This window comes from Mixophyes fleayi, chromosome 5, assembly GCF_038048845.1.
Source record: "Mixophyes fleayi isolate aMixFle1 chromosome 5, aMixFle1.hap1, whole genome shotgun sequence".
NCBI lineage: Eukaryota > Metazoa > Chordata > Amphibia > Anura > Limnodynastidae > Mixophyes > Mixophyes fleayi.
This window is the reverse complement of record NC_134406.1, coordinates 751,658-864,827: the sequence shown is the minus strand read 5'-3', so window position 1 is coordinate 864,827 and position 113,170 is coordinate 751,658. Positions and strand designations below refer to the sequence as shown.

Here is a 113,170-nt window from a genome sequence, read left to right as displayed (position 1 = left end):
CCCTTTTGTACCTCGCTGTCAGAACGTTATCGACTCGGCTTGACTCACTACCCCTTCGGATTCTCCTTGTGTACCTGCATTACCCGCACCGTTGCCGACCCGGCCTGTCTGACATTCCTCTCGTACTTCGCTATCTGACTCGTGGAAGGACCGCAACCTGCGTGTTTCCTGCAGCTAAGCCCATACCTCCTTGCGGGGGTCCCTGGTGAACACCAAGGGCACGTTAGACTCCGCACCTTCCTCCGAGTAGTGCCAACGATAGCAGGTACGCTATACTAGTCGTGACAGTAAACTCTGGCGAGGTCTACCGAAGGAACTGGTGAACCCTCAGCCCGGGACCTTCTTATCCATTTGGCTCAGCGAGTAGAACAGCAAGAAGCAGCCCAAGCACATCTCCTACAATGTGTCCAAGGTATCGCTACACGCTTCGATGCTTTACAAGGCTCTCTGCCTGCTACTCCAGCCATTACCACCTCCTCAGTGGCGTCCTCTAGTGTGGCTACTGTATCCACTGCAACTTCTGGCATGCGTATCCCCACGCCTGAAAAATACGATGGAGATCCCAAGAAATGCAGGGGTTTCTTGAACCAGTGCTCCATCCAGTTCGAGTGCAATGCAGGAGCATTTCCTTCAGAGCGTACGAAGGTGGCGTTCATGATCTCCCTCCTGAGTGGTCAAGCGCTAGCCTGGGCTTCACCTTTGTGAGAGAATGGAGACCCTCTTCTTAATAACTCCGGCTCCTTTATTGAAGCTTTCAGGAGAGTCTTCGATGACCCTGGGAGAGTAGCCTCTGCTGCCACCAGCTTGCTGAACCTGCGTCAAGGCAACTTATCTGTCGGGCAATATGCCATCCAGTTCCGGACCTTAGCGTCAGAGCTGAAATGGAACAACGAGGCGCTGGTCGCAACTTTTTGGCAAGGTCTAATCGACCGTATTAAGGACGAACTAATTTCTCGGGATCTTCCCTCTAATCTGGATACCCTAATTGCGCTATGTATTAAAGTTGACCTACGCTATCAAGAACGCACCCAGGAACGTCCTTTCTCTAAGCGGGTGGTTTCTCGTCTGGCTCCTCAATTTCAAAACCCAGTTTTGGCTATGGATGAACCCATGCAAGTAGGACGTTCCCGTTTATCCCCAGAAGAAAGAGAGAGGCGCTTCAGGCAGCGTCTCTGCCTTTACTGTGGCGATTCTGGACATGTTCTCAAGGTCTGTCCTAAGAGACCGGGAAACCCGTCCTCCTAAACGGTAGCAGGGAGGCCGGTTTAGGAGTATCCACAGTTGCTCCCTACTCAAAAAACACCCCTGAGCTTCTTATGGCAGTCACCCTGAGCACCCCTAGAGGTCCCTTCTCCACCACGGCCTTTGTGGATTCCGGCTCCTCCGGGAACTTCATTTCGGCCACTCTCGTTGCTGGGCTTCAAATTCCAACTCTCCCCTTGCCTCAATCACTATCATTAACGGCAGTGGATGGGAACCGTGTCAGCAGTGGCTCCATCTCCTTCATCACTTCACCTATTCGGTTAATGGTAGGAGCCCTCCATAGCGAGATGATTCAGTTATTAGTGTTGCCAAAATCCATCAATCCCATTATCTTGGGGCTTCCATGGCTATGAAGACACTATCCGCAGATGGATTGGGATCAAGCTCAGGTTACCCGTTGGGGTACAGGATGTCATCATAGATGTCTACCTAGTGTTCTGCCTCCCGGTTCCCAAGTTGTTGCTCAGTCCACGGTTACGGAACCTAGCCTTCCAGCTGCATACGCCGACTTTCAAGATGTATTCAGTAAAACTGAGGCCGAGTTATTACCTCCCCATCGGCCCTGGGATTGCTCCATCACCTTACTTCCCGATCAACCTATACCCAAGGGGCGAACTTATCCCCTTTCTCGCCCAGAGACCTTGGCAATGTCTCAATATATCAAGGAGAATCTGGAACGTGGTTTTATTCGCAAGTCTACCTCTCCTGCTAGGGCTGGATTCTTCTTTGTCAAGAAAAAAGATGGGTCTCTGCGCCCATGCATTGACTATAGACCCCTGAATCGTATTACCATCAAGAATCGGTACCCGTTACCTCTTATCTCCGATCTATTTGACAGGATCAGCGGGGCTCAAGTGTTTACCAAATTAGATCTACGAGGGGCCTACAACCTTATTCGTATAAAGAAGGGTGACGAGTGGAAGACCGCCTTCAATACGAGGGATGGTCATTTCGAATACCTGGTAATGCCCTTCGGTCTTTGCAATGCCCCTGCCATCTTCCAGAGTTTCGTTAATGACATCTTTCAAGACCTGTTGTATACCTCCATAGTCGTTTATCTAGACGACATTCTAGTGTTTTCTAAAGACTTGAGTTCTCATCAAGAACAAGTGAGGGAGGTCTTACGAAGACTGCGCAAATATCATCTCTATTGCAAATTGGAAAAATGTGTTTTTGAAGTTCTCCAAGTGTCCTTCCTTGGGTTTATTGTGTCTGGCTCTGGGTTACAGATGGATCCCACCAAGGTGTCGTCCATCTTGAATTGGCCTCAACCGCAGGGTCTTAAAAGTATCCAAAGATTCATTGGATTCGCCAATTATTATCGACAGTTCATCCAAGACTTCTCTTCCATTATTGCTCCAATTACAGCATTAACTAGGAGATCTGCCAATCCCAAGATATGGTCTCCAGAAGCTGTTTCTGCCTTTACTACTCTGAAGAAAGCCTTTTCCTCAGCCTCTGTTCTCTCTCAGCCGGATCAACAGCGACCTTTCTTTGTGGAAGTAGACGCCTCTTCAATAGGCATTGGAGCCGTGTTATTCCAAAAGACACCTTCAGGTACCCATTCTCCATGCGGGTTCTTCCCAACGAGATTAATTATGGAATCGGAGACAAGGAGCTTCTCGCTATTAAAGCAGCTTTGGAGGAATGGCGACACTTATTAGAGGGAGCCTTATTTCCGGTTACCATCTTTACAGATCACCGAAATTTGACATTCATTCGTGAAGCTCGCTGTTTGAATCCTCGGCAGGCCCGCTGGGCATCATTCTTTGCCCGCATCAATATGATTCTTACCTTCTGTCCAGGTGCTAAAAATGGGCGGGCAGATGCCCTATCTCGTTCGTTTGATGATACAGACCGCCTGAATCCATCGATTCCTCATTGCATTATTGACCCTTCTAACATCGTTGCTATTACCAATACGGTGAAGGATGCTCCACCCACAGGACGATCATTTGTGGAACCACAATTACGTCTCAAGGTATTGCGTTGGGCCCATTCGTCCTGTATCGCAGGTCACGCTGGCATAAAGAAGACCACATTCTTTCTCTGTCGTCGTTTCTGGTGGCCTACCATACGTACTGATATACGGGACTTTATTGCAGCATGTACTATTTGTGCTCAACACAAAACTTCCAGGAAGGTTCCTGCTGGTTTGCTCCAACCCCTGCCTATGCCTGATGCTCCCTGGGAGAGCATAGCCATGGATTTTATTACTGACCTTCCCTGCAGTTCTGGATTTAATACCATCTGGGTTGTCATTGACCGATTTTCTAAAATGGTGCACTTCACTACTCTCTCAGGTCTACCTTCGGCCAGTCACTTAGCCGACACATTTATCAAGGAGATCTTCAGACTTCATGGTTGCCCTAAGGAAATTATCTCGGACAGGGGAGTGCAATTCATCTCTCGATTCTGGAGGGCCTTCTGTAAAAAACAGGGTACGGAGTTAAAATTCTCATCGGGATATCACCCCCAGACTAATGGTCAGACCGAGCGGATCAACCAGGATTTAGAGACTTTTCGTTGTTGCTTTACCGCTGATAATCAAAGCAGATGGTCACAATTCCTTCCCTGGGCAGAATTCTCACACAATCACCATGTCCATGAGTCTACCGGGTTTTCTCCATTCTTTATTGTGACCGGGATGCATCCTATTATCCCAGATCCGTTTCCTAATTCTTCCTCCTCAGTTCCGGCGGTGGACTCACTCTATTGAGAATTCTCTCTCATTTGGGCCACAACCAAAGCAGCTCTGCAAAAAGCATCACAGCACCATAAGACCTTTGCAGATCGCCACCAAAGAGCTACTCCTCTATTGAAGGTAGGGGATCAAGTATGGCTTTCCACTAAAGATTTAAAACTCAAAGTACCATCTATGAAAATGGCTCCACGTTTTATTGGTCCTTACATCATCTCACAAGTTATTAATCCTGTGTGTGTAAAGCTAAAGCTACCTGCTTCTTTACGATGTCATAATACTTTTCATGTTTCCCTACTCCGGCCATTGGTGCTTAACAGGTTCTTTGTACCTCCATCTTGACCTCCTCCAGTTCAAACCTCCTCTGGAACAGAGTTTGAGATAAACCGGATTCTGGATGTCCGTATTCGCTATGGGCGACAACAGTTCCTTGTGCACTGGAAGGGATTTGGTCCGGAAGAAAGATCTTGGGTGGATAAACCGGTCCTCCATGCTCCTCAGTTACTCAAGAGATTCCTTCAAACAAGGGGAGGAGGAGGGCATACTGTCAGGCGCCGCTCGGCGGCCGCCTGCCCGTCTGCATAGCAACCAGACGCGTCACTTCCCCTTCCGCCGGCCGGCCAGCTACTGACTTGGAAGCGTTTCCGTTGCTAGGCAACGGGACGCTGCATGAAGATAGCGCTACGGCGCTAAAGAATGACTAGCGCTACGGCGCTGGAGTATGACAGCACTACTAGTGCTGAGGGCATTGGCTAGCAGCACTATTTAAGCCTCTCTGACCCCACTTCCTGTGCCAGAGTTTCAGGTCCTTTCCTGTCCTCCAGCGTTCCAGTGTTCCTGTGATTATGTCAGAACGTTATCGACTCGGCTTGACTCACTACCCCTTTGGATTCTCCTTGTGTACCTGCATTGCCCGCACCGTTGCCGACCCGGCCTGTCTGACATTCCTCTCGTACTTCGCTATATGACTCGTGGAAGGACCGCGACCTGCGTGTTTTCTGCAGCTAAGCCCATACCTCCTTGCGGGGGTCCCTGGTGAACACCAGGGGCACGTTAGACTCCGCATCTTCCTCCGAGTAGTGCCAACGATAGCAGGTACGCTATACTAGTCGTGACATTGATTAGACCTTTTGATGTGAGTGTTCAACACCCCTTAAGGGAAAGGAAGGGGTAATTAGACTTGCTGTCAGATGTCCACTGTGTCCAAAATAAGATGCAGGAAATCACAGCAAGGTTTTAGGATATCACAGATAAGCGTAAATATTGTTAGCTTTGCATTGCATGTAAATCCATGTTAAACAAATTGCATCCTGATTCTAAAAATAGCATGTGAGGCTGTGTCTAAAACTGTATAAAATGAGAGCCCTTGTAAACTGAAATGTATCATTCTGATGTTCCATCTGACCGGACCACTAATACCTTTAATCAGTGGAACTGCCCTTGTCAGGACACTTGAGTGAAATAAACATCACTCTCTGCTTGAAGACCCTGCTTGACAATTTATTCAATATTGCTGTAATCCTGTGACCTACAGATTAGACCCAAAATCTAACTGACAGTTACCCAGAAGGAACATGGTTCTGGATGCCATAAAGGAGTCCAGTGGTGGCAGCAGACTCCTACTACTGTGGCAGGAGGGGCATATTCGGAATAACAAAAGGAGGCAGTGGCAAAGTAAGCCCAGCCGGTTCCCAGCAACAACAGACAGGGTGGCATAGGTGTCCATCCTGTCACAGGTGCCCATGGTGAATTGTTTCCAGAAGGCCCTTCAATCATTCCAGGAAGCGCTATACCTCTCTGATTTGCCAGAGGCGGAAGAGTTGGTGTCCCCGGTGTCGGTAGTGAGGTAAGGTGGGATGACCTGCAGAAAATAAGTGCGGGACACATGCAAACTGTTTTGATGGGGAATATGGAGATGATAGGGCTGAGAGACTCAGGAGCATACCTTAACTTAGTGTGGCATAACTTGGTCCTGAGGTCCCAAGTGTTAAGGGGCCATAGGGTCTGTATTGAAATGGCTGGGGGACAAATTAAGGACATCCCTGTGGCCAAAGTGTGCCTGGACTAAGAACACAATTTTGAACAGCTGGAGGTGGGGGTACTGGCAGCCACTTTGTCAGGGTACCCGAGGTACCCAGTATTGAATACTTAATTGTCGCAAATTAGCTATCGGAAAAGGGGTGATAGTGCTAGTCCCAGCTTGAAAAAAAAACTTGACTACCTGGGCTACCATGGTGCAGAGGCACAGGGACACAGATTATACAGTGGCCCTAGATAGCACAGGCACCCATCTGAAAACTTTCCACATTAATTGGGTCAAAGCATACATGGAAAGGGAGCTGCGGGCTATGTCAGGTTGCTGTCTGTCCATGGACAGTCTTGCGACAGATCCCTTACTTGATCTGTTAGTTGGCACTAACGTTACCACAGGATATTGGAGTAGACACAGTGGCTGAGATGATCTGCAGATAGATGTGCTGGGAACTTCAGACAACAGGTAGAAATAATCTGCAGAGCGTTACCACAGGATACTGGAGTAGACTTCTCCAATCTGGTTTTTGGCTCCTCCACTCCACCGAAACTGCCCGGACTAAAGTCACATATGGTCTTCTATCTAACAAATCCAAAGGCCACTACTCCCTGCTCATCCTCTTGGACCTATCTGCAGCCTTTCAACACAGTTGACAACCCTCTCCTGCTTTGCTCCATTTTTCTTTCTGACACTGTCCTCTCATGGTTCACCTCCTGTGATGAACCTCCTATGTCACCCTGTCCGTGTTGCTGGTTGGCTGGACTCCCCTTTCTTTATCCAAATTGCGCCCTCTAACTGCAGTTTGAGGGGCCTGCTGCCATGACTAGGCTGCTTCATCAGCACCTATAACCGCTTCCTTCTGGGTAACTCTCGCTGCTATACTAGGGTTGGTGTGGATGGTTCCCCCTGACCTCTCAAAAAGGCAAGAGCTGCAGGGTAGCGGGCAGACCGTTATTAGATGCTGGGTTCCAACCTCAGAACAGCCAGATAATGGATTAGATTGGTCTAATCTGTAGGTCACAGGAAATACAGCAGTTAAGTAAGCAGGTAAGTAACCGTCAAAGCAGGATCGTAAAGCAGTGTCTTATTAGCTCCAGTAGTCCTTACAAGAACAGTTACATACTGGTGGCAAGTTTAACCACAGTGCTAATTGAGTGCCAGGCGGAGCTGAAATTCCTGAAGGATAGTTTTTTGGCTCTTGAATCAGCAAGAAATTCAAGTTGTCTCACAAAAGGCTCGTGACGCACATAGTGGTTTCCAGAAATTTCTAATTAGGCTGTCTCAACATGAGGAAAGTATCGCAGAGTTGGAGAACAGATGACCACAAGTGCCTGTAACATCCCCTGCTGCTCTCCCTCTCCCACCAGCTTAGTTTGGAGGGGACCCTCAAAAGTTTTGTGGATTTATTAATCAATGCCAGTTGCATTTCCAACTGTATGAGTCCCATTTCCAGTCTGATAAGTCAAATGTCCGGTGTATGCTTTTGCTACTTAAGGACACTGCCCTTGCATGAAATTCTCCCTATATCGAGACTTCTAGTCCAATATTAGAGAAATTTGATGATTTTCTCAAAGTAATGAAATAAACCTTTGATGATCCGAACCGGAAAGATACTGCTGAAAAAACATTATTGAAATTACGTCAGGAGACTCTCAGTTGTACTCTCAGTTGTAGAATATACTATAGATTTTCGAAGATGGGTCCTTGACTCTACTTGGAATTCTGAGGCGCAGTTGTCCATCTACCGTAAGGGACTTTCTGAGACCATTAAAGATGAATTAGCCTAAGCAGAGGCACCAACTGAACTTGAACTTTTGATCAAACATTGCATTCGCATTGATGCACGATTTAGAGACGACAAGTAATCAGGGCCTTGGCCTGGACGTACCCCAGTTATCGTGAACCAACAACTTCAAACTATTATTTCAATGCTGAGGTCAGATCCACTAAGGAATGTGAGTCTGAACCCATGCAAGTAGACACACTTCGCAAACTTAGTTTCAATGAGAGAAGGGAACAACAACTTCAAGAGAACTTGTGTCTTTAGTGTGGAAAATCAGGACATTATATGTCTCAAATTGTCCTAAAAGACCTAAGAAGACAGTGGGCACTATAGCAGAGGCAGACTCTTCGGATCAGGAGTCTGTGATTTCCGATATTCCTCAGCATTTAAATGTAATCATTCCATGTCTCCCCTCTTTAGCCTCAACTGAGAAGAAAAGGGGAATAATAATTCACATTTCTCAATTCTTATTCAATTTCAGATCGGATTTCACACTGGATTTCCAGTACAGCAACGGTGGACTCTGCTGTGAATGGCACATATATGGACATTATGTTTGCTAAGAGAAACAGGATTGAGTTCAGAGAGGAAGAGATGCCTGTGCTAATGGAGACCATGGACGGTTCACCTTGGAACTCATGAGACTGAACCCCTGGACCTCGTAATTGAGCCAAATCAATATGAGACTCTGACTTTCTTATTGATCTCTTCTTCCCAGTTCCCTATTATTTTGCGAATTCCTTGGTTGGCTGCAAATAATCCATCCATTAACTGGGAATTAAAGACCCTTTCATTTTCACAAGAAACTCATGCTCCCTAGACTAAGCCCGAACCCTCTGTTGAAGAGGTGAGTGAGTTATATAATTCCCCTCCTCATGTTTTGGACCAGCTACCTCCACAATATAAAGACTTTTCTGATGTCTGTAATAAGAAGCAAGTTGACAAATTACCACCTCACAGGCCCTATGATTGCCCAGTTGACTTGTTACCTGGGTCTGCCATACCCTTTGGGCACATTATCCATTAACCAAACCTGAGTTAAAGGTCCTTAAGGATTATATAGATGAAAGTTTAGAAAGGGCATTATTCGTCCCTCCACGCCCCAAGCAGTTGCACCTATATTTTTGTGTGAAAAAGGATGGTTCATTACGACCATGTATTGATTATACAGCGTTGAATAAAGTGACAATAAACAACAGTTACCCACCCCCACTTATTTCAGAATTACTGGAGAGGCTTCACTCAGCAAAGATTTTCACCAAATTAGATCTACAAGGAGCATATAATTTAATTTGCATACAACCTGGTGACTGTCTAAGTAAATATGGGCATTTTGAACATTTGGTGATACCCTTTGGATTGTGCAATGTCCCTGCTATATTCCAACATTTCATGAATGACGTTTTTAAAGATTTAATTGACCAATTTGTTATTATCTATCTCGACGACATACTTTCTCAAATTCCCAAGAGGAGCATCAACAACAGGTTCGAACTGTACTGGAACGTCTTCGCAGACACCATTTGTACATCAAATTGGAAAGTGTGAATTCCACTAAACACAGGCTCAGTTCTTGGGCTATGTCATCTCACCTCAAGGTTTGGGAATGGACCCTAGTAAAGTCAAGGCTATAGTAGATTGGCCAGCCTCAAGAAATGTCAAAGAGGTACAAAGGTTCATAAGATTTGCCAATTTCTTTAGAGGTTTCATTAAAGACTTCTCCAAGATTGAGACACCAATCACTCAACTAAGAAAGTATCGTCTTTCCTTTGGTTTCCAGCAGCTGAAAGGGCCCTTTGCTTAAAACAAGATTTACTACAGATCCCATATTAATATATCCCAAGCCAGAACTTCCTTTTACCATCGAGGCAGATGCTTCAGATTCAGCAGTAAGGGCAATTTTATCACAGAGAATATGGGTAAAGATGCTTCTACATCCATGTGCTTTTTTCTCTTGTCAAATGACTGCTTCAAAAAAGAATTATGATGTAGGGAATAAAGAACTATTAGCCATTGTTGCTGCATTTAATGAATGAAGACATTTGCTTCAAGGTGCTGCACATCAAATTACAGTGCTTACTGACCACCAGAATATAGAGTTTGTTCGATCTGCAAAGAGACTTTCTCCTCAACTAGCCAGATGAGGTTTATTCCTAAATCGTATTGTCCAGAAGACAATTCATGGAAACCAGAAGAGAATGTCTATGCAACTTGATTGTTGCGTAAATTTTATAAAAGATACACAGAGAAACCCAATAAAGCACCGTTCAGAGGACGTTATTGAAATGGAGGAATACTGTAGGGAATTACACCGATATCCGCACCTCTGACCACTAGAGGTCTCTGTATTTATAAACTTGTCCTTAGATTTGCCCTTATCCAAGATGGCCAGAATGGCATCAAGGAGAAACCATCTTGAATCCTGTTTCCTGTTTGGGCCTATAACAGGCAATTCCTGGATCAGACATGTGCTTGAGTATTGTGCTTGCTCAGCTACTTCTACTTGTTACACTTCCTTGAATCTGTGACTAACTGCTTGTGTACCGACCTGGCAAACGTCTGACTACTCGCTGGATATCTACTTGGCTTTTGGGCTTCAGATAATACCACCAGTATCATTACACGTCTTCCGTCTCCTGTTACCTTTGACTTCACCCCAGCTTCATTTTTCACCTAGACACTAGGTCTATACACTTGGATTCATCTCCATTGCCTTCGCATCTGTGTCTGATCCTGTTATTTGCACCCACACTCATGGGCAGTTTCAGCTTGCTTTAGTTCATTCCCAACCTCCCCTACTTCCCTTTTCTAGTTTCTAAATGTTCTGGCATTCAATTATACCTCTTTGCTTTGTGTTCCTGTTCTTAGCTAAGTAGATATTTTATCTGCACTTTGTTTATTGTATTGTCCTGAATACCGTGTTCTGTTTCGGCCTTATGCTTTCTTTACGGTGCTGCGGACCATTTGTGGCGCTATATAAATAAAGGAAATAATAATAATGGCAACAGATCTTTTAAGTACTGTAAGTTGTGAGGTGGGGCCTCCATGGCTCAGACTTGCTTTTCCAGCACATCCCACAGATGCTTGATCGGACTGAGATCTTGGGAATTTGGAGGCCAAGTCAACATCTTGAACAGTTTGTCATGTTCCTCAAACCTTTCCTTAACAATTTTTACAATGTGGCACGGCTCAATATCCTGCTAAAAGAGGCCACTGCCATCAGGGATTACCGCTGCCATGAAGAGGTGTACTTGTCTGCAACAAAGTTTAGGCAGGTAGTACATGTTAATAACATCCAAATGAATGCCAGGACCCAAGGTTTCCCAGCAGAACATTGCCCAGAGTATCACTCTGCCATCTTGCCTTCTTCCCATAATACATCCTGGTGCCATCTCTTCCCCAGGTAAACAACACATACACACCCGGATGTCAACATGATGTACAAGAAAGCGTGATTCATCAGATCCGGCCACCTTCTTCTATGTGCCCATTGTATGCACTTTCAGTAGTGGACAGGGGTGAGTATGGGCATTTTGAACGGTCTGTGGCTACGCAACCGCATATGCAGAAAGCTGTGATTCTATGGGTATTCTTTTTTTTTTTTAAACTCTTTATTTAAAGAGGAAACAACAGGAAAAGTACAATCAACACTTTTGACATATAAATCTTAATGTTCAAGAGGTCTCCTCTATGTTTTATACTTTTATATCGGTGGGGAGGGGGAAAGAGGAAGGAAGGGTGGGGGTAGAAAGGCACAAGTACTGTTAACAATATAGCTAAGTAAATAAGCAAGCAAACTTGGAACATTGCTAGGAAAAGCTAAGTCAAAAGATTACATTAGCTACCCAAAAGAGAAATAGCATACAAACATTACTCACCAGCAGTGCGCCATATCCAGCCCTGGGGGTCCGGAGGCAGCCCAAGAGCTATATTCCAACTGCAGGAGGGGGAACCATATTGGATAGGCAGCTACAGCTTTCTAGTAAATACCACGGGGCCCACATCCTATCGAAATTATATGATTTATCATGAAGGTAACATGTTATACTCTCCATGCTTGCGACATGTCCTATGTAGGACCGTAACTCCTGCATAGAGGGAGCCCTAGGGTCTTTCCAGTGTTTTGCTATTAGGGATTTAGCCGCTGCCAAGATATGGGAGATAAGCTTATTAGAAGGCGCGCTCTCATCAGGTATAGGGCGAAAAAGAAGGAATAACCAGGGGTCCTTATTTATCTGTTGTTCTGACACAGAGTTTATGAGTGTAAGAGCCATGTTCCAGAAAGGAACTATGCGAGGGCAGGTCCACCATGTATGTAGAATCGTACCTCTCTGGCCACAATCCCACCAGCAGCTCGGAGTGGCCGTAGGAAACATTCGAGACAGCTTATCAGGAGTATAGTACCAACTATAGTACACTTTGTAAGCTGTTTCCTTAATTAATGTAGAGATCGAGCTCTTGGCAATCCCCTCCCTGATCTCCTCCCAACATGAGTTGTCTGGAGGAGGTCCCAGGTCACTTTCCCATTCCCATTCCCGCTCATGTCGGCCTGGAGTATCGAAAGTATAGTCTGTGAGCCAATTATAGATCTGGGAGATCATCCCTTTAGTGAGAGGGGAATGTAGACACATATTCTCAAGGGAGGTCGGGGCCCGGAGAACCTCCTGGGGGGGCATAGACATGGCGAAGTGTCGGACCTGGAAGTACTCAAAAAAGAGCGGATGAAACGGTTCAAAATTATGATGAAGTTCCGACATAGAAGCCCAAGTTTGATTGACCGCCAGGTCCTAAACCACCCGTATTCCCGCCCTTATCCAATGATTAAATTGCTGTGTTGAATTGCCAGGAGGGAAGTGTGGGTTGTCCCAGCGAGGATTCTGTGTATTCTGACACCTTTCTATCATAAAAAAAACAAACACACAGAGAGATCCCCCAGCACACTGCTATAGCCAGCAACATATTTGCCATTTTTACTGTAGATAAAAATGCAAAAGTCTAAAGACTCTAAACAATGAGAGTCCCATATATTTGGGCCATACATATGTGTTTTTAAAATGAGAGCTAACTTACCAAAGAGGTACCCCAGAAGCCTCCAAATAGCAATCCAATGTCAGCACTCCCCCTCAGCTACTGACACCAACATGCCTCTCAGACAAATAAAGAACTGGAAGTTGCTCAAATCAATTTATAGCTGAGGGGGAGTGCTGACATTGGATTGCTATTTGGAGGCTTCTGGGGTACCTCTTTGGTAAGTTATCTCTCATTTTAAAAACACATATGGCCCAAATATATGGGACTGTTTACAGTTAGGACCACCCTATTAGCAGAAGCGCCGTGGAGTGGCGGGTGGCTTTAAAATACATTTGCAAATGTGTGCAACTAAGACTTTTGCATTTTTATCTACAGTAAAAATGACAGATATGTTGCTGGCTATAGCAATGTGCTGGGGGATCTCTTTGTGTGCTTGTTCCTTTTAGGATAACCCCACCCTTTCATGCACCTGCTATAGCCTATAAATTGATTTGAGCAACCTCCATTTCTTTACCTTTCTATCATAGTCAGAATTAACTTTTTCATCAATTTGTGCTAAAGTAGCTCTTCTGTGGGTTTGGACCAGACTGGCTAGCCTTCGCTCCCCACGCGTATCAATGAGCCTTAGGCACCCATAAGCCTGTTCTCCATCCCCTGGGGTAAATAACAAGATTGGGACCCTATATCTAAGATACGTCCCTTTCTCACCACGGAAGCCTCGAAAACCCTTGTTCACTCGCTTATTATCTCTCGCCTTGACTACTGTAACCTTCTTCTCTCTGGCCTACCTGATTCTCGCCTTGATCCTCTTAAGTCTATCCTCAATGCTGCTGCCCGCCTCATTTTTCTCTCCCGCCGCTCTATCTCTGCAGTCTCCCTCCAACAGTCACTACATTGGCTCCCCATACCCTACAGAATTAAATTTAAACTCCCCCTCACCTTTAAAGCTCTTAGTCAATCTTCCTCTCCCTACATCTCCAATCTTATCTCTACCTACACTCCTACCCGCCCCCTCCGCTCTGCCTCTGACCGCCGTCTCACTACTTCACTGATCACCTCCTCTCACTCTCGTCTTCAGGACTTTGCCCAGGCTGCTCCCCTGCTGTGGAACGATCTTCCACGTTCCATCAGGTTAGCATCTACTCTCAAAGGCTTCAAGCGTGCCCTTAAGACTCATTTATTTATTCATGTCTATCAGTCCTCCTAACTTTCTTGTCCTGGCTCTCTCCCCTAGTTAGTACCACCCTTTATGTGTCTCTCCCTTCCCTTTAGGTTGTTAGCTCTCATGAGCAGGGCCCTCTTTCCTTGTGTGCTCCTTCTACTGTTCCTTCACCCTCTGTACCTCTTGGCCTGCTTCGCTAGCCCTGTTTTCCCTGTTTTATTAATCTTCGGCCTTCTTGCTGATTTCTACTATCCCTTTCACTATCTGTCAAATATAATCTGATGTGCTTTACCCTGTCACCTGTGTTTGTATATATTTGTGTATCATGTTGTGTCTTGGTTCTGTTTTCTGTATATGTAATGCACGGTGCTGCGGACCCTTTGTGGCGCCTTATAAGTCAAAGATAATAATAATAATAATAATAATAATAATAATAATAATAATGTCCAGACCAGTCATTCCAGTATATTAAATGAGTCCCTAGGACAAGTATATAGACAATGGAGCGGTTGCGTTTTGTGGCCGTTAGTGTGTTGGAAAAATGAGATGACAATTGTCTGTGTATTTCTACCCTTAGAAAGGAAGTGCTGTTCAGGATGACAGAATATATTCATGATCTATGATTACGCTCTTTATGTTTTCAATCAGATTAATTGGCGAGCACATCTATTGTCCTCCAATGTCACCACATAAGGGACACGTTCACTCTGAAGAGAATAGACAATGATTATAGAAACATCTATTTTCTTAAGAAACCACCCAAAAACAATAATTTAAGGATTGAGGAATTTAAGGACTAAAGCTGGGTACACACTACAGAAATTTCGACCAACTTTTTATGTCGAGCGATTTTACATGCGACCGATGGTCCGATCGCTCGGTCCATGGACTGCATACACACTAGCCTTGTTTAGGACGATAAAGGGAAGAGCAGACGTCCCTTTAGCGACTTTTTACAGCCATGTTGTCGTGAGCAATGACTGTAATTTCGTACTCACTGTTGTGGGTCGGTCGGAAGTTTATACACACTACACAGCAGAAACGAGATTGGAACGAAAATATTAAATGGTACGACCAACCAAATGAGGCAACAATCGTCCATTTGGGCAGACTTTCGACCATCGTTTCACTACACACACTGACCCGACTTTTGAACGAGCGGTTGTATGTCAGCTGTTTGAGCCGATTATTGAACGAAAACAGTGTAGAGTGTACCCAGCTTAATACATTTTTACAGATAGACATTTTGAAATTGTAAATAAAGACTTTAATATTATACAGTGTAAAATAATTTTTCCATTACAGACATTTTTAAGAACATTTTCAGATTCCTCCAGTTTTATACACTATCTCCAATATATCTTATTCCTCTAGAGTCCCCCCAATGCCTCACACAATAACCCACCCACTATTATCCCACTTGCTTTAAATATCATTGTTACCACTTTGGTTTCTTTATTCTGCCCACTTATAGCCCTTGATTTGCAGCTAGCACTCTAATAAAGCTTTGCTCCAACTCACATCGAGGAATTTCTCTCTTTACAGCATGTTATCAGATACTGTGGATAAGCCTGTGTGTCATTAAATATGACAAAGATGGAGGGTTTCCGAAGGTTGTCCGCCAAGCTGTCATATCGCCGTGAAACATCTCCGTTGCTGTTTGGCATGATGGGAGGGGTTCGCATGTCTGGTTTTCCAACAACAAACTCTCCTGTAAGCACCTGAGCCACCAAAACAAACTTCTTTCCTTCAGTCGAGGGGGGTGAGTAATTGTCCAGTGTGGAAATTTCAGCCTCGACAGCAAAATACACACCCTGCCCATATAGGGTTGCTGTGAAGGAGAGAAAATTGAAGAAAAGGTGGAAAATGAAAGTAGCAACTTTATAAGAAGAGAACTAAAATGGTAGCAGCAGAAATGAAAAATGGGGAACTGAAAAATCCCCATGAGTGCAACATGACAGAAAAAGTATGGAGGAGGACAGTGATAGACACTGCAGAGAGAGTGCTGCGGAGGACAGTGCAACACAACCAATAGTGTAGAGAAGTGCAGATTGCAAAATGGCAGAGAGCACAGAGGACAGTGTGTGACACAACAGAACATGCTGAGAATAGAGCTCAATGCAACAGAGATCGTGCACGACACATTGCCACATGACAGAAAGAGAGGAGTAGGACAGAGTGCACGTGACACCACACAGATTTTGAGCAGGAAGACTGTGAGAATGCAAAGGAGCAGGAAGGGTGCGACACTGCAAAGAAGCAGGGAGAATGTGAGACTGCAAACGAGCAGGAAGGGTGCGACATTGCAAAGGAGCAGGGAGAGTGACAAACAGATGAGAGGAGAAGGCGCTCTTACCATTCTTCCCACAAAAACTACGATTAAATCCATGGTGACAAATCTCTCTGGCGCCATCCTTGGTGGTTCCGTGGTAGAGTGTATGCTCAATGGGTTTCTTAGGTTCACATACCAGCATGCTCTGCTTTTTCAGCTGGTACTGGTTATAGAGCAAGGTATTCTGCACCTTTTGGACCTACAAAACCACACAGATAAGTGATCTTACTGTCAATACAAGAAGCATCCAGGAGGATTCCGGTACCAATAATGAAACAGGAATATAATATATAGGTAGAATCTACATTTACCAAGTACAACAAAGGACAGGTTGCATGATTGATATTTTTATCACAATTGCACTAATAACAGAGCCTATAACACTTAAAATGTCTTAGTTGATTTACGCCTCTCTCTATAACCTCCCATCTCAAATCCTGACCTGGTATCTTTACATTCTAAAATTAACGACTTATTTTCCTCTATCGCCCTGCCCTCACTTACCTCTGCACAATTTGACTCCCTTAATGAACCATTCACTGCCGACAAATCACTCAAACCATCAAAGAACTCAAAAATTCTTCAGCCCCCGGCCCTGACGGCTTCACGGCCGTGTATTACAAAACTTTCTCCAACTCTCTTATGCCCATGATCTTCGAGCTCTTCAATTCCATACTCCTCGGCTCTAAATTCGATCAGGCTACAACTCGGGCAGACATTGTGGTTATACCCAAGCCCGGTCGCGATCCTCAACTCTGTGGAAACTATAGACCGATTTCTCTGCTCAACGTAGACCTCAAATTGTTTGCAAAGCTCCTCGCTAATCGCCTGAACTCTGTCATCACCTCTCTCGTTCACCCCGACCAGGTCGGTTTTATCCCGGGCCGTCAGGCATCGGACAACACTCGACGAGCAATTGATCTAACTTACGTTTCCAACTCACGCAATATCCCCACCCTGCTCATAGCCCTAGACGCGGAAAAGGCTTTTGATAGGGTGGCCTGGCCCTATATGCAGCGGACCCTCGAGGTCATGGGCCTGAAGGGCCCCTTCCTTCGGGGCGTTGCCTCCCTATACTTTAACCCGACAGCTTCCGTTCTAGCTTGCTCGCAAAATTCGTATTAATCCTGATATCTCCGGTGTTCGGGTAGGTTCCTCCGAGCATAAAATATCTCTATACGCAGACGATATTCTTTTATCAGTCACAAACCCCCTCATATCGCTCCCAAATCTACTCAAGGACATCACTCTCTTTGGCACTCTTTCCAATTACAAAATCAATGCCTCCAAATCAGAAATCCTGGACCTCAATATCCCCTCAACTCTTCTGTCAATCCTCAAAACCAGCTTCGATTTTAGATGGCAGCCCCACAAACTTAAATACCTTGGGATCTATCTCACTAGACTTTACGATCAGCTGTATGCAGCAAACTTCCCCTCTTTATTTTCAGCCATTAAGGCTGACCTTTTAAAGTGGGACAAACTCATTATCTCCTGGACGGGCAGAATAAACTCCCTTAAAATGAACATCCTCCCTCGGCTTTTATACCTGTTTCAGACCTTACCCCTCAAAATTCCCGCTAACTCTTTTAAGCTCCTTCAACAAATGGCTACCAAATTTGTCTGGTCTGCAAGGAAGCCCAGAATTCGTATGCAGACTCTTCACAAATCTATCCAAGAAGGAGGCCTGGGTGTACCCCACTTTCTCAAATATTATCGTGCTACCCACCTCACCCAGTGTGTACTCCTTCACTCTCCTCCAGGACAATGAGTCTGGGTCGATATTGAATCCGCTCTCACAGACACTACCTCGCCCTCCTTGCTTTTTTGGCTCAAACCCCAACATCGGCCTCTCTCCTCACAGCTCCCCCCTCCACTAGCATTCTCACTTGCTTCTTAGACTCATACAGTCTCCTCATATAATTTAGCCCCCAACTCATGGCGCATGACGCCTCTTTGGAATAATCCCACCTTCCCCCCTGGACTCCGCCCAATTCAATTTTTCAACCGGACACGCTGTGGCATCAACTTTCTCTCCGACCTTAGGCCTCTACAAACTTTTCCTCCTTTCACTGACATTCAGACGCGCTTTCGTATTCCTTCATCCTGCTTCTTTCAATACCTACAACTCCGACATTTCTACAACTCTATCCGACGTACTGTCACTGATATACATCTAACTTCTCCCTTGGTCTCCTTTTGTAAGCTTCGTTCTTCATCTCAGGGCTTGATTTCCATATTCTACCGCCTTATGGTGAAATACAATTGCCCTTCCAAGGATTCTCATGAGCTCAAGTGGGAGGAGGACATGGGGGAGTCGATCTCCCCTGAGGAATGGGTTAAGATTCGTCTGAATCTCTCCAAGACCTCTATTTGCTGTAAGATAAGCGAAAACAGTCGCAAGATCTTTTACCGTTGGTATCTGGTCCCTCACCGTCTCCATATAATATACCCAGGCTCCTCATCGCTTTGCTGGCGTCGATGTGGTCGGGAGGGCACCCTGTCTCACATATGGTGGCACTGTCCAAAACTACTTCCCTTCTGGAAGTCGGTCCATCGGTTGATTTCCGACGTCACTCAGATCTCTCTTCTCCCATCTCTGTCATTTTCCTTACTCCCGCGTTCTATTCCCAAGATATCAAAAACAACTCAGAAACTTATCACACACATACTTAGTGCTGCTAGATGCCAAATTGCTCTATTTTGGAAAAACCCGAGCCCTCCCTCTCTGCCATCGGTTATCGGCCGCATTTGGCAAGTCTACCATATGGAGTATATGACTAGCATCCTCCGCCATACTTCTGTCCAATTTGATAAGGTCTGGAGTCCTTGGACTGAGCATCACGGAGCCTCTACCCCCCTTGCATTTTAAGGCCCTTGAGCCCCAGCTATTAACTTTAAACCTTATCATGGCTTAGTGATTTCCCCTGTGCCTCTTACCTCTATTCTTCCCCCTCTCTTTCCCCTTCCTCCTACTCTTCTTAAATTTTATTTTGCATCTTCATATCAATAACAATATGCTCCTTATTCTACGTGGAAACTTCATCGCGGCTCACTTTCACCTGTATTGCCTGTTTCCCTTTTTTTTTTTGTTTGTACTGTAAAACTCAATAAAATATCTTATCAAAAAAAAAAAAATGTCTTAGTTGGAATGAGCTGTATTAGGGGGATTTCAGGCTGTGACTGGTCATTATTCAATTATCACTTGTCTGACGTGTCTCTCTCATATTTCATCTCTAAGTATATCAGGAGTATAAATATTATTAAACAGACATTTTTGCAACTTTTTTTGAATGTTTTTGTGAAAATGCTTTGAGTTTTTGTGCACATTAGAACATTTTACCACTACTGCAGAAAAAGCTACATGGCACAAGGATCGCACTTTGCACAAATGTCCCTAATGGCACAATACAACACCTAATTCAATTCAAATTAATGCATCAAGGGGTTACACAAACAATATTCAGTCAGAAAACCTATTAGAGATGTACATGACTGGTCACCATCTGTAATATATAGCTAAGCAATGTTCACGGTGGTGAAACGGTTACAGGTGTAAATGGATTGAACACATTACAGGTGTGTAGGGATGAAAGGGTTACAGGTGTAACACCCTGCTCTGGGGTTCTTACTCACACCATCCGATGAATTACCTCAGAATATAACTGTATGATACAGAGGAGATATCAGTCAGGGGTTATATCAGGGCCTGATCAACCAATAGGCTGATGAGGCTACAGCCTGGGGCGTTGGGTGCCTGGGGGGGCATTTAATTAAATTTTTAAACTAGGCATTCCGGAGCTATCTGGTCTAAAGAAGTGCCCCAAAGTCACTATGCAGACAGGCAGCCTGACAGCAAATCCTATGCTGTCAATGCAGTCGCAGATCTCTTAGTCTGGAATCATTAGATTACCACATCTCACGAGACTGGACTCTGTGTTGGATGAGGAAAGGTGCTTATATATGAATCTGCTGTAAGTTCAAATTGCACACGGTCTTCTGTACATCTACATGTTAACAATCTCATGAATGTCTACCTAGTGGAATTATCATCACTATGTGGCAGTTCGCCCCTACAGGTGGGACTGTAATTACCTGGAGGACCTTTGTGATAGGTTTCTGCTGCTGTAGAGTGCTGAGGAATGGCTGGACAACACTGTTATATTCCTCGGAGGACTCAAGCAACGGGATCATTTCTACTTTTTGCTGTACATCGAGGCTCATCAGCTCAGCCTGAGGTTTGGCCCCTTCATGGAGGGCGCTCAGAATTTGGGAGAGCTCTTGCCGACATTTGGTAGGGCATTGTAAAAATCCTTGTATATGTGCCTGTCCGTCAGACACGGTAATTCTAACTCTGTGTTTCCGTTCCAGGGCTGAGAGGATCTCTGTATTGTGCCGTAAATCACGTATTCCTTCCAGAGTCACAGTACACAACTTGGCAGTTATCGTTTTCCGTAGAGCTGCACACGCCACCACGAGACTGGTCTCATCCCCCGCCAGAACTTTAATGTGGGCGCTGTCTGAGGCCCTCTCCATTTCATTGCAGAACATGGGCTGAACTACCTCTTTAGCAGTAAATGTCTTAATGTGACCATAAAGCCCTTTGTCACAGAGAGACATTTCTAGTGCTCTTTGTAAGGATTCCTCTGATTCCTCTAAGACATGTTGTGTAAGAGACAGTTCTAATGCTCTCTGCAGCTCCTCATCATCTTCCTCCATGTGTATTTCTTGGGTGTCCATTGACCTTTGGATGGCTAGAAGTAATTGAGCTTCTTCATCCAGTTCTCTATCTTGATACTCATCACGAGATATTTTACAGGCTTGATCTAGCTCTTCATCCTTTAGCTCACATATGACTTTATCATCGCCCTCTGGAGCCATGTCAGTATATATATCTTCCACAATGTTCTCTGGAGGTATGTTCCAGTCAGTAGTCGTGGCTGGGGATACATCAGACAAGCTCTCATTGTGTCTGTCCCCCTCACTCTCCACACTTCTCAGAAGGGAGGCTATCTTCTTTATGCCCTCTATTAAGGAGAAAATTGAGATAAAAAATTTAAAAGAAGATTAGATGGACATTTCAGAAGAAACGGGCCCAGTGGCCAGACAGAATGCTAAGCTGCAATATGCATGTGTATAGGATGTGTCCACAGTGACAGTGAAAGCTTTAGTGTGTTATACAACCTCTTTTTTGATTGCCTTAAATCAATGTCTGATAATGAACTATAAGTCTTTGCAGAATTTAGCACAATGGAGAATACATCTATTCTCTGCAGCCACTGATATTAGGACTCTATGGTAGACCTGTTACTGAGTGAGAGGCAATGTACCAATGCTGTAATTGATTGGTTTGTATTGCTAGAGCCTGCTTTAGCTGCATCTAGGGATACTACCACTGGTGAGATGTTGGTATAACCTAACCTTCCTTATGGTGTGAGGTGACCACATTAGTTCCCCCCCCCCCCCCAGCAATTAGTATTCCATACTTTGCCCGAGGGATCTAACAAAAGGAATCGACTGACCGATATCAGGGGCTATGGGTTATGACCCAGTTTCTGTGCTAATGGGGTGCTGAAAAGCTGGGGGCCACCAGCCAGGCTGTAGATCTATGCTCACTCATATGAAGAAAGATATAGGCAACCACCAGTCTGGACGGTGATAACAAAACACTCAATTTTGGCAATTACTGGTATAGAAATCACAGTTATTCCTCTAGGATCTGAATGTGAAAGATACCCGATACCAAATATTCATGGAGAGGCATCTGCTGAAAGCTATGAGATAAAAACACATTTGCTAGAACTGCATTTATTACATTAAAAAGGACCTGTCATGTAATCTGAAGAATCTAACATTACTAGCGAAGCCTCTTTTCCACTTAGTGTTAGAGCAAGTTCACCTATGTCCTACTAAGGGTATCTGTGGATAATCTCAGACTTTCTGCACATAAACACATTATAACCACATCAATACAATTCATAGTAAACCTAGCACACTTATGGGCACCAGACCATCTCTCAACAAAATTCACTGCACAAGCTAGTTCACTATAGTACACTGATGCTGGCACCCAAGAGCTGACACTTCTTACTTTGGGTATAATCGCAGTCCCTGTTCTCCTGGGTACTGTCTACTGTGTCAGCTTTCTCTCCTGGCCTTTCATTGCCCAGTATCTTACACTTTCCTTAAATCTCTTTTGCACTTAACTCCCTCTGGACATAGATATCAGACCCAGATCGCTGGTCACCATGTTCTTTCTTGAAGGGTTGAGGTCTTTCTTATCACAACTAACTAGTCACAGCAGATTCAGGATCTGAACACGCCAGTAAATGCACTTACTATTTCTGCAGCTTCTCTTAATAATCTCCTCGTAACTGTCTATTACGTTTCCTGACAGCACCTTGACTATTGTCTCTCTCTTCTCAGTCTTATTCCAGGATGGGTAGTTGAGTTAATTGAAATCTGTCTATTTACAAGGCTCTCGATTAACTATTCCTCACAAGAGTTTCTCGCTTTCCTCTCTCTACACTCCCAAGCTCACTTTAGAATCATCTGGGCTCTATATTAATCCTCCGATCCCGCCACTGACTCTCAATTCAGACAACGCTGTTGCTCAGTGAGGTGTAGGCAGTAAGGCCATGCTCAAGTGTCACTCAATTAGACTTGAACACAGATACGCCTGTGTGAGCGGATGGGCTTACTTTGCCACCAGGTTTGTTGGGGAAGAGGGTGTAGGGATGCTCTTCCCGCACAGTTTATCTGGGTTTCTTTTTTACCGTCAGCAACCGACTGTAACTGACCAGTCCTACAGGTGGGACTGCCACCAGACACTCACCGACTGCGAATCCCAACTGCATAATAATTATAGGAGAATCTTGCTACCATCACTAGGCTCCTTCACGGAACCTAGAACGCACTTAATTCCCACATTGACTATTACAATTCCCACCTTACTTGTGTTCCCCAAAACAAACTCTTACCCTTGCAATCTATTTTGCACGCAGCCGCTAGAGCTTTTCGCGCTCAACTGAGCTAGTGCAGCGCCCACCTCACAATGCTCAGAATGATTAAAGCCTGCTTAAGTAGTGGTGGGACCATTCTAGTAACTTTTGTGCCCAGTAGGGCCTGCATGGGGGTCTGTCAAAGTATACACATCCTCTAAGGAAACTCGTGAGGTCAGCTGTCAGGGAGTCCCCAATCCATTCACGAAGATGAGCCAGTTGCACAGCAAAGTAGTTGGCCCTGAAATCAGGGAGGGCCAAGCCGCCCGATGTTCAGGGACGACACAAGTAGGTCAACCTAACCCATGCTTGCTTCTCCTTCAGACCAGAGAGTGCATATATCTATTGATTTGATAGAAGATCCCCCTTGGAAGATAAACTGGAGAGTGGTGCAGTGGGTACAAGAATTTCAGTGGCAAAACCATTTTGATTAAATTGATCCCACCCGACACCAACAGGGGCAATCTAGTCCAGGTACATATCTTGGCCCGGAGGTAACTGATCACTGGATCAATGTTTAGAGATATATATTCAGTGTGCAAATTTATGATCCACATTCCTAGATACCTACATTTTACTGTCCACTGCAACGGGAGGGACCCAGCAGCACTCTCTGGGACCCCCCCACCAATGGGGCAAATGCTAGATTTGGACCAGTTTATCTTCAGGCCAAATTCCTCCACCAGATGCAACAGAGTGGCTAGGGATGTCTTTGTCTTGTAGAAAAAAAAACATTGTCAGCATAAAGCGCAACCTTGCTTAACCCGTCTCCAGCCATGAGTCCACAGATTCCAGGATGTGCCTGTATCATACATGCCAGGGGCTCTACGGCTACGGCAAACACGGCTGGAGAGAGGGGACACCCCTGCCTCGTGCCCCTGCCCAGCGCGAATGGGGAAGAGGTGTGGCCATTCATATGACAGACAAACTATGGCCACTGGGGCCAAATATAATAGCCTCACCCAGGACAAGAACCTGGGGCCAACACCGAATCTGTTCATGACTGCCCACAAGTGCTCATCATCATCATCAACATTTATTTATATAGCGCCAGCAAATTCCGTAGAGCTTTACAATTGGGAACAAGCATTAATAAGACAATACTGGGTAATACATACAGACAGAGAGGTAAGAGAACCCTGCTCACAAGCTTACAATCTATGGGACAATGGGAGTTTGATACACAAAACTGCACACGGTCTTCATTGCTTAGATCGTGATTTCATTAATTTCACCATACCACCAAACTGTTTAATTTAATCTATTTATTTTATTTACTCCACCTTTATTTTATTGTTCCCCACTGTACATTGTCTACATTGCTTAGATCGTGATTTCATTCTCCTCCACTTTACATTGTTTTATTGCTTTGCCACTGCTCTCCATTTACATTGTCTACATTGGTTACACTGCTTTGTCCCTGCTTCTAATTTGCTCTGTTCCACCTCGGATCCCTTCCACCGCCCCCTCCCGGCTGTGCTCCTCCCTCTCACCTCCCCCGCTTCCTCCGGCCGTTCTCTTACTCCCCTACCTCTCATCATGCCGCCTCGCTCCTTTCCTATACCCATCCTCTCCCTGCCCCCACCAAGGGCCCATATCTCTCAGTCCCATCTCTCACCCCCCCCCCTCGCTCCGTCAACCCTGACAATCTCATCCATATCTCCCCTTCTCCATCTCTCCCTTTTTCGTGTGCCCTCTGGAACTCCAGGTCTCTCCGTAACAAACTGTCCTCCATTCATGACCTCTTCATCTTTAACTCTCTTAATCTTCTTGCCTTAACCGAAACCTGGCTCACTTCTTCTGATCCTGCCTCCCCTGCCGCTCTCTCCTATGGCGGCCTCTCTTTCACCCACTCCACCAGGCCAGACGAGCGGCCAGGTGGGGGAGTGGGCTTCCTCCTATCCCCTAACTGCACCTTTCGGGTCATACCCACTTTACCTTCCCTCTCCTTCTCCTCCTTTAAAGTCCACTCCATTCGGCTCTTCTCCCCCATCCACCTCCGCATCTCCGTCATCTACCGTCCCCCTGGCCCTACCTCTCTGTTTCTTGACAACTTCGCTGCCTGGCTCCCCCACTATCTTTCCTCTGACCTGCCCTCCATTATACTGGGTGACTTTAACATCCCTATTGACAACCGTTCTGACCCCACCACCATCAAACTTCTCACTCTTTCCTCCTCCCTTGGCCTCACTCAGTGGACCTCCTCCCCCACCCACTGTCTTGGTCACTCCCTCGACCTCGTCTTCTCTCACCTCTGTGATCACTCTGACTTCTCCAACTCTCCCTTCCCACTCTCTGACCACCATCTCCTCTCCTTCACTCTATCCTCTGCCCCTGCTCCCACCCCGCCTATAGCCACCCTCACCAGGCGCAACCTTGACGCCATCGACCCCATCTCCTTCTCCTCCTCTCTGGATACTCTCCTATCACCCCTTCTCTCTCTGGCCTGCCCTGATCAGGCGTCCTCTCTCTAAAACCTATCTCTCGCTACTGCCATGGACACAGTTGCCCCGGCCTCTTCTATCCGCCGTCGTCGCCTTATTCCCCAACTCTGGCACTCCAAACTCACCCGCTCCCTCCAAAAGTGCTCTCGCACAGCTGAACGCCTCTGGAGGAAATCTCGCTCCCTGGCTGACTTCCTTCACTTCAAATTCATCCTCTCCTCTTTCTGCTCTGCCCTGTCCCTCGCTAAACAATCCTTCTTTAAGTCCCCTATCTCTACTTAGTCCTCTAATCCCCGCCGCCTCTTTGCCACATTCAACTCACTCCTCTCCCCCCCCCTCCCACTGTTCCACCCTCCCTCTCTGCTTCTGACATTGCCTCCTTTTTCTTTTCCAAAATTGAAGCCATCAGACGGAACATCTCCTCCTCCCACTGCTCTCCCGCCCCCCTCACCACATCACCTCCCGCCATTAACCAGCTGTGGTCATCCTTCATCCCCACTTCAGGTGAACAAGTTCGCTCCCTTATTCTTTCCTCTCCACCCTCTACCTGTCCTCTTGATCCCATCCCCTCCCACCTCCTTCGCTCTCTCTCTCCTACTGCCTGCTCTTACCTCTTCAACCTATCACTCTCCTCAGGCGTTGTCCCATCCTCATTCAAACACGCTCTTATCTCCCCTATCCTCAAGAAACCCAATCTTGACCCCACCTCTCTTGCTAACTACCGCCCTATCTCTCTTCTCCCTTATGCCTCCAAATTACTTGAGCGGATTGTCTGCAGCCGCTTCACCAGACACCTCTGACAACTCCCTCCTTGACCCTCTCCAATCCGGCTACCGCCCCCTCCACTCCACAGAAACAGCCCTGGCTAAAGTTACTAATGATCTCCTATCAGCCAAATCCAAGGATCACTACTCCATACTCATCCTCCTCGACCTCCCCGCGGCCTTCAACTCCACTATCTCCTCTGTCACCCAACTCCGCTGACTAGGAGTCACTCTTGACTCCTCTCTCTCTTTTGCCCCCCACATTCAATCCCTTGCCCAAGCCTGTCGCTTCCAACTCCGTAACACTGCCCGCATCCGTCCTTTCCTCTCTCAAGATGCCACCAAAACTGTCATCCATGCTCTCATCATCTCCCGCCTCAACTACTGAAACCTCCTCCTTACTGGCCTCCCCTGCTCCCACCTCGCCCCCCTCTGCTCTATACTTAATGCGGCTGCGAGACTCATATTCCTCTCACGCCGCTCCTCCTCTGCCTCCCCTCTCTGTCTTGCCTTACACTGGCTCCCCTTCCCCTACAGAATACTTTTCAAACTCCTCACCACCACTTACAAGGCTCTCTCCCAGTCTACTGCCCCTTATATCTCTAACCTCCTCTCCATTCACACTCCCGCCCGCTCCCTGCGCTCAGCCAATGATCATCGCCTCTCCTCCACTCTGATTACCTCTTCCCACTCTAGAATACAAGACTTCGCCCGAGCTACCCCCCTTCACTGGAACGATCTCCTTCGCTCCATCCTTCTCTCACCCAATCTGTGCTCCTTCAAGCGGGCACTTAAAACTCACCTGTTCCTTAAGGCCTACCAACCATCCACTTAACCTCTCACCTCTTCTGTTTCTCCCGGGCTCCTTTTTACTCTCCCCTTTGCTTCACTGGCTCCCTCTTGTGCCTGATTTTGTCTCCCTCCCTTAGGATGTAAGCTCGTATGAGCAGGGCCCCTCTCCCCTCCTGTCTCCACACCTGTTCTTCCGCTCTGTCTTTACAGTATTTGCCTGCCTGGAGTTTCTGAAGTTCTGGTACTTTGTGTTTATTGTTCTGTATTGTTTTACCCTGTATAGTCTACTGTTTATACCATGTACGGCGCTGCGGATACCTTGTGGCGCCTAACAAATAAACAATAATAATAATAATAATACACAAGGGCATGTGCTACATCATATTGCACAATAGACCAGCTAGAATGCGAAGGTAAAAGTATTGAGTGGGTTGTGTGTGTGGCAATGTTGGTCAGAGGGTTGTTGTCTTGTGTTAGCTGTGTAGAGGGTAACCTATTAAGATGGTGGTTGAGGTATACCATAAGCTTGTCTGAAGAGGTGGGTTTTCAGAGAACGCTTGAAGGTTTGAAGACTAGAGGAAAGTCTTACTGTGCGAGGGAGGTAATTCCACAAAGTGGGTGCAGCCCGAAAAAAGTCCTGTAACCGAGAATGGCAGGATGTGATGAGAGTGGAAGAGAGATGGAGATCTTGTGCAGAACGGAGGTGTTGAGTTGGGAGATATTTGAGACAAGTAAGGAAATGTATGTCGGTGCAATTTTGTTGACGGCCTTGTATGTTAGTAGAAGAATTTTATATTGGATTCGATGAAATACAGACAAGTGGCTCAGCAGAGGAAGAACGGTTTACAAGGAAAATCAATCTGTCCGCTGCATGCAAAACAGATTGTAGGAGTTCAAGTCTGACTTTGGGAAGACCAGTAAGGAGGGAATTGCAATAGTCCATGCGGGAGATGATGAGTGCATGAATTAAGGTTTTTGCGGTGTCTTGTGTGAGATATGTGCGTATTTTGTAAATGTTCTTTAGATGTATGTAACATGATTTAGATATACAGTTGATGTGGGGAATAAATGATAGTTGTGAGTCAAGGATTACACCTAGGCGACGAGCTTGCGGGGTGGGATTTATGGTCATGTTATCAACAGAAATAGAAATGTCAGGCAGGAAGCTTCTGTTTTTGGGTGGGAATATTATTAATTCAGTTTTTGAAAGATCGAGTTTGAGTTGGCGAGAGGACATCCAAGATGAAATGGCAGAAAGACAGTCAGTAACGTGAGACAACACAGATGGTGAAAGATCAGGAGAGGCTAGATAGATTTGTGTATCATCCGCATAGCGATGATACTGAAATCCAAACAAGCTTATTAGTTTTCCAAGAGAAGTGGTGTAGATAGAGAATAGCAGAGGACCTAGGACTGAGCCTTGTGGTCTCCAACTGATAAAGGAAGTGGAGCAGAGATGGATCCAGAGAAATTAACACTGAAAGAGCGATTAGATAGGTAGGATGAGAACCAGGATAGAACAGTGCCTTCAAGACCTAGGGATTGTAGCGTTTGTATGAGGAGAGAGTGGTCAACAGTGTCAAATGCAGCAGAGAGATCCAGGAGAATTAAAAGAGAGTAATGGTTTTTACTTTTTGCTGTGATCAAATCATTGACAACCTTAGTCAGCGCAGTCTCTGTGGAGTGTTGAGAGCAAAAGCCTGACTGAAGAGGATCCAATAAGTTGTTTGCTGCAAGAAAGTGTGTGAGGCGAGTGTAGGCAATTCTCTCGAGTAGCTTGGAGGGGCATGGGAGCTGAGAGATGGGGTGGTAATTTGTCAGAGAGTACTCCCATTCTACAGGGTCAAATGCTTTAGCTGCATCAAGGGATACTACCACTGGCCCATTCCTGTGACCGCCAGGCATTTGTAGGTGGGTATAAAGGTGGCGAAGGTTGATGGCTGTAGACTTTCCCAGCATAAACTTCGTCTGGTCTGGAGGGATCAGCTGGTCAATAACTGTGTTAAATCTCATAGGGAGTATTTTTCTTAACATTTTTACGTCCGTTGTCAGAAGGGAGATGGGCCTATAGAATTCAGGCAGCAAGGGGTCTTACCCGGCTTGGGGATGACCACTATTACTGCCTCAGACAAGGATGATGGCAAAGCGGCTACCTCATAAAATGTGTTATACTGTTCCAATAATGTAGGGACAAAGAAGGTACCAATTTTTTGGACAGCTCCATGGGCAGTCCATCCACCGACCGGGGCCTTGTTACACGGAGAGGATGCTATGGCCGCCTCAATTTCCTCTACAGTAATGGGGACGTCAAGGGAATCCACAGCCTCCAGCGAGAGCCTGGGTAGACGCACCTGAGACAAAAAATCATCCAAATGAGGTATGGAATAGTCCACCCTGGAGGTGTACAAATCCTCATAGTAGGCTCAGAAAACTATGGCAATTTTCTCAGTCTCAAATTGAGTAGTCTCTCTCCAGTTAGAAATGACAGTTATAATTTGGGTTTGCAATTCCATTCTAGCCAAATACGCCATGAGACTTCCACTCTTTTCCCCTTGTGCATACATAGTGTGTTTAGAGAAGAGGAGCCTACGTGCGGATTTGTCCAGTAAATAGTCCACCCAATTCTTCTGCGCATGTAACCATGTCAGCCAATCCGTGGGGAGCATTGTTAACAAATATACCTGCTCCAGATCCCGGCAGGCCTGATCTAGTATTGATTCCTCTGCCCTGGAGGACCTCTTTTGTCTCTCAACCCGATTTACCAGCATGCCACGGAGGAACACTTTAAAGGCATCCCAGAGGACCATCCGCACATTCTGGAAGGCCCACAAACGGATATTATTCCTGCGGAGCCGGCCCTCCATATCGGACATTTTTTGTTTGCACAGGTTGACTTGAGTGGCTAAATCCGAAATTTCTCCCCTCATAGGAGCTGTTACATCTTCTAGTGAGGAAATATGGTACTCTGCCTCTCCAACTTGCACAGGCACTGCCAAGGATGCACTCACGTGTATTCAATCAGCCACCATTCCGCACCTTGTTCAGTGCCATACAGTGTAGCTCAATGAAAGTAATTAAATTGCCGGTACTCAGACCCTATCACCAGTGCCCAAGGTTATAGCAGATGATAGAGGCTCCCAGAGCTTGTGAGACAGCCGCACCATTTAGATCTCCACTTGGAGGTGTGCTCTCCCCTCAGGGCTTCAGCCCGCACATGCATGCAGTTGCGGAGGTGTCTGCCATCAGTGTCGGGAGAATCGGAACCACAAGAGGGGGGGGGGCTCACACTCCCAGCCACAACACCCTGAGCTCTAAAATGGCAGCTTCCCGCCCTACCTCCTGAGGGAGTTCAATGGCGGCACCTGGATTATCCAAATCCAGCGCTCCTCGTCACCCGAGCGAGGGGGGGGGGAGGGAATCCACTGCCTAGACGGTTTGTCTAGTGAGAGAGAGCACGCAGCTCTTGGTCTCAATAGGAGCTCGGTACAGCAGCACCCCCCGCAGCCTCAGCTCTCTGACGACCGGAATAGCAAGTACCAGGTTCCAACCACCCAGGGAGACCCCCAGAGTCCAGCCAGTGACTGGATATCAAATTCTGCACAGGTAGATGCAAAGGGAAGGATGTTTTACAAAGGATTTTGTGGGAGAGTAAATGCCGATTGTAGCGCTGAAAGGGTTAACTGCAAAAATGTGTAAACTGTGTTGTAAACTAAATGCATATTTATAAAAGAAAATGTACTTCCCTTCCCTGGAGCAGCTCTGGAGACTTCAACCCCAGCAGTCACTGAGGGGTTTTCAGAACTGCCTCCTGGATTCAAATTAATCCAGTAGATGCAACGTCCCCTGGGGGACCCAGCAGGCTAAGCCGCATACTGGGGCTCAGATAGCTCCAAGCTGTCCCGGGATCTGTCTGCCTTGCCACTGGTAATATGTTCGGTCAGGGTGGAGATGCACAATCCCTGGATGTGGTTGTAGGTGGGAGAATTAAAGACAAATCTCCCTCTGTAGACTCTCTGCCACCAGGAGAGGAGAGGAGGCTGAGCCCCCCTACCCCTGGAAGCTGCGGACAGAGGAAGGTACACCTTCCCCCTGCCACTACCAACTATGTAAAAAGGTGTTAACCCCTCCAGACTGATTCATGTCCAGGCTGCATGACTCAGCCTGGATTGGTTAAAGGGGCAGGAGACTGGATTACCTCCTGCCAGGTTATGTGTCCAAAACTGTATAAAAAGAGCCCTGTTTTACCCTGAAATTTATTATTCTATCTGTACTTCAGGATGATCACGACTACCTCCAACTAGTGAGTTTGAGTAACAAAACATCACTGCTTGAAGATTCTTCCTGAGGCCTATTACCTGCTGTATCCTGTGACCAATAGATAAAAGTTTACACTCGAATCCGTTCCCTGGCTTTCCTGTGTTGAACCCAGCATCTGTGTCTACGCTCTGCCCGCTACCCAGCAGTCCTGATCCATAGTAAGTGGTCAGGAGATACCAGCCAGTCCACAGCAAAGATGCGCTGCAGCAGCTATACTAACTACTTAGAAGTAAGCAGTTGTAGGTGCTGTTGAAGGAGCCTAGTGGCGGCAGTCGAATTCTCAACTATTGTGCAGTTGGCATTCGCAGTAGACAAGTGTCTGGTGGAAAGGTGACACCATTAGGAGTGGCAGTAACAGTCTGTGACGGTGAGAGAAAACCAGATAAACCGTGTGGACGAATATCCCTTTGTCCTTCTTCCCCCAACAGACCATGTTGGGTTTACTAGGTTCAGGCAAAGGGAGATTACTGTGGTCAGGTTAACTCACAGCCAGGGATGGCATACTGCTAGGGGCAGGAGCATTACTGCGCACCCCAAGATTAGAGACGACAGCCTCTGTGTTGCTAGGGGACATAGTCTTTCCAGAGAGCTAGCTGGTTGCTGAAGATTTAGCAGCTTGAGTCTTTACCTCTTGGCTGGATGTTACTGTGGTTGCTGGTAATGGCAGGTGTCTAGCAGCTGTGGTCTTTTTCTCTGGGCTGGGTTATGCAGACGTAGAACCTGAAGACTGTAGCCTAGCAGCTTGGCTCCAGGTACTGGAGAGAAGGTCACAATTCCACCCTCAACATCGTTGCCCAGCATCTCATCAGTGCGAAGGCCCTCCATAACCGCAACATCTTGCAACTTCTGGCCATCACCCCAGTCTAGATAGACCCATGCTACAGGCACTTCCTTTGCAGTCCATCTGCCACCGTAACTTTTGGCAGTGCAACCCTGCAATACTGTGGCAGGATTAATAAGATGGGGGCACATTACAACGATGGAGGCCCGTGAGTTCTCCCTGCAGAGGTCCCACTTGGACTGGCTGCAGGTTCCTCCACATGTTTTTGGGGGGTCTTTTGGTCAAACAAGTGACTCTCTCTGCTGAGTCACTTTCCTTACCGAAACGCTCCTCTGGATTGGCTTGTGTGGAAACAGTCTCTTTGGGCTCTTGTTCGCCAGTTAAACAAGTCAACTGGGCCCCACGACTCAGATTAGGGGCATGAGACTGGTGTGCTTGGTCTGTGGGACAGCCCATCCTCAGGTGGGCGATTTTACTGCAGCCGTAACACTTTCTCTCCAGCAGGGACCCCAGTGGCCTCTGATAACTTCAAGGGACAGGTCAGAGCAGGGGCTGGCTAGAAGCACCCGGCTTTGTAGTTACTTGCTTTAGAGTGTAATGAACAGAAGAAGAGGGGTGTTCCCCTGTTCGTACAGTCCTTTGGGGCTGGCTGCTAGACTGGCGCTACTGCCAGAGTGGCCACATACTTATCTGCTAACTTGGGCACGGCTTCCATGGACTACTGTCCAACATACATTCCTTCACCTCCGGAGTGCACCGGCGGTGAAGCTGTTCTCTAGAAATTAAGTCCACTAATTCTTCCCAGGATTTGGTGCCAGATCCATTTATCTGTATCATTGCCAACTGCCGCAGCTGGTTGGCAAATTCCTCATGGCTGATGTGAGGGCTTTTAGCCAAGTCCCGAAACTTTTGTCGATAGGTTTCTGAGGTAATAATATAGTGCTTAAGGAGGGACTTTTTACCATGTCATAGTCTGCGCAGTCCGCTGACGCCACTCCATGATAGGCCCCCATTGCAAAACCTTCTAGCAACAGGAACAAACACTCACTCTTTTTGGGCATATCATGAAGTCTACAGGACATTTAGAACACCACCTATCTGAAATTTTAAGTTCTTCATCACTATCTTCTGTAGGGGACCCTACCACTGTTAGAAGAATCTGGCAGAGACGCAGAAATGTGTCATCAGTCCATGCGGCTGCTATGTGCCTCAGTCACTGATGTGGTTTCTAATTGTTACCTCGGTGATTAGGTAGTTTCTTCCTTGAGTGCAGCAAGGCTAGGAATCAGCTGTGTAATATGTTCTATCACTGCATCTTAGACACTGCTGTTAATCATTCAATTAGGCTGCTGCTATTGGATACCTCTTCTTTAAAAGGCTTCTTGTGATGGTTGTAGTTTATCTCTGCTAGTGTTTGTGTATCTCTATCGTTCTCTGATTGGATCATTTGGATTTTGACGTCAGCTTGGATTTTGCTCATACTCTGCCTGCCCCAACCTTTGGATTGCATGTTTTGACTTTGCTTTAACTCTGCTTCTACGACCTTTGGATTGTACTTTTAAGCTTACAAGAACTCAGCCTGCCCTGACTTTGAATTGATATTCTTTCTGGACTTTTCTTTGACACTTGTGCATGTTCTCCTTCGGCCTTCCTGTGTCAAGTCCTCCCCACATGATACTTGTCAAGTTAAGCCTGCACTACCTAGAGCTGAAAACCTGGGGGCACCCAAGTATTGGTGAGCAACTCACGCACTATAAGGACCGGGGGTGCTATAGGTGAAGACCTCTGCAAGCTAGTTCTGTAGATCTTAGAGTTAGCATACCAGTATCGGAACAACCACATTTTCCTTTCGGCCCCTACCACTTTCTAACACTTCCAATGTCCTCTCTCTGGAATTTGTGAGTTCTACCACATCCACCTTATTTCAGCCCCCACCAGAATCCATTTTTCCCAAGATCCAACTCTCCACCCCACTTCTTCTCTCCCCCATATCACTTCCTCCCCCACACCAACGTCCTAATCCTGCTCCTACCTCCATCCCTTCCTCCTGAGATTCGTCACCATTATTATGGCATCTGTAATGTCCGAAAGTGCTAGTTTCACAGCCTTTGATTTTTCAGCATGGGTGAAGCTGATTTTTTATCTTTTGCAGGAGACTAGGAAGGTCTGCACACTGATCTTCACAAAGTTAGGCATCAGTCGAGTTGTATGGTGGGTTGGCTGTACTTTTTACCAGTTTGGTGAACGTCCAGCAGGTTAGATGTGTGATACCCAGAAACTGCAGGACACTAGGACCTAGTGGAACAGGAGTGTCTCACAGCATGATATAGGAGAGACTCTTGGGCCCAAAAAAAGTCCAGTCTGTAAGACTGCTGGACAGTTCCAGGGTTTTATGACAGAGATTGTTGCGAAAACAACACAACAGGAAACAGGTCTGTGTAATCCAACTGACTGTGTATTCTCAATCACTACACAGTATATCCTACATTCTAAGAGCTGCGAGCCAGATTTACAAAGACATTTGCTTTACAAGTGGTGTACCTCACCCATCCTTTCAGTACATATCTGCAGCATATGACCACAGTTACAACTGAAATACAGATTTAATCACCAATGCCCACTCTCATAGTAACCTGATATCTGTAGTATCCTATAATAGCCTGAATATGCGAGCAAAGGAACAGCATCATTCCTGACTTTTCTCCTGCAAGATCAGATTAAAGCACAGTGACAACAGCCCTGGTAACACACTGTGTTATACTTGAGATAGTAACTGCTATTTTTGATCGCTGTTCTGAATTGTGTGCCTCCATTATAATAAAAGTGCCTCCTGTCCAGTTCTATCGGTTACACGAACATAAATTCTGGCCAGTGAAAACATTTATGCTAATTAGCTGCTGAGGATGGACTTCTTTAAAGGGGATTCATTAACTGTCATATTAAGAACTGCCAATTAAAGACTGAAAACAGCTCACCAGTCCCGTGGCTGATTGAAAGATATGCGTGTGTCTAATAGTGGAGGATCCCAACCTCCTAAAGATAAAAACAAACAACAAACTATAGCGCACAGCAAATCTAAGATATGAAATAAATAATGATCCTTGAGTAGATATGTCAATCCTTAATGTCCAAGTATTTAGTCTATATAGATTTTTATAGACAATAATTGCTTGGACATTAAGGATTAATATATCTACTCCAGGATCATTATTTATTTCATATCTTAGATTTGCTGTGCGCTATAGTTTGCTGTTTTGTTATTAACTGTGATATTATTGAAAAATAAAAAAATGTATAAACTCCTCACATATAGGGCCCTGGTGACACTTAATCTGAAAAACATTGCAGCAGTGTTTGTGGCTTTGACTGACGCTGTTATTGAGGTGTAGAGTGCAAGCTCCACGGCCTATATGCCGTGTCAGATCAGTGAAATTTGTGTCAAAAACATTCTATCCGCAGTGCGATATTAGGAGTCCTAGGAACTGCACACACATACAACTGTAATGAAACAATTGAATCGGTAGAAATTATTACAAAACACTCCAACCAGGTAACCAGCACTTCACAGTATAATAATCTAGCGCTTCTTATTTTGTGAAAAAAAGCAGCAAAAGAAATAGCACCAAGGCTGATGCTGTCAGTGGAATACATATACACACACACATATATGTACGCAGACACTTTGTATTTAGATATTGATGCTTTTGTCTCTTCCAATGATTATAAAGGGGGTGTGGTCACCCTTTGGTGACCCCTCCCACTTGACTATCCCCTAACAGGCGTTGTCTTATCCTCCCATTCCTGCGCACAAATGTGAGCGGAGCAGGTTCCCTCTGTGTATGGCTGCCATATTTCTGTGGTTATATATTAACTAATACCTATATACATAATCACTCCATGTAGACAATGTTATAAGTTGACATGTAACATACCTATCTCTGCTGCGAGCATCGGGTCTTCTGGCTCCGACACCTCCTCAGTCATTGTGGTCTGGACAGAAGAGCTTTCTGTTTGGAGACCATGATGGACGAAGTTCCAGGGATCCACAAACTGTAAGAAGAAGATCACACAACAAAGTGACAGACAGAAAAAGAACCGCAGGACATCCCGACAGCCAGGAAGTCATATCTAGGATTAAATAGCATTTTAGCACCATAATACCTCCTGAATGGCAACAATATTATTATTACCATTTATTTGTTAGGCGCCACAAGGTATCCGCAGCGCCGATACATGAAAGTTTTGTAAAAAGGTTGGGATAACAGCATGGTAAACTGTTTAACTGTACTTGACTTATAGGAGGGATTTAATTCAAAGCGATGTGCCCCGGAGTACCTCACTTTGTGACGATGTTAAACCACTCATTTTAGCTCACACCCCATAGAGCGGAGATTTGTTACCATAAGAGTCGGCAATGTGCGCAGCTGGACATTACTGTGATCACTTTGAATTGAATCTCCATAGAGTTTCCAAAAAGACTTTCAATAAGGAGGAGATCTTCTTACTTAGCTCCAAACAATTAAACACCCGCCTCCATTCACAACAAGGGTGTCACCTGCAGAGGCAGTGACCCGGTTCAGGGTGAGTTCCTCATGAGTGGAGGCGGACACCAGGGGTGGGGGTTCTTACATTACAGTCCAGCGCCTTCCAGCTGAGCTGAGACGTGTCGATGATGCAGTGATGCTGATGTTCAGTCTCAGACAGCGCCCGCTGCCCATCCTCTTCCAAGAGAAAAAGTGACACACCCGGGTACTCTAATGTGACAGTGCGAGAGGACAGAGAGGACTCGATGTGCTGGAGAAGTTCCACAGCTGTTTTACAGGAAACTGCATCACCCGTTACCTATATATAGGATGAAGGAGAGACTGTGAGAGATATCCAGTTTATATGAGAAAACGGGGTGTACGAGACAATGGGAGGTGTAGGAGACAGAGGAGGGGTATAAGGGACATCAGAGGTATAAGAGATACGAAGGTGTAAGAGACAATGGGAGGTGTAGGAGACAGAGGAGGGGTATAAGGGACATCAGAGGTATAAGAGATACGGAGGTGTAAGAGACAATGGGAGCTGTAGGAGACAGAGGAGGGGTATAAGGGATATCACAGGTATAAGAGATACGGAGGTGTAAGAGACCCCTTCCTACCATGTTACTATTACCACTTTCATTAAACCAACATTTCTGTTTTCTTCCTGGAGTATTGCGTAGTTTAGTGAGAGGACATCGGGACTGTCTGTATTACAAGTGTCTTGAGAGTGAGGAGACACTGAGACGGTCTGTATTAGGTGTCCTGAGAGTGAGGGGACATCGGGGGACTGTCTGTATTACATGTGTCCTGAGAGTGAGGATACATCGGGGAACTGTCTGTATTACATGTTGTGACAGACTCGGGCCTTATATTGGGAATATCATGCCAACCCGGTCTGTCCTCACTGGGCCAACTGAACAACCGTGGCTCACTCTGTTATTAAATGCTGCCCGGTGGCCAGGTCTGTTATAGCTGTGGTGTCCGGAGAGAGAGGGGGGACGCAGCTCACAGGAAGTGTGAAACAGCTGTGGACCCTGTGACATAAAAAAAAAAAAAAGAGTGGAAGGGGTTAAAAACAGGAGGGACAGGACTCTAGCTAAAATCAGGTGGTGGTCTCTTACTGTTTGCTAACTATTGTTCCAACAACTCTTCAACACAGTCTGAATGGCACCATCACCGCAGGTGGGAGACCACTGATGTCATGCTCTACTACACCCCTGTTACCACCCAATCTCTTCACACCACCAATCAGAAGAGGACGATGAGCAAGGGATTGACCCAGGGAGGTGGCCAGGATCGGGTGTCTTGTGAGAAGGGACAAAAATTAGATGTCTTGGGTGGGGGTTGTTGGAGAATCTTGAGAGAGCTAGGACTTGGACTGATTGAGAGTAACCATATTCTCTCAGCGCCAGAAAGGAATGCTTGAAGCAGGAGCTTCTTGAGACAGAACAGACAGTGTACCTCTAGGACTGATTCTGTCACCACTCCATCGGATGACACTAGCAGATTATAGGGAATTGGTGGGGAGATTACTACCCAGGGTCCCACCAAGCTGGTGGAAAGATAGCCGAGTGGCTGGGATAGGCAAGATACACAGACCCCCCCTTTACGGATCAGAACCCCTGGCCCACTTGGATTGTCAGCTGTGGATTTTATTACCAGGAGTTTGGGCCTGCTAGGACTCTCTGCTGGGAGGTAATCTGCTGGGGACTTGGTTGGGGAGTTTTTACTTGCACTGGCACGGTCTGTATTAGGTGTCCTGAGAGTGAGGGGACATCGGGGGACTGTCTGTATTACATGTGTCCTGAGAGTGAGGATACATCGGGGAACTGTCTGTATTACATGTTGTGACAGACTCGGGCCTTATATTGGGAATATCATGCCAACCCGGTCTGTCCTCACTGGGCCAACTGAACAACCGTGGCTCACTCTGTTATTAAATGCTGCCCGGTGGCCAGGTCTGTTATAGCTGTGGTGTCCGGAGAGAGAGGGGGGACGCAGCTCACAGGAAGTGTGAAACAGCTGTGGACCCTGTGACATAAAAAAAAAAAAAAGAGTGGAAGGGGTTAAAAACAGGAGGGACAGGACTCTAGCTAAAATCAGGTGGTGGTCTCTTACTGTTTGCTAACTATTGTTCCAACAACTCTTCAACACAGTCTGAATGGCACCATCACCGCAGGTGGGAGACCACTGATGTCATGCTCTACTACACCCCTGTTACCACCCAATCTCTTCACACCACCAATCAGAAGAGGACGATGAGCAAGGGATTGACCCAGGGAGGTGGCCAGGATCGGGTGTCTTGTGAGAAGGGACAAAAATTAGATGTCTTGGGTGGGGGTTGTTGGAGAATCTTGAGAGAGCTAGGACTTGGACTGATTGAGAGTAACCATATTCTCTCAGCGCCAGAAAGGAATGCTTGAAGCAGGAGCTTCTTGAGACAGAACAGACAGTGTACCTCTAGGACTGATTCTGTCACCACTCCATCGGATGACACTAGCAGATTATAGGGAATTGGTGGGGAGATTACTACCCAGGGTCCCACCAAGCTGGTGGAAAGATAGCCGAGTGGCTGGGATAGGCAAGATACACAGACCCCCCCTTTACGGATCAGAACCCCTGGCCCACTTGGATTGTCAGCTGTGGATTTTATTACCAGGAGTTTGGGCCTGCTAGGACTCTCTGCTGGGAGGTAATCTGCTGGGGACTTGGTTGGGGAGTTTTTACTTGCACTGGCAATTTTCTGACACTTATTATATTTGGTGGGGGAACAAGTTTCTCCTTGGGAAGGACTGTTGTATTTTACTAAGTGTGTGCACTTTGTTTAACTAATTAAGGGATTATTATCTCTTTCCTGTCTCCTGTGTGACCTGTGAACCTAAGGGACAGGGTATCTAGTGAGCTTTGGTTCCAATCCCGTTGTCCTCACACGTGTCCTGAGAGCGAAGGAACACCGGGACTGTCTGCATTACATGTGTCCTGAGAGTGAGGGGACATCGGGACTGTCTGTATTACACGTGTCCTGAGAGTGATGGGACATCGGGACTGTCTGTATCACACGTGTCCTGAGAGTGAGGGGACACCGGGACTGTCTGTATTACACGTGTCCTGAGAGTGAGGGGACACCGGGACTGTCTGTATTACACGTGTCCTGAGAGTGAGGGGACATCGGGACTGTCTGTATCACACGTGTCCTGAGAGTGAGGGGACACCGGGACTGTCTGTATTACACGTGTCCTGAAAGTGAGGGGACACCGGGACTGTCTGTATTACACGTGTCCTGAGAGCAACGGGACATATGTAAGGTGTAAATTGCCTCCCATTATAAGTTTAGGATGAGACCCAATTCTTTCTGCAGAGTGGAAATGACCGTGCACCCCTCAGCACTTCAGGGAAACCTTATGAAAATGTGCCCCCTCCACCCCTTTATCTCAATTCAATTATGTCACTCTGAGCTTTCATATTTCACAAGACATTTCCTTGCTCTCCCAACTCATCCAATCAGCAAGGGCACATTTTTCATGGGCTTCAGCAGAACTCTAGTCACACCTGCGCCAATGAAAGACTACCGACACCAAAGAGCTTGCACCTGTGCCCTATTGCACTCGTAAATTAGGCCCAGATTACTTAAAACAGTAGTGATGACGGATACTCACACTAAAGCCAAACTTGTCTTCCATATCCAATGGTACAATGGTCACCTGGTCCATTCCTGCCAGAAGGTCGTGATGATATTCCTGAATGAAACGAAGCTCCGCTGTTTCCATCAGAACTTCAACTTCTTTCACTGATGCCATTGAAGAGTCCACCTCAGTGATGACCTCTACGTTCCCTGAGGACAACGCTGGGGGAGTAGGATCTGGCAAGTATGCCATGTACACTTTTTCATGTACCGGTGAAGATTCCACTACTTGCAGTGTGTCCGGCTCTTTATACTGACCAGTTACCACTGAGCATGACGACAGAGTTTGCAGTCCCCTCTGATTCTCCTGTCCCTCCCAGTGCTCATACTTCTCAGCCACACTCTGAAGTCCCTCTTGGAAGTCGTTCTGTTTCCCTTCCTGCATATCACACTCATTTCCAGACTGGACCCTTATCTTCTCCTCCAGTTTTATGCTACTCTGCTCTTTATTGTTGGATACTGGATGACCAGGTAATTGTGCAACACTTTTCTCGACATTCTCAATGCCGTCAGCCTCTCTGTGCTCTTCTTCCAGAGGTCCACTGTCTTCTGTAATAGGAGATCCCAGCAGGTCAGGGTAGAATGGAGAGACGACTAACTCACATTTCTCCAGAGAATGCGGCCTCTTGAGGACTTGTGCAGCCACTGAAACACAGAGAAAACCAAATCTTAAAAAATACAGAGAATAGTAGGACCCTGAATCATGAATATCTCTAAGAAATCATCCAATGAAGCATTATGTTCCAGAATATAATCCAGTTTTCACTTCTAGACCTGAACACACATATGTGAACTTACTGAAGAGAAACAATTCACTTTGGTTTTTATGGAGCATAAAGTTCTACTGTCAATCAGTAAGTGCTTTCATCACGTTAAAAATATATATATATTGAAAGAGACCAAAATATTCTGCATAATAAGGTAGTGGATGAATCACCAACCTCATCTAACTGTTTATGGTGATAGAGGTAAGTGGTAAAGTCTGTATAATCTCACCACCCACATTTCTATGTATTATTACAGCAGAAATGTTTTTGGTTTTGGATCTGTATTTTTTAGAAAAATAGCTAAAATTACATGATTTTTCTTTTTTTTTTTGTTCCTACTTTATTATTAACTTCAATAACAATAATTCCAGTCAATTTTGACCACCTCACAAGTCACAATATTATTTTAATTCACTTTCGGACAAAGACTACAGCGACCTGACTGGAGCAATGATACAAACGCACGGAAGATCATAGCACATCTAGGAAACATTGCCACACAGCAGTGGCAGAAAAGAAAAGTGGTGCAAGATGGAATTGTCCTTGGGCTCTCCCACCCACCGTTATGTAAGATATTGTAAAGGACATGTTAAGTTTCACAAAGCAAGCACGCCAGCGACAAGGAGAGCCACTTTTGTGGCTGAACTTCTTGGTTTGTTTGGGCCCCCACAAAACAAGCTACCAATAGCTTAGTTGCCTTAAACCCAACAGTGCTGTTCATGAACTCTACATTATTAAACCATGTCTGCTCGTGCTGCATCTTTAATCTCCTTCTCCTCTCTGGATACCTCCCTCTCTTCCCTGAAGAACTGCAAACTTATGTAGACACAGGAATGGATATTACAACTGGAGAGGCATTAGATCTGCTTCAGACAGACTGTAACACGGAACATGTGGGCAGCATGGAATCGGTCACGTTGGAATACGCTGCATTGAACAGAGATTTAAACCAATATATAAACGCAATTGAGGAGACCGTACTTAAGTTAAAACTTGACCCACCAGATGAGATCCCAGATTTAAGAGAGCTTGTACACGAGAGATACACTGCGCTACAGAAGAATAATACAGAGAAGGTCCTGAGGCAGGACGATAAATATGTCAAGTTTAAAAAACAGCTAAGAGACCTCAGAAAACAAATGGGTGTGTCACGTTCCCCTGCATACAAAGCTTTGGAAGATGAAGATGAGGAGATCGCTGTCACCCAGAACACTCCTATAACACAATTGGAGATGGTGAACCCAGTGAAATACAAAGTATGTGGTCACGCGTATGAGAGAGAAGCAATTGAAAGCAATATTCAGAAGGGTAAATCCGCCAGTTGTCCAAAAATTATCTGAATCACTCATAAGTATATCAGATCTTGTTCCAGACAATGCAAAAAGAGCCGTTGAAATTCACAACAAAAAGCAAGGTCATCACTGAGCTTAGAATCGACCCCAATCCCCAAAAAAATAAAATATAGCTAGGTATCTTTGAAGTAAAGTGCAGATTACAAACACTTTGTGTAGCACTGATGAAGCAGCAGCAAAGTGGAAGCTTTGAGTAATAAATATAGACTTCTATTTAGACATTCATGCTTACATTACTTCTGCAAGCAACATTGTTCTTTGTTACTAAAACATCTAGGTAACATTGGCATACAGCGGTAGCTGAAAGGAAAAGTGGTGCAAGATGGGATTGTCCTTGGGCCCACCCATTGTCCTTGGGCCCACCCACCCAACCTTATGTTGGATCTCAAAAAGCACATGCACACTTTAACAAACCAAGTAATTCAGCGACAAGGAGTGCTACTTTTATTGCTGAAGTGCTTGGTTTGTTTGGGCCTCCACAAAACAAGCTAGCAATAGCCTTAATGCACCTAAGCTAACAGTGCCGTTAATGAACTCTACTGTGGCAAGATGTTGTTATCATCCTCAGCCTCATCCTCACCAGATTGTACATCATCCTCACACATTATTAATTCAACCAAGCTGGAATCCACCATTACAAAAGTCTCTGTGCTTTGATGTAATTGTAAGGAAAGTTTTTCCTCGTGGAAATGGTAGTTCATTTTGATGAACATCATCTTTTCCACATTTTGAGGAAAAAGTCCCCTACGCCGATCGCCGACAAGGTTCCCGACTGTGCTGAAAACGCTTTCCGAGTAAACACTGGAGGGTGGTCAGTTTAGGTAGTGCAAAGCAAGTTGGTACATGGATCTCCAAATTCCATTTTTTTTCCCTCCCAGTATGTAAAGGGACTATCTGATGTGTTTATTTCTATGCTGTCGTTAAAATAATCCTCCACCATCCTTTGGATGTTGATAGTAGGATCAGGTGGAGTTACGGCAGAGGTGTCATGTTTTTTGGTCAGTTCTTTTAGACCAGACCAGATGTCAAAATGTAGTGTTGAGTCATCTGCATCATCCCTGGGTCTCTTGGGAAAGCTAAGTTTTTACCGAGCAGCAGTTGACGGAGAAACTGAAAGAGACGCTGTCCTGTCATGTAACACTTGAGCTGTCATCTTGCTCACAAGGACCTCCTTACATCTCTTGAGATCTGGGTCGGTTGGAAACAAAGAGAAGACATAGCTCTTAAACCTAGGATCAAGCACAGTCGCCAAAATGTAGTGATCCGATTTCAAGATTGTGATAACTCTTGGATCCTGGCGAAGCAAATAAGGTACTTGATCTACAAGTCCAACATACTAAGTGTAATGCTTTGTTTCACCTCCTCCTTCAGTTTCTCAAGCTGCTTTTCCAAATGTCTAATTAAGGGAATCACTTGGCTCAAGCTCGCAGTGTCTGAACTCACTTCACAGGTGACTCCGTGCTATGCAAGGTGCTGAAAGCATTCAAAGTAAAGTATTCTCCACTGCGCTTGTGTAAACTACATCCCCCCCCTCCTTTCCCAATGTCATGGCTTGTGAAGTAAGCGTGGATGGCTTTCCGCTGATTCTCCATCCGCAGAAGCATATACTGGGTGGAATTCCACCTTGTCACCACCTCATGCTTCAGTTGGTGGCAGGGTAAATTAAATTGCTCTTGTAGCTGCTGCAATCTCCTACACGCTGCTGCTGAATGCCAGAAATGTCCAGATTATTTTACGGGCCACAGACAGCATCTCCTGCACATCCCTGTCATTTTTTTAAAAAGCTCTGCACCACCAATTTTATTTTGTGAGCAAAACAGGGAATGTAATGGAATTCACCCAGCTGTAATGCTCTCACAATATTGGGTCGCTAGCAGAAATTACATATCCTGAGGAGATTCCAAGTGGGATAAGCCATTTTGCAATAACATCCCCTAGTTTTTGTAACAGATTGTTGCCTCTTAGTGAAGCCGGTGATGCATGTAGTAGCCTGCCTCTGAAAAATGTGACGTACTTGGGTACATGCTGCTGCTGTTCCTGCTGGTGAAGGCGAATCACCAATCCAGTGGGCCGTCACAGTTATATAATCTTTAGTTTGCCCAGTTCTGCTTGTCCACATATCTGTGGTTAAGTGTACAGTGGGTAGAATGGCATTTTGCAGCCCAATAATAACATTTTTACGAACCTTCTGGTAGAAGTGAGTAATAGCTTTTCTAGTAAAATAGTGTTGTGATGGGACACAAGACCTCAATTAACTGTCTAAAACCAGCTGCATTAATAGTGGATATTGGACGCAGATCTAATACTAGCATAGTCCCCATTGTGTCTGTGTTCCGATTTACGACTGGGTGACAGCTTTCATATTTGCTTCTTCTTTCAAAGGATTGTTTAACAGTCAATTGTTGTAAACTACTAGTTGTCTTCTTCTTGGTCTGTTTCTGGGATGAAGAGACAGCAGCAGCAGTGGGACTAACGCTCAAGAATTTTTCTGAGGAATCCTGGATAGGGGAGGAGACATCTAGCCTTACCAACTTGGATGTAGGACTAACTCCGATCGCTACTGAGGATATTGATCCAGAAGGTGTTGTGGGTGTAGATTGCAGGTGCCGACATCTAGCTGAGAGAAGGGACCTAGCTGATGCTCTACTGTTTGTTGTAATTATTTTAGCATAAGTTTTAGATTTTCCCAACAGCTTGCCATGAACTCACTTCAAATGGCGTAACATGGATGAGGTTCCAAGATGGTTAAGGTCCCTAACTCTACTGACTGTGGCTTTACAAACGCTTCAAATGGCTAGACAACTGTTGTCGGGATTTGGGTAAAAATAATAATATAACATAAGAGGTGGATTTTTGGTCTTATGCCCAGGCATGACAATGGCCATCTTCTTATCACGTGCAAGAACTGCTTCCACTGGTGCAGAACTTACACAAACAACATCATCCTCATCAACATAATCATTAGCGCCGTTATCAGCTACACAAATATCCACCTTGTCCTGTTGCAATTCCAAAGTGGTATCCTCAATTTGCATATCACCGGCTACACTTGGGCTGCTCATCCACACATCTGCAGACATGCTGAAAGGAGGCTTCCTTATGAGTACAGTATCAGAAAAGTCAGGCTTACACATAACACTCGTCGATAGACTCTCCTCAGGGATTTGTGTCATTTCTGAATCTGAACATACATTTTCTTCTATAGCCTTACTGTTTTCTTCCAGCTCGGCTTTTACATGTAAATGTATTTGGGCACCACTTTTTGAGTCAAAATGACAAGGTCTTGCATCATAATGACTGACCTTACAAGAAGATGCCTCACCGACAGTTGCAGAACTAGCTCTCATACAGAAAGGCGAAGGCCTCATTCTTTCTTTGGCACTGCGTGTGTAGAATGGCATGTTGGCAATTTAATTTCTTTCTGCAGTTAACTTTGCCTGGATTACAGGTCTTTTTTTCTTGACCAAGGTAAAAGGTTATTTCTATTTCAGCAATGACAATTAGCAATGGAGCAATGCCACGTAGACTGTAGACTGGCAACAACACTGGGACCTCTCCTGTTTCTGTGTCAGCTATAACTCAGTAGAATGTCACTGGAGATTTTTAAGAAAACTGCCACCCTTCCTCTTTCTGTTTTAGATATGACGCTGTCCAACTGGACTAGAGACTGCCAAGAACTGTGCTACCCCTTCTATGTCTCTCTGTGAAATGACGCTGGATCGCCATGGAGGGAGGTACTTATAGAATCCAAAACTCCAGAGAACAGACGACGCAACAATGACGTTTTGCATCATTTTCACTACCGAGGGCGCGTGAAAGTACCGAGCCAAGCCGGCTCTGTGAAGTTTGGATGGGTTCTGGTCTCGGAGTCCAAGCATCTCTAATTTCAATATGTCTAAAAGTTTTTACTGATTGCGAGATTGAAGCCTATTATCAGAAATGAAGTTTTATAAGGGATCCAAAACATTAATGTCTGTGTTCAGGATCCAGAGATTGGGTTACACCTTCATTTATCTTGATTCCTGATCATGTCTCAGTGTTTTGTACAGCTAGCCAATAATGCAGACCCTAGATATAAATCTGGAACCTGACAATATTTTACCTTCCCAGTCACAGAAAGATACAACCGCGGTGGAGTTATTCTTCAGCATTGTTAGCGAGTTAACTCTGCCCCCTCCACTCCGTCTGCTCTCAAAGTACATCTCTAGGAGCTCCGCTGAGATACCGCTCCCCACATTCTCCACCAGAACCTCAGCACAGGCTCTGACACGCTGGAGAGACAGAGACGCCTCATGTAATTTTCGAGATTTAACATATTGTGCCAAATGCTCAAATTCTGAAAGGGAAAAAGAAAATGACAAGTCGGTAAGGGTCACCACAATGTATGACTATGTCACTAACAGATCACTAGTTCCACTCACCTTTATCGCTCAGTGGATCCTGGAACGTGATGAGTACATTGCGCCGGTCTACAGAGCGCACAGTGGTGAAATCTTCTCGGTCGCTTACATTCTCCACATACAATTCCAGTAAAGAGTCTTCTGTCTCTGGGTGTAGACAACACAAAGCTACCTTGCCAGGATCCCATGGGGGTGGTCGTCTGACATGTACTTTAACATTGTTCACAGAATGCTCCTCCTTAGACAATACGTTCACTGCATCTGGAGAGCAGGCAGTGAATGTTACATGTAGCACCCCTAGACGGATACTGATACACACTCCCATCTTGACCGTAATATAATTGTGGCACATAGTATACTGACATAGGACACTACACCTCCAACATGACCTGACCCCTGGACATGATCATAATACAATTATATTACACTATATACAGACATAGGACACTACACCCCCAACATGACCTGGCCACTGGACATGACCATAATACAATTATATTACACTATATACAGACATAGGACACTACACTCCCAACATGACCTGATCACTGGACATGATCATAATACAATTCTATTACACACTATACAGACATAAGACACTATTACATTTTATCTGAATATATATATATATATATATATATATATATATATATATATATATATATATATATACATATACATATACATATATTCGGATAAAGGAGTGGCGAAGATGTGCCAATTGGAAGTCCACCAAAAATATCTAGATATATTTATTAAAAGAAAGACAATGAAAACACAAGCAATACCAAATGTATATGAATCTGTTGGTATTAGTAAGTGTGACAGGACTAGGCCATCCTGTCGTGTTGCTGGGGACCAGCTGGGCTTGTTTAAATAAAAATAATCTCTCAGGCGCTCACACTATATAACATAAGGACCTATTGTCACTACCTGTCTTAGGGGTACCAATCCCTAAATAAAAACAATACCTGAAATAATAAGAAAGGTGCGCCAGATTCCAGAACGAAGACTGTAACGATCCTCATACAAGTCCAATAGACACTGTCTGGCATAGTAGCCAGAGTAGACCACCCCAAAGAATAGTATATCAGAGTGTTATATCTATTATAGTCCACTGGTAGGTGGCTGCTGGGGAGAAGGAATCCCCTCTTCTGTTTTCCAATACAGCCTCAGTTGCAGCGATTCCAAAACGAAGGCTGTAATGATCCTCATACAAGTCTAATACGTCCTGTTGTCTAAAACGGTAGCTATTAAGGGAAAGGAAATCCCCTCCTCCGATTAGCAATACAGCCATGATTGTAATGGCTCCATAGCAGTGAGTAGGAATCCTCATACAAATACAGTGAATGCAGTTACACTATTTGAAAAAATACAAAAAGAGGTGGGCACCATAGGAATCCTAATTAGTCCTGGTTCATCTTAGTTATATAAATATCAGTAGCAAATGCTGGAAACAAAGTAGCTGATGCGTTTCACCAGTCAGCAGCTGACTTTCTCTAAGATGCTCTACTTATACCAATGTTCATTCTCAATTAACACTCGGACCTGTGGTGTCAATCAATGCACCGTTATAGTATCAACAAAGGTAACCGTTTTTATTCATATTAATACTGACAGGAACTTTAAGTCTTCCTAAAACATAGCACCTTAAAAACTGGAGCAGCTGGGCTTTATTACAGCACTATCCTCCTGCTCTCCCACGTTGGGATAGATATGTGACAGGCCAGATGTTGAAAGCAACCAGAGCAGCCATCGCTCAGGCATGGAAACAATCTCTCCCCCCAACCCTGGCCAAAGTGATCTCTAAAATTAACTTTAACTTTGAAATGGAAAGCCTAGGTGTCCCATATTCTACGTAAACATCATCCCCGCTGGGTTAAATGGAGAGCCTGGCATGTCTATGTTACCGAGGGGGAAGGAGCCCCGTCGCATTCCTTACTCTCGCCCACTAATGATACTGGTGAATGCGCTTCTGTATGTATCAGTTGGGTTTACCGTATAAGGCAAATTGTCAGGTTGATACTGCACTGATTTTGTATGCTTTCAGGGTTATTGTGTTCCATTCACATAAAGTACCCCTCCCTTTTTTCAGTTTCTGTACCCCTTTGAAAAATGTATAAAAACAAATAAAAATTGTATTTGTTAAAAAAACAAAAAAAAAACAAACAAAACTGGAGCAGCTGGGCTTGCCTTGCCACCGCCCCCTTTTCTTTATCCCAATTGCGCCTCTCTAAACGCAGTAGGAGGGGCTCTGCTGCCCCCACTAGGCTCCTTCACTGGCGCCTAGAACCATTTCCTTCTGGGTAACTCTCGCTGCTAGTGTACCCACTTGATGGTGTACCTGGGCTGGTACCCCTGACCTCTTCCTTCAGTTCAGGGTTGTTTTGGATGGTCCCCCCTGGCCTATCACACTGGCCAAAGCTGCAGTTAGCGGGCAGACTGTTGGTACTGGATGCTGGGTCCCAACCTCAGAACAGCTGGATAACGGATTAGATTGGTCTAATCTGTAGGTCACAGGAATTACAGCAGGTAAATAGGTGTCAAAGCAGGATCTGGAAGCAGTGATGTTTTATTAGCTCAAGTAGTCCTAATAAGGACAGTTACACACTAGTTTGAGGTACTAGTGATCTTCAGTAGTTACAGATGGAATAATATCATAAAATGGTCAATAAGGGCTCTTTTTATACAGATTCTGACGCACATGTTGGCAGGTGGCAGCCCAGCCCCTGATTCTAGATGGTACTACAGCATCTGAGATATTACATGCGATGCTTACCATCACAATGTAATATGTTCCCTAAACATGATCTTAAATGCAATTTAAACTTAACACAATTTACATCAAACTGTGATTTCCTAAATCACTTACTTGTTGCATTATTCAGACAGGTTCTAAGATACAGGATGAAATGCTAAACAGGTAAAAAAGGTACCGGCCCCCTCCTGTGCCTTCAGGCTAAAGGATGTGTTGGACACTCACACATCAAAAGGCCTAATTAGCATGAGATCCTTTCTTCAGACATTTGCAGAAACACATTTCCGCCAGCAAAAGCCTACTGCCTCAGAAATCAATACATATCTGATACCACAAATCAGTACATTTGCAAGGAGATAGAGAGGCACCTGTGCCACTAATTGAAATAAATTTGGAATTAATTAAACTAATTTAAATAATTTATTTCTACATGATCTAGCCACAACTTGCTGGTTGCACTATTCATGTAGTATCTTTTTAAGAAGACAGTATAAAAAGGTGATGACCCCCTCCTGTTCATTCAGGCTCAAAGAGGTCTTGGTCAATGACAAAGCCTGATAAGCATGAGATTAACATGGGATTGCCTGTTTTCAGAAGTTGCAAAACAAATTGTCTGCAACATATGGATACTGCATCAGAAATCAAAAGTTCAACAATGAGTGTCATGGCTATAACCCAACAAGTAATTCTCCAATCTATTGGTCAGTATAATCCAGAAATTAATTATATCCTCACAGAAACAATAACATAAGCCGGCAAATATATAAAAACTCTCTTAAATATCTTTAACGCCACTGGAGTTAGACATATTCCTTTCATGCTGTAACATCTTTAAATGAAGATGTGTAGACAGTGCAATGAGCTGACTTTGCCACCCAGTCTGTGGGGGGAAGAAGGATGAAGGGATGTTCTTTCTGCACAGTTTCATTTATACCATTACTGACACACTCTACTATACTGTAATATAATATAAATCCACACAGGATACAGCGGGCAATAGGAGTCAGGCAGAATCTTCAAGCAGTGATGTTTATTGCTCAAGGGTCCTTCCAAGGACCATTACACACTAATTCGAGGTACTAGTGATCTCCAGAAGTTCAGATGGTATAATATGGTTAAAATACAAAATACAGCCCTTTATATACGGTTTCTAACACACATGTTGGTAGGGGGTAATCCAGCCCCTGATCCTGGCTGGCACCACAATGTCTGAGATAATACATTCAATGTTTAGCATCAGGGTGTAATATGTTCTCTAAACTTGGATTTAACACAATTTAAAGTTAATAAAATTCACATCAACCTGTCATTTCCTATTTTAGATGCTGTTATATTATTCAGTTTCCTATCTCTCTAAGACACAGGCTGAAAGATAACAACCCTATCCTGTACATTCAAGTCAAAAAGATGTGTTGGTCACTCAGATGAAAAGGTCTAGTTAGCATTGGACTTCCTTTAAAAAAGTTACAAACATAAATTTCCTCCACCATGGCATACTGTCTCAGAAACTGAAACATTTCCAATACAAAAATCAGTACATTTGCAATGATATATAGTGGCACTCTAATAGAGATAAATTTACACAATAAGTTATTTCTAAGTGATCCAGCCACATGGTACATGGTACAGCCACATGGTACATGGTACAGCCACATGGTACAGCCACATGGTACATGAATCCAATAGACACCGCCACTCTCTCTGTCACCGCTACAATGATGCAAACAATATAATGGAGCCAAATAAGAATCCATTCATAAGTGAAATCTGCTTATGACTACAAAAGGCAATTCTTGTAAAGCGGAGTATGACCATTTTCTCCGCATATAATGAGTGCTTTAATCAGAAGACAGCCTACCATACATATCGCATTTCCCTATGTATAAGATGCACCTTTTTCCCCCCAATTTTTGGGTCTAAAAAAAAGGTGCGTCTTATACACTGCAAGCGCTACTTACCTCAATGAAGAAGTCGGCACCCGATGTGAGGATGAGAGAGATGTGTCCCCGCTAATCAGCTCCAGCGTGTCCCCGCTAATCAGCTTCAATCAGCTCCAGCGTGTCCCCGTTATTCAGCTCCAGCGTGTCCCCGCTAATCAGCTCCAGTCAGCTCCAGCGTGTCCCCGCTAATCAGCTCCAGCGTGTCCCCGCTAATCAGCTCCAGTCAGCTCCAGCGTGTCCCCGCTAATCAGCTCCAGTCAGCTCCAGCGTGTCCCCGCTAATCAGCTCCAGTCAGCTCCAGCGTGTCCCCGCTAATCAGCTCCAGTCAGCTCCAGCGTGTCCCCGCTATTCAGCTCCAGTCAGCTCCAGCGTGTCCCTACTAATCAGCTCCAGTCAGCTCCAGCGTGTCCCCGCTATTCAGCTCCAATCGGCTCCAGCGTGTCCCCGCTAATCAGCTCCAGCGTGTCCCTGCTACTTGGCAGATAGACCTTCAGGCGCCTCCCACAGTCTCTGAGCTGTCAGTCACTTCTCCCTGCACAGTTCCGATGACTGCCGATTCCAGCGTGTTTGACAGTAAGCTGCACAACGTTGATGACATTTTGGGCCCCAAAATTAAGGTGCGTCTTATACATGGGTGCGTCTTATATTTGGGGAAATACGGTACATTACATACATACATACTTCCATCAAATATCACATTCTCCACCTTCTTTCACTTACGGATGGATTAGTATATGTATATTTAGTTAGACATACCTTTATTGTTGCTTATTGATACCAACAGATTCATATATATTTTGTATTTCTCGTGTTTTATTGTATTTTCTTTAACAAATATATCTAAATATTTTTAGGAAACCGAGTAAGATATTTTATTACATTTGTGGACTCTTTGTTTGGCTTCTTTATCCGATTGTCTTTAATAAACAGGTATAGTTACCTCCTCTAGGAATTGTATGATGTGTAGGTCAGGTGTTTGGTACCTGTCCGACGTTTATATTAGGTCATGGATACACCTATACAGCAGAGATTACATACGTTCATTTCCACAAACTAAACTTACCACCGGCACATTCAAAAGTAATTATAGCTGTGGATCCATTCCGTGTGAATGACAGCACCGATCCACCTCCGGAACGGCGCTTATTCTCAAAGTACAGGACCATATAATCTGTGTCCACGTTCTCAGTGAGACCCCTCACCTCCACTTCCATGCTGGTAAAATATAATATAATACACCATTACCGACACCATTTACTATACTGTAATATAATATAATCCACACAGAGACCTCTCACCTCCACTTCCATGCTGGTAAAATATAATATAATACACCATTACCGACACCCTTTACTATACTGTAATATAATATAATCCACACAGAGACCTCTCACCTCCACTTCCATGCTGGTAAAATATAATATAATACACCATTACCGACACCCTTTACTATACTGTAATATAATATAATCCACACAGAGACCTCTCACCTCCACTTCCATGCTGGTAAAATATAATATAATACACCATTACCGACACCCTTTACTATACTGTAATATAATATAATCCACACAGAGACCTCTCACCTCCACTTCCATGCTGGTAAAATATAATATAATACACCATTACCGACACCCTTTACTATACTGTAATATAATATAATCCACACAGAGACCTCTCACCTCCACCTCCATGCTGGTAAAATATAATATAATACACCATTACCGACACCCTTTACTATACTGTAATATAATATAATCCACACAGAGACCTCTCACCTCCACGCTGGTAAAATATAATATAATACACCATTACCGACACCCTTTACTATACTGTAATATAATATAATCCACACAGAGACCTCTCACCTCCACCTCCATGCTGGTAAAATATAATATAATACACCATTACTGACACCCTCTACTATACTGTAATATTATATAATCCACACAGAGACCTCTCACCTCCACCTCCATGCTGGTAAAATATAAACATTAGAATATAATACACCATTACTAACACCCTCTACTATACTGTAATATAATATAAAACACCATTACCCACATTCACACCCCTCCCCTGTACCACACTATAATATAATATGATATAATATATATGGTAACTGTACACAACTTACATTCTACTCACAGAGTGACCCGGGCAGAGGGGGCGCTGGTCAGATGCCTGGGGGTGAGGAGGGGGCGCTGGTCAGATGCCTGGGGGTGAGGAGGGGGCGCTGGTCAGATGCCTGGGGGTGAGGAGGGGGCGCTGGTCAGATGCCTGGGGGTGAGGAGGGGGCGCTGGTCAGATGCCTGGGGGTGAGGAGGGGGCGCTGGTCAGATGCCTGGGGGTGAGGAGGGGGCGCTGGTCAGATGCTGGGGGGTGAGGAGGGGGCGCTGGTCAGATGCCTGGGGGGTGAGGAGGGGGCGCTGGGTGTTAGAGGAAGAACCTGGCTGACAAGAAAAGACGGAAATAGAGAAAGAAATGAAAGTAAAACGTAACGAGAAGGAGGAGATGGGGGAGGGGGCTGGAGAGGAAACTGCAGTTACACAAATATACTGTCATCTACACACTGATACATATATACTGTCATCTACACACTGATACATATATACTGTCATCTACACAGACACATATATACTATCATCTACACATAGACACACACACAGGACAGACACATATGTACTGTCACTGTCATCTACACACAGACACATATATACTGTCATCTACACACTGATACATATATACTGTCATCTACACTGATACATATATACTGTCATCTACACACTGATACATATATACTGTCATCTACACACTGATACATATATACTGTCATCTACACACTGATACATATATACTGTCATCTACACACTGATACATATATACTGTCATCTACACACTGATACATATATACTGTCATCTACACACTGATACATATATACTGTCATCTACACAGACACATATATACTATCATCTACACATAGACACACACACAGGACAGACACATATGTACTGTCACTGTCATCTACACACAGACACATATATACTGTCATCTACACACAGACACATAAATACTGTCATCTACACACAGACACATATATATACTGTCATCTACACACAGACACATAAATACTGTCATCTACACACAGACACATATATACTGTCATCTACACACAGACACATATATATATACTGTCATCTACACATAGACACACAGGACAGACACATATATACTGTCATCTATACACAGACACATATATACTGTCATCTACACATAAACACACACACACACACACACAGGACAGACACATATATACTGTCATCTACATACAGGACTCTCAGACACACATGACACATATACAGGACACACACACACACAGGACAGACACATATATACTGTCATCTACACATAAACACACACACAGGACAGACACATATATACTGTCATCTACACACAGACACATAAATACTGTCATCTACACACAGACACATAAATACTGTCATCTACACACAGACACATATATACTGTCATCTACACACAGACACATATATACTGTCATCTACACATAGACACACAGGACAGACACATATATACTGTCATCTATACACAGACACATATATACTGTCATCTACACATAAACACACACACACACACACAGGACAGACACATATATACTGTCATCTACATACAGGACTCTCAGACACACATGACACATATACAGGACACACACACACAGGACAGACACATATATACTGTCATCTACATACAGGACTCTCAGACACACATGACACATATACAGGACACACACACACACAGGACAGACACATGACACATATATAATGATATCTCTGGGATCATATTGAGCAGTATTTATTATACTTTTCATATCCTGAGATCATTACATATAAACATTCAGATTATTTAGCTCAGCTGAGACAGTCCCAGAATTAAAGATTTGTTAACTATTGTCTTATGTTCTTACTGTATCTAACGTTCAGACATCACACAGTGCTCTGATTTCCTAATGTAAAGTGATAATAAATACAGAATATATTCCCCTGGCACTTCACCACAATATAATGAATAGTGAAAAAGATGATGTAATGCAGATTTTATAAACACATAAACTCATCAATGTAAATCTGACCAGAGTAAAATAACAAATATAAACAGATAAAAATATATATGTACTATTTCTGATAAACAAAATAAAAATGATTATTCTAAAGTAATGACACTTTCATATTGACCGCTAGTATAAAATAGGAATGAGGTAGTCCTGCAATACAGCAGAGCTACATGTCATACGTATATAACGGTCCCATAAAGTATGTCAAAGTCGTATAATTGGATGAAATAACGTATATTGATTAATAGTGTTTTACCGTGTGATTGCGATCAGTACGCCACGTGTTACGTGTCATGGCGCAATTGCACGATAAGTCACACACGCATACACTCGCACTTACATATTCACTTATATATATATATTTCATATTTATAATGGTTCGACTCCACAGTCGTTTATGAGCAGATGTTATTTGGTTTATAGTTATATATTATAAGGTGATATGTAAGGATGAGCGCACTCGGATTCCTGGAATCCGAGCCCCCCCCGAACATTGCGGATCCGAGTCAGATCCGAGCACTGTCCGGGTATTCCCGCCGATTCCGAAACTTAAAACGAGGCTGTCGGATCTCGCGATACTCTGAACCTTTAAATTCCCCGCTTGCCGCCGCCATCTTCACTCGGGCATTGATCAGGGAAGAGGGAGGGTGTGTTAGGTGGTCCTCTGTCCTGCTATTTCTCGTGCTGTGCTGTGCTCTGTCCTTGCTGAGTCCAGTGGTGCATCAGTCCAGTGCTCTGTCCTTGCTGAGTCCAGTGGTGCATCAGTCCAGTGCTCTGTCCTTGCTGAGTCCAGTGGTGCATCAGTCCAGTGCTCTGTCCTTGCTGAGTCCAGTGGTGCATCAGTCCAGTGCTCCGTCCTTGCTGAGTCCAGTGGTGCATCAGTCCAGTGCTCCGTCCTTGCTGAGTCCAGTGGTGCATCAGTCCAGTGCTCCGTCCTTGCTGAGTCCAGTGGTGCATCAGTCCAGTGCTCCGTCCTTGCTGAGTCCAGTGGTGCATCAGTCCAGTGCTGTGTCCAGTGGTGCATCAGTCCAGTGCTCTGTCCTTGCTGAGTCCAGTGGTGCATCAGTCCAGTGCTCTGTCCTTGCTGAGTCCAGTGGTGCATCAGTCCAGTGCTCTGTCCTTGCTGAGTCCAGCGGTGCATTTTGTCCTGTGCTTTGTTTTGCTAAGTGCATCTTTATTTTAAAAGTATTAAAAAATCTTACAAAAAAATTATAATTCGACAAAAATCCTTTTAAAAAAATATTCTAAAAAGTCTAAAAAAAATTATTGCAGTCCATTAACATTAATACTGCAATCTATTAAAAATTGTTCACTGTTCTTGCAGTATTTAAAAAATAGTACTGTAATACAACGTGTGCTGCATATAATGGAGTACCAAAATTTGGGGGATGAAGTAGGGAAAGACCAAGACCGACTTCCTCCTAATGCTGAAGCTGCTGCCACTAGTCATGACATAGACGATGAAATGCCATCAACGTCGTCTGCCAAGGCCGATGCCCAATCTCCTTGTAGAGTGCATGGAAAATCCAAAAAGCAAAAGTTCACTACAATTAGTAAAAAAAGAAAATTGAAAACATCTGAGGAGAAACGTAAACTTGCCAATATGCCCTTTACGACACGGAGTGGCAAGGAACGGCTTAGGCCCTGGCTCGTGTTCAGCTTCACCCAAGGATCTAAGCCCTCCTCCTCCCCCCCCTCCAAAAAATTTAAAAGAGTTATGCTGTCAGCAACAACACAGCAAACAACTCTGCCTTCTAAACAGATGACATCACAAATCCCCAAGGCAAGTCCAAGGGTGTTGGTGGTTGCGAAGCCTGACCTTCCCATCACTGTACGGGAAGAGGTGACTCCATCCAGCATTTGCAGCACACCCTCTGCATATGCTGGAAGGATCACCCACAGTGTCGCTCCAGATTTGGATAATCAAGGTGCCAAGGAGGCTATTGATGTAGCTGGCGTTGTGGTGGAACTTGATGAGGAGAATGCTGATGTGGTTATTTTAAATGAGGCACCAGGGGGGAAAAAAGTGGATGTCCATGGGATGAAAAAGCCCATCGTCATGCCTGGTCAGAAGACCAAGAAATGCACCTCTTCGGTCTGGAGTTATTTTTACCCCAATCCAGATAACAAATGTCTGGCCATATGTAGCTTATGTAAAGCTCAAATAAGCAGTGGTAAGGATCTTGGCCACCTAGGGACATCCTCCCTTATACGTCACCTGAATAACCTTCATAGTTCAGTGGTTAGTTCAGGAACTGGGGCTAGGACCGTCATCAGTCCAGGGACACCTAAATCCCTTGGTCCTGTTCGATACACACCACCAACACCCTCCTCGTCAACTTCCTCCACAATCTCCATCAGATTTAGTCCTGCAGGCCATGTCACCAGCCAGACAGTCCTCTTCAATACGGGATTCATCTGAGGAATCCTGCAGCGGTACGCCTACTACTGCCGCTGCTGCTGTTGGTAGTCGGTCATCTTCCCAGAGGGGAAGTCGCAAGAACGCTACGTCTTTCACCAAACAGTTGACCGTCCAACAATCGTTTGCCATGAGCACCAAGTACGACACTAGTCATCCTACGGCAAAGCGGATAACTGCGTCAATAACAGCAATGTTGGTGTTAGATGTGCGTCCGGTGTCCGCCATCAGTGGAGTGGGATTTAGACAGTTGATGGAGGTATTGTGTCCCCGGTACCAAATCCCGTCGAGATTCCACTTCACTAGGCAGGCGATACCAAAGATGTACAGAGAAGTAAGAACAAGTGTCCTCAGTGCTCTGAAAAAATGCGGTTATACCCACTGTCCACTTAACCACGGACATGTGGACAAGTGGTTCAGGGCAAACTAAGGACTACATGACTGTGACAGCCCACTGGGTAGATGCATCGCCTTCCGCAGCAACAGCAGCAGCTGCATCAGTAGCAGCATCTCCACAACGGCTGCTCGTGCCAAGGCAGGCAACATGTATCACAGGTTTTAGTAAGAGGCACAATGCTGACAACCTCTTATAAAAACTGAGGGAAATAATTTCGGAGTGGCTTACCCCACTTAGACTCTCCAGGGGATTTGTGATGTCAGACAACGCCAGTAACATTGTGCGGGCATTACATATGGGCAATTTCCAGCACGTCCCATGTTTTGCCCACACCGTTAATTTGGTGGTGCAGCATTACCTCAAGAGTGACAGGGGTGTGCAGGAGATGCTTGCGGTGGCGCGCAAAATTGCTGGACACTTTCGGCATTCTGCCAGTGCCTACCGCAGACTCGAGCAACATAAAAAAAGTCTGAACCTGCCCTGCCATCACCTCAAACAAGAGGTTGTGACACGCTGGAACTCCACCCTCTATATGCTGCAGAGGATGGAGGAGCAGCAAAAGGCCATTCAAGCCTACACAGCCACCTACGACATAGGAAAAGGAGTAGGGATGCGCCTGAGTCAAGCGCATTGGAGACTGATTTCCGTGTTGTGCAAGGTTCTGCAGCCGTTTGAACTTGCCACACGAGAAGTCAGTTCCGACACTGCCAGCTTGAGTCAGGTGATTCCCCTGATCAGGCTGTTGCAGAAGCAGCTGGAGAAAGTGAGGGAGGAGCTGGTAAACCATTGCGATTCCACCAAGCATGTAGCTCTTGTGGATGAAGCCCTTCGTACGCTTTGCCAGGATCCGAGGGTGGTCACTCTTTTAAAGTCAGAGGAATACATTCTGGCCACCGTGCTCGATCCTCGGTTTAAAGCATATGTTGTGTCTCTGTTTCCGGCGGATACAAGTCTACAGAGGTGCAAAGACCTGCTGGTCAGGAAATTGTCCTCTGAAGAGGACCGTGACATGCCAACAGCTCCACCTTCATATTCTTCCCCACCTGTGGCTGCGAGGAAAAAACTCAGTTTTCCTAAAAGACCCGCTAGCGGGGATGCAGACAACATCTGGTCCGGACTGAAGGACCTGCCAACCATTGCAGACATGTCTACTGTCGCTGCATTGGATGCTGTCACAATAGAAAAAATGGTGGAGGATTATTTTTCTGACACCATCCAAATAGACATGTCAGACAGTCCATATTGTTACTGGCAGGAAAAAAAGGCAGTTTGGAAGCCCCTGTACAAAGTGGCTCTATTTTACCTGAGTTGTCCCCCCTCCAGTGTGTACTCGGAAAGAGTTTTTAGTGCAGCGGGGAACCTGGTCAGTGAGCGGCGAAGGAGGTTGCTTCCGCAGAACGTTGAAAAAATGATGTTCATTAAAATGAATTATCAATTCCTCAATCAAGTACAGCACTGCCCTCCAGATAGTACAGAGGGACCTGTGGTTGTGGAGTCCAGCGGGGACTAATTGATAATGTGTGAGGAGGAGGAAGTACACACTGAAGGGGGAGAGGAATCAGGGGATGAGGATGAGGACGACATCTTGCCTCAGTAGAGCCTGTTTAGTTTGTACAGGGAGAGATGAATAGCTTATTTGGTGTGGGGGCCCAAACAAACCAATCATTTCAGCCACAGTTGTTTGGTAGGCCCTGTCGCTGAAATTATTGGTTTGTTAAAGTGTGCATGTCCTATTTCAACAACATCAGGGTGGGTGGGAGGGCCCAAGGACAATTCCATCTTGCAACTCTTTTTTTGGCATTATGTGACGGTTCAACAGTCGTTTGCCATGAGCACAAAGTAAAACAAAATTAAAACAAATTAAACTAATTAAACCAAAAGTATAATATAACTTATAAACACTACACTTGAAAGCTTGAGCCTTTAAATGAAAAAGTCACTCTTCATTGCACGAAGATTTGCAACAGGGACACTAATTTGTTCCCAAAGTCAACAAATAACACTTCGACCCTGTCTGTCTTTAACATACTTGATGGGATCTCAATGAGGAATGGTCTGTACCATGGTTGGAGGAGGTATTGTGGCCCCGGTACCAAATTGGGTACCGGGGCCACTCCACTACGCAGTCCAGATAGAGGCGTATCAGATATTAAAAAACGTTGACTGTTGCTGCCAAATCCAAAATTAATCAAAATGACCTGTCATCGTCTAAAACAAGAGGTATTGACACGCTCGAACTACACCCTGTATATGCTGCAGAGGATGTAGGAGCAGGCAGCTGTGCAGTGGAATTGAGACCATTTGAAGGCGGAGGTATTGTGGCTCCGGTACCAAATTGGGTACCGGGCCCACTCCACTACGCAGTCCAGAAAGCTACCTCGGTGCAACGTTTTGGACTAAAAACAATATTGTGAGGTGTTCAGAATAGACTGGAAATTAGTGGAAATGATTGTTATTGAGGTTAATAATAGCGTAGGAGTGAAAAACAAACAAAAAACTAGATTTTAGCACTTTTTATGCTTTTTTTAAAAATAAATCAGAACCCAAAACCCTAAATCAGAACCAAAACCTTTCGTCAGGTGTTTTGGCAAAACAAATCAGAACCCAAAACCCAAAACACTAAAAGTGCCCGGTGCACACCCTTAGTAATATGTACACTTTAGTGATATCTAAAGCTCAGGTCAAGGGAAGCATGTCATGTTTGGTATCATTCTAACCCCTATTTATCCGCAGTTGTCCGGTTCATTCACCGAAAGGATCGCACATTGCATGCGCTAGTTATCGATGATAGGGAATAAATGATTAGAATTATATTGTCTGTGTAATGCTAATAGACCAGTTTAAACTAGTTCTTGGCGGGAACATTAGTATTCATCATCTTTAGAGCTGACCCCCACCCTTGGATAGCTGACCCCCACACTTGGAGGGGGTTGTTTGAACTGACCTATGGACTGCATTACACTGGACCTTCCTGAAGCCTGAACCTATGGAAACTTGCCAAGTCACCTGTATTGTATTTACTGTAACACCAAACGTATACATACTGCTCCCTGGAATCAGCTAGGCAGTCACTCTGACCACAGTCTTCAGAACTGAAGGACTGTCTAGCTGGATCCAGCAGAGCGCAGCATATGTATCATGTATTGGCTGTACTGTACTTATTTATGGAACTGCTAAACTTTTGCTTTTGCTAAATAAATTGCTTGTGCTTTGGAACCACACAAATCGCATAGACAATGCTTATTGGAAAACTATGAAATTACTTTAATAAGTAATAAGTATAGACTTCAAATAGTGATCTAAATTGGGAAAAAACTCACAGTTTATGTGGACTGTTGTTTTCTTTCATCCGGCTGTTCAGGCTGTGCTCATTCTCTAATTCGAGCCCATCCAAGCTCTAAAATATACCGATGTTGTACGTCTAAAGGGATGCGCATGCACAATCGTTAAGGTTGATTTCTGTACTTTGATCAAATATCAATCATATAAAAAACTCCCAAGACCGAAGCCCAGCTTTAATCCATTTGGTGCTAAGGATCCCAGATCATAAATCCATTTAGCTTCTTCTCTTGAAATTTTAGTGGCATAATTGCCCCCCCTCCAATTGTGTTTCACTTTCTTAATCCCCAGAAATTTGAGAGTTGTGTAATCGCTATTGTGATATTGCATATAATGTGCAGATACACTATGATTTTCTACTTTGTTTTTAATGTTTCTGCAGTGTTCAGCAAGTCTGACCTTTATTGGCATATTCAATTGTCGGCGGGATCGCCGAAAATCCCGCCGCGGAAAGACTAATACATGGAATACGGTAATTTGTAGCTGGTTTTCAGCTCAGGGAGCTGCGAGCTGAAATCCATTGAGTAAATTACTGCATTACATGTTTTTCCGCGCATGATTACCGTAATATCTGTAATCGTGCGCGGACCGCAGGATTTTTGGCAATCGCGCCGACAATTGAATACCCCCCTTAGACTAAAAAGTATTTTTTGAGAGTTCATTTATGAATAAAATTATGCAGGTCTATATATGTGTTAAATTTGTTTGCCCCTGTATTCGGAGCAAATTTCAGGCCTTTGTTGAGAACTCGCGTCAAACTCCCCATGAGGGAGGTTTGATACTCTGGCGTCTATATATAGACGACGTGATAGTCATATGGGAAGGAGATATGGAATCTCTCCTGCCCTTTTTCAGATATATCAATGACAATGATTTGAATCTAAAATTCTCCACCTCTATTAGTAAAGAGAGGATTGAATTCTTGGATTTGGAAATTAGTATCCGAGATGGCAGCAAAGACTTATATGAAAGAAGTGGAGTGCAGCAACCATATTCTAGGAACCAGTTACCATCCCCAGTGGCTTAAGAGCATACCAGGAAGACAATTTAAAAGACTACGTAGGAACTGTACCCATATTCAGGATTTTGAGGAGCAGGCAGCAGATCTTAGTGCCAAGTTTGAGGAAAAAACCTATAACTCCCTTATTGTCAAAGAAGCTATAAGAACAGCGAGAGAAACAGATAGGAATATCCTCCTCAAAACAAAGGAAAAAACTACAGAATACACAAGAACAGGCAAATGTGAGATTTATCACTCAATATAGTATGCATGCTAAAGAAATCAGCAACATTATTTCAAAGTATTGTCCAATACTTTTTCAAAGATGAAAAATTGGGAGGCTTAATTCCTACTAAAACCAAAATCACCTTTAAGAGGTCACATAACCTCCAAAATAATTTAGTAAGGAGTGCCATACCCATCCAAACAATGAATACCCCCAATACTTGGATGAACAATAATACGAGAGGTTTCTATTTTTATAATAAATGTTCCACTTGTAAAAATACAAAAGTTCATACTACCAAACCCATTGTTGAATTTATATCTCACCAGAATGGTAAGAGGTTTAATATCAAAGAAAAGATTATATGTGACACTGTGGGGTTATATATCTCCTACATTGTCCATGTAATAAACAATATATAGTGAGAACTACCAGAAGTCTAAAGGTCAGACTTGCTGAACACTGCAGAAACATTAAAAACAAAGTAGAAAATCATAGTGTATCTGCACATTATATGCAATATCACAATAGCGATTAAACGACTTTCAAATTTCTGGGTATTAAGAAAGTGAAACACAATTGGAGGGGGGAAATTATACCACTAAAATTTCAAGAGAAGAAGCTAAATGGATCTATGATCTGGGATCCTTAGCACCAAATGGATTAAAGCTGGACTTCGATCTAGGGAGTTTTTTATATGATTGGTATTTGATCAAAGTACAGAAATCCCCCTCCCCCCTTTTTTCGTATTAAATCTGGACAATGGAATGGAATAGCAGTATATAGTATATTACACACCATCTTTCCCGAAACAAAATATGCACATGGTGCTCATTGTAGGTGGGCGATGTGTTGAAAATCAGAACATGTTCAGTTTATTTCAGTTTGTTTTATTTTACTGATTCAACTTCTATCCTTTTCATTAACAAGATTGTGATAACACTCCGTAGAGCATAATAGGATGTTTACAGAGTGGTTACTTAGCAACAGTGACATGTGTTATAATAGCACCACTTGGAACTTCATTCAGATCTGCTCCTCCCCAAGTTTATTTTCAACCAATCGAAGACTGAGAGAAGGGATATTTAAATACATCATGTTCATTGAAAACTGACATTCATTTATCCCTGAGGAAGCCTTTAACTATCAAGGTGAAACGCGTTGAGTTACTTTTATTCATCTATAACCATCTTATAGGAACTCCATCAGAATCCTCTATCCAGCTCCATTGAACCCGAGGCTGCTGTACGGAACATTCGCCCATCGTACGGGATGTAACAAGCCGCAAATGAGGAAGGAAACTACTGGAAACCTAGATAAAAGCTGTACATGTGCTAGCTGGATATCGTGATAGCGGTACCTTCCGCTTCTACACCTCTTCACCGAGAACGTATTATCCTTTCTTATCGGGCGGGACTTTACTGCCTATAGATGGAAGCTTCTCTGCCCGAATTACAACCTCAACGATTGCGCATGCATATCCCTGTAGACGTACAACATCGGAATATTTTAGAGTTTGGATTGACTCAAATTAGAGAATGCGGACGGCCTGAATAGCCGGATGAAAGAAAACAACAGTCCACATAAAATGTGAGTTTTCTCCCTATTTAGATCACTATTTGGAGTCTATACTTATTACTTTACAAGACAGTTATCTACATATGACATGTAGCTGTGCTGGACTGTATTGCAGGACTACCTCATTACTATTTTATATTAGCGGTCAATATGAAAGTGTCATTACTTTAGAATCATCATTTTTATACATTGCCGTTTCTTTGATATTTATCAGAAATAGTACATATATATTTTTATCTGTTTATATTTGTTATTTTACTCTGGTCAGAGTAACATTGATGATTTATTGGTTTATAAAATCTGCATTACATCATCTTTTTTCACTATTCATTATATTGTGTTGAAGCGCCAGGGGAATATATTCTGTATTCTTTAAATTGAGTGGTAGGGAAACCATTCAGATCCCTTTAGGCAGCATCCCTAATATATAGCTTTCTACTTCCTTTACAAAAGACAGCTCTTGGTTATTTTTCTACATTCTAAAGTGATAATAAAACCTAATTTTCTGAAACAACAGAATGGTGTATAATATGAGCAGATTGTGTTATAAGGATTAGTAACTGGGCAACCTAGGGTCCCTGCTCGCATACTCCAACGCTCCCATTGGCAGGCGGTCTAGGCATCCCCAACCTCCGGAATAATTATTATGCAGCCCGCCTAGCCCAATGTGTACAATGGCACTAACCACCCGGGACTAGAGTCTGGGTCAACATAGAATCAGACCTATTAGAGGGGCCGCCTACTGCACAATGCTCGGCCACTGCTCACATTCATCTGGTGGTGGGCCTCTTCCTTTCTACCTGGTCCCACTAACAAAATGACCTCTCTCTCCCCACTCCCACCCCCCAATTATGATCACTCTCGTCCAACCCTGCCTTATACCTCTCCCGCCCAATGCTCACCGAGTGGACAGGTGGAGGGATACTACTCCTCAACCGTGTTACCAGGTTTGCATCTTTACCGCAGTTTTCTGACCTTGCAAATCATAGAGGATTTTCAAAGGGACAGTTCCATCAATATCTGCAGTTCAGGCATTTCCATCAAACAGTTAAAGCCCAGTTGTCGGCTAGATCACCCACTTTGTTTGAAAACCTGTGTCTCTTCGGACCCTCCTGGAAAGGCCTCATACCTACATTGTACAATGCACTGCTCCCTCTCACTGCAGAAGTTAAAGACCATTTCCAGACACTGTGGAAGGTGGATCTGGGGGAACCATTGAACCACGAGCACTGGTCTGATGTCTATGAGTGTACAGCACCCTATTCCATCAATGTCCCTATCAAGGAAAATACAAATAAATTACTACACAGGTGGTACTATGTCCCCTCCAGGCTCCATACCAGAATTCAGCAGGTCAGCGCTGCCTGTTGGAGGAACTGTGATCACATTGGGACATATATATATATATATATATATATATATTAGTGGGACTGTCCCAAACTTTGCCTTGTCTGGACCGCTGTCCTTTCCTTTGCATCAACAATCCTTGGTGTTCCTCTTCCCTCTGATCCCAAGCACATTCTCCTATCCTTACCCGTCTCAGACCTACTCTTCCATGCCCCTAAGTTGTTTAGGCAAATTATCAGTGTCTGACAAATTGCTGCCTCGTGGAAGAATCCCTCAACACCGATGCTTCAAATGGTCTGCAGCTGTGTATGGCTCACATATCAGATGGAGCATATCTCCAGCATTCTGAGGGCTCCTCCATATCATTCCACAAAACATCTACTCTGGTTCTGAGCTGGATCATAACCTGTGGCTGGCTTTCCAATCAAGACTACCTATACACTCCTACTGTGTCTCTCTTCACATGACCCTTCCTTTTCACTTCTCTTCTATCTATTTTTTGTTCAGACTCCATACTAAACCGCTGTCTCCCCCCCCCCCACAATCTTTCACTACTTCTTTCTCTCCTCCCCCAACACACCTCCTCCCCCGTATTGTTTGAAATAAGATATACAGTACATCACTATGATTCGCATCCAGCGCACAGCGACCTTCACAATGTGAGGGCGCCACTGGGGCATAATCACCTATGGCGTCATATGTTGCTCTCCGAAATGCAATATGCCAGTGTCTATATATTATTGTTGCTGGACTTCTATTAAATTTCTTTCTTCATTTGTAAATCATGTTACCAATAAATAGCCTTTTATACGAAAAAAAGATTAGTAACTGGAATATACAACAAATTGTACTGATAATTAGTTATTGAATCACTAATCAGCCAATCTATCAAAGGGGCGAATATCCGTATTGCCAGTAAAAACTTGTATTAGATATGATTGAGTGAATGACTGAACAATAAGTTGAATTTTGGACTGTTACATGTTTGTCTGTCCTCATGATTTCTAGTCATATATGTCAGACTGATTTAAGTGGGTAGAAATAGAATGTAATGAAGGATCTATGTTATCAGTTGCCCTGAAATACTGATTGCAATAGTCCTGGCATATTGAATAGGAGTAAGAGCAAGAAAGCACAGCTCCTAGTTAATTTCTATGACAGTTAAATTAGTTATGACTGGTCAGAATTGCATTTGTGGTGTAATCTTAGTACAGAATTCACGGTCAGAAAGGTATTTATACCACATTGGTGGCCCTGAAATAGCAGTAGGAATATCATATAAAATAGGTACAGATATTTATATGTTCATTTGCTGTCATTTTATGCCACTAAATACAGATTTGGTCAGAAAGTGGTAAGAAATATTGCAAGAGACAAACTACCTGGCAGATTGTACATTGCAAACCCAGTTCCATGATTTGCAGTATGCACAGTTTAATTGGAAAAACACTCAGGGGCATATTCAATTCTCATCGGAAACGCCAAAAATATCGCGCTCCGTTACTACGGTAGTTTTCTCGCTGGATTTCAGCTCGCAGCTCCCTGAGCCACGAGCTGAAATCCAGCTATTACGGTAATAGTTTTAACGCAGAGGAAAACGGCGAGAATTGAATATGCCCCATCAGACTCTATAAAGTATTTAATTTAAATTTGATGCATATCAAATAGAGTCTGTTATTTTTATATCACTTTGCTGTTATTTTGTGCCACTGACAAAGGATATATGGAGGAGGTGGATTGATATATTGACAGAAGTGAAATTGTCATCTCACAGTATAATTTGACAGGACTCCTTAGACAATGGATTTAGATATAGTCAAAGGTTATTGACTATAAGGATACAGATATCTATCCCTCGGATAAGAACCGCTCAGAGTGCCATGTATAGATTGCATGCCCTATATGGCGGGTAGGGAACAAACAAGTGATTTAAAAGGGAGAAATGGATCCAGACAAATTAAGAGCATATTTGCCAACTCTCCCAGAATGTCCGGGAGACTCCCGAAATTCTGGTAGGTCTCCCGTGCTCCCGTGAGAGCAGGCAAATATCCCACATATGGCAACATGCTTCTCAAAACTACGCGATTTGCGGTGAATCGCATCATTTTGGCCCCGCCCCCTGCTAAAAACCGGCATTTTTACGCGGAGGGCGGAGCCAAAATGCCACAAATTACCGCGCCCCGCCCGCCTGGGATCTCCCGTAGATAGCTTGCCAAAGGTTGGCAAGAGATATGAGAAGGAATCACCTGAAATATATATGAGATGTAGACCTAGAAAAAAACAGATCAGTAGCATGAATCTGCAGAAAGATTGGTATATGAATTAGAATTGGATGCAATGGATAAACACATGTACAGCATGGACCTTGCAACAGTTGCAATCAGATTCTTATTGACATTTTTAGTAGAAAAAGAGTGCAAAGTATCCACAGACAAATTAGTTCATCCAGCAATCCTAATGCAATTCCTAAAACATTTTATATCTATTGTAACAAAAGGAGGCATTTTTCTGACAAGAGGCAGAGAAAGTATACAAACAGAATAAAACATTGGCACAGTTATGCACCTAGGTGGAGATTAAACCAGGTAAAAACATATGTGTAGTTTAAAGTTTGTTAACTTACATGATTTCCTCTCAGCAAACAGACAGGGTGTGTCTGGGCAAACAAAGCCACTGATGGGTGTTTTCTTTTAAAGAGAAGGTGGGTGTGTCACCTGTCCATCAAGCTAAGGCTGGGGGAGGAGTAACATGTATAAAAGCTTGTTTGTGCCATTTGTTCAGGGAGATCAATGCTGGGGAAGCTGGCTGGTCTTGAGAGAGCTGAGCTATGTCTAGCTAGCATTTAGGGTCTCCAAGAAATGCTGTGAAATCTGTACGGTGTCAAAACATTTACCATCCTGACAATAAAACTACATAAAAAGAAAGAAGTTGTTTGCGTGTGCTTCTGCAGTAGCGGGCTTTTGCCACACTATATAAAGTATATTATACAGGAAAGATTCTGTGTAAAAACTGTGACTTAGTGGGAAATATTGCAGACAGTTTCAATATGTGTGAAAATGGCACGGAGCGACATGTGGAGGAGAGGATGGAATGTGCCCCCCCTTTCCTGTGTAAGAAAGTGTCTGTGATGAAAGGGGGGTTGTGGTTTTGTTTATCTGACAACACATGTATAATTGATAAAAAGGTTTTTCGAGTATGCTTCAATAATTCAAGAGTAATTAAAATGTCTGTAGAGTGGTAACAGCACATTGAAGCTGATTAGTATTTATTTATTTTTTATTTTATTTATTAGGAATAAATCCTACCTGGTCTGGGTCTATCAGGTCGGCCAAGACTCCATTCATTCTGTTAGCTAGGATTTTGGCGAAGAGTTTCACGTCAGTGTTGAGGAGGGTAATAGGGCGATAATTTGCGCAAGCGGTGTGGTCTTTTCCCAATTTAGGTAAAACTATGATAGTAGACGAGGTTGAGTCGGGGTGAAAAGTGTCCCCCCGTAGTATCGCATTAAATAGAGTAGATAGTTTGGGAAGTAATTTGAGGGTAAATGTTTTGTAATAGGCCATAATGAAGCCGTCTGGGCCTGGTGCTTTAGAAGGTTTCTGCGAGCTGAGGGCACATTTAACCTCTTCTTCGGTTATTGCCGCGGACAACTCCTTCGCTTTGGACGTACTTAAAGTTGGAAGGTGACATGAACGTAAGTAATTGACTAAGTCAGGATTACTTAAGTTGGCCTCCCCCTGAGTTGGAAGGCTGTACAAGGCTTCGTAAAAGGAACGAAAAGTTTTATTGATAACCCGTGGGTCGTGTGACAGGATGCCCTTTGAATCACGGATGCTGCTAATTGTTTGAGGGGCCCCTTTGGCTTTAAGACTATTTGCCAACAATGAATCTGCTTTGTTACCTTTTTCGTAGAACCTCTGTCCTACCCAACGGAAGCTTTTTTCTGTCTTTTCGGCTATAAGATGGCTAAGCTCCCCTCGCCCTTTAGTAAATTGGGTTAGCAACTGGGCGGAATGTGTTTGTTTATGTTGTGTTTCGAGAGCGAGGATCTGCGAAGAAAGTTATTCAATCTGAGCCAACCGTTGTTTTTTACGGGTTGCTGCAAATTTGATAATCTCCCCCCGGATAACTGATTTGTGTGCCTGCCATGTGGTGGAAAAGCTTACATCCTCAGTGGTATTAATCTCAAAATATTCATCCAACTTATCATTCAAAAGGTTCTGAAACTGAGGGAGCCTAAGAAGGGCTCCGTTCAGTTTCCATGTTGCCCCCACTCCTCCGGTGGACGCAAAATCAAAATTAGCCTTGGTTGGCCAGTGTTCAGACCAGGGGTTGGAAAGAATATCTGCTGAGATCAATGATGACATAAGATGTGGGCAGCAAAGAATCATATCAATTCTCGGGTATGAATTGTGGGGGTGAGCGTAAAATGTATAATCTCTTGCAGAGGGGAATGTGGCCCGCCAAGAATCAAACAGACCCGCCTCTACAATATGTTTGTTTAAGGATTTAGAACCAGGTGTATGTGCCCGCGAAAGTGGCCTGGTTGAGCAATCTAGAGTTTGGGAAAGAATTGTGTTAAAGTCACCTCCCAGCAAAATCCTACCCGAGCGGTGGGAGTGCAGTTCCCGAAAAATAGTGTGAAAAAAATTAGAGTGACCCGTGTTAGGGGCATAAATTGTCATTAAAGTTATCGGGATAGGCCCAATCTTACCCAATATAATGAGGTAGCGACCCTCTGCGTCCGCAATGGTCTTGGACACCACAAGGGGAACTGAATTATGTATCGTAATCGCAACCCCATGGCGTTTGGAGGTGTAGTTTGCGTAATAGACCGTGGGGTACTTCTTAGAGGACAGCGAGGAGTGGTGATCCTTCTTAAAATGAGTTTCCTGCAAGTATACAATATCAGCATGACATATAGGAATGCAAATATGACCTCTTTTGAGGGGTATTCAATCCCTTGACGTTCATAGATAAAACGGTAAGAGGCATTTTTGTAGCAAAAAATTAGGTACAGAGTAATCTGAATAAGGTGGTAGCTTAGGTTGAGTAAACCTAGGGAGTGGATCAGAATGGGGAGGAAGGGAAGAAGGATAGGGGAATTTAAAGGGCGGGGCGGGGGGGGAATAGGGGAAAGCAGTCAGAGGTTCCCTGGTGTGGGAAGTCTGCTACTTGTTAGGAGCCCCAAGGAGGGAAGGCTCGAGTTCGGAACTAGTAACCGCTCTCAAGGCGGATGAAAAAGTGCCATCTATTAATTCGTACTGACTATGGCGGTTCCTTTGTGTTGTGGGAGAGTGGCACTGGCCTTAGGTGGCCGCCACCGTCCAGAGCATTTAAATATAAGATAAAAAGAAAGAATAACATTGTGACTGTTAGGGTCAAGTATAAATACAAAAAACACTGCAAACTCAACAACGGGTAACTTATTCAAATAAGAGAAGAAAGACTATGCTCGCCCTCTGGAATGAAAGATGCCCAGCGGACACTGCCGAACCTACAGCTATATTAGGGAGTTTCTCCGGGTAGAGTAGAGAGGGAATGACACCTCCCCCCTCCAAGCCCCCAGACTCCCTTACTGCCAACAGGAAATTCCAAACCAGGGTGCGTGGGCAAAAGACATCCTAGACAAGTACAAAAGCATTAGAATGTATTGATTCCCTTATAGGGAACTTACTGACTATACATTATAATTTAACACTGGAGCAAAAGAAATAAGGAAAATATGTGCCTCTTGAGGCACTACCTGAGAACAGTTATTCTAGGAAAGAAAGACATGTTAACACACAATTTTTATCAAAAGTCAGGCAGGCTGTGAGTTTGAGGTCTCATTCTCAGGAGCTGGACCTGCAGGAGCTCGGATCTGAAGTTGGCGTAGGAAATGGTGGCCTTCTTCCAAAGACACTGATCGGCCCTCCGACAGCACCACCAAGCGAAAGGGGAATCCCCATCGGTATTTGTAACCTTGGTCCCTTAGAGCGACTGTGATTTCTTTAAGATCCCTCCTCTTAGCGACCGTAGTTGGAGCCAAGTCCTGAAAAATTTGTAACTTGGAGCCTTCAAAGAAGATGAAGTTTGAGTTCCTGGCACTCATTGTGATCTTTTCCTTAATTTTAAAAGAAAGAAACTTCAGGATGACATCTCTGGGAGGGGATGAGTCTTTAGGTTTGGGCCGAAGGGCTCTGTGAGCCCTCTCTATCTGAATCTGGGACTCAGAGAGGGAGGGAACCAGGTGGATAAAGAGGCGGATCAAATAGGGTTCCAATGAATGAGCATCAATGTCCTCAGGGATATGCCGAATACGGAGATTGTTTCTTCTCTCCCGGGTTTTCGAAGTCCTCGTTCTTGTCTCGTAGGAATTCAAGCTCCCTGCTGAGGTATTCCAAGTCTTGGTTGGTTTCACTTTGGAAGGTCTTACATTGTGTCTGGGACTGTTCTAAGGTACTAGTTCGCTGGCTCAGGTCAGAAATATCTTTTTTCAGTTCCCCCACTGTCTTCTGAAATTCAGCTGTGAGGGATTGTTTAAGATCTACCAGGAGGGAGCGAATGTCTGAAATGTCTTTCCTTGTTGCCGGAGCATCTTCCACTTCCATGTCCTCTTCCCGAGATGACCCATTTCTCGGGGACGAGGGGCCGGCCGTTGTTGGGTTGGTTTGTCTTGTCTAGAAAAGTGCTGGGTAATTTCAGCATTTTGCCCTCTTTTTATTTTGGAGGCGGATTTACTCATGATTAAAGAGAGGATGGAAATAAAGAGTTGCTTGTGTATAGGAAGTGCTTGCCCTTTTAGTAATGCTCTGGACGATTGCAACCCCAGGTTTTACATCCTCAGAAAAGTGAAAGTCACAGGAAGAAACCTGTTATTTTTACATTAAAGATAAAAGCTTATGTGAGCAGGGCTCGTAGGCTAGCAGAGCACGGAAATATCGGACTTTAGCTACTGTGAAGCACCAGTATATTTCTGCCGGTAAAGTCTTACAGAGGCTGCTATCTGCAGAGTGGTACAAGGGCAGCTGTCAATGCCTAAACTCTTCACCCCCTGTTCTTGCCGGTCAGAACGTACAGGGCCCGACACTAACCTGAGACTCCCGTCCAGCGACCATTCCAGCAGTGTGGATCCGTGTCTGATGACAGTGCAACAAGTCCAGACAGTAGGGGTCTGCCTCCCTCTGGGTGCCGCTCAGGTTGATAAGATCCTCGGGGGCTATATTGGGTGCCCCAGATGAGTACAGGGCTCCCCCCGATCCCCTCCTCCCTCCAGGGATGTGCACTTCGTCCCACTGGGGGTCTCTAGCCTATGTTGCAGAGATCGCAGGAACCACCGGGTGATCACCCCCAGGGCTGCTAGTGCTGGTCTTGTGGCCTCCCTCGGCACCAGCCCTTCACCACACACCTTCAGCCACCGAGTGCCCGAGAGCGGGGAGAGACCAGGGGGAAATGAGGGCCCCAAGTATGTCCGTCAAGGGTCCGGCGGGAAGAGACTGCTCCAGCGCGGTGATGACTTCCGGCGGGGTCCGCTAATCGATGCCGCGGATTTACAGCCCTTTCTAGGCCTCCGGAGATCCGGCCGAGCTGGGCGCCTGCGAGGCTCTCCAAGCAGAGTTAGGTTGCAGCGGAAGGTACCCACCACTTATGTGCTATCTTTGAGGCCAAATGAGACCTTGGGTGCAATCAGGGAGACTTATAAAAACTCAAGTTCCACGGAGCCCTTCACTAGCGTGTCCTACCGAGATGGCTGCCAGGCCACGCACCTCATTAGTATTTAGTTTAATGCTTGGACTTGTAGTTCCACGGCTGTAAGATATCAGTTAATTTGTCTTCCTCTTTAAGTGAGGGAGTGTCTTTGTTTTTGGTTTTTCTTTTTTTGCGGTGAATTACCAGAAGGATAACCTTTGTTATATGCCTTTTTCATTTTATATATGTATAGGCAGAAATATGTAATTGTTTATCTTCTAAACTTGTATTGAGTATAATTTTAGTACATTTATAGATATCAATTTGAAGAGATCATGTGGCGAAAATGTATGTGAAGCTTTGTGAGTAATAAAGTTTTTTACATCGAGTGAGGTGTCTAACGAGTGACAGTGTTGTTTTTAAAATGGTTGAATACTTGGAAAGTATTCCAGGGCTGTTGGTGAACGAATGATTGAAATCCAGGAAGAAACATCGGAACCTTTCAAAGGGGCTGTACTAGGTGATGGTGAAATAGGAGTGGCTACAAACACACACTGATTGTCAGCTCTGATATTAAAGTCATCAGTAGAAAAGAGATAGAAGAAAAAAAATTGACTTAGTGACAGTTACTGTAATCCCTAATTGTAGTGATCATAGAGGAATTACAACTATGAGAATTAACCTATAACATAACTGGGGGGGGACTAAGGCCTAGTCATAACTGCATTGTAAATATGGTATATCAAAGGGATCCATTGATAAATTGAGCTACTAAAGTGTAAAATGTGAAGTCAGAGGGTCTGTTGTGTGTTTATTCGGTGACTCTGCACCTCCTGGTGTTAGAAGATAGCAGTCTCACCTCTGTCAGCTTCAAAGTCCTCATGGGATGAGCTATATCCTGGCCTAGGATGGAGTTTTGACACCTGAATAGACTTTTAGGAATCATTGGTGTCTGGCACAAGGAGACCATGTGATGACTCGCTATATGTTTTATATACAAAATAATTCAGTTTTCAAATATGCCACTTAAAATGAAAAAAAAAGTAGTGATCAACCACATATTTCTCAATAGCATGATGAAGGGCAGCTCATATGTCAAATTAAGAATTCTGCCACACAGAGAAGTTGAGGAAATAAGTATACACTCAACTGATAGCCTGTACTTAGGCATCTATTACCATTTACCATCTATTGATACCTGTTTGGTATCAGAAGATGGGTAAATTCATAGGGGATCTATTAATAATGAAATTGAGTCTGTGTGACACATCACAGAAAAGTTAGTTAACATATGTGAAGATACCGGGTTTATCTAGCAAAAAGAGAATGGGGCCCTGGATAATTGCTGATTAAACATATTACTAGAGAACTATCAAAGCTAAGTACCTTATTATTGTCTTCTTACTTGTTTGCAATAAAAGATTGATATTTGAAATTTGTGGTCACGACTCTTTAACTCCTTGTAATCTGAAAGAACCTGAAATAGTTTCACCGGAAACAAATGGTATGGATACTATACCAGCAAAAGGGATGCAAATAGTCGATGAGGAACTGGGCTGAACGATGATCAGAACCAAAGAAAGGAAGGTGGGAGATTGTCCATGAGGAGTCTATTCGGTGAGACCCAGGAGTTATGGAGGCCCAGGAGAGAGGAGCAATGGGAAGAGACCAAGTCTCAGGTTGGTATGGGAGAGGCTAATTCAGGGACATCAGATGAGGACAGACGGCATCAGTGGAAGGCTCAGGAGGAAGACACCAGGAGAGGGACGAAGGATGGAGCCGCAGGAGCTAGCTTCAGGTTTAGGCCGGTGGACGGCAGCTGAAGAGGGCTGACAGCAGGAGAGGATCGGAGAAAGAAAACAGCAAAGGGCTAGTATCAGGAGGGGAAAAGAACTTGGAGACAACAAAGGATTGAAGAGAGGTCAGATCAAATAAGCATGTGTTACAACAGTGGTATGAAGAGCATCTCTGAACACTGAACACGTCAAACGTTGAGGTGGGTGGGCTACAGCAGCAGAAGACCACACCAGGCTCCACTCCTGTCAGCTAAGAACAGGAACTGAGGCTAAAGTGGGCACATGGTCTCCAAAACTGGACAGAAAAAGATTGTAAGAACGTCGCCTGGTCTGATGAATCTCGTTTTCTGCAGCAATATGCAGATATGGTAGGGTCACAACTTGGCGTAAACAACATGGTTCCATCTTTGTGTCAATGGTGCAGGCTGGTGGTTGGGTGAATGTTTCCTTGGCACATATTAATAGCAATTGAGCATCGTTTATGCCGCAGCCTACCAGAGTATTGCTGCTGACCATGTGCTTCCCTTTGGGTACTATTTATCAAGGACAAGAACACCGTCACGAGGGAGGTAGACAGGAGAATTCCGATACCTATTATAGCGACATCTACTAAATACTAAATGGAGACTTACAGAAAGTGACAGGAAAGACTTGTGAGACCACTTAATGATGTCAGAGTCATTCTCCACACAGCTAAGTTCCCAACAGTCAGTTTGCTGCTCTTAAGGGGCAATGCCAGGACCCGGCAGCAGAATAAAGGGGGCGATGCCAGGACCCGGCAGCAGGATAAAGGGGGCGATGCCAGGACCCGGCAGCAGGATAAAGGGGGCGATGCCAGGACCCGGCAGCAGGAAAAAGGGGGCGATGCCAGGACCCGGCAGCATGATAAAGGGGGCGATGCCAGGACCCGGCAGCAGGATTAAGAGGGCGATGCCAGGACCCGGCAGCAGGATTAAGAGGGCGATGCCAGGACCCGGCAGCAGGATAATGGGGGCGATGCCAGGACCCGGCAGCAGGAAAAAGGGGGCGATGCCAGGACCCGGCAGCATGATAAAGGCGGCGATGCCAGGACCCGGCAGCAGGATTAAGAGGGCGATGCCAGGACCCGGCAGCAGGATAATGGGGGCGATGCCAGGACCCGGCAGCAGGATAGTAGAAGTGTTACTACAGGAGGTAAAGGGTTTCGCTGCTCTTCTGCCTGATTCTTACCTCTTCACCTCTCTTTCTTATCTCTCTTTTTACCCCCATAGCATTAACCCAGCTTCTCCCTTTCTCTTTTCCCTCTGAGACCCTTCCTCCCCCTACCCCATTATTTTTATTTTTCTCCCCCACATGGGGTGTGTGTGATGTGACAGGATACATGCAGTAATGTAGATGTACATGGAGTGTGTGTGTGATATGTGACAGGATACATGCAGTAATGTAGATGTACATGGAGTGTGTGTGTGATATGTGACAGGATACATGCAGTAATGTAGATGTACATGGAGTGTGTGTGTGATATGTGACAGGATACATGCAGTAATGTAGATGTACATGGAGTGTGTGTGTGATATGTGACAGGATACATGCAGTAATGTAGATGTACATGGAGTGTGTGTGTGATATGTGATAGGATACATGCAGTAATGTAGATGTACATGGAGTGTGTGTGTGATATGTGACAGGATACATGTAGTGATGGAGATGTACATGGAGTGTGTGTGTGATATGTGACAGGATACATGCAGTAATGTAGATGTACATGGAGGGTGTGTGTGATATGTGACAGGATACATGTAGTGATGGAGATGTACATGGAGTGTGTGTGTGTGATATGTGACAGGATACATGTAGTGATGTAGATGTACATGGAGTGTGTGTGTGTGATATGTGACAGGATACATGTAGTGATGTAGATGTACATGGAGTGTGTGTGTGATATGTGACAGGATACATGTAGTGATGTAGATGTACATGGTGTGTGTGATATGTGACAGGATACATGTAGTGATGTAGATGTACATGGAGTGTGTGTGTGATATGTGACAGGATACATGTAGTGATGTAGATGTACATGGAGTGTGTGTGTGATATGTGACAGGATACATGTAGTAATGTAGATGTACATGGACTGTGTGTGTGTGATATGTGACAGGATACATGTAGTGATGGAGATGTACATGGAGTGTGTGTGTGATATGTGACAGGATACATGTAGTGATGGAGATGTACATGGAGTGTGTGTGTGATATGTGACAGGATACATGTAGTGATGTAGATGTACATGGAGTGTGTGTGTGATAGGATACATGCAGTAATGTAGATGTACATGGAGTGTGTGTGTGATATGTTACAGGATACATGTAGTAATGTAGATGTACATGGACTATGTGTGTGTGATATGTGACAGGATACATCATCATCATCATCATCATTTATTTATATAGCGCCACTAATTCCGCAGCGCTGTACAGAGAACTCATTCACATCAGTCCCTGCCCCATTGGAGCTTACAGTCTAAATTCCCTACTATAGACACACACTCACACACAGACAGACAGAGAGAGAGACTAGGGTCAATTTTTTTTTTTATTGCAGCCAATTAACCTACCAGTATGTTTTTGGAGTGTGGGAGGAAACCGGAGCACCCGGAGGAAACCCACGCAAACACAGGGAGAACATACAAACTCCACACAGATAGGGCCATGGTCGGGAATTGAACTCATGACCCCAGTGCTGTGAGGCAGACATGCTAACCACTACGCCACTGTGCTGCCCAGTGATGTAGATGTACATGGACTATGTGTGATATCTGACAGGATACATGCAGTGATGTAGATGTACATGGACTGTGTGTGATATGTGACAGGATACATGCAGTAATGTAGATGTACATGGAGTGTGTGTGTGATATGTGACAGGATACATGCAGTAATGTAGATGTACATGGAGTGTGTGTGTGATATGTTACAGGATACATGTAGTAATGTAGATGTACATGGACTATGTGTGTGTGATATGTGACAGGATACATGCAGTGATGTAGATGTACATGGACTATGTGTGATATCTGACAGGATACATGCAGTGATGTAAATGTACATGGACTGTGTGTGATATGTGACAGGATACATGCAGTAATGTAGATGTACATGGAGTGTGTGTGTGATATGTGACAGGATACATGCAGTGATGTAGATGTACATGGAGTGTGTGTGTGATATGTGACAGGATACATGTAGTAATGTAGATGTACATGGACTGTGTGTGTGATATGTGACAGGATACATGTAGTGATGGTGATGTACATGGAGTGTGTGTGTGATATGTGACAGGATACATGCAGTGATGTAGATGTACATGGAGTGTGTGTGTGATATGTGACAGGATACATGCAGTGATGTAGATGTACATGGACTGTGTTGTGTGTGATATGTGACAGGATACATGTAGTAATGTAGATGTACATGGAGTGTGTGTGTGTGATATGTGACAGGATACATGTAGTAATGTAGATGTACATGGAGTGTGTGTGTGTGATATGTGACAGGATACATGCAGTAATGTAGATGTACATGGAGTGTGTGTGTGTGATATGTGACAGGATACATGTAGTGATGTAGATGTACATGGAGTGTGTGTGTGATATGTGACAGGATACATGCAGTAATGTAGATGTACATGGAGTGTGTGTGTGATATGTGACAGGATACATGTAGTGATGGAGATGTACATGGAGTGTGTGTGTGATATGTGACAGGATACATGCAGTGATGTAGATGTACATGGAGTGTGTGTGTGATATGTGACAGGATACATGTAGTGATGTAGATGTACATGGAGTGTGTGTGTGATATGTGACAGGATACATGTAGTGATGTAGATGTACATGGAGTGTGTGTGTGATATGTGACAGGATACATGCAGTAATGTAGATGTACATGGAGTGTGTGTGTGTGATATGTGACAGGATACATGTAGTGATGTAGATGTACATGGAGTGTGTGTGTGATATGTGACAGGATACATGCAGTAATGTAGATGTACATGGAGTGTGTGTGTGTGATATGTGACAGGATACATGCAGTGATGGAGATGTACATGGAGTGTGTGTGTGTGATATGTGACAGGATACATGCAGTAATGTAGATGTACATGGAATGTGTGTGTGTGATATGTGACAGGATACATGCAGTGATGGAGATGTACATGGAGTGTGTGTGTGTGATATGTGACAGGATACATGCAGTAATGTAAATGTACATGGAGTGTGTGTGTGTGATATGTGACAGGATACATGCAGTAATGTAGATGTACATGGAGTGTGTGTGTGATATGTGACAGGATACATGTAGTGATGGAGATGTACATGGAGTGTGTGTGTGATATGTGACAGGATACATGTAGTGATGGAGATGTACATGGAGTGTGTGTGTGTGATATGTGACAGGATACATGTAGTGATGGAGATGTACATGGAGTGTGTGTGTGTGATATGTGACAGGATACATGCAGTAATGTAATGTACATGGAGTGTGTGTGTGTGATATGTGACAGGATACATGCAGTAATGTAGATGTACATGGAGTGTGTGTGTGTGATATGTGACAGGATACATGTAGTGATGGAGATGTACATGGAGTGTGTGTGTGATATGTGACAGGATACATGTAGTGATGGAGATGTACATGGAGTGTGTGTGTGTGATATGTGACAGGATACATGTAGTGATGGAGATGTACATGGAGTGTGTGTGTGATATGTGACAGGATACATGTAGTGATGTAGATGTACATGGAGTGTGTGTGTGATATGTGACAGGATACATGCAGTAACGTAGATGTACATGGAGTGTGTGTGTGTGATATGTGACAGGATACATGTAGTGATGGAGATGTACATGGAGTGTGTGTGTGTGATATGTGACAGGATACATGTAGTGATGGAGATGTACATGGAGTGTGTGTGTGATATGTGACAGGATACATGCAGTGATGTAGATGTACATGGAGTGTGTGTGTGTGATATGTGACAGGATACATGTAGTGATGGAGATGTACATGGAGTGTGTGTGTGATATGTGACAGGATACATGTAGTGATGTAGATGTACATGGAGTGTGTGTGTGATATGTGACAGGATACATGCAGTGATGGAGATGTACATGGAGTGTGTGTGTGATATGTGACAGGATACATGTAGTAATGTAGATGTACATGGAGTGTGTGTGTGTGATATGTGACAGGATACATGTAGTGATGTAGATGTACATGGAGTGTGTGTGTGATATGTGACAGGATACATGTAGTGATGGAGATGTACATGGAGTGTGTGTGTGTGATATGTGACAGGATACATGTAGTGATGGAGATGTACATGGAGTGTGTGTGTGTGATATGTGACAGGATACATGTAGTGATGGAGATGTACATGGAGTGTGTGTGTGATATGTGACAGGATACATGTAGTAATGTAGATGTACATGGACTGTGTGTGTGTGATATGTGACAGGATACATGTAGTGATGTAGATGTACATGGACTGTTGTGTGTGTGATATGTGACAGGATACATGTAGTGATGTAGATGTACATGGAGTGTGTGTGATATGTGACAGGATACATGTGATGTAGATGTACATGGAGATGTGTGTGTGATAAGTGACAGGATACATGTAGTGAATGTAAGATGTACATGGACTGTGTGTGTGTGATATGTGACAGGATACATGTAGTGAATGTAGATGTACATGGACTGTGTGTGTGTGATATGTGACAGGATACATGTAGTGATGTAGATGTACATGGAGTGTGTGCGTGATATGTGACAGGATACATGTAGTGATGAGATGTACATGGAGTGTGTGTGTGTGATATGTGACAGGAAACATGTAGTGATGGAAGATGGTACATGGATGTGTGTGTGGATATGTGACAGGATACATGTAGTGATGTAGATGTACATGGACTGTGTGTGTGTGATATGTGACAGGATACATGTAGTGATGTAGATGTACATGGAGTGTGTGTGATATGTGACAGGATACATGTAGTGATGTAGATGTACATGGAGTGTGGTGTGATATGTGACAGGATACATGTAGTGATGTAGATGTACATGGAGTGTGTGTGATATGTGACAGGATACATGTAGTAATGTAGATGTACATGGACTGTGTGTGTGTGATATGTGACAGGATACATGTAGTAATGTAGATGTACATGGACTGTGTGTGTGTGATATGTGACAGGATACATGTAGTGATGTAGATGTACATGGAGTGTGTGTGTGATATGTGACAGGATACATGTAGTGATGGAGATGTACATGGAGTGTGTGTGTGTGATATGTGACAGGAAACATGTAGTGATGGAGATGTACATGGAGTGTGTGTGTGATATGTGACAGGATACATGTAGTGATGTAGATGTACATGGAGTGTGTGTGTGATATGTGACAGGATACATGTAGTGATGGAGATGTACATGGAGTGTGTGTGTGATATGTGACAGGATACATGTAGTGATGTAGATGTACATGGAGTGTGTGTGTGTGATATGTGACAGGATACATGTAGTGATGGAGATGTACATGGACTGTGTGTGTGTGATATGTGACAGGATACATGTAGTGATGTAGATGTACATGGAGTGTGTGTGTGATATGTGACAGGATACATGTAGTGATGGAGATGTACATGGAGTGTGTGTGTGTGATATGTGACAGGAAACATGTAGTGATGGAGATGTACATGGAGTGTGTGTGTGATATGTGACAGGATACATGTAGTGATGTAGATGTACATGGAGTGTGTGTGTGATATGTGACAGGATACATGTAGTGATGGAGATGTACATGGAGTGTGTGTGTGTGATATGTGACAGGATACATGTAGTGATGGAGATGTACATGGAGTGTGTGTGTGATATGTGACAGGATACATGTAGTGATGGAGATGTACATGGAGTGTGTGTGTGTGATATGTGACAGGATACATGTAGTGATGGAGATGTAGATGGAGTGTGTGTGTGATATGTGACAGGATACATGTAGTGATGTAGATGTACATGGACTGTGTGTGTGTGATATGTGACAGGATACATGTAGTGATGTAGATGTACATGGAGTGTGTGTGTGATATGTGACAGGATACATGTAGTGATGTAGATGTACATGGAGTGTGTGTGTGATATGTGACAGGATACATGCAGTGATGTAGATGTACATGGAGTGTGTGTGTGATATGTGACAGGATACATGTAGTGATGTAGATGTACATGGAGTGTGTGTGTGATATGTGACAGGATACATGTAGTGATGGAGATGTACATGGAGTGTGTGTGTGTGATATGTGACAGGATACATGCAGTGATGGAGATGTACATGGAGTGTGTGTGTGATATGTGACAGGATACATGTAGTGATGGAGATGTACATGGAGTGTGTGTGTGATATGTGACAGGATACATGTAGTGATGTAGATGTACATGTACTGTGTGTGTGTGATATGTGACAGGATACATGTAGTGATGTAGATGTACATGGAGTGTGTGTGTGATATGTGACAGGATACATGTAGTGATGGAGATGTACATGGAGTGTGTGTGTGATATGTGACAGGATACATGCAGTGATGGAGATGTACATGGAGTGTGTGTGTGATATGTGACAGGATACATGTAGTGATGGAGATGTACATGGAGTGTGTGTGTGTGATATGTGACAGGATACATGCAGTGATGTAGATGTACATGGAGTGTGTGTGTGTGATATGTGACAGGATACATGTAGTGATGTAGATGTACATGGAGTGTGTGTGTGATATGTGACAGGATACATGTAGTGATGGAGATGTACATGGAGTGTGTGTGTGATATGTGACAGGATACATGTAGTGATGGAGATGTACATGGAGTGTGTGTGTGATATGTGACAGGATACATGTAGTGATGGAGATGTACATGGAGTGTGTGTGTGATATGTGACAGGATACATGCAGTGATGTAGATGTACATGGAGTGTGTGTGTGTGATATGTGACAGGATACATGTAGTGATGTAGATGTACATGGAGTGTGTGTGTGATATGTGACAGGATACATGTAGTGATGTAGATGTACATGGAGTGTGTGTGTGATATGTGACAGGATACATGCAGTGATGTAGATGTACATGGAGTGTGTGTGTGTGATATGTGACAGGATACATGTAGTGATGTAGATGTACATGGAGTGTGTGTGTGATATGTGACAGGATACATGTAGTGATGTAGATGTACATGGAGTGTGTGTGTGATATGTGACAGGATACATGTAGTGATGTAGATGTACATGGAGTGTGTGTGTGATATGTGACAGGATACATGTAGTGATGTAGATGTACATGGAGTGTGTGTGTGATATGTGACAGGATACATGTAGTGATGGAGATGTACATGGAGTGTGTGTGTGTGATATGTGACAGGATACATGTAGTGATGGAGATGTACATGGAGTGTGTGTGTGATATGTGACAGGATACATGCAGTGATGTAGATGTACATGGAGTGTGTGTGTGTGATATGTGACAGGATACATGTAGTGATGTAGATGTACATGGAGTGTGTGTGTGATATGTGACAGGATACATGTAGTGATGGAGATGTACATGGAGTGTGTGTGTGTGATATGTGACAGGATACATGTAGTGATGGAGATGTACATGGAGTGTGTGTGTGTGATATGTGACAGGATACATGTAGTGATGGAGATGTACATGGAGTGTGTGTGTGATATGTGACAGGATACATGTAGTGATGGAGATGTACATGGAGTGTGTGTGATATGTGACAGGATACATGCAGTGATGTAGGTGTACATGGAGTGTGTGTGATATGTGACAGGATACATGCAGTGATGTAGATGTACATGGACTGTGTGTGTGTGATATGTTACAGGATACATGTAGTAATGTAGATGTACATGGAGTGTGTGTGTGATATGTGACAGGATACATGCAGTGATGTAGATGTACATGGACTGTGTGTGTGTGATATGTTACAGGATACATGTAGTAATGTAGATGTACATGGAGTGTGTGTGTGTGATATGTGACAGGATACATGTAGTGATGGAGATGTACATGGAGTGTGTGTGTGATATGTGACAGGATACATGTAGTGATGGAGATGTACATGGAGTGTGTGTGATATGTGACAGGATACATGCAGTGATGTAGGTGTACATGGAGTGTGTGTGATATGTGACAGGATACATGCAGTGATGTAGATGTACATGGAGTGTGTGTGTGTGTGATATGTGACAGGATACATGTAGTGATGTAGATGTACATGGAGTGTGTGTGTGATATGTGACAGGATACATGTAGTGATGTAGATGTACATGGAGTGTGTGTGTGATATGTTACAGGATACATGTAGTAATGTAGATGTACATGGAGTGTGTGTGTGATATGTGACAGGATACATGTAGTGATGGAGATGTACATGGACTGTGTGTGTGTGATATGTGACAGGATACATGCAGTGATGGAGATGTACATGGAGTGTGTGTGTGATATGTGACAGGATACATGTAGTGATGGAGATGTACATGGAGTGTGTGTGTGATATGTGACAGGATACATGTAGTGATGGAGATGTACATGGAGTGTGTGTGTGTGATATGTGACAGGATACATGTAGTGATGGAGATGTACATGGAGTGTGTGTGTGATATGTGACAGGATACATGTAGTGATGGAGATGTACATGGAGTGTGTGTGTGTGATATGTGACAGGATACATGTAGTGATGGAGATGTACATGGAGTGTGTGTGTGTGATATGTGACAGGATACATGTAGTGATGGAGATGTACATGGAGTGTGTGTGTGATATGTGACAGGATACATGCAGTGATGGAGATGTACATGGAGTGTGTGTGTGATATGTGACAGGATACATGTAGTAATGTAGATGTACATGGACTGTGTGTGTGTGATATGTTACAGGATACATGTAGTAATGTAGATGTACATGGAGTGTGTGTGTGTGATATGTGACAGGATACATGTAGTGATGTAGATGTACATGGACTGTGTGTGATATGTGACAGGATACATGTAGTGATGTAGATGTACATGGACTGTGTGTGATATGTGACAGGATACATGTAGTGATGGAGATGTACATGGACTGTGTGTGTGTGATATGTGACAGGATACATGCAGTGATGTAGATGTACATGGAGTGTGTGTGTGATATGTGACAGGATACATGTAGTGATGGAGATGTACATGGAGTGTGTGTGTGATATGTGACAGGATACATGCAGTGATGTAGATGTACATGGAGTGTGTGTGTGATATGTGACAGGATACATGTAGTGATGTAGATGTACATGGACTGTGTGTGATATGTGACAGGATACATGTAGTGATGGAGATGTACATGGACTGTGTGTGTGTGATATGTGACAGGATACATGCAGTGATGTAGATGTACATGGAGTGTGTGTGTGATATGTGACAGGATACATGTAGTGATGGAGATGTACATGGAGTGTGTGTGTGATATGTGACAGGATACATGCAGTGATGTAGATGTACATGGAGTGTGTGTGTGATATGTGACAGGATACATGCAGTGATGTAGATGTAGATGGAGTGTGTGTGTGATATGTGACAGGATACATGTAGTGATGGAGATGTACATGGACTGTGTGTGTGTGATATGTGACAGGATACATGTAGTGATGTAGATGTACATGGAGTGTGTGTGTGTGATATGTGACAGGATACATGTAGTGATGTAGATGTACATGGAGTGTGTGTGTGTGATATGTGACAGGATACATGTAGTGATGTAGATGTACATGGAGTGTGTGTGTGATATGTGACAGGATACATGCAGTGATGTAGATGTACATGGAGTGTGTGTGTGATATGTGACAGGATACATGTAGTGATGGAGATGTACATGGACTGTGTGTGTGTGATATGTGACAGGATACATGCAGTGATGTAGATGTACATGGACTGTGTGTGTGTGATATGTGACAGGATACATGTAGTGATGTAGATGTACATGGAGTGTGTGTGTGATATGTGACAGGATACATGTAGTGATGTAGATGTACATGGAGTGTGTGTGTGATATGTGACAGGATACATGCAGTGATGTAGATGTACATGGAGTGTGTGTGTGATATGTGACAGGATACATGTAGTGATGGAGATGTACATGGAGTGTGTGTGTGATATGTGACAGGATACATGTAGTGATGGAGATGTACATGGAGTGTGTGTGTGATATGTGACAGGATACATGTAGTGATGGAGATGTACATGGACTGTGTGTGTGTGATATGTGACAGGATACATGCAGTGATGTAGATGTACATGGAGTGTGTGTGTGATATGTGACAGGATACATGCAGTGATGTAGATGTACATGGAGTGTGTGTGTGATATGTGACAGGATACATGCAGTGATGTATATACACGTTACATATGGAGGTGACCCAAGTGGGGTTTCCGGTGACGCGGCCGCGGAGGAGGGGGCGGAACGGGGACATTAGTGGGCGGGGATATAAAGAAGGGGGCGGGGACAGTAGTAGGCGGGGATATGTAGACGAGGGACGGGGACAGTAGTGGGCGGGGATATGAAGGAGGGGGCGGGGATATGTAGACGAGGGACAGGGACAGTAGTGGGCGGGGATATGAAGGAGAGGACGGGGACAGTAGTGGGCGGGGATATGAAGGAGGGGGCGGGGATATGTAGACGAGGGACAGGGACAGTAGTGGGCGGGGATATGAAGGAGAGGACGGGGACAGTAGTAGGCGGGGATATGAAGGAGGGGGCGGGGACAGTAGTAGGCGGGGATATGAAGGAGGGGGCGGGGATATGAAGGAGAGGACGGGAACAGTAGTGGGCGGGGATATGAAGGGGAGGACGGGGACAGTAGTGGGCGGGGATATGAAGGGGAGGACGGGGACAGTAGTGGGCGGGGATATGAAGGAGGGGGCGGGGATACGAAGGAGAGGACGGGGACAGTAGTGGGCGGGGATATGAAGGAGGGGGCGGGGATATGAAGGAGAGGACGGGGACAGTAGTAGGCGGGGATATGTAGACGAGGGACAGGGACAGTAGTGGGCGGGGATATGAAGGAGAGGACGGGGACAGTAGTAGGCGGGGATATGTAGACGAGGGACAGGGACAGTAGTGGGCGGGGATATGAAGGAGAGGACGGGGACAGTAGTAGGCGGGGATATGAAGGAGGGGGGCGGGGACAGTCTGTATCTGCAGTGGGAGTGAGGCCGGATCTCGCTGTCAGGTGAGTGTCTATATAGCTCCGTAGAGTGTCAGTTCTTGGGGTGACAGCAGCTGATGGGGATGGTACAAGAAGGCCTGATCTCTTCCTGTGCCTCATCCGGGTGTCTGTACCTCACCCGGTGACTGGTGAGCGGATCATGTGATGTCATGGTTGTTTATGTAACTCTCATTACATATGTCTACACACATACATGGGTCACCTCTCTATATATACATATATACACGGAGCACATCTACATACATACATACATACAGCAAACAGTATTATACTCATTATATGTCTCTGTACATACATGGTATCCCCTTTACACATATATCTACATACTTCTAGCACATATTATCACCCTCATAATACACTGATAATGTGGGGACGGGGGAGGGGTGTCGGGGACACTGATAATGTGGGGACAGGGGTGTCGGGGACACTGATAATGTGGGGACAGGGGAGGATCTTTCTTGTGTCGGGGACACTGATAATATGGGGACGGGGAGGGGTGTCGGGGACACTGATAATGTGGGGACAGGGGTGTCGGGGACACTGATAATGTGGGGACGGGGAGGGGTGTCGGGGACACTGATAATGTGGGAACAGGGGTGTTGGGGACAGTGATAATGTGGGGACGGGGGAGGGGTATCCGGGAAACTGATAATGTGGGGATGGAGGAGGGGTGTCGGGGCAACTGATAATGTGGGAACAGGGGTGTTGGGGACAGTGATAATGCGGGGACGGGGAGGGGTGTTGGGGACACTGATAATATGGGGACGGAGGAGGGGTGTCGGGGACACTGATAATGTGGGGACGGGGAGGGGTGTCGGGGACACTGATAATGTGGGGACGGGGGTGTTGGGGACACTGATAATGTGGGAACAGGGGTGTTGGGGACAGTGATAATGCGGGGACGGGGGAGGGGTGTCGGGGACACTGATAATGTGGGGAGGGGTGTTGGGGACACTGATAATGTGGGAACAGGGGTGTTGGGGACACTGATAATGTGGGAACAGGGGTGTTGGGGACAGTGATAATGCGGGGACGGGGAGGGGTGTCGGGGACACTGATAATGTGGGGACGGAGGAGGGGTGTCGGGGACACTGATAATGTGGGGACAGGGGTGTTGGGGACACTGATAATGTGGGGACGGGGAGGGGTGTCGGGGACACTGATAATGTGGGAACAGGGGTGTTGGGGACACTGATAATGTGGGGACGGGGAGGGGTGTCGGGGACAGTGATAATGTGGGGACGGGGGAGGGGTGTCCGGGAAACTGATAATGTGGGGACGGAGGAGGGGTGTCGGGGACACTGATAATGTGGGGGCGGGGAGGGGTGTCGGGGACACTGATAATATGGGGACGGAGGAGGGGTGTCGGGGACACTGATAATGTGGGGACAGGGGTGTTGGGGACACTGACAATGTGGGGACGGGGAGGGGTGTCGGGGACACTGATAATATGGGGACGGAGGAGGGGTGTCGGGGACACTGATAATGTGGGGAGCGGTGTCGGGGACACTGATAATGTAGGGACGGGGGAGGGGTGTCGGGGACACTGATAATGTGGGGAGGGGTGTCGGGGACACTGATAATGTGGGTAAGGGGGAGGGGTGTCGGGGACACTAATAATGTGGGGACGGGGGAGGGGTGTCGGGGACACTGATAATGTGGGGACAGGGGAGGGGTATCCGGGACTCTGATAAAGTAGGGACAGGGGAGGATCTTTCTTGTGTCCGGGACACTGATAATGTGGGGACAGGGGTGTCGGGGACACTGATAATATGGGGACGGAGGAGGGGACACCTGTAATGTGGGGACAGGGGAGGATCTTTCTTGTGTCGGGGACACTGATAATGTAGGGATGGGGAGGGGTGTCGGGGACACTGATAATGTGGGGACGGAGGAGGGGTGTCGGGGACACTGATAATGTGGGAACGGAGGAGGGGTGTCGGGGACACTGATAATATGGGGACGGAGGAGGGGTGTCGGGGACACTGATAATGTGGGGAGGGGTGTCAGGGACACTGATAATGTGGGAACGGGTGTCGGGGACACTGATAATGTGGGGACATGGAGGGGTGTCGGGGACACTGATAATGTGGGAACAGGGGTGTCGGGGACACTGATAATGTGGGGACAGGGGAGAATCTTTCTTGTGTCCGGGACACTGATTATGTGGGGAGGGGTGTCGGGGACACTGATAATGTGGGGACAGGGGTGTCGGGCACACTGATAATATGGGGACGGAGGAGGGGTGTCGGGGACACTGATAATGTGGGGACAGGGGAGGATCTTTCTTGTGTTGGGGACAGTGATAATGCGGGGACGGGGGAGGGGTATCCGGGAAACTGATAATGTGGGGACGGGGAGGGTTGTCGGGGACACTGATAATGTGGGGACGGGGAGGGGTGTCGGGGACACTGATAATGTGGGAACAGGGGTGTCGGGGACACTGATAATATGGGGACGGAGGAGGGGTGTCGGGGACACTGATAATGTAGGGAGGGGTGTCGGGGACACTGATAATATGGGGACGTAGGAGGGGTGTCGGGCACACTGATAATGTGGGGAGGGGTGTCGGGGACACTGATAATGTGGGGAGGGGTGTCGGGGACACTGATGATGTGGGTAAGGGGGAGGTGTGTCGGGGACACTGATAATGTGGGGACGGGGGAGGGGTTGTCAGGGACACTGATAATGTGGGGACAGGGGAGGGGTATCCGGGACTCTGATAAAGTAGGGACAGGGGAGGATCTTTCTTGTGTCCGGGACACTGATAATGTGGGGACAGGGGGTGTCGGGGACACTGATAATATGGGGACGGAGGAGAGGTGTCGGGGACACTGATAATGTGGGGACATGGGTGTCGGGGACACTGATAATATGGGGACGGAGGAGGGGTGGCGGGGACACTGATAATGTGGGGACAGGGGTGTCGGGGACACTGATAATGTGGGGACGGGGGAGGGGTATCTGGGAAACTGATAATGTGGGGACAGGGGTGTCGGGGACACTGATAATATGGGGATGGAGGAGGGGTGTCGGGGACACTGATAATGTGGGGAGGGGGTGTCGGGGACACTGATAATGTGGGGAAGGGGGGGGCGGTGTCGGGGACACTGATAATGTGGGAACAGGGGTGTCGGGGACACTGATAATGTAGGGACGGGGAGGGGTGTCGGGGACACTGATAATGTGGGATCAGGGGTGTTGGGGACAGTGATAATGCAGGGACGGGGAGGGGTGTCGGGGACACTGATAATATGGGGACGGAGGAGGGGTGTCGGGGACACTGATAATGTGGGGACAGGGGTTTTGGGGACACTGATAATGTGGGGACGGGGAGGGGTGTCGGGGACACTGATAATGTGAGGACGGGGAGGGGTGTCGGGGACACTGATAATGTGGGAACAGGGGTGTCGGGGACACTGATAATATGGGGACGGAGGAGGGGTGTCGGGGACACTGATAATGTAGGGAGGGGTGTCGGGGACACTGATAATATGGGGACATGGGTGTCGGGGACACTGATAATATGGGGACGGAGGAGAGGTGTCGGGGACACTGATAATGTGGGGACATGGGTGTCGGGGACACTGATAATATGGGGACGGAGGAGGGGTGGCGGGGACACTGATAATGTGGGGACAGGGGTGTCGGGGACACTGATAATGTGGGGACGGGGGAGGGGTATCTGGGAAACTGATAATGTGGGGACAGGGGTGTCGGGGACACTGATAATATGGGGATGGAGGAGGGGTGTCGGGGACACTGATAATGTGGGGAGGGGTGTCGGGGACACTGATAATGTGGGGAAGGGGGGGGCGGGTGTCGGGGACACTGATAATGTGGGAACAGGGGTGTCGGGGACACTGATAATGTAGGGACGGGGAGGGGTGTCGGGGACACTGATAATGTGGGATCAGGGGTGTTGGGGACAGTGATAATGCAGGGACGGGGAGGGGTGTCGGGGACACTGATAATATGGGGACGGAGGAGGGGTGTCGGGGACACTGATAATGTGGGGACAGGGGTTTTGGGGACACTGATAATGTGGGGACGGGGAGGGGTGTCGGGGACACTGATAATGTGAGGACGGGGAGGGGTGTCGGGGACACTGATAATGTGGGAACAGGGGTGTCGGGGACACTGATAATATGGGGACGGAGGAGGGGTGTCGGGGACACTGATAATGTAGGGAGGGGTGTCGGGGACACTGATAATATGGGGACGTAGGAGGGGTGTCGGGGACACTGATAATGTGGGGAGGGGTGTCGGGGACACTGATAATGTGGGTAAGGGGGAGGGGTGTCGGGGACACTGATAATGTGGGGATGGGGGAGGGGTGTCAGGGACACTGATAATGTGGGGACAGGGGAGGATCTTTCTTGTGTCCGGGACACTGATAATGTGGGGACAGGGGTGTCGGGGACACTGATAATATGGGGACGGAGGAGAGGTGTCGGGGACACTGATAATGTGGGGACATGGGTGTCGGGGACACTGATAATGTGGGGACGGGGGAGGGGTATCCGGGAAACTGATAATGTGGGGACAGGGGTGTCTGGGACACTGATAATATGGAGACGGAGGAGGGGTGGCGGGGACACTGATAATGTGGGGACAGGGGTGTCGGGGACACTGATAATGTGGGGACGGGGGAGGGGTATCTGGGAAACTGATAATGTGGGGACAGGGGTGTCGGGGACACTGATAATATGGGGATGGAGGAGGGGTGTCGGGGACACTGATAATGTGGGGAGGGGTGTCGGGGACACTGATAATGTGGGGAAGGGGGAGCGGTGTCGGGGACACTGATAATGTGGGAACAGGGGTGTCGGGGACACTGATAATGTAGGGACGGGGAGGGGTGTCGGGGACACTGATAATGTGGGATCAGGGGTGTTGGGGACACTGATAATATGGGGACGGAGGAGGGGTGTCGGGGACACTGATAATGTGGGGACGGGGGAGGGGTGTCGGGGACACTGATAATGTGGGGACGGGGGAGGGGTGTCGGGGACACTGATAATGTGGGAACAGGGGAGGATCTTTTCTGTGGGGTAATGAGTAATTCTGATACATCTTGTCCATGTGCTGTGTATATATAATTCTGCATTAGATACCACATAAAATAAGGATATGGAGAGCCTGTCTGGTATTGGAGGGAATATGAGGAATAGGGGAGAGATCCGTGGAATAGTCTCCAGCAGTACAGTACAATTATTCAGTAATGCACAATATGATTATGGTTTAGAATTGATATAAAATAGTCCCCAATTAACGAGCGCACACAAGATGGGGCAAATTTGATGGACCTGAGGCTTCTTTTCTGCAATTAGATTCTGTTTATCTGTACATAGGGCAGTGGATGAAAGAGGAGATTGTAAATGAAATTATTCTGTTTTACAGGAACCGGATTTATTGGAATCCAGATTTCCTTTCCAAGCTTCTGCTGATATTAAGAATGTCCCACGAGAAGAGTTTCCTGGTCACAGGAGATCCATACGCTAATCCCCCCTATCCTGTAGGACAAGGTCCTCCGCCACCCCCTGGATATGGTCAGCCACCATACCCTAATGTTGCACCTTATCCTAATACAGCCCCTTACCCCGCTGATGTACCCTACCCTAACTCTGTTCCCTACCCCAGCCAGCCCCCATATCCTCCCGCTTACTCCACTGGCCCTTATCCCAGCCAACCATACCAACATCCTCCGTATGCGCAGGGTGGATACCCCTCGGAGCCAAGTGGTGAGTACACAGTGTCCTTCATTATAATGCATGTTGCAGCTGGTTCAACCTGTTGTTTTATTTGTAACAATGCAAGATGTATAAATACTGTGCTCTGGTGATTGAACCTACTGTATCTGATTATATTTGACTCTCTCACTCTTCGGCCTCACACCTCATTGTCTATATCACTCTTAGATTTTGGCTCACCGATACACAGCACCACTTACCATGAAGAGGGACCGCCCTCATATTGTGACAACCAAGATTTTCCCACCAGCCACTGGGATGATAAAAATATCCGCAGAGCGTTTATCCGTAAGGTGAGTTTGACAAATATGTGCGTGAAATATATGAGTAAGTAGAGTTCAGCTTTCACCCAAGAAGTCAGAAAAGCAGCTCCTGTAACTCCCACCACTGCTCCTCCCCTCGTACATGGAAACCAGAAACTGCAGAAGAAAGTGCGAAGTACCAGGGAGGTGCGTGCGTGACAAGTCCCCCAAAGCGGAGGTTCCACCTTTCTACGATATGGGGGGCAATACATAAGAAGTGGGGGAAAATGAATATAATATATACTAATATATACCTCCTTCTAAATCTTCTAACATTGATCTCTCCATCACCGTTAATATCACCACCATCTCTCCTGTCACCCAACTCTGCTGCCTGGGTGTCCCCCTTGACTCCTCCCTCTCTTTTGTCCCCCACATTCAATCTCTTGTCCAATCCTGTCGTTTCCAACTTTGGAGTATTATCCACATCCGGTCCTTCCTTTCTCATGACGCCACCAAAACTATTATCCACGATCTTATAATTTCCCGTCTCCATTATTGTAACCTTCACCTCACCTTCCTCCCTCACTCCCATCTTGCACCCATTCGCTCTATTCTCAATTCGGCTGCGAGACTCCTCTTTTCTTTATATGCTGCTCTTCCTCTGCCTCCCTCTCTGCCTTACATCGGCTCCCTTTCCCCTACAGAATCCTCTTCAAACTCCTCACCCTCACCTACAAGGCTCTTTCCCATTCCAAGGCCCCTTATATCTCCAACCTCCTCTCCATTCACACTCCCGCCCGTTCCTTGCCTTAGGCCAATGACTGTCGCCTTCTCCTCCACACTGATCACCTCATCCCACGCCAAAATTCAAGACTTCTCCCGTGCTGCCCCCTTCACTGGAACGACCTCCCTCGCTCCATCCATCTGTCCCCTAATTTGAGCACTTTCAAATGGGCTCTCAAAGCCTACGGGCTATCCACCTAACCTTCTCCAACCGTGTTCTCCTCATCTCACTCTTCCCTGTCTCTTACACCTGATCCCCTCCACTGTCTCCTATTGTGCCTGCTGTCTGTTTCCCCTCCCTTTAGTATGTAAGCTCCTACGAGGTCCCTCTTCCCTTCTGTCTCAATTCAATTTTTTCTTCTCCGAAGTAGCTTATTATTATTAATAATGTGTGTAAGTATACATACATTATGATAACTGCTATGGATAGATATGGTGACAGTTTCCACATGTATGTATGTGTATATTTACACTCTCCGCCAGGGACCACTTTATTCGGAACACCTGCTCGTTCAATTGGCCAATCAGCTAGAAGCATGCAGACATGGTCAAGAGATTCACTAGTTGTTCAGATCGAACTCCAGAATGTGGAAGAAATGTGATCTAAGTGAGTTTCACCTAGAATGATTGTTGGTGCCAGCTGACTAATCTGCAGCAACTGGGTGATGCTATCAAGCAACATGAACCAAAATCTATAAATAACTGGTAGAAATCATGCCACGAAGATTTCATGCTGATAGAGATATATATATATATATGAGATACAAAAAGACAGGGGGCGCCAACCATAGTGTATTAAAAGTGATATATGACACTCTCCACAGGTATGTAGTGCTCGTACCGAATAATCAGTAAATCTGGGCCAAGATTAGCAGTCACTCTGATAGTACCGGATAAGATAGGAATCCTCTCAACGGGCCCTTAATTCAGATGGCACATCCAGTCATATGTACTACCGCTAATTTTTGGGAAAAGGGCAAAGAGACATAAGATGCCGAGAAAGTCCAGGACATATGTCTTTCATGGCGATAGCCGCTCTCCGAAGGAATTCCTTTAAAACGGCAATGTCTTTACAGGCATGTTCTGCCTGTAAAGACATTGCCGTTTTAAATCTACCCTGCAAAGCTGCCGAATATTGTCGATTTGCAAAATGTTTGATACATTTACCCCCGGTTACCTTGAACCATCTGTGGGGTAAAACAAGTCTCCCAGGCTTTGGTGCTGGAGTCTGTTTGACAATGAGCTGTTCTGAGATGAGTGTTTCTTGGATCCTTTTTATGGGTTCCTTGCACCAATCTAGAGATTGATTCTGTTATCTTTATTTCTTGAGATAGAGACTCTTGTTTGTTCTGTAGGAAAATTATCGCTTTGTCTGTTATTATTCTTTTGATTCTCCGACTACCAAAATATCGCCCAGGTAGCCCCAGACCATTATTTTATCATCTTTTATTTATAGCACGCCACAAAAGATCTGCAGCGCCGTACAAGACATTCACAGTAGTATACAGCAGACAGCAACTATCCATAATACATTACATAATGCATGAAAAACAAAAGAATTCATAGACCAGACATATTAATTAAACACGGAAAATGTGATCATGCAGATCAAGTTATTTAGGAGACAATGAGTGAGAGTGATGGGAATGTCCAGTGCGATGTAGGCCTGGAATCAGAACACAGCTAGAGGAAGAGGAGGAATCCCGTTATATAGTAGCAGGTCAGGGGAAATGACATTAACAGGTTAACATCATTAGTTTATTTTATGTAGGCAGTGGAAGAAGCAATGGGACAGGGGCTCATCCACTGACACTGCATTTAGAGACACAATTTGCGCCAAAATCACAGCAACCAACCAAATTCTTGCTTTCATTGTCTAATTTACACTGGACAGATTAAAGGTGATTGTTGGTTGGTGACTGTGGATCAGCGCATATTATACACCTAAATACAGTGCTGGTGGATGAGCCATAGAGACCACTAGTGTAGGTGGTGGACACCCGTATATGACAGGGATAAAACTGTTTTCATACAAGCTAAACCCCACAAATCAATCTGTTCTTTTCTGCCATCAGATGTTACGTTTCTACCCACAAAGCACTACTGAGCTTTCCTAATTTTTATATTACCGTTATTCCTTTCGTTACATAGAAGTGAAGGAGTTTAGCAGTATAAATTCAGATACTCTGTGCTTGTCCTGAGCCTTGTACATGATATAAATACTCTGTATTGGTGTCGTCACATGACTTATAATTACACAGATAAAATCAGATGGAAGAAAAAGCTAAATGATCAAAATTTTAACTAAACAAAGTCAAGTGGAAGAAGGAATAATAATTTATGACCATACTCTAAATATTCTTGATCATTGTATCCATAGGGACTGCAGATTCCCTTTTATGCAGCAGCAACACAATTTTCTCAATTGTATTTTATAGTTATTTTATTATATCTTTAGTGCCAATACGGTTATTTCTTATTCACCTACCCCTGACCCCAAATGTGAAGAGTATAGAACCTCCAAACTGATAACATTATGCTGAAATACGCTTAAAGATTTACAGCAGAGCGTAAATTGTCACTTGCAGGAAGATATAAATTGAAGTTGGCCATCAGTCTGTGACGGGAAAGACCTTTCTCGTTTCACAATGTCCTGTGTCTGACGTAACTTTGTGGAAGTTGCTTGTGTACTGGAATCTGATCATCTTTGTATTCTATATGATTCAAACTCCGAAAAAACTGGTTCAGAGGTAAAAATAAATGCAGAGAAATGTTGAGTATTAAAAAGCGATCAGTCTGCGTGTAGGTCACTCTTCATATAGGTCACTCTGTGTGTAGGTCACTCTTCACATAGGTCACTCTGCGTGTAGGTCACTCTGCGTGTAGGTCACTCTGCGTGTAGGTCACTCTTCACATAGGTCACTCTGTGTGTGTAGGTCACTCTTCACATAGGTCACTCTGTGTGTAGGTCACTCTTCACATAGGTCACTCTGCGTGTAGGTCACTCTGCGTGTAGGTCACTCTGCGTGTAGGTCACTCTGTGTGTAGGTCACTCTTCATATAGGTCACTCTGTGTGTAGGTCACTCTTCATATAGGTCACTCTCTGTGTAGGTCACTCTTCATATAGGTCACTCTGCGTGTAGGTCACTCTTCCTATAGGTCACTCTTCCTATAGGTCACTCTTCCTATAGGTCACTCTGCATGTAGGTCACTCTTCATATAGGTCACTCTGTGTGTAGGTCACTCTTCATATATGTCACTCTGTGTGTAGGTCACTCTTCATATAGGTCACTCTGTGTGTAGGTCACTCTCTGTGTAGGTCACTCTTCATATAGGTCACTCTGCGTGTAGGTCACTCTTCCTATAGGTCACTCTTCCTATAGGTCACTCTTCCTATAGGTCACTCTTCCTATAGGTCACTCTTCCTATAGGTCACTCTGCATGTAGGTCACTCCTTTACATAGGTCACTCTTCATATAGGTCACTCTTCACATAGGTCACTCTTCACATAGGTCACTCTTCATATAGGTCACTCTTCCTATAGGTCACTCTGTGTGTAGGTCACTTCATATAGGTCACTCTGTGTGTAGGTCGCTGTGTGTGTAGGTCACTCTTCATATAGGTCGCTGTGTGTGTAGGTCACTCTTCATATAGGTCGCTGTGTGTGTAGGTCACTCTTCATATAGGTCGCTGTGTGTGTAGGTCACTCTTCATATAGGTCGCTGTGTGTGTAGGTCACTCTTCATATAGGTCGCTGTGTGTGTAGGTCACTCTTCATATAGGTCACTCTGTGTGTAGGTCACTCTTCATATAAGTCACTCTGTGTGTAGGTCACTCTTCACATAGGTCACTGCGTGTAGGTCACTCTTCATATAGGTCACTCTGCGTGTAGGTCACTCTTCATATAGGCCACTCTGTGTGTAGGTCACTGCGTGTAGGTCACTCTTTATATAGGTGACTCTGCGTGTAGGTCGCTATGTGTGTAGGTCGCTATGTGTGTAGGTCACTCTGTGTGTAGGTCACTCTTCATATAGGTCACTGCGTGTAGGTCACTCTGCGTGTAGGTCGTTGTGTGTAGGTCACTATTAATATAGGTCACTCTGCGTGTAGGTCTCTCTTTATATAGGTCACTCTGCGTGTAGGTCGCTGTGCGTGTAGGTCGCTGTGCGTGTAGGTCACTCTGCGTGTAGGTCGCTGTGCGTGTAGGTCACTCTGCGTGTAGGTCACTCTGCGTGTAGGTCACTCTTCATATAGGTCACTCTTCATATAGGTCACTCTGCGTGTAGGTCACTCTGCATGTAGGTCACTGCGTGTAGGTCACTGCGTGTAGGTCACTCTTCATATAGGTCACTCTGTGTGTAGGTCACTCTTCATATAGGTCACTCTGCGTGTAGGTGACTTTACAGATGATTCTCTGCGTATAGATAATTTAAGTCTTCTGAAGGACGAGCTGTACAGTAGGATCAGATGTCTTTACGTTGGGTTATGTTGCAGATACCTGTGATCTTTGGCATTGTCAGACTATCGGACTTGACATCCTCAACTCATTGAAGCTTTCTGAGTGCTGTTATAGGGCGACCGCGTTCTAGTGACTCTGGTCATAAAGTGGTCGGACCTTCATGTGGAGAATATTTCAGATGTTTCTGGCAATGAAGGGATTCTTCAGACTTTCGGGAACGGAAGATCTTTGTGTCTGTTTAATGCTGATTACAGGGGTGGTTTACGGCTAATATAATGGAAGTGATGTTTGCACGGAGTATAACATAAAAGATGTGTAGGATAGACCTATCCAACCTGCGGCCCTCCAGGTGTTGTGAAACTTCAAGCCCCAGCATGCTTTGCCAGTAGACAGCCTGTTAATAGCTGGAAGGGCATGCTGGGACTTGTAGTTTCACAACATCTGGAGGGCCGCAGGTTGAACAGGCCTGGTCTAGGTAGTAGGGAAATTAAACCTTTATGGTGCTAATTAGGGAACAGTTAGAGTGGTATGGGGGGGGGGGTCACACATTCACTGGCTGGAACCTGAGAGACAGGTGTAACACCCTGGTCTGCCTGACCTCATGGAAGCCGTCCCTTGTGGGTGACACAGGTGTTACTCTGACATATTTTGGTGAATACTTTAAAACATTTGTGTTTATTGGTTTTCCTCTTTCTTTGACGTTTCTGTTCTTCAGTTGTGTGTTGTGATCTGTTCATGTGGATGTTGTTTGAAAGTGAGGTGAAATGTTATCTGTTAATCCCCAAACTCCACCCAGAACAGGTGGCACATGCTGTATAAATGTCCCTCCCGGGACTCTGTGCTTTTATTACCCCACTCAGATGAGCGGTCGATAGAAACCCTGATAGTACAATTTATTTATGCTTCTATTTGTGTTTTTGGAGGTGGAGAGAGATGATAACTTGTAAGGGGTAGAGGTGGGTGGACTTAGTGCGGCACTGGCTGTGTTGTGTAATGTGCTGAGCATAAGATACTGGTTACGTGGGCTGAATAATGTTATTGGTCATTGACCAGTATCCTATCGAACAATGTGCGTAACCCAGCCCGATAGTTTTATGTGCCGGCTGATTTATAACAACAATATCACTGGTGCCTGAGGTATGGATATATGTGTCCGTACTGCTGTGATGAAGGATAATATGTGGGATAGTGGTCAGTCTCTCATCCGATCTCTGTGCGGTCACATCCGTGTCTGTCTATCATTCTGACATTATGGGTCTTGTATCTCGCAGGTCTTCCTGGTCCTCACAGCTCAGCTACTGGTCACTTTTGCTTTCGTTGCCGTTTTCACCTTTGTGCAAGAAGTCCGAGATTATGTGAAAAAGAACACGTGGACTTATTACCTCTCATACGCAGTCTTCTTCTGCTCCCTCATCACCCTCAGCTGCTGCGGAGATTTCCGCCGCCGCCACCCCTGGAACCTCGTGGCCCTGGTAAGTTACAGATTCAGAAGTCAGGGTAAAGTCAAACGGTCAATATTTTGGGATGTCAGACTCTAACTTTGTGTCCTTCTGTGATAAATCTTCTCAATCCATCCGTTCCTCCCACTTCTGTCCATCTGTCTCTTCAATCTGTCCTAATATGAGCAGTCTATTTTAGGTATTGTGATCTCTGGTGCTGTCTACTGATGTCTTTTCTAACTCGTCTCTCAGTCTATCCGTTCCTACCCTCTTCTGTCCATCTGTCTCTTCAGTCTGACCTAATATGAGCAGTCTCTTTTGTCTATGCTGGTCTCTGATGCTGTCTAATGATGTCTCTCCGGACTCTTGTCTCTTAGTCCATTCTGACGCTCAGCCTGTCATACATGGTCGGTATGATTGCCAGCTTCTATGATACGGAAGCAGTGATAATGGCGCTCGGTATTACGGCTGCTGTTTGCTTCACTGTCGTCCTGTTCTCGCTGCAGGTGAGTGATAATGGAATAGGTGGAATTAATATTTTGTGGGATGTTTCACTCCTAGGACCACATACACCAGTGTTGAGTGGAGGCAGCGAGAGGCAACCACCCACCTGTTACTCTGTGACTTTGTATTCGGACAGGTCTAATAAGATACAGGCACTGATTACTGCATTATTCTCTATTCCAGTCACAAATAACCTGATAATCTTTCCTATATCTCCTGCAGACAAAATATGACTTCACTTCCTGCATGGGGGTCCTGATGGTCAGTCTGGTGGTCCTGCTCATTTTCTCCATACTCTGCATTTTCATCCGCAACAAGATATTGCAGATTGTGTACGCTGCCCTGGGGGCGCTGCTCTTTACCTGCGTAAGTTCATCTTGTATCGTGTGCGGGATATGGCTCCTGCTCTGATGATATGACACCTTCTTGCACAAATCATTTATCTGATCTCTATTAGATAATATAAATCGTACAGCGATTTTATTTTTTTTCATCCACAGTCTTAATTTCTCTATATATTCTAGTGTTTTAGTGTCAGGTCTTTGAAGAGATACCAGAAGCTGTGACCCATTGCCTAGTGATGCCACTGATCTATCTCTAGCACTACAATAAAAGTGGAGAGGGTGGGGATGGGCGGCTGGATCTTATTATTGCACTGCATGAATGATGGCCGTTTAGACCTCTGTCCGGGGAGACATTTTCCAGTAATGCTTTGCTGTAAACCACACATTGGCTGTTTACCTGACAGATCACTTTCTCTTACTAATTTCTTTACTTTATTTGGTCATAATCTGCAGCAATTACCAGTTCATAGTATTTGTTATCACACGTCCGGTCCTTCTGTGTTGTGGTTCTCCCATCCCCCATCTTTACGTCACAACTCAGACTCCTAGTGCAGGTAAATTACCAGGATGAGTAGGGACAGGTTAGACTGTTTTACCTTCTATGGGACCTAGAAGTAAGTATGGTGGGGTGATCTTTATGGCCAAGCAAACTTCAGGTTGTTTATATTTATTGTCACCAGATTAATGATAAAGAACACGTAATTGTCTCCGCACAGCGAGGCGTGTTACAGGACCCGGACTATATACTGCGCCAAGACGCCATATGTTCGTTCCACTCTATGGGGCCAAATTACTCTGGACACATAAAAATACTGTACCTTATCATGCCCAAAATTCTACTTATGGTGCCTGCGGGATTGGGAGCAGGAAGAAGCTTTTCAGCGCTTGGTTCTGTTGTAGTCCAAAGTCTGCCCAGGACGATCAGAAGCCTTGTTACCCACAGTCCATTTGTCTAGTTGATGAAAGTAACACTCATGTTTAGAGGAGAAGGAAGAGGGGTCTCATTACTGTGTTTACTAGCAGAGATTCTCCCATTTATTTCCTTTTTTTTCCCTACGTGTTGTAAACACCAATGACATAAATGGGAATAGCTTTGTACCGCGTGCTTCCAGTCATACTAACTGCAGTTATATCACATGTACACAGAGGCCTGCACTGACCCCTCCAGGTACTTGGTAGATGATCTTCCACATGCAGAACCAGCTGTACCCGTGCCTGGCATTCATAACGAGCATTTGCATTGGCTTTCATGGGGGAGGGGGGTTATTGGTTCTTTTATATATTTTTAAATAACATAAATCTACTAAGCAGCAAGAAACCCATTGCAGCAGTACAGTGGCAGCATAACATTACTTGTCAAATCATAGGTTTGTAAAGGAGACATTCAAGACCCAATTATAGAGCTGAGCAATGAATACATATCAAGAGGTGTAAACGATGCAACAACCAATCAGCAGCTCAGACTCCGGAACACACACTCAGGAACAGATAGAGTGAGCAGCACAACTGGCCATAGGAATAATACAAGTCAGAATATCCACAGACCATTATTCTTTCTCCACCAAACTTGCAGCCGTCAGTCCGCGTTCTGGTAGGTAGTGTTCTCCTGGCAGTACCTGTGCTGACGCTGCATCCAGAGGCAGTTTGGGATTCGGTAGTGAGTGTTACAGCCAAAGACGGGACATCTCCGCACTCGCCGGTGTGCTGAGCTCGTTTCTCATAGATGTTTCTATTTACTTCCTATGACAGTGCTACATTGCCAGTCACTCCGCTTTTCTGTACGGATCTTTCTCCTCCCATTGTGTGACTGGTGATTGCTTGGCTGGATACTGGATGTTCTGCAGCTGTAGCTGATGACCACACTAATTATAGGGGTGTTGACTTACTTTTGGCCATTTAGTATAGGTCACTTAGTAATTCTATCAAGACATAAATAACATTATTAGATAATTCACCGATAATAGGGAGGATTTATACGTAACTTATATGTGTATATGTGAGGATACCACCCTTAGCTGGGATGGAAGTTACCCTCTGTGGGATTCAACTCACTCGGGTAGACCAAGATATATCCAAAATAAGACTTTATTACGACAGCACAACACCACAAGACGTTCACAAGTTACAGGGTAAATGGTAGCACGTATTCTCCAGCAGCCTCCTGCAGTCAGCACTCCAAAGTCATAATCTCTGTCCCTTTCAGGGTCTTATCCTCCCGAAATATTACCACTACCGTTTAGCAAAACAGTTATGGTGTCTCCTAGCCTGGGTTACTAGCTCACACCAACCCTGTCCTGGTAGGGTTCCCTCCAGCGGCACCACAGTGCCTGGCCCAGAGTCCTTTTCACTGATGTCTTCTACACCAGGATCCTCCAAACTAGCATCCCCCCTGGCATTCTCCTCGCCCTATATTATTTTCTCTGTACCCAGGAAATAGGGTCAAATGTCTCCAACCTCCCCTTTACAGAAGGGGCCTCCCAGTCAACAATTTAGCTGCTAGACATACTGTCCCTGTTACCTTGATTAGACAATAGAATGGCTTGACTCAATTAGCTGTTTTGGCTGGATACACTACACATGGGGTTACAATAGTACATCAAGGAATGACACTGCACGCTTACATGGAACAATAAGACTTTTGACACATGATATCAGCAGGGTTACACAATATAAGTCTGTGATACCTTTTGATACAATTACATTTATATTGACACATATTGATACATTTCCCCATGCTATTTCAACCAATATATTACTGTGGAGGCACATTGCATATGAGTAGAAGTTCTAACCTCATTACCTCTCAGGTTATCTGTTGACCTAGCTAATTAACATGGGCTGCCAGCTAGTTAACTCAGACATTGTTCTGATAACAAACCTCATCTCAGCTGCACCCCATACAATACACATTTGAGACAAATGGTAATTACATTAGCTACCACAAGCAAAATGACTGCTGTTGTTCTGATATTTTCACACAGTATGGCAATATTGTTTCTATTTATACTACATACAATATCACAGGTAATAGTATGGGCAAAATGTGTCTAATAACATGAAATAATAATACACATAATACACCAATGCTCTGGTGTATATACTTAGACTGGGCCAAGGATTAAAAAGTACAATAAACCGTGAGAAACGGGTGATGATTACATAGTTCTCAGTCCAGTAGTACCCCGTTTCCTCACATTCCTCCCCTACTTTTTAAACTTGAGCCCCAGTCTCTTCTGCAGACACTACTGCAGGTTTTATGTGGTTTCCCACGAGATGAACCAATTTCCTGCTGGGCTGTGCGCAGCCTCCAGCGTTCACTTGCTGCACCTTGTTATATTCTTGTAGCCGCCAGCACCTATCAATTCCCAGAACCTCTGCGGGAAGTCTCGGTCTCCTGCTCCAGTAGCTACTCTGAGCCCTGCTGTCTAAGAGCCTTACCGACTGCCTTTCCCTGGTTGTCTGGGGTCCTGTCTGGCTACGCCTCCCCCTTTCCCAGTTCCCTTCTGCACTGGGATTACTCATTTCCCCAGTCTGCACCCGCTTATGCACAGGGTTCTTGCAGGAATCCTGCTGCACACTATCTCCTGCAGGGACTACTGAGAGTAACATCACGCAGTCATCAATGTCCTGCTTTTTATGCTGCCTTTTCCCCTCCTGTGTCCGAATGTCACTGTTGCAGCCATGCCCTAACATATTCTTGCAGTCTGCACAGTTGGCTATGTAGCGGTCTACATCCCTCGCTAAACCTAACCACATGAACTGCTGTCTGAGCCTGGCTCGTGTTCTCCTTTTTCCTCTGTGATCGGTACCCCCCTTCCCCATGGGCCTGAGCTATAAACCGATCCCGATATTCGGGTGGGACTACCAACCTGTACTTATGATTTGGGCTGGACACCGTATACAGTAACCCATCCAACCAAGCACAATCCTCTACCACCCCAGTCTTATACGACATATCTGCTAGTGCCCGCATCCCTTCTAGATCTGCATCTAGTAGCTGGGCTTCTTGCAGTCTAGATTTATCCTCCTCCCCCAGGACTAACCCCCCCTCAGGATGGTCTTGGCTACTCACCCTCAGAGGCCCGGAGATGGTAAAGAAAGGTTGCTGATACCCGTTAGTTACTGGCGTGTAGAAGTGGTTGTTCTTCCTCTGCCTGGGGCTCACCTTTCTATGGGCTTTTTCAACAAAATAATTCCTGAGGTCTTGCCCCAAATCATTGCCCAAAATCACCTCATTGGACATTCCTGCCATAACTCCAACTTCTACCAGGTTGTTACAATGGCCCCAATGCAACTGGACTTGGGCTGTTGGAATCTCTGCCCATCGTCCATCCTCCATCCTAATTTTAAAGTACTTGTTGGGGATAATTCTTCTGGAATCCACCAACTCGGGGCGTACCAGGGTGATGGCTGCCCCACAGTCTCTAAATCCTTGGGCTTTTCTGCCATCCACCCATACAGGTTTCAAGTGCCTGTAAAGGCGTCCTCCTGTTGTTTGCCTCATGTCAGCCACAGCATTGCAAGTGGCCTTTACCCCCCTCGCCTCTGGTGCATCAGGGTGGTAGTGTTTGTTTTTCCGGGGGTGGCTCCTGCCAACAACCCCCGTGGGAGGGAATTGGTCTAATTGACCTCCTTTCCTGGGACACTGCTGTTGAAGATGTCCCCAGTATTCACATCGAAGGCACCACTTCCCGACTTGTCCCAAGTGTGGTATTGCTTGTCCTTGACTGCTGGGTCGCCTTTGGCCTTCACTCTGCCCCTTTTCTGCTTTATCCCAGGACTGTGGGTTACACTTTGCCACCCAATCCTGAAGGCTGGGAAATATCTCAGTCAGCCCTGCTTTTACCAGCTCAAGTCCTTTTCTCCGGATCCACTGACTGAGGACGTGCTGCAGCTCTTGACGAAGCTGACCATAGTCATAGCTTCCACTGTGCACTGCTGACTGGCCTGGGGTGGGGGATGTTTGTATTGTAGCTGCAATCTCCTGAATCCTTACTGGCTGCTCCTGGTCCTCATACAACTCCTTGGCTTTCAGGATTTCTGCAACATAAGTCCCAACTTGGGTGCCTTCCACTGCTGGGACCTCTGCTATTTTCATCCTGCCCGCATTATCGAGTAGGCACAGGTCCCATTTGCATAGTTTTTCCACTAGTTGTGGCCTGAAGTCATCCTGGGTAGTAGCAATTTCCCTTGTCTGGCATAATCCCCGGAGTTCATCCAGTTTTAGGGAGTTATACTTGATCATGTCTCACGTTTCTTGCAACTCCTCTGATAGGCTTCCTTTGGGTGCTGTGTAGCCCGTGCTGTGCTGTACCTACAAGGCCCTTGGACTGCAACCGCTTGCGTCCCTTGCAGCCTTCCCGGTTCTTGCAACACCGGGCCGAGTGATCCCACTGCTTGCCACCAAATGTGAGGATACCACCCTTAGCTGGGATGGAAGTTACCCTCTGTGGGATTCAACTCACTCGGGTAGACCAAGATATATCCAAAATAAGACTTTATTACGACAGCACAACACCACAAGACGTTCACAAGTTACAGGGTAAATGGTAGCACGTATTCTCCAGCAGCCTCCTGCAGTCAGCACTCCAAAGTCATAATCTCTGTCCCTTTCAGGGTCTTATCCTCCCGCAATATTACCACTACCGTTTAGCAAAACAGTTATGGTGTCTCCTAGCCTGGGTTACTAGCTCACACCAACCCTGTCCTGGTAGGGTTCCCTCCAGCGGCACCACAGTGCCTGGCCCAGAGTCCTTTTCACTGAGGTCTTCTACACCAGGATCCTCCAAACTAGCATCCCCCCTGGCATTCTCCTCGCCCTATATTATTTTCTCTGTACCCAGGAAATAGGGTCAAATGTCTCCAACCTCCCCTTTACAGAAGGGGCCTCCCAGTCAACAATTTAGCTGCTAGACATACTGTCCCTGTTACCTTGATTAGACAATAGAATGGCTTGACTCAATTAGCTGTTTTGGCTGGATACACTACACATGGGGTTACAATAGTACATCAAGGAATGACACTGCACGCTTACATGGAACAATAAGACTTTTGACACATGATATCAGCAGGGTTACACAATATAAGTCTGTGATACCTTTTGATACAATTACATTTATATTGACACATATTGATACATTTCCCCATGCTATTTCAACCAATATATTACTGTGGAGGCACATTGCATATGAGTAGAAGTTCTAACCTCATTACCTCTCAGGTTATCTGTTGACCTAGCTAATTAACATGGGCTGCCAGCTAGTTAACTCAGACATTGTTCTGATAACAAACCTCATCTCAGCTGCACCCCATACAATACACATTTGAGACAAATGGTAATTACATTAGCTACCACAAGCAAAATGACTGCTGTTGTTCTGATATTTTCACACAGTATGGCAATATTGTTTCTATTTATACTACATACAATATCACAGGTAATAGTATGGGCAAAATGTGTCTAATAACATGAAATAATAATACACATAATACACCAATGCTCTGGTGTATATACTTAGACTGGGCCAAGGATTAAAAAGTACAATAAACCGTGAGAAACGGGTGATGATTACATAGTTCTCAGTCCAGTAGTACCCCGTTTCCTCACAGTATATAACCAGTATAATTCCTCAGTAATACCCTGTGGAGCAACAGAATTAGACCAACCTATCCATTGAAGAGCCCATCACAGGCTCAGTGTGACCCACTTGGTGCCCCATGGTGTCATTGTACTATTTCCCTCAACATATACTGTATATAATATATAAGCCTGTGACACAGGAGGAGCTGCAGATTATACTGGATGTCCATATTGAGTCCTCATTGTATCTGCTGTCTCTGGTCAGTGGCTCGTGGCCATGAACGTCGTCTCTGTACCACTGAGAAGGTGGAAACAGAGTAATAATCTATTGCTCACTCTTCCTGTTCCAGGTTTAGTTATACTGCAGTGTTACTGGAACCCCTAAACCAGTCACACAAGTCAGCTGACCTCTAAGGTGTCATCTCAGGAACAATTTCTTCTAGGAAAACTACATCTTCACAACGTTTAAAGGGCCCAGGTCAGAATGATATCACTGCGATGGTTAAACTGAGCCCAAGGTGCTCTAATAAGGATACATTCTATTAATATTTTACTAATTATGTTACCCTGCATGGCCTCAATGAGGAATTAAATGATACTGGTTATATATGGTTACTCTTGTCTTTATATTATATGTAGCTGCGTAGACAAAGGATGATAATGTTCAGTATGGTATAGACAGATATCATTGTCTCCCTTACAAACCTTTTGACTTTGTGGCTCCATCACAATTATCCAACACACTTGGTCTCTATGTTGTGGGCTGTGGAACCGACACCGTGTTACTATGATGCTGAAGAGGTTTCTAAATACTGATCATTGTGGTGGTAATAAATATAATTCTTGTACCCAGATACAATTATAATATCTTTCTGAGCAGACCATTATAAACTGTGTTTTAACCCACTGATCATCTTTCTTCCTCTCTGTTATATTTAATACACTTGGATAGACATTTCATGTGTATACATATTCTCTATCACACACTCGTCACCTCTAGATCAGCTCCGTGCTGAGTGACAAGAAACCTAAACTGGGAGAGGATTACTTGTAATCTGGTTTAGCTCCTGTTGTCTTATCCATGTAACCCTTCGGCTGCTGAGTACACACTGTCACCCTCTGAGGGTCATTCTGTAACCATTCTCCGCACCCCAGAATATACATACTTATATTACACGAATGGTGGTAATTTATGTATAGTACAAACTGATGGACAATCTCCATTGACGTTTCTGTACATAAGATCTGTGTAACAGTGATTATACAGTAAAGATAATGCAGCTTTTTCCAACATAATTGCTTCCAAGAAAGGGCCGGATCCTGGAAATATTGTGGAAGGTAGAAGTGGCAGCAGTGGGAGAGGGACTGAATGTGGGGGATGTGAGGGAGAACTCAAGGCTGACATCCAGGCAGCAGATGTGGGCAGGGTAGAGGTGGTATTGGTAAGGGAGAGAGGGGAGATGAGAAGACCTTGGATAGGGGAAGACCATGATTTCTGTTTTCGACATGTTAAGTCTAAGAAAGTGCTGGGACATCCAAGGTGAGATGTCCAATAGACAACTGGAAAGGAAGGGAATGGAAAGTCATGAGAAAGGTCATGAGAAGAGACTTATAATTTGGGTACCAACAGTGTAGCGATGATTTCGGAGCTCAAAAGAGCTCATTAGATCACCAAGGGAAGAAATATAAAGGGAGAGCGGACCCTTGGGGGACGCCAACAGGTAGTGGAGGGCTTGCTGGAGGAAAGGGTGGTTAACAGGACTGAATGCCACTGAGAGGTAGGAAGAGAGAAATGAGCCTTTGATTTGGCAGTGAGATTGTTGGTGACCTTGGTTAGGGACATTTGTATGGAGTGGAGGAAACAAAAGCCAGATTGAAGAATGGGTCCAGGAGGGAGTTGGAAGACAGGAAGGAGGGGAGGTGGTTGAAGATGAAGGGGAGGAGGTAGATGGTGGTAGTTAGAGACACAAGGTCAAAGGGGGTTTTTTGAGTATGAGGAAGAAAAAGGTGTTTGAAGGAGGAGGGGAAATTACCAGAGGAGAGGGGTAGGTTGAGAATATGGGCGATGTGAGAGCAGACATCACGAGACGGGGATCGAGGGAGGCGAGAGGGTTCAGCATGATTAGCAAATACGATTTTTATTTTCCTTTGATTGGGTTTGTCTGCATATTTTTTTTTTATATGCAGCTTCCCATATATTTGATTTCTCTTCCTTTTTGTTTGAACTGTGATAAAATGAGGTGCTGGCACTTTCTATAAAGGATAACTCTGGCCCACCCCGCTGTTACATGTTAAATTACTTTTTATTTTGTCTCCTCTCTGTTAAGTATGGACAATATGTGCATGCTGTGGTCGTATGCTCTTTATTGCAACACTTGATGAAATGTATTCATTCTTTCTTGTGTAATTGTCTATTTAGAAATGTGTACAAGCACAGCCTGAGTATATGATCATGTGTCTCAGGGTGTTGCAATATCAGGTGTGGTCTGTAGAAGTTTGGTACAGATAAAAGTACAGTCATGGCCACAAGTTTTGAGAATGACACAAGTATTGGTATTGAGCGCTACCATCAGTCCTGTGTCATGCCAACAGTAAAGCATCCTGAGACCATTCATGTGTGGGGGGAGTGGGTTTACTCACAATTTTGCCTAACAACACATGGGTGGACAAACAAAAACCCACAAATTCTGATAAACTCCAAGCATTGATTAGACAAGAATGGGCGGCCATCAGTCAGTATGTGGCCCAGAAGTTGATTGACAGCTGCCAGGGCCAATTACAGAGGTCTTCAAACAGAAGGGTCAACACTGCAAATATTGACTCTTTGCATAAACTTAATGTAATTGTCAATAAAACCTTTGACACTGATGAAATGCTTAATGTTACTTCAGTATAACACAGCAACATCTGACAAAAAGGTCTAAAAACACTGAAGCAGCAAACTGTGTGAAAACCAATACTTGTGTCATTCTCAGAACGTTTGTATTGTTGTGCTGAACGTACAGCACAGTACATGCAGTACAATGTTTGAGCACTGTAGACGTGTGTAGGAAGCCGCACATTATGGTGTAACTTGTCTTTCTTTCCCTAGTTCTTGGCGGTGGACACACAGATGATCCTGGGTAACAAGCAGTTATCTCTCAGCCCGGAGGAATACGTGTTTGCTGCTCTCAATCTGTACACAGATATCATTAACATCTTTCTCTACATCCTGGCTATAATTGGTAAGGCCAAGGATTGATCATTGATCTTCTGCTCTCTGATTCCAAGCACTTCAACCTGTACCCAGGATTCTCTTATACAGTTCCAGTTAATATTTATATCCTCCCCTCTGGTATTTAGTGAATTTGCCTTTGAATGTTAATGCTTCTGGTATCTGTGAACTGCGCTGTTAGCAGCTTATCTGCTACTCATCTGAGTCCCTGGACACCTCTTACCCCTAATACCACCTACACAATCACCTGCAGCACTTTAGTAGACCCCAGCCCACCGTCACATTCCTAGTTCCACTCTTCATTTTTTATATCTTCAGCATTTCATCCCAGCTTCTACTTGAGTGCTGTTTATATTGTTGCATGTTCCTCCTTTATGGCACATGTCATGTTCTTTTTATAATGACAGTTGTTGGCTCTTATTGCACATAAACATTTTTCTATCCCTTAATGTGAATTCCTTTCCCCTCCAGTCAGGAGATTCCTTACTCCTTTCTTGAAAGGACTGGGGGACCCTGTGCTGGAATTGTATGCAGTTATACTAGCGGCAATTTCTATTTTACATGTATCCTGATTGCATGGATTGAGGACACAAGGTCCAAATCTGGACAATGCACGCTGCTTCCCTACAGGAGAAACATGCAATATTGTATACGTCAATTCAGAGCAGTGTATCATATAGTTATTATCTGACATTCTACGTTAGTATATATTATAGACAGTCACATAGACTGCGTGACCTGATTTTCATACTATCCGATTAGAACTGAAGGAACCAGTAGAGTGTTATATCCCCACATTGGCACAGTACATAATTAGTCTGCTACCTTGGCCATATACTGATTCTCATACGTTATCACAGAATATATAGATTTACTGTCTCAATCCTGGATAGTACATTATATCCCCCAACAGAGACTTGGACCCAGACATCTGGGGCAGGAACAGATCTTGTTAGACTCTTCTGTATTGTGGCGAAGACGTTATATTTATTGTATTCAAGAATGATGCAAGAACTGTTCTGAAACCTGGATGGCCATAAGTCCTGAAGCGTCCCTGGTGTTTGATTACTGATTTGTAACTGAGTTTCTGCAGAATGCCACAATAATTGATCATCTGCCCCTGTGGTCCTGCATGATGATGATGTTGACTGAAATTATTTGAATAAAATTGTTTTCCTCTTTAATGTTACGATTGTGTCTGTTTTCTATTAAGTGATATGGAGAAACTTAAGATGCTTTTGTGCAATTCACCACATACATTTATCAACACTTCTTCAATTGCTCAGGAGCTGTAGCTGGATAATTAGGCTTACGTTGTGAGGAACAAGGTGAGGTTAGGCTTAAATTAAGAGGGTAGGTTGTGGGGGAGTAGAGGAGAGTTTAGGCTGGGTACACACTACAGGGTCTTCAACCAATTATTGTGCCAATCAAATTATAAACAAGCATTCGGCCCATTATCACATTAGTGTGTATGCTCTAACGATTATTGTTCCAAAGCTCGTCGTATCGTTTCATTTGATTTTTAAAATTAACTAAAAATCTCATTCAACGATGGAACAATGTTGTTCCAATTCTGCAGTGTCTGCACCCAGGACTGGCAGTGTCCATAGATCTCTATGGAGGGTGCAGAGTCACCATCTTTTCAGCAGATGGTTATGACAGATGAAGAGCACAGATCTGAAGGTAACGTGTATAGTGTGTACACAGGAATCTGCTGATCGGGACTTTTTTCTTGCAGTCGTTCATAAAATCATTAATGATATAGCATCCGGAGAAATTTCTTGTAGTGTTTACCCGGCCTTAGGTTTAGGTTGAGGTGGGAGGGGG

At 44.9% G+C, this 113,170-nt stretch overlaps 2 protein-coding genes across 4 annotated transcripts; one reads left to right on the top strand and one right to left on the bottom strand.

Annotated features, from left to right (window-relative positions):
* Window positions 1-15,216: 15,216 nt before the first annotated feature.
* On the bottom strand, window positions 15,217-54,300 carry PARP10 (poly(ADP-ribose) polymerase family member 10). 2 transcript variants are annotated; one of them, XM_075211494.1, is made up of 10 exons: window positions 53,966-54,300; window positions 52,892-53,043; window positions 47,152-47,391; window positions 46,833-47,066; window positions 40,586-41,256; window positions 37,033-37,245; window positions 36,336-36,453; window positions 20,400-21,331; window positions 16,329-16,503; window positions 15,217-15,803 (listed from the first exon to the last, which is right to left on the bottom strand). In XM_075211494.1, the coding sequence occupies exons 2-10, from the start codon at window positions 53,040-53,042 to the stop codon at window positions 15,490-15,492; spliced, it is 3,048 nt and encodes a 1,015-aa protein (XP_075067595.1). In that variant the 5' UTR covers window position 53,043; window positions 53,966-54,300; the 3' UTR covers window positions 15,217-15,489. The 2 variants fall into 2 exon arrangements, with proteins under 2 accessions (XP_075067595.1, XP_075067596.1); XM_075211495.1 differs by lacking the exons at window positions 46,833-47,066; window positions 47,152-47,391.
* Window positions 54,301-87,960: 33,660 nt separating this feature from the next.
* On the top strand, window positions 87,961-112,532 carry GRINA (glutamate ionotropic receptor NMDA type subunit associated protein 1). Of its 2 annotated transcripts, none has more exons than XM_075211492.1 (7): window positions 87,961-88,024; window positions 93,425-93,765; window positions 93,943-94,067; window positions 100,534-100,734; window positions 101,079-101,207; window positions 101,428-101,571; window positions 111,221-112,532. In XM_075211492.1, exons 2-7 carry the CDS (start codon window positions 93,480-93,482, stop codon window positions 111,368-111,370), a joined length of 1,035 nt encoding a protein of 344 aa, XP_075067593.1. In that variant the 5' UTR covers window positions 87,961-88,024; window positions 93,425-93,479; the 3' UTR covers window positions 111,371-112,532. The 2 variants fall into 2 exon arrangements, with proteins under 2 accessions (XP_075067593.1, XP_075067594.1); XM_075211493.1 differs by lacking the exon at window positions 87,961-88,024 and adding an exon at window positions 88,042-88,149.
* The last annotated feature ends 638 nt before the right edge of the window (window positions 112,533-113,170 follow it).

Coding starts and splice junctions, on each gene's coding strand:
- PARP10 (XM_075211494.1), bottom strand. CDS start 53,042: ATGGAAGTGGAGGTGAGGGGTCTCACTGAGAACGTGGACACAGATTAT. Junction 37,246..40,585: donor AAGACAAGTTTGGCTTTAGT/GTGAGTATCCGT, acceptor TCCTATATATAG/GTAACGGGTGATGCAGTTTC. Junction 15,804..16,328: donor TAGTTTTTGTGGGAAGAATG/GTAAGAGCGCCT, acceptor TCTCCTTCACAG/CAACCCTATATGGGCAGGGT.
- GRINA (XM_075211492.1), top strand. CDS start 93,480: ATGTCCCACGAGAAGAGTTTCCTGGTCACAGGAGATCCATACGCTAAT. Junction 94,068..100,533: donor GCAGAGCGTTTATCCGTAAG/GTGAGTTTGACA, acceptor TGTATCTCGCAG/GTCTTCCTGGTCCTCACAGC. Junction 101,208..101,427: donor TCGTCCTGTTCTCGCTGCAG/GTGAGTGATAAT, acceptor TATCTCCTGCAG/ACAAAATATGACTTCACTTC.